This window comes from Marmota flaviventris, chromosome 5 (genome assembly GCF_047511675.1).
Source record: "Marmota flaviventris isolate mMarFla1 chromosome 5, mMarFla1.hap1, whole genome shotgun sequence".
Classification (NCBI taxonomy): domain Eukaryota; kingdom Metazoa; phylum Chordata; class Mammalia; order Rodentia; family Sciuridae; genus Marmota; species Marmota flaviventris.
In genome coordinates this window covers 62,104,955-62,231,615 of record NC_092502.1, presented here as the reverse complement: position 1 = coordinate 62,231,615, position 126,661 = coordinate 62,104,955, and the positions used below count along the sequence as shown (strand labels likewise).

The 126,661-nt window shown below is 45.4% G+C and overlaps 4 protein-coding genes across 7 annotated transcripts; 3 read left to right on the top strand and 1 right to left on the bottom strand.

The window, feature by feature from the left end:
* The first annotated feature begins 10,636 nt into the window (after window positions 1-10,636).
* Afap1l1 (actin filament associated protein 1 like 1) lies at window positions 10,637-73,612 on the top strand. Of its 2 annotated transcripts, none has more exons than XM_071612254.1 (19): window positions 10,637-10,735; window positions 35,151-35,279; window positions 36,636-36,719; window positions 37,412-37,509; window positions 38,583-38,661; window positions 42,996-43,094; window positions 43,681-43,892; window positions 45,207-45,386; window positions 47,941-48,033; window positions 51,146-51,239; window positions 51,478-51,630; window positions 53,244-53,455; window positions 54,920-55,065; window positions 55,667-55,739; window positions 56,469-56,580; window positions 64,089-64,253; window positions 65,574-65,752; window positions 68,061-68,189; window positions 69,740-73,612. In XM_071612254.1, exons 1-19 carry the CDS (start codon window positions 10,720-10,722, stop codon window positions 69,761-69,763), a joined length of 2,277 nt encoding a protein of 758 aa, XP_071468355.1. In that variant the 5' UTR covers window positions 10,637-10,719; the 3' UTR covers window positions 69,764-73,612. The 2 variants fall into 2 exon arrangements, with proteins under 2 accessions (XP_071468355.1, XP_027805160.2); XM_027949359.2 differs by having other exon boundaries at window positions 38,583-38,691.
* Window positions 73,613-74,125: 513 nt separating this feature from the next.
* Grpel2 (GrpE like 2, mitochondrial) lies at window positions 74,126-85,238 on the top strand. 2 transcript variants are annotated; one of them, XM_027949257.2, is made up of 4 exons: window positions 74,126-74,255; window positions 77,821-77,974; window positions 78,917-78,998; window positions 81,386-85,238. In XM_027949257.2, the coding sequence occupies exons 1-4, from the start codon at window positions 74,191-74,193 to the stop codon at window positions 81,748-81,750; spliced, it is 666 nt and encodes a 221-aa protein (XP_027805058.2). In that variant the 5' UTR covers window positions 74,126-74,190; the 3' UTR covers window positions 81,751-85,238. The 2 variants fall into 2 exon arrangements, with proteins under 2 accessions (XP_027805058.2, XP_071468356.1); XM_071612255.1 differs by lacking the exon at window positions 74,126-74,255 and adding an exon at window positions 74,343-74,526.
* A 5,709-nt stretch (window positions 85,239-90,947) lies between these two features.
* Window positions 90,948-101,322, top strand: Pcyox1l (prenylcysteine oxidase 1 like). Of its 2 annotated transcripts, XM_027949296.2 has the most exons (6): window positions 90,948-91,074; window positions 95,023-95,229; window positions 96,463-96,637; window positions 98,340-98,551; window positions 99,783-99,923; window positions 100,368-101,322. In XM_027949296.2, exons 1-6 carry the CDS (start codon window positions 90,987-90,989, stop codon window positions 101,027-101,029), a joined length of 1,485 nt encoding a protein of 494 aa, XP_027805097.1. In that variant the 5' UTR covers window positions 90,948-90,986; the 3' UTR covers window positions 101,030-101,322. The 2 variants fall into 2 exon arrangements, with proteins under 2 accessions (XP_027805097.1, XP_027805096.1); XM_027949295.2 differs by lacking the exon at window positions 90,948-91,074 and having other exon boundaries at window positions 93,657-95,229.
* Window positions 101,323-106,614: 5,292 nt separating this feature from the next.
* Il17b (interleukin 17B) lies at window positions 106,615-111,422 on the bottom strand. The gene is made up of 3 exons (XM_027949256.2): window positions 111,300-111,422; window positions 108,984-109,273; window positions 106,615-107,041 (listed from the first exon to the last, which is right to left on the bottom strand). The coding sequence occupies exons 1-3, from the start codon at window positions 111,318-111,320 to the stop codon at window positions 106,810-106,812; spliced, it is 543 nt and encodes a 180-aa protein (XP_027805057.1). The 5' UTR covers window positions 111,321-111,422; the 3' UTR covers window positions 106,615-106,809.
* Between the last annotated feature and the right edge of the window lie 15,239 nt (window positions 111,423-126,661).

Below are 126,661 nucleotides of genomic sequence, written 5' to 3'. Positions count from 1 at the left end.
GTGGCCATAATTAATTAACCATCTCACAGATGAAAAACAGCTTAGAAGAAGACACATGATTACCACCAGTAGAGCCAGAAGTCAATCCCAGCTGGTCTGGCTGGAAAGACCAGCTTCTCATTCTTATCTAGCAAGACCCCTTCCATTGCAAGTAAAATTCACCTTATTAAAAGTGGCTTAAATGATGAGAACAAGGTTAGTAAATTCATCATCTCAGTGACGCTGTCCAGAGCCCATGTTCCTTACACCTCTTTACTTGATTACCCACAGTATTTTGACTTTCGTCTCTGCCAATGTGTCCCCTCATGTTTACAAGAGGCTGCTGTGCCTCCAGGCATCATATCCTCATACAACCACATTAAGAGACAGGAAAGGAATTTCCCCTTGAATGTCTAGTTTAATCAGAAAAACTTTCCCAGAAGCCCTCAGTACACTTCTGTTCAAGTTCTGCTGACCAGAAATAGGGAGTATGTCCAACCATTACTGCAATAAAGGCTGGGAAATGAACATTTCATCCTTGATAGTGACAAGGGGAAAAGGAGGCAGACTGAAAGGAATGACCAACTAAAAATTCTGGGGAGCATGGAGTAGAGCCAGTGAAGAGGAACATCGGGTTAAAAGAGGTGAGTAGGCAGGTGAGGGTCAGAATATGAGGGAGATCTACAGGGACTTCTCTCATTCATTCAGGTTTGGTAGATGTGGTCTGGCTTGCACTGTGGTTATTAACATGCTGGATGTAGAAAGAACTGCTATAAGCCTTGCCACTCAAAGTGTAGTCTAGCCAGAAACATCAACATCACCCTGTAGCTTGCCAGAAATGCAGAATCTGGGGCCCCATCCTGACCTCCTCCATAAGCAGCTGTCTTTTAATAAGTTCCCCAAGACACACCAATAGTGAAATTTCAGAAGTGCTACCCCAAATTGTCTACCTTTTACAAACAGAAACAACCTTTTTGAAACAGACTTCCTGAAGTTTTCCAAGGGGGACTTTTTCCCCTGCACATAACCCCTTTGGACACTGGAGGGCAATCTTACATGAATAAGGCAGAACCCAACTTTGGAGGTCACCTGCATCACACAAGGTTAGAGTTTAAAGCCAATGCAATGAGCCAGCTGAGCGCTGGAGTTGGTGTGGATGAGGGGCAGCTCTGCTGCCCTGGGAGCCCCTCGCCTTCACCAGGTGCCATGCCCAGAGCTATGGGCACCAGCTGTGGAAGGTGTCAGTGACTGTAGCTGGCTCCTGAGCAGAGCCACACATGGAACAGAAGGGCTGCTATTCAGCATTGATAGCAAAACTCAAGAGGAGAAAAAGCACAGCTAAAATTAATAATTAACACACAGAATCATGCCAACTTCACTAATGCCCCACGTGGGATGAAGCCTTAAGTGTAGAGCTCTTCAGCACTAAAAATCTGACCACGCAGTGATGAATACCTTGCTTACATATGCAGCTCTGAGCCTCTGCCCAGCCATTCAGAAGCCCTGGAGTGGGACTCCAAATAGACAAAACCCACAGATATGAGATGGGGCCAGCCTCCTGCTACCCGCCAGAAGCACTCCAGCCTCTTTCCCTGGCCTGGTCAATGTGCTGGCACAGGGACACAGAGAAGGGACACCAAAGGCCAGTAGACACCACCCTTGCTTTGTCTTCAGGGCTAATTGGGACCATGTGTGCAGATAAATCAGGTTAAAAAGTAATGTGATATCTATGCTAATGGCCTGAAGTGTGTCCTTGTCAGGAAGCACTGTCCCACTCAAACACCTTTCAAATTATTTAGTTACTCAATGATATCTAAGGAATATTTTTCCTTCAGTGGATCCATCTGTTTCTATTTTAATATCAATGAAACTATCTATTTGTAGGACTGGTTATACATTCAGATACATTTTCTAATTCTCCAAAGACACTGGCCTGTGTAACACTGAAGTCAGCTCACTTCTTCACCCACACCCAAGGAGCCACTGTTCCGGTTGATAGAAGTGAGTAGGGAGAAGGTGACTTTACGCCCTCAGCGTCCTCAGGACACCTGGTCTCTGGGGAGCTGGCAATGCTGCAGAGAGAGGAAAGCACAAGATTCTTTGACAATCAAAGGTGATCCATCACCAAGGTCAAGACTTTCACGTACCATTGCTGGTTCCTGGGGCACCGTGTACACAGGCAGTCCCTGGACCTTGCTTAGGTTTTCATTGAATGCAGTTCCTATATCCCCTGCTGCTCTGGGTTGTAAGGCCTTTGCCTCCTTGTGGATATTATAGCTCCACGGATATGGACACCCTGCCAACACCAGCCTCCCTGGCAAATTTTAGCCTTGACAGTTACAAGCAGAATTGTTCCTGCCCCTGCCTCCATCTTTGCATGTTGAAGTCGCAGCCCTCGGACCCTGAGAATGTGACTGACTGTATTTGGAGACAGAGCTTTTTTATTTTTATTTATTTATTTATTTTTAGTTGTAGATGGACACAATACCTTTATTTAATTTGTTTTTATGTGGTGCTGAGGATTGAACCCAGTGCCTCACATGTGCTAGGCAAGTGCTCTACCACTGAGCCACAAACCCCAGCCCCGAGACAGGGATTTTAAAGAGGTGATCAAATTAAAATGAGGCATAGAGTGGGCTCTGATCTGATCTACCTGCGGTCAGAGACACAGAGATCAGGACACTCTGGGGCCAAGGCATACAAGCATGGAGCGTGATGACCAGCTAGGAGTCAAGGAGAGAGCTTCCCAGGAAACCAGTGCTGCCAGCACATTGGTCTTAGACTTCCAGTTTCCACAACTGACAGAAAATTAACTTCTGTTGTTGGAGCCATGCAGTCTGTGGTGCTCCGTTCTAGCCACTCTAGCAAACTAACATACTGGCTTTTGCAAAACAGAAATTATGGCACTTACGCATGAGTGATGCACTCCTGCAGAGGCCAAGACTCTCACATACCATTGCTTCCACAGGGGAGGTATGCATTTGGGTGCTCAGCATCACCCCAATAGTCCCATCAGGAGGTGTGCCCAGGCTGTGAGTGCCCCCTCTAGGCCATTGCTGAGAGAGAGGCAGGCCTCTCTCACCTGAGTCTCCAGCTATCAGCCCAACTCAGTCAAGAGCTTCCTGGCCTTCCTTGCTACAGACTGGGAGACTAAACAGAGGAAGGAAGTGTTAGCGCATGGAAAGCAGTGACAACTCTGTTTGCATTCCTGGATCGAGGTTCCCTTAAATCTGCACCACCCTCGAGCTCCCCAGGAACCCACTAAGCAATAAATTGCTCTTTTGGTTTGAGTTGTAACTCACTTGGAGTTGGGACAAATACACTGGCTTTCCAGGTGAATTAACTGTGACAGTGGAGTCTCACATGTGTTCCTTTGCTGTCTGTGTGACAGAGCAACCACAATCTAATAGTGCAGGCATCAGCCCTCTGCCCCTGGGAGCATGGAGTGGAATGCGGGAAGCCAAGCAAACACATGGAAAGGGGTGAAAGCTTTCCCCAGTCGTTGAGAAGTGCTGGTAGGGCCAGGACCAACAGCCTTCTCATTTTCCAAAGCGCCTATTGCCATACAAAAGCATTATGCCCGCCTCCCTGACACACAAGGTCTTGCTCACCTGGACTGGGACAAACCATCCACCTTACCCAAGCAATTTGTCCTTCTGATGAAATAACTGCACTAATTTTTTTAAATATGCATACAAGACATCACTCCCTAGAAGATTTGGGGGTACGGGAACTGCATGTATGGTAGCCCACCCACCCAGGAGCACGGATTGTTCCTGAAGGGAAGGAGGAAGCTGGCAGAACTCCCAGCATGTCTAATGGTTTGATTTATAGAAAACTCCCTGCAGGGGGCAGCCTGAGTACATAGCCAAGACTTCCTTACTGTTTTCATAAGCATCTGACAAAGCTCTTCAGAGGAAACCCACTGATAAAATAACAACTGACCCTTCCTGCAACAGGTCAGGAACTGTACTAACCATGTCACATGTCTCATTTGACCTCTGGGTGCCACTTTCATCCTTTTTACAGATGAGAAAATTTTTTACAGATAAGGAAATTGAGCCCTTGGTGAATAATTCATCCAAGGTTTCTCTGCTGTTTGTGACAGAGTCTGAACTTGAACTCAGGGCCATGTTACCCAAACCCATGCCCTTGGCCACTACACAATGACCACTCCTAGGCAGAGGGCCAAATGGCATTTGGAAAAGGCTTCCCTGGGCCAGGCATAGCACCCCATCTCTTTGCATTCGGTCATATTTAAGCCTCGCTACCACCACCAGGTCAGGGAGGTTGTGGGTAGCCCCAACTTTTAGATGAGAAATTTGAGGTTCAGGGAGGTTGAAGGTCATGCTCTTGACCATGCATGCATAGGCAGGGCTGAATAGCAAACTCAAGTTATCCCAAAGTCTTACACTTCATCAAGCCGAGCAGAGTGGTAGTCGTGAGGGTGGAGATAACAGGGCTTGTGTGACATCATGCCTGGGACCCTGGGCACCCCTGCTCCTGGTGCTGCCTCTGAGGCGATGTGTGAGTTCAGGCCACATTTCTTCCCCTCTTGACTTCAGCTTCCCCATCTGAATGGGACCAGAAGAAGGGATAAGACTGGCTGGTATCTCAGAGGGGTTCTAGTTCCAGGTTATGAAATTCACTTTGGACCCCAAAACCTGGAGTCCACCTGCTCCGTGGGGGTAAAGTTATTGGCCCTTCAGAAGAGTGAGTCCCCACTGCAGTGTGAGGGGTAGGGTATCTATCTGGATCCCTCGGAGTAAAGGAATCCAGCTGGAGAGAAGCTCCAAAGGTCTTCACGGGCCACACAGGGGCCTAAAGGCCAGATTGAGCCCATAGGAAGACTTTAGCTGGTTCTCACAATGTTCTAAAGCAACAGGAATAAGTTACCAACATTGTTACCCAAAGAGAGTTTCCACTAAAATCTGGATGTCTGGGTTCTTTCTCCTACAAAATCGTAAGTCTGGCCACCCCAGGCCGGAGCTGAGTGGCTCCCAGCCTTGCTTTGTCACATCCCAGGGCTCCCACGACCTGTCCCCCACCCGGCCCTGTAGCCCTTCAGTGTGTGCACCTCACATCGGGCCCCTCTGTGCTCTTTCCTTGCAGCAGGACAAAGGGAGGGGACAGGCTTCGTGTGGCACTTGGGCGTGAAAACAAAAGTTCATTTTCCTCCAACACACCAGCGGGCTCGCATCTACTGACTGTGGAAGCCAAGCCCTGTGACCTGGAGCAGAAACCCGAAGGTGCCCAACAGAGGAGCGTTCATCCACCCACGAAACTCTCTTTCTCCCATCAGCCACCATTCACAGCTCTATCTGCTTTCCGGGGCCCAGGGTGGACCAGCAGCATGTCATTTCCCGGGACAGAGGCTATAATGGCGACATTGTGCCAAGTGGAACAAGAGAGGTTTTCATCCAACAGCCAGCATCGGGCAGACACCCGAGCAAGGGACTCTGGGGCTCACCCTGTACAAGGGAGCATGAGAGAGGAGCCCTGAGCCAAGGAGAAAATATGAGGCCTCGGCGGCCACATGGGGCTAGAAACAGAGACATTTCTCACACAGCACCTCACTGTGATCCTATTTTCCTCTGCAAATAAATAAACAATTAAACAATCCTCCAGGATAAATGGGACCCCCAGGACACATGCATTAATAGAAGCCAGTGACAGCAGCCTCACAAATCTATGAGTATTTACTGACTGACTCATTTCAGAAATATTTATTACTTCTTACCAGCCAGGTGCTGTGCTAGGCTGTAGCAACCTAGCAATGCATAAGACACAGTACCCACCCTCATGGCAATCTGGGGCCAGGAAGGGGCAAGTACACATCAAATTATATTTTTGATGACCCAACAGGAAAACTGAGATTCATGTAGTAACAGAGGCAACTCAAGTACCCAGATTTAGTCAGTTGCTGTGGCACCTGCCTATAAACCAGCAACTCAAGAGGCTGAGACAGGAGGATCACAAGTTTGAGGCTAGCCTCAACAATTTAGTGAGACCCTATCTCAAAATAAAAAATAAACAGGGCTGGGATGCAGCTCAGTGGTAAAGTGCCCCTAGGTTCCGGTCCCCAGTACAGCCAAAAACAAAACAAAAAAGAACCCAGATCTAAGCCCCGTGTTTCCCTACACTTCCTTGAATTGCCAGAGATAGTTGCAGGCTCAGTGAATAAAGCACCTTCAGGACCATAATGAGGAATTTGGACTCTCCACTAAGGGCAAAAGAATGTCATAAAACATTTTTAAGGGGAAAGTGACATAGTCCATAGTCCATTCTGATGGCCACGGCGGAAGCAGACCCTTGACTCAAGGTGACAGGTTGGAAGGCGAGAGTATGTTTCTGTCTCTGGGACAAAGAGCCCTTTCCCTCCAAAGTTTTCTTTCCCAGGGTCTCCCAGTTCCACCTGATAAGCTAAGAATGAGCCTAGGGAGTATCATTTGTTTTCCTAAGACTGGGAGCAAGAGGGAGTTGAGAGCTTTCTTCCTGGTATTGTTCACTGGGATCAAATTTGATATCTTCTTAGAGAGCCAGACCTTGCCACATAGAATTCTTTAGACAAGCATGAGGCAAACCTAGGAAAGTGTAGTGAACAAGAAACAAAGGAAAGATATGAGGCAGTCCTAAATATACTGCCAGTTTTGCACTCAAAGAAATAGAAAAGGAAAGAGAAAACCAGACATCAACAGCTCCCCTCCCACACCTCATTCAGTGCCTAGCACCTGATATCCATTGATCCAGCCAAACCAAACTGCTTTGCAGACACATCCTGCTGTTTCCTATCTTTATGTCTTGGTTCTCACTGTTTTCCTTCCCCAAAATGTTATCTCCTCGTTGCATGTTTAAATCCTTTGCAGCTCAGTTGACACCTCACCAATTAATTGTCTATCGTCCATTACCATCTCCATGATCATTAAGAAATTCTTGCTCAATCTTTATGGACTCTGTTTTAGTCAGCTTTTTTTCACTGCTGTGACTAAAAGATCTAAAAAGAACATCTTTGGAGGAAGAAAAGTTTATTTTGGAGCTCACAGCTTCAGAGGTCTCAGTCCATAGACAGCTGGCTCCATTCCTCAGGTCTTGAGGTGAGACAGAACATCATAGGAAGAGTGTGGCAGATGGAAGCAGCTCACATGATGATCAGAAAACAGAGAGAAACTCCATTCACCAGATACAAAATATATACCCCAAAGGCACACCCCCAAAGATTTACCTCCTCCAGCCACACCCTACTCACCTTCAGTTACCACTCAGTTAATCCACATCGAGGGATTAATTCACTGATTGGGTTAAGACTCTTATAATCCAATCATTTCTCTTCTAAACCGTCTTGCATTGGCTCACACATGAGCTTTTAGGGGACACCTCACATCCAAACCATAACAGACTGCAACAGCGTTTGATCTCTCCTGTAGTACTTTTCACACAGTAACTGGCATTAAAAAGTAGCTTGTATCTAACTATTTCCTCCACTGGATTGTAGATTCCTGGAGAACAAGGAACGTTTCTAATCAGTGTTTGTTCTCTGAATAGGAACTTGCACATAGTGTAATCAAAATCATCTGAAATGATAGTAAATAAGATAGTTCATCCATCATTTTGTGGTGAATATGAATCTCACTAAAGGAAAAGTAGACAAAATATATAGTTGTTCCTATACATTAATCCAGAAATAGTCTTCATCCATCTTATTCCCTTATCCTGGCAGCAACCAAGCTGTAGTCTACTTAGTCAACATTGCCACCTAATGGTCATTATGGGTAATTATCTAAACTAGAACCTCTACACCTTCCCAGCAAATTTTTATTCTCAAAATTTTGCACATACTGTGTTTTTCCATCTTTTTATCTCTCTGTGACCATAGTTAATTCCACTCCATAAGTTAACTTCACTGACACTTGTAAACTCTCCTTAGCCATTTTGACTTTTCTGTTCCAATTCTCTGAAGAAACCTCCAAAGTCCCTAAAGTCTTCTAAAAGTTCTCTTTTAAAATCTCTACAACATTGCTGGTGGGACTGCAAACTGGTGCAGCCAATTTCGAAGGCAGTATGGAGATTCCTTGGAAAACTAGGTATGGAACCACCATTTGACCCAGCTATTCCTCTGCTCGGACTATACCCAAAGGACTTAAAAACAGCATATTACAGGGACACAGACACATCAATGTTTATAGCAGCCCAATTCACAATAGCTAAACTGTGGAGCCAACCTAGATGCCCTTCATCTAGGTTGAGAGCTCTCATTCCTGGATGAATGGATTAAAAATGAGGCATATATACACAATGGAATTTTACTCAGCATTAAAAAAGAACAAAACTTTGGCATTTGCAGGTAAATGGATAGCCTTGGAGAAGATAGTGCTAAGTGAAGTCAGCCAATCCCCCCAAAACAAATACTGAATGTTTTCTATGATATAGGGAGGTTGACACATAGTGGGATAGGGAGAGAGAGCATGGGAGGAATAGATAAATTCAAGATAGGGAAGGGGGGTGAGAGGGACAGGGATTGGGTAGGGGAGTAACAAGGATGGTGGAATGTGATGGTCATCATTATACAAAGTACATGTATGAAGACTTGAATTGGATGTCAACATACTTTATATACAAACAGAAATACAAAAAGCATGGTATTTATGTGTATTAAGAATTATAATGCAAAAAAAATAACGTTACCTTAGTTTAGGTAGAGGGAAGTACAAGGAGGGGAAGGCAGGGGATGAGGGGATAAGAAAAAAAGTAGAATTAAACAGACATTATTACTGTATGTATGTATGTGACTGTATGACCAATGTGATTCTACAATATGTAAACTCAGAAAAATGAGAAATTATATCCCATCTATGTATGATAAAAGTAAATAAATAAATAAATTTTTTAAAAATCTCTACAAAAGCTTCTATCTGTTCTTACAGTAATAATGTTTCAAACTCTCGTTCATATTTCAAATGAAACGTGTTTTTAAAAGGATTGGAAGGCTAGCATGGAAACTTAACTGCAACGTATAGACTGATTTCCAAGTATTTCAGAGTTTAGTGGACTTTGGGAACTTAATCTACTTGTAAATTGATGGTTTGCTGTTTTAGAATTCAAAATGACCTTTTCAAATTGGGAAAAATGGGCAGGAACAAAGAGCAACTCAGAAAATAATAATGGCTCACATTTTTATAGCTATTTATGGTTTATAAAGTGGGTTTGTATCATCACTTCATTTGCCCTGCCCCTTGAGCTCTGTGAGGTCAGTCTGAGGTTCCCCGCAGCACAGATGAGCAAGAAGGCATCCTAGACTGGAAGTTATATGCAGAACTTTCTAAGTAAATAGAGCAAGAGCGCATGCTCAAGTTTTCAGAGTCAAAGCCATGGTTTTCTTACTATCCCTTGTTGCCTCTAAGCGCTCACACAAACACACTAATCAAACTAATGATACCATCTTACAAAAACAATATTGATTTCAATTTGCCCAGAAAAGCAATGGAGAAACTATTCCCGGTACAAGAAGGTATAGGATGCTCTTTACAGGGCCCTCTCTTGCCTCTATGCCTTTATACAAGGTATTCCAGGTGCCAGAATGTGCTAAGTGGTGACTCAATCAAAACTGGCAACATGGCCTGGCCCATGATGGTGAGTTGGGATTTCCAGGTGGACAATTGGGCTTGGACTTTGCTTTAGGAAGGGTCTTAAATTCAGGCATTTGATGTTGTCTACAAATGAGTTACACCTGTTTTCACGGTGATATACTAATAGGATGAAGGAATTGACGTGTTTCATATAACTTTAAACTTAAATCCCATTCCTGGACCACACTGAATACATTCTACATTCTTTTAGTATCTTGAAAGGAGCACACTAATATTGCACTGTATTTTGTATGCTATGGCTATTCATTTACACAATTTTTATCACTCCATTTTGGCATTTCTGCACTTTTTAGTACACTAGAAACTTCAAAAGTTGGCGCTGTCCCAAGTCATTGCCCATCTTTTGGCAATCGCTCCTTTTCCGGAGTGGTTTTCTTTTTTAAAATCTTGTTGTTTTTTATGATCATCTCACGCCTTTTTCACACAGTTATTGACATTCTAACAGCCTAGTTCCGGGTCCACTATCTGGCGCTAGAAGGTGCTCAGGAGAGACGCTTGGAATAGAGAAGATAAATCCAAAGCCAGGAAATGGGTGACAACTTCAGGGAAAGAGGTTTTGCATTTGAGAACTTGTGTTCTCAACACATTAGAACTTGTGTTTCTCTGATGGAAATTTTGCGTTCCCATCAGAGAAACACAAGTTCTAACAGTCTGCATCAAAGATGGAGTGGGCTGACACGTGAGGTAGCCCCCCATGGCTAGGGGAGTGCGAGCACTGCCGCAGCGCCCTGGTCCAGCCTGGAGGGGCCACGCGGGCACTGGCACCAAAGCGTGTGGACCGGGAAGCGGGCCCTCCAAGGCCAGCGGAAGGGCCGCGAAGGGCGTGCAGGAGGCAGGGCGTGGCGCGGGCGTGTGCGGGACACGGGACACCGGCCCGCGGCCAGGGAGCGAGGCGTGCTCCGGGTCTATTCCGGGAGCGGCGCGGAGGGGCGGGCGCGGGCGGGGCGGGGGCGCGCGGCAAGCATCCTGTCTGGGGGAGGGGACCGCCAAGCGCGCTGGCCACTCGCCGGCCTTCGAGAGAGCAGCGCGCCGGCCGCCAGCCTCGCAGGAGCCTCGGTGCCCTGCGGCCCCGCGCCCGGGGGATCCCGGCGGCGCCATGGACAGAGGCCGGGGTAAGAGGAGCCGCGGCGCCCGCACTTGTTGCTGCTTGGGGCGGGAAAGGGGGACCTGGGAGCTCTAAGTCGGGAAAAAGGTGGGCGGTAGGGCGGGGGCTGAGTAGCGACAGGACTGGTGCGGGTGGGGGACTGGAAGACGCGCGCGGTGCGGTGTGTACAGGTGCCTCCTGCAGCTAGAGCAGCCCGGTGCGCGTCAGTCCCTCTTATCCTGGGGCTGAGTCAACTCCTGTGTGTGAAATTGGAGTTTCCATACCCTCCAATTCCTAACTTCATAAAACAGCACATTCCTGAGGCCAGCGAGCTCCTCCCATCCCACTCCACGCAGGAAGAATAAAATACGGTTTACAGATCACGCTCCCCAAACACAGAGACGTGCGAAGCCCCTGCTGTGAGCCTGGGGAGAAGTCCCTGGAGACAAAGTTTGCAGCTTCCTAGGGTTTTGGAAGGAGGGGCTGTTGTGAGCGCGCCTGCGTGCATGCTTGCGTGTATTTGATAGCAGTTTCATAGAAGTGATAGGAACTACGGAAATTGGGATTGTCTAGAGCATTGAGAAAGGCATTCAAGGAGGTTGGGGTGGGGGCAGCGCGCATCCTATGTAAAGATGTAAACATTGCAATAGGCATGTGGGTGCCTGTAAAGAGTGTCTGTAAAGAAGTGGCTTGTCTGGACATGGGGCAGTGCCAAAGGCTGAAATCAGAAAGTAGGGGTTCTAGCTGGCACCTCTGGGATCCAAAGAGATCACAGGTTTGAAGGCACTTGGTAAACTGGCAAATGTGCCATCATGAGAAGAGTTGTTGTTTAAATTATTATTATTAATGGAAAATCCCCCCTGCCCACAATAACTTTATACCCTTCCCCCAGTCTGCCTGTTTACTATGCTGAGGAGTGACCAGAAGGGTGAAATCACTTAAAAAGTCCTAGGGACAAGGACTCAGTGCCTGAGCAGGTGTGGTGTGGGGGATAACCTCTAGTTCAGGTGAAGCCAGGCTCAGAGGGCCACTGTAGACCCAACCACCCCTCCCCCAAACAAAATACCCTTCCACCCTCCCTTTATCTCCTCCCCTCCCCCAGAGCAGGCAGGAAATGGGAGAAGTTCCATTGCAAACAAAGGCCATGATCTGTAAGGTATTTCTCACCTGTTAACTAACTTCTCAGCCAGGGTTCACGCTCTCACTGAGGAGGAAAACCAGAAAGAAGAAAAGCAGTACCTCCCACCATTCCTCAGCTCTGCTGTCCCCACCAAGACAAAGAGCACCAGCATTCTCCTATACCACTGTCTGGTCTCCAGTACAAAAATCCATAAGTAGGCCTACCCGGACTTGAGGGAAACAGGGTGACAATAATTCACAAAGCTTTAAATGCTTTAAATGCCACCCCTTCCAAAGGCTGCCTCCAAAGATGCTCACTGGAAAGCCAGACTTCCGCAATACCTTGGTGCTCAGAGCATTTGTGGACTCAGACCTTCTCTGTCTAGTCTGCTTTCCTTCTCTTTCCCAGTTCTTGTCGTGGGTAATGTGCTATTTGCTGTATAGAGCGAGTCCAGGACTCATCAAGGAAGTCCTAGCCATCATGCACAAGGCCTTGGGCTGGATATCCAGCATTGCCAGAATTAAAAAAAAAAAAAAAAAAAGTATAGAGTTAATCCTCCACTGTCTTCCTCCTCTGCCCAGAACTGAGCTTCCAGAAGGCAGGGAATAGCTCTGTTGTGATCCCTCTGCTGACCTGGTGCCTGGCACATGGTCAGCTCAGGCTGCTAACCTGAGTAAGATGATATGCTTAAGAGTGCATTTCCAGTTGATTAGTCGTAATGGTGATTTTTTTAAAGAATATTTTTAAATCCTTACATCAGAACCTTTCTTCATGGCTTTCAAAGTGCGCCTCAACCTTTAAGTGGTTGTGTGACTAGGGCACACAAGACCAGGTTATCTGTCTAAAACCTCAGATTTTGTTGTTGTTATTGTTGTTGTTTAATCACAGTAGATACCAAGCAGTTGGTAGCCATAATTGGATTTTTTTTTAATTTTTATTTGTTCTTTATATATATACATGACAGTAGAATGTATTTTGTCATATTATACATACATGGAGTATAACTTCCCATTCTTCCCATCAGTTTTATGAAAACATTTTAAGAATTAAAATCAATTCAGGTAAATGTGACTGTCTTATGAATTAGAATACAAAATCTGTGTGTTTTTAAGCTAGAGCATGAGTTTTAAAACATTGTTTTAGCACACCTTCCTTGGTGCCCCTGTTCCCAGGTAAGTAGGTGTACACTCTTTCTTGTTGTTAGAGAAGGTTTAAGAGGAGATCTCATTTTAACCTCATTCCTATCATATCTAGGTAGGAATGTCACATGCAAGGAATTAGGGAGTACACGTTAGTATTAACAATGACAACACTGAAATCATTAAACTCTTTCTGGGTGCCAGGCTCCATGCTTAGCTTTTCACATGATTTCTCTCAGAACAACCCTTAGGATAGAAGCTATGGGCAGGAACTGTCATTAATCCCAGCTCATAGGGAAGCAGGCTCAGCCCATATATCAGTCATCTCCAACTACCATAGCAAAATTCCACAGATTGGGTGACTTTGTCAAAAGAACTTTATTTTCCCACTGTTCTAGATGCTGGAGATCTAAGATCTAGGAGCTGTAAGGGTAATTTCTGATGAGGCCTCTCTTCCTGGCCAGAAGAGCTACCTTCTTACTGCATCTACATATGGCCTCTTTTCTACTGTCTCTTTGTTTTCCTACAAGGACTCCAGATTAGGGCCCATCCTTCTCACCTCATTTAACCTTAATTACTTCCTAAAGGCCCTCTTTTAAAATATGGTCACATGGGGGTTAGAGCTTGAACATATGAACTCCAGGGCCTAGAATAAGCCTAGATGTCAGACTTACTTCTCCAGGCCCAGGGGACCGCCATCACACCTCAGCAAAACTGTGCAGATGTTTTTCACAATTATAGCATAAAAGCTCAGCTTCAAGGTCAAGTGGCTAGAGAATGGAAACAAACCTGGGAAGAATTTCTCTTCTTGCAGGATATGTGGCTTCCCATGATTGAAGCAGGATTTCTGTAATACAGTAACAGACATAGAAACCACATATAATGGAATTCCTCCCAGCAGGATTTCCTGATTCGTGATTACCATACAAAGAGAATCAGCCATTGGTGAAGGTAGCACACAGGTAAACTCAAGGACCAGAGCCACCACCTTTCACAGGACAAGTTAACCAACTTTCTATCCTCGAATGAAGATAAAATGTGGATACTGATAATACTTATTTCTTGGGATTGCAAATATTAAATGCATGGAAAATACTTCAGACAATATATAGGAAGAGATCCACTTTAAAAATGTTGGCTATTGTAAGAATTGTAATTTTTATCTGGGCGTGGTGGCACACACCTGTAATCCCAGCAGCTCAGGAGGCTGAGGCAGGAGGATTGTGAGTTCAAAACCAGCCTCAACAAAAGTGAGGCATCAATCAACTCAGTGAGACCCTTTCCCTAAATAAAATTATGAAATAGGGCTGGGGATGTGGCTCAGTGGTTGAGTGCCCCTGAGTTCAATCTCTAGTATCAAAAAAATAACTGTAATTTTTAAAAATCAGACTCAGTGTAATAAAACTGCTGTATAAAATGTCCTTTGTTTCTTCTGTAGGCTGATCCAATTAGGGTGATCGTTTTTGGTTCTCTACTCAGTTGTAAGCACTGAGCTAGATAGTTTTGTGTGCAAAACAAAGACAGGGAATATGTCACATCATCTTTGCGTCCTGCAGTTCCTCCATGGTGCTTGTCCCTTGGAAATCCATCTCTGACCTTGATCATCAGATCACTGTCCAACCGACATTTCTGACTGATAAAATATTGATGCAGATGTCAGCATGTCCATTTTCTCTTATTCTACCTGTTCACACCTACTAATTATGGTGAGGTCACTACAGTTTTGCTTTTTCAAACTTTCCCGTCCTTGAACCATCTTCTCTTTAAAGTCTTGGGTCTAAATTTTCTGTGATTTTTAAGATTTGCTTCCTTTATGCCCAACATTAAGTTTGATCTCTCTGGCTCATGGGATGTGATTGACTTCCCTTTCTACTTCACACCTAGTTCTTTTTCACGCTGGGAGTTTCTTCTGCTGTGTTCTATATGCTTTGGGAGATAGTGTTATCTAAAGGGCAATCCAAGAAATAATTTGATTCCCTGCTTTTCACTGAATGACATTCTTGTTACTCCAGAGATGATGGAAGAATCCATTCTGACTGTCTTGCCTCTGTTGGGCCAGCTTTGAGATCCACATTAGGAAGGCCACATTTTCTCTTTAGCATCCACATTGACCGAGCAGTTCATAGCTAACCCCATGTGGAGCTGCTCCTCCAGCCTTCTGTCCCCAAAGCTATGGATTCCCAAACAGACTTACCTGACATCCAAGTTCCCATCCTACTCCTTCTATCAGTCTGATCCTTTTTAAAAGAAAGATTATTATAATTATCCTTTCCATCCTGACATATTTAATAAGCTCATTTTGCACCTTCTTACCCATATAAACACTTATATGACAAAAAATCAGTGCAAAATGACCTTATTAAATAAGTGTTTATATGGGTACAGTGTGGTAATTCAATACATGTATCTAATACATAATGATCAAATCAAGCTCATTAGCATTTCCATATTCTTAAACGTTTATCATTTCTTTGTGTTGGGAACCTTTATAGTTCTACACAAAATATATTGTAAATTGTTGTGACTATGAGGTTATCCTTGCCAGCCTGAGGACTCAGCAGAGTTAAATGATTCAGAGAAAGGACAGATCTGGGCTTGAGGTTTTGCTTCGTTTTGTTTCTCTTTTTTTTTTTTTTTTCAGGGGTGGGGATGTACTAGGGATTAAACTCAGGGGCACTCAACCACTGAGCCACATCCCCAGCCCTATTTTATATTTTATTTAGAGGCAGGGTCTCACTGAGTTGCTTAGTGCCTCACTTTTGCTGAGGCTGGCTTTGAACTGGAGATCCTCCTGCCTCAGCCTCCCGAGCTGCCACCATACCCAGCTGGGCTTCAGTTCTGATTGCAATTTTCTAGCTATCTGATCTAGGACAGATCTGACTTCTCTGATCTTCAGTATCTTCATCAGGTATGCCATGAGAAAGTAATGCACATAGGCTAGCACTCGGGTGTTACCAGCATGCTGCAGTAGGCGAAGGAGTCCCATGGGGGCATAATACTTAGCCTTACTCCCCTCCCTATTAGAGGCCTCTGCTGGTCACTGGGCCCTGCTTCCATTTCCTTGTCACCATTGACCCTTGTGGTGTTTGGCTTCTCTTTTAGTCAGGGTTTTTTTCTGCCTCCCCCTCTAATATCAGTTTCAAACTCCCCTTTTCACATGGGTGAGCCACTTGCCAAGTAAGTTCCTCCTTCCCCACCCTCTGCCAAGAACCTATCATTACTCCATTCTCATTTTTGGTCCAGAAAAACAATCCTGCTTTTGGATGCCATCTCACACCCCAGCTTCTCATACCCTTCTTACTTAAAAAAAAAAAAAAAAAATTCAACTGAACAAAAAAGTGAAGCCATTTATACCCTCCTCCCTTACACACACACACCACCCCGGCCCCTAAGCACTGTCTTCCTTCCTTTCCGGGCCAAACTTCTCAAATAAATATTGGGCATTCGCAGTCTCCTGTTCCTTCCCACACCTCTCTTCACCTCCTGCAGCCTCACTTCCAATCACACCCTGGGCTGAAAGCCCCTTAGAAGGGTCACATGTGGCTTCTTCCTCTTGTGTCATCTTTCACCTCTTCCACATCCCATCTCCAGGACTTCTCTGTAGCTCCGTCTCCTTTCTGATACACTCTTATTTTGCGCAGGTTTTGGAGTCAAATAAGTCCAGGTTAAACAGCCACCTCTCCATCCCTCCAGGAAACTTTTTCTCCTGAAGCAGGCTTTCTTTCCACCTGATCCCACTGTTACAGCTGCTCAGAGCCTTTGGGCCTCTCCTTCTCTAAGGCAAGATGGATAACTAAGTGGTTCCCTCAGATCATAAAGTAGGAGGAATGACCCCAAAATGGGGAGACTAGCATGCAGTGATATCTGCTGAGCACCCAGTACCGGGCCCACAGCAGCAGATTACCGGCTGTTAATTCCCATCTTCTCCTTCTTGCCGTACCTTCTCACTTGCTCTGTCTCTATCTTCTTATTCTATCTCCTGTGATGCTCTAGGCCTTCTCCCCCCTTGCTCCCACCAGCTCAGCTCTCTCTCGTCTCTCTCCTGCAGAGAACCAAGCCCATGGAAAGGATGCCCGTTAACAGCCATGATTGGGCTTCTTTCCTACATCACCTCCTGCCTGTGGTACATTTCCACTCAGAGGTCAGCTCAACCTCACAGTGACCCAATTTTGAACTTATCTTATTCACCACCACATCAGACGACCCTTCCTGTTTCTCTTTTTCTGTTAACAACACAGCCGCGTGAGGAGCTATGGAAGGAAATGGGGGTGTTTGTGAACAAGACCAAATTTGAAGGTGGGACAGGGGTGCAGTTTCCAAGTAGCAGTCCTGTAGGAGTGATAATAGGCAGGCTTCCCAGAAGGCCCTACAAGAGCTTAAACGGGAGTTGATTGGGGTTCAATCTAGGAGAAGCACACTAATGAAAAGAACTGCTCAAAGATAGACTCCGAGCCGCCCAGGGACATAAGGAAGCAGAGCATGAGTGACCCTGGATCAGAGAAGCCACAGAATGGCTCCCAGGGAACCCACATGAATATGTAGATTAAGGGCTCCTGTCACTTAATAATCAAGAGGTTTCTATGGTCATGAACCTTTAGTCCACAGTAGAGAACAGGCCTTCTAGGAGGGTACGTGCTCCCTCAAGCATTCCCCTTTTATTTAGATGTGGACTGTATCATAGTTTTTAAGGAATTTGTGATGATTTGTGTTCAAGGATGGAATTTGGGAAGAAGAAAGTCTAATGCATTTAAGTTATTTAGTTATTTAAAACTATCGATCAGATCAGGCTTCAACCCTTCAGTTGTCACTGTTTGTAAGATATAAGTGACAGCCCTTGTGGTGGCCCTCCAGGCCTGCACCATCTGCTCTCTGCTCCCTTGGCCCTGCCTGCCTCTTGCTGTGTGCTGTCCTCATACTGGACTTTGTCCTTCCAGCCTTGAATACTTTGTGCCTTCACCTGGGCCACCCCTGCTAATCCTTACTCTCTGCGAAAACGTTTCTTCCTCAAGGGTGCATTTTTCTAATCTCCCATGCTACACTCCCTGTTGCAGGTGCTCGGAGCCCCCGGTGCTTCACTGGTTGCCATTTTCACAGTTCTGGTTGACTGTGGGCCTGAGTTAGCTGTTGATGGGAATTCTGTGAGGACAGGGCTCTTCTTTCCTGGTTTACATCCCTTTTCCCAGCACCCAGTACCATAGGTAGCACATAATACCTGCTCAAGAAGTGTCCATCAAGATGATGGATAAATGACACTGAGAGTATACAGTTCACAGAGTGGAAGTTGGATGTGGCCATTTTCCGTCCCAGGATTCTCCAATTCAATGATTTCCAACATACAGACAGCAAATGTAGGACTTTATCACTACCCATCACTTCCTTTGCCTTTATACAATTAAATCCCAAATCCTGTTGACTATTATTGGGAGATGGATCTTGGATGGCTTCCTATATCCTGTTGCCTCCTGCAGGAGCTTCCTGTTTCCACTCTTGCCTTCTCCAGCCTGCCTTAAGGACCATTCCCTATTTGTCTGAAGAAGTGGTTCTCAAATCCAGCTGGCCTCAGTATCATGCCCTGTAGAGCCACCTGAAGAAATACCTGAGATCTGATCAGTAGGTCTGGGTTGAGATTGAGAAATCTGCCTTTGTTGCAAAGCCTTAGGTGATTCTGTTGTTCTCCCAGGGTGACAGCCTCTGTCCTTAGGCGCTGCTTTTACCACCATCCTTAACCCAGCTCAAACACTTCCAGGATCCCCTGTTGCCTATTCTGGTTCCTCCTTTCACACTTTTCAACTAAACGGAACTCTAGAATCTGGGTCTGTTACTCAAAGTAGCCTCTCTGAAAGCTCGAAATGTCTCATTTTCTTCAAAAAGTCATGCAAAATGTTTTATTAAAGCCCCATTATGTTAAAACTCCCCTTATATTTCCCCCGCCAAAAAAAAAATCTTTGTGCAGAATGGACCTCCTGAGATACACTGTTCCCCTCAAGCTTCTCCTTCCTCACTCACCCGATGGCCTCTGCCACAGACTCTCAGGTTATGTGAACTCTGACCCCCAATAAATATCCCAGCACAAGTGCCAGGGTAGAAATGGGTATGGACATGGAAGCCAAAATCTCACTCCTAGCCCTGGTTTGGCCACTCACTTAATACTTTCATAAAGCCTGGAACTTCGAGAAGCATTTTGACATCCTCAGTGGTGTGCACTTCAGCCTAGCCTCAGGGATGCTGAGGATTTCCTGCAGATGCTGAGCCACCTCTGTCCATGGTAATCATACACACTCTCAGCCGCCTTTTACTAGGGGTTTCTATGGGGAAGAAGGAACTCATGGGATAGGGAGGATCATCAGAAGAATGGACCACCACAGTCCTTTTCTGGAGACTTTCAGCCCTGAGTTTTGCTTCTGTGACTTCCCTCAACCCTGGCAATGAAATGGAGAACAGAGACAGTCTCCCCCATTGGACCCGTGCAAAAACTGAGTTCTAAAAGATGATTGCAGTACTCCCTCCCCTTCCTGGGAGAGACCAGCTCAGCATCACTCCCCTGTGGGAACTTCCTGCCACATCCCCACTTCTGCCCAGCCCTCTCCTCAGGCTGGGCTTTTAGAAGATTTGAATGTATTTATTGAAATGTTTCCTCTATGTATATATGAATCCTGATGTTTAGGGGTGTCTTCTGCATCATACCTCCAGTGTCTAGCATACAGTAAACACTTAACATTTATAGCCAAATGCTACTTACAGGCAAGGAACAGTAGTGCATGCCTGTAATCCCAATGGCTGTGGAGGAGGCCAGGGCAGGAGGATCACGATTTCAAAGCAATTTAGCGAGGCCTTAAGCAACTCAGCATGACCCTGTCTTTAAATAAAATATAAAAAGGGCTGAGGATGTGGCTCAGAGGTTAAAGCATTCCTGGATTCAATTCCCAATACCAAAAAAAGAGAAAAAAAAAAAAACGCCACTTCCACTGAGCATTCACCATGACTCAAATCCTGAAGTAAATACTGTCATTATTCCCATTTTACAGATTAAGAAACTGGATTTTAGAAAAGTCCATTTATTTACCCAGCCCCGCCTGCCTCCATTGCTGTCCACTGCTTCTCCATGAACCTTGAAGCCCCTCACCCCCCAAGTTAGTTATTATATGAAAGATTAGCTAGGTAAGCCACAGAACTAAGTAAAAAATTCAAGGTGGGGACAGGAAGGATTCTGAGAAGAGGAGGGGAAGGGAATCGTAACCATTCCAGGAAACACCCTCCATCAGTGGAAGGGTCCAGCCAAGTAGCCCATGTGAAGTTTAATGACTTGCCTTCCCCACTGTAGCCCTCAAGAGTTCTGGAGTTTAGAACTCAAGAACCTCTCATGCTCCTGGGATCGATGAAGAAACTGACCCAGAAGGCCCAGGCAGGGCTTGTCCTCCACCTCAAATTCCATCTGGGGAATCCCAGTCACGCCCAGAGTGGGCGGCAGAGGTACAGAGCTGGCCAGGCGTGATTCTTCTTGGCACAGCTGTCAGGCTGTGGCAGGGGCAGAATGTGGCACCACATTGCAGTCATTCCAGCTCTGGGGAATTTACCAACAGCATGCCACACAGAAGGCAAGCTGAGGGGCTTTTTATAGACCTCTAAGAACCTAGAGGAAAACTGATCTCCTGAGAGAGAAAAGTGGAACATGTGTCTTGTCCAGGCATCGTCCCCAGATGCCCGTGATTCAATTTAGAGCAAGAGTCATTGCTAGGTGAGCAGGGAAGGGTGGAGGAGCCCTCTCAATGTTGGGAGACAGGGGTTCCAGCCTGACTCCTCAAATCCCCTACATGGGATTCAATTTCTTCACCTGTCAGGTCAAAGTATCATAGTGCAGAAATCATACATAATACCCACCCACCACCTGTTATTGTAAAGAAAGTTTTATTGGCATGCAGCCACGTGCATTCATTCTGTATGGTCTGTGGCTATTTTTTCACTATAAGAGCAGAGTTGAGTGGTTGAAACAGAGGCCATATGTGGACCGCAAAGCCTAAAACATGACTATCTGGATCTTTAGGAAAAATTTTGTTTGTTTGTTTGCCAGCGCCTGGTGTAAATAGTGGAGAGATCAGCAGTGCACAGCAGAGGGGGAGGGTTCTGAGGGCGTGTCCAGACAGAAATGAAGCCCTGGCCTTCACCACACAAGAGTGGGTTCAACAGTAGTGTTGGAAGGACTCCAGAATGCCATTTAATGGTGTTTTTCAAATTACTTTTAGCCTTCAAATCCTTTGAAAAAAATCTGAAGACATAGAACTGCTCAAAAGGTGAGGTGGGAATGTGAGCACTGAGCCTACCCACCCCATCCCTCCTCCTCCTCCTGGGGGTCCTTAGGGAAGCTCTGCACATCCCATAGGTTTCCGCAGAAGAGCACTTGAAAACCACTCATCTAACCCTGTGCTCCTAATTTTATCACGAGAGAAACTAAGGCCCAAGGGGCAGCAGGTCACTTGACAGACCCCTCTCTCAGTGAGTGTTCCACAGAACCCCTAACGTGGTCTATCAGCAGAGCATATCTCGGCTAGGAGAAAAGCCTATGGGTTGACTTCACAGGGCATGGGGCAGCCATCAATGGCCATGAAGTGCCCTTGCTGACCCAGCAGGAGTTCGGGGCTAACTTGGCCAGGACACATGACCAGCCCATATATCACCCTGAGTGAGTGAGGGGTTGGGAACCTTCTTTTCTAGGAACACCACAGCCAAAAGAAGAAAATTAAAATCAAAATTAACCATATATGTTTTTATTTCATTGATACAAGACACATTTTTCTAATAACTCAGAACATATCTTACAATTGACATATTTATCTGCTTTTTCTTGTTTTGCAAAAGATGTTGTTCAATAGATAAAAACATCTTCCAATCAGTTGGCATCTTAGAATGGAGAAATTATGGTAATTTATACCAAAGCTTGCTTTTGAAGATGGAATCGGATTTATTCATTTGTAGAATAAATATTTACCCTTCCTGCCCATTCTTGTTGAAGGGTGTGCTGAGAGCTGATCCTGCTGATAGCAAACCAAGGGCGATTTTTTTTTTTTAGCTCCACTTGAACCAAAAAGAAAAGTGATCTTCTGGGACTGTGCCAGGAAGTCAGGGAGACTGATGGCTTTTCCTCACCTCCAGCCAGCAACCAGGTGCAGCTTTGAGGGGTCTCAGGGGGTAAGCTCAGGGTCCCTGCACCCCGAATCTTCCACTATAACAGAGAAAATAAGACTTGGTCACAGTGCCAGTGACTTGGATCAGATCTGGCGAGTGTCCATCAAAGAGAATATGTAAAGAACCAGAAGACTCAAGTGTCACTTTTTAGCCAAGAACCTCAGGAACACTGTGGGATGGTCTTTTAGGTGGAAAAAAAAATGGGGAGAGGACTAAAGAAAAGTCCAGAGAGTGCACAGGGCAGCAAAACAGGGCAGCAGGCCTGGAGCACCGAGGACAGGTGGAAGTGAGACCTCCAGATCCTTCCAAAGAGTGGAGCCTATTCTCCAGGTCCCTAACTGGGTGTGTCCCTGTCCTTAGAGGTTGGGCTGCCCATGATGGGTACCTAATAATAGAGGCAGATAAGGCCAGACCCAGAACCAAGTGCCACAGCTGCAGTCTCCGGTTGCAGTGGGGGGTGGGGGGATCCTGGCGCTGCTCCTTCCACTCTGCACTTAACCCACAGGGTCTCAGTTAAATCCACACAAAAAAATGGAGATAACAATCTCTGATTTACCAATGAGAGATGACTGGATTCAGGCAGGGAAAGCTCTCAGAAGTGTTCAATCTTTTTAAAAAGTGAAAGCTTGAAATACACGTTTGTGAGTGATTGCTCCTTCATCAGTTGGAGAGGAATCCAAGTTATCTCTGCAGCATTTCACTCTCGCTCCTTGCATGGCCACTCTGGGAAGAGATGGAATGACAGAGAGAGTGGGAATAAGGAAGTGGGAGCCTGTGAGCCTCTTTGTCACCAGTATCACAAAGGAAAGCTGACATCCGGGCCCCAGGTAGCTGTTGACCAGCTGTGAGCAGGAAGAGATTATGATGTGCTGCAATTTGGGGCCATTGTTAAATAAAGCCAGCAAGCAGTGAGCTCACATCAGAATGCAAAGGGGGGTAGGGTAGGGATTGGACAGAAGTGGCCAGTTAGGAGCTGACGCAAATCCTTAGACTAAGATTAGCTCACCTTGGTGTTGAAGAGCAGAGCCACGTAAAGGTTTCAACTCTCCAGTTTCAAGTAGAGTTAATCAGCAAGGCTTTGGGGCAAGCACCTGTAGTCTCAGCTACTAGGAGGCTGAGGTGGGAGGACCCTTGAACCCAGGAGTTTAAGACCAGCGACAGAACAAAACCCCATTTAAGGGAGGTGGTGAGAAAAACTAGAAAGGAAAAAACAGATAGAGGTTATTGTACAGAATTGTTAGTGGAGAAGCAGAGGAGACATTCATCCAGGGTCGTTCTTCCATTCCATGGAAGAGGACCTTTCTCTCGAACCTCACAAGCCCAACTGTAGTGCAAGAACCAACCTCAGCTAGATTCCCATTAGCGCACCCTCAGGCATCTGCATAAGCTCTTCTGGTTCCTTCACACTAGGGCTTGTGTGAGCTGACTTGTCACCTAATCTTGCACCCTTCTGAGTGGAGTACTGGTCAGCCTTGTCCCTGAGTCCCACAGTTTCTGTTGTTCAGCTGGGAGTGGAGGCTGGAGGTGACAAGTAGTGGTGCAATTACTATTAATCACAGTTGATGATTTACAAAACTGCAGGGTGCTCTCAAATCACCCAGCTCTGCCAGACTTGGGTCTCACAACAGGCCTAGAGGTAAGCGGGCAGTCTCAATCCCCCACTCAGATGCTGAGGAAACTGAGGGTCCCAGACGTGAAGCAACCTGCCCAGTGCTGCATGGTCAGTTAGCATGTGGCCAGGGCTGGGGCCCCTAGATTCTGGCTCCAGTGCCCATGTTTTCTCCACTACACCAAAACATGGCACACAGTGGAGGCCAGAAATATTCCCACCCAGGCCACAGTTAACCTCTCTGAAGGGCTTGGGAATAGAGCTTAGTGGCAGAGCATTTGCCTAGTGTGCACAAGGCCCTGGGTTCAATTCCCAGCACTGCAAAAAAAAGAAACAGCATCAGAGTTAACCTCTCTGGGCCTCAGTTTTCTGTCAGTAACAGGGAAGAGTTCCTTCTACACATGGCTGTTGCAAAGAATAAATGAGGGCATAGGCACAGAGTGTTAGGCACCGAGAATTTTCTCCCAATGGAGTAACATCCAACAATCAGAGGAATGAACACAGGGACAGATGGCAATAAGAATCGATCTTTGCAGCATATTAAAAGAAAAAGTCAAAAAACATTACCTATAGCATTGTCCTCGTTTTGGAGACCACAACCAAAATTTTAACAACAACAAAAATTTAATGTATATTTAAAACTAATTTTTTTTTTTTTTTTTAGCACCGGAGATTGAACTCAGGGGCACTCAACCACTGAGCCACACCCCCAGCCCTATTTTGTATTTTATTTAGAGACACACTGTCACTGAGTTGCTTAGTGCCTCCCTGTTGCTGAGGCTGGCTTTGAACTCATGATCCTCCTGCCTCAGTCTCCAGAGCCGCTGGGATTATGGGCATGTGTCACAGCACCCAGCACAACTAAAATTTTTAAATGTATATTTAACAACTAAAATTGTAAATGCATGTTTTCAGGAGCACAGCAGTTGCAGCAAAACTACATATGAGGGACAGAGGGGCATGATGAGCTCTGCAGCAACTAAATGAAAGTGAGAGGCACATGGGCCACTGATGAGTGTTTCATATGAAGCAAAGATTGGGATAAGTCTAATTTTGTCCACCTGAGACCTTATTTTTATTTAGTTAGGTTTTTTGGGGGGTGGGGAGAGGGGGTGCTTTTTGTTTTGGTTTGGTTTGGTTTTTGTACTGAACCCAGAGGTTCAGTTAAAAAAAAAAAAAAAGAAATTTTTAGTTTTGAATTGAACTCAGAGGGCTTTTAACCCCGAGCCACATCCCCAGCGCTTTTTATTTTTATTTTTTATTTTGAAACAGGGTCTCCTTGTATTACTTAGGGTCTCACTAAAGTTGATGAAGTTGGCCTTGCATTTGTAATCCTCCTGCCTCAGCCTCCCAAGTCTCTGGGATTACAGGTGTGTCCCACCACACCCAGCTATTTTTAAAAATAAATGAAAATGCTAGGCACAGTATCTTCATTTAGGAAGTATTCAATTTAAAAAGGCTAGAAGGTATTATATTGAAGCAATTGGAAGCTGAACCTCTGGAGTTAAGGCTAGCTTTGAATCTCAATCTGCTTGTTGTGTGCCTTTACACAAATGACTGCCTCTTTGAACTTCACTTGGTCTATGTGTAAAAACAGCAGGTAAAAACAGAAGGTATCTTGTGGGGTCATTAGGAGAATTAAATGAGGTAATTCATGCAAAATGCTTAGTACAACATCTGATGATCACTTAGGAGCTTGCAATTCCTACCTGCTTTTATTGACAGGTATCCCAGACCACCCCTGGGCCTGCTCTGGTTCCCCAGGCTTGGTGAAGGAGATGGTGCAGGCCACCCAAAAGGAAGCAGCTGCCATCTTGCAGCGTGGAAAGCTGAGCCAGTGTGTCACGGTTTTCCACTTCCTCCTGGAACCATTTCCTTTGTGAGCTAAACAGGGAGGAATCCGCAGACAAAGGAACAATTCTGGGAGAGCCCAGTCCCACAGCCAAAAGTTATTTCCTCGGTGGCTGGCCCCCACCTCCTCCTGTGTGGTCTGGAAATGACTTAAGGAGAGGAGGCTGGGCTTCCCTGGTGGCCCAGAGCTAGAAATGAGGTGCCCCAAGGGAGAGCCTCCTGGTGGATGACAAGAACGGGGACAGAGCTGCTGCTAGGAAGAGCATTGAAGATGCAGAACTTCCCAAGCCTGTCGCCCTAGCCTGGCTCCTGGGGATAAAGTCACCAAAAACACCCCCAAGACCTGCTTTCCCATTCATTTGTAACCTCCCTGATCTGAAGTAACATGAGGTGAGAGAACGGTGCGAGTCTGCCACCCCTAATAATAAGCCCTGGGTGTGCAAACCCTTCCCCAGCCATTCCTCATTTCCCCCTCATGCAGGGGTTTTCTAAACCTCTTCTTATGAAGAGGAAGATGGTGGTCAGAGTGGTTAAGGAACTGACTTAGAGTTGCACACTAGTAAGGGGAGGAGCTAGAACCCAAGTTCTTCCCACTGGTCCTTCCCACCTCCCTTCCTTATGATGTTTCTGTTTCTATCCTGGGGAGTCAAACTGCTACAATTCTTTTCAGCATAAAAGGATATTCAGTTTCCTGCAATAGCTCTCATTAACACACACAAAAGCCTTCCAAGGTGACCTCACCACCCCTTGCCCTCCCTCTCATAGGGGCTATATTTAACTCCTGGGAAGCACTGAGCACCAGGCCCTGGGTATGCAGCTGGGCTTGCTTTGACTCTTTTCCATCCTGCGTGCACCATGATCTTCCCCATCCACATTGGGACAACAGGAAGTATTTGGGTGATAAACAGTGGGGTTCCAACCAGTGCAGTCCCCTCCGACGTTCTGCCCGCTATCTGGTCTTCCCTTGGATGCACAGAAGAGATCTTGTAAATTCAGAGGAAGGAAGTGAGACATCCCTGTGTTCCCAGCTGGGTAGACTTGCAGCAACTTGCAAGAGAAGGGCCAGGGAAAGAGAGATTTCCGAGCCAAAGAGTAGAATAGGCACTGCTACCTGCCTTACTGTGGAGCTGCTGCCTCTGCAGAATGAACCCTGAGTTGGGCACTGACAGAAGCAGCATGTTGGGGGGAACTGGAAGAGACATCATAACTGCCCCTCCTGTTCTGCAGTGCTCAGATCCCACACCTGTAAAATGGGCTGTCTCACCTTGGTGTACAAATTAATTGATATAAATAACACATGTAAATCTCTTAAAGTAGGGTATGCCTCAGAACAGTAATGAAGAGTAATATAAATAACATTTCTTGAGTGCCTACAGGTGTCGGACACCATTCTAAGCACTTTCATGTATATCAGGGCCCATTCCCACTGAGAAGACACACTCACAGGTCACCAGTGAGGTACATGAAGCAGGGACAATTTATCAGTGTCCACGACTAGAAAATAGGGAACAGGATATACACTCAGGTAGATGGGGTTACTTGATATCTGTTACTTATAATTATTCCCCAATTATGTGTTAGAATTAAAATTCATCAATGACAAAATAAATCACTGAATCCCTCAGCAGCCATTCCCACGGGAGGGATTCAAGTTCAGCAATATGGAGTCTTTGGAGAACACACACACACACACACCACAGTTCTAAAGGATCAGACGCTATTATTGTGCCAGCTTGTTAAAATACAGTATGTAGAAAATTATCTCTAAAATCATAATCAAAATTTTTCAAAGTAACACTGTTTCTCTCTCTCCAAACAGGAGCCTTTATGAGATGTAAATTGGGTTATTTTGCTGCATAGAAATAAGAAAGGAAATCTGAATAAACCCAAAGAAAAATTGTAGGCCTTTCATAAAACCACAGTCCAAAAACTCTTCTTATTTTCCATTTTAAAATTGGGCCAGCTGCATTTCTTCTGACTAAAAACAAAGAAGGATGGAGTTGTCTCTGTCTCCTCTAGAAAGATGCTTCTCAAACAGTGAGGTGGGGGAAAGGGAAATGGCATTTCTCCCTGCTGCTTTGAATTTATCAAAGTTGTAACTTCCACACTGTCACCAAGCATTTTTGTCAGTTCCAGAGTCTGAAAGGTACATGGGCATGAGGTCATGTGTCAAGGTGCTCAGCTCTGGTGCCCAGCCTGTATGAGCCCAACCTGAGGTTGGCAGAAGTTTAATTCTTAATTTGTCTTTTGTCATGGGAATTAGACTCATAACCTTTGAAATTTTTAAATAGTTATGAGCTTCTGTGTGATCACCCTTACTGGTTGCAATGAATGTCTTTTGATTGAAGGTTTCATTCCAGCTGCACTGCATCCTGGGAGCCAGAGACAGCACTTTCAGCTTGGGGCTAAATTTCTGCTGTATAACATCTTTTTTTTTTTTTTTTTTTTTTTTTATACTAAGGATTGAACCCACTAAGCCACATCCCAGCCTGGTTTTTTTTATTTTTTATTTTGAGACAGGTCTTGCTAAGTTGCTTAGGGCTTCATAACATCCTGTTTTTATTTTATTGTGCTTGGGAGGATGGAGGAGCAGAGAGAAATTTGATCTTAGTTTTAGTTGAGTACTCACCAAAACAATAAGCATTCCTTAGTTTAATCTTAGATGTATTTTTAAATAGGTTATAATCATATTTGAAAAATGTTTTTGCAGCCTAGAGAATGAGGCTATCCCCTATCTTGCGTTTCTGTGCCTGACCCACTTTAAATATTGAAAATTTATGAACAATAAGTAGTTCATTTCTTCCTTCTTGTTGTTGTTTTAATCCTTGGAATTCACCATACCACTCCAATATTAACCTAAACCAAGTAAGAAGAATGAAATTTGCTTATGGTACTAAATTAACTTTAGACATAAAGGCCAGCATGTCCTGATGCCCCCTCTCTGCCCCCAGACAGGACAAAAGACCTGGACCAGTAGTAAAGATGGGAGAGGGCAGGTTAGGAACTGGTGAATGAGGTCTTCCTGACTGGGGATGGTAAGGGCACAGTTCTGGGTTGTATGTCTGCCCCTCCAACTAACGAATTTTGCCCCCTCACCTGGCATGGAAGGATCCTTGAAATGGCAGCACCCTGAGGAAAGGGGAGCCACTGCCTCCTGCTACAACCATTCTGAGCTCTGTCTTGGGCTCAAAGCCATGGGCAATCCAGGTGGGGAGATTTGGTACAATCCATGATGTCCTCTTGGCCTATCCCCCACCTATACATACCAGTGCACCTGAAACTGCATGCTGGAGGTCACATAGGAATGAAAAGAGCAGCTGTGCAGTGTGATGAGCTCCTTATACAACACATATTTCATCTTCACCATGAGCTTGTGAAGCAGCTACTGTTATTATGTCCACTGTCTGCACATCAATTGGAAGCTTAGGAAAATTAAGAAATTTCCTCAGGGGCCCACAGCTGAAAAATGACCAAGCCAGGAGGGGAGCCTGATTGTCCATGGCCTGTGTTCTTAGCCACTCTTCCAATGACTCAAGCATCAAGTTTTGTGTGAATTTAGCACTAGATACTATTTTCTCAAGTGGTCATGTGATCATAGTCAAGTCAGGTAACCTCTTTCTTTGGTCCTCACTTTTTACATCTTTAAAATGAGTGGATTAGCCAGCACAGTGTTGCACACCATAATCTCAGCGGCTCAGGAGGCTGAGACAGGAGGATGTCAAGTTCAAATCTAGCCTCAGCTAAAGCAAGACCTTCAGCAACTTAGTGAGACCCTGTTCCTAAATAAAATACAAAAAAAGGGCTGGGGATGTGGCTCAGTGGTTAAGTGCCCCTAAATTCCATCCCTGATACCAATAAATAAATAAATGAAGATTAGACTAGGTCATCAAAATATTATATCTATTGAATTAGTGTTCACTGGGCATCTACCAAGTGCTGATTAAGATTCAGGCTCTGTCCTCACTGAGCTTATTACAACAAACACACATCTGTCACCAAATACTATCTGATCAGTACTTTGGAATCTGCATGGTTCTAGGAAGTGTCAGGAAGCAGCAAGTGACAACAACAATAAGCAATATGGCTGTCATTTAGTGCGTATTTGTACCAGATGTAGTGTTATGCTAAGGGCCTAGAGGCATGACCTTCGGCCTCCCTGCCCTTGAGGCTGGGATCCCACTATTCTCATTTTACATAAGACAAAACCAGAGCTCTCTTCAGCTCAGAAATGGCAGTATAAGAATCCCAATACTAGGGTAGGGATATAACCTCAAGGTAGAGTACTTGCCTTGTATGCATGAGACCCTGGGTTCGATCCCTGGAACCCAAAAAAGGAAATCCTAGTACTCATCATGAATCTGTCCCCAAAGTCATACAACTGTGCCTAATCAAAGTAATACTCCATATTCCAGCCATTTACCATCTTCTCTTGGGACTCTTATTCCCTCGACTCTCAGTTATCTCAAGAGGGTCAGTCCAGTGATTTTTTTAAGGAGTATGGGTTTTCACCATATTCCTGAATTTCATACATGCTCCCTGTAGGACGTTTGGTGGAGTATTTTGCAAAGGTTGAAATTTGAACTGGTTACAATGGAATCACCCGGGTGGAGTGCTTATTAAAATGTAGATTCCAGATCCTAAGACTACCAGGTCACTCTCTGGATAGGAGGTTCAGGAACTGATGTTACCAACAACCCCTAGAAAACTCAGTCTTTCTGAAATTCGAGGCAGCTATCCTAGTGGTACGTGTGAGCCCTGGCCAGAATTATTTGTCATTTGCATTATACCCATATGACTTCTCTCAAATTAAATTCTCTGATGGATGAAATCCCTGTGGTTGGATTCTCCAATACTAAAAAACAAAGCTCCCATTGAAAGCGTTTCTATATTTGCTGCACTTGAAGGCTGTCTTGGGGTGAGTTCTGCACTGTTCTAGAAAAGCCTGGTGCTGGCTGAAGGTTTCTGGTATCCATGATATACAGAAGGTTCTATCAGGTGAGATCCCCTAGTTATGTCTGGTATTCTCTTTGAGTAACCTGTTTTTCTTCTGTGAGGTCCTCACAGTCAGGGCTGTGATATTCAAATAGGCTCATTAGAAAGAGGGCCATGGAGAAGGAATGTCAGGCTGGACTTGGAGGCTGAAGCAGGAGGATTGAGAATTCAAACCCAGCCTCATCAACTTAGCGAGACCCTGTCTCTAAAAAATATGAAAAAGAGCTGGGAATGTGGCTCCGTGATTAAGCACCCCTGGGTTCAATCCCGGGTACAAAAAGAGAGAGAGAGAGAGAGAATGTCAACCCTACAGTGAGGGCTGCCCACCCACAGGTGAAGGGGTCCCCAGTCAAAGAGTTGGGAGCCCCAGTGAAGTCACACCCTGACCCCTCAGGGGGAGGACTTGGAGAGGAAGCCCAGCAGTACCTCTGCCAGCCTCTGCTGCACTGAGCTAAGATCATAGCTGTTGAAACCAACACCAGGACTAGGCAGCCTTTCGCTCTTCCTCTGCTTCTCCCTGGCTCAGGCCCTTCCTTCTCTTCCAATCTGTTTGGACTCCAGTGATCACATCTCTGTTAAATGAAAAGCACTTAAAAGTCAAGGTCTCATGTGAAGAATCCCATCAAAGACCAGGAAGGAAACAAAAAATGCTGTTATGAAGCTTGGATACTAAAGCTCATATGATAAATACAGAGAACTCACGGGGAACTGCATTGTTCTTATTAGAAGCAACAGTAACAAAGTTTACTGTATGTATTGGAAGCAGTAAGGCAGAGCACTTAGAAGCAGGAATACCGCCACATGCAGGTACTTGCTAGGAGCAGCAAGAAAGGGTTGGAACCTCAGACAGAAGGAAAGAAACGAGAGGAAAAGGAAGACAGGGAGGGAGAAGAAAAGAGATTTAAAGAAACCCAAAATGCTGCCAAGCAGGGTGGCACATGCCTGTAAACCCAGCTAGTCAGGAGGCTGAGACAGGAGGATTGCCACTTCAAGGCCAGCCTGGGCAACTTAGCAAGACTCTGTTTCAAAATCACAAGGGCTAGACTTGAGTTGTAGCTCAGTGGTAAAGCTCTGCCTAGCAAATATGAGGCATTGGGTTCAATCCTCAGAACCACATAAAAATAAATTTTAAAAAGGTATAGTGTTCATCTACAACTAAAAGAATATATTTTTTAAAAAAAAATTAAAAGGGCTGGAGATGTAGCTCAGTGGTGAAGTGCCCCTGGGTTCAATTCCCAGTAACGCAAAAAAAGGAAAGAAAGAAACTCAATAAGCTGAGCAATCTGGGTTCATTCACTGAGCACAGCAGTTCTCAAGGTAGGTGTTGGGATAGGGGATATCTGAGGGATCCCCAAAATGCTTTCAAGGGGTCCATAAGGTCAAAAGTGCTTTTATATAGTACTAAGATGTCACACGCCTGCCTCACTCATTCTCTGAGTGTGTGCAGTGGAGATTTCCAGAGGGGACATGGGAAGATGTGTCCACTCCAAGAGTGTGTTCTTGTGGTTCTAGAAGGTCTCAGGTTTCAATGTTAATGCAGTCAATATTGGCAGATATTGGAACCACCCTTACTTTTTTCTTCATCTAAAAAAGTAAGGGTGAGCCTGAGACCTACCTCAGAACTTGCACAAATACCACACGGAAATATATTTCTGTGGTGAAGATACTAGAATGAGGAATTCGGCCAGTCAGTTAGTAGATGTGCAATCATGGACAGAAAGAAAGAAACGAGAGGAAAAGGAAGACAGGGAGGGAGAAGAACAGAGATTTAAAGAAACCCCAAATGCTGCCAAGCGGGGTTAATGCAGTCAATATTGACAGATAAAATACCCTGAAAAGAAAAGTTCTTTGGGGTACTCCATAATTTCTAAAAGTAAAAAGGAATCCTGACACCAGAGGGTTTCAGAATGCTTGGCGTAGAGCCGAATTGCCAGCAACCCTGAACTCAGACTCGGGCACATGACAGCAGAGCAGATTGGGAACTTGTAAATGAGAACCACAGCCGCAGGCCTTGGACAGCTCGCTGCCCTTGGTGCCTGCCTTACTGCATTTACTGGGACGTCCCCTGTGAGTCACTAATTGTGATTGTGCGTGCAGAGAGAGAGAGAGAGAGAAACTGAATAGAGAGGATGCCTACTGGGACAATATCTTGTTTATTTTTCCTAACCCCCAAGTGGCCCCCCTGACACATATTTAGCATTCAGTAAATGCTTTGAAATTACATTAACTGATGTTTGGTGTGTCCCTAAGGGTGCCAGAGAAGTTCATGATTCTATCTGAAAAGTTTTCTTTCTCAGCCAACTCAAGTTTGGTTGAAATTATTTTAAATGAATTCCTGCTTTAAAGAGGAGCCCCTCCTAGCCTCTCCAATCCATCCAGAACCCTTGCTTCTCTGTCACTCTGGGGACAGCAGGTCTCCAGGCTCCTTTCACCCAGCTGTGGGTTCAGCAGCGCACCCTGGAGCAGTACCACTCAGTGGCTCTAGGAATTGCACAGCCTGGGAATCAGCCGGGCTCCACCCCTCTGAAACTGAGGAACATCCCTTAGGTCTCCTCAGCCCAGGCATCATGTCCTGGAAAATGTGTATCCCAAAAGCTGCTCACATCTGTGCCTGGGGGTGAGGCAGGAAGTGCCTACCAGTGGGGAGCACTCATGAGTGAGCTGTCCCATCCAATCCCATCTTTAGCTTCTATTCCACAAATTTGAGGAGAAGCTTGACTGCTGCAGAGAGACAACAATGTCACATTTTCCCAGTAATGCCACCATCTCTACAGACAATTTCCATTTAAAAGAAAATCCAAAGAGTGGACATCTATACATCCCTTCTCTTGTCAAACACACCTGGCGCACCTGTGCTGAGCAGACGCAGTATCATAGTCCAGCACACACCTTCTGGAGCTAAGCTCCTGCTGAGAGAGACAGACCCTCGGAGGCCTGCGCAGCACAGGTCAGCAAGGTGAAGTCTGCAGAGGCAGGGAGCAGCTGACTGTGGTGAGCTTCTGCTCTGAGCAGGCCCAGGCACGACGAGCTTGGTGGAAGAAATTCTCACAGCCACCAAATGAGGCAGGTACTGTTGTTAGCCTCCCTTCACAGAGGAGAAAACTGAGTCACTGGCAGGCGAAGTAACTTGTCAAAGGTCTCGGAGCTGAGGAATAATGCAATTTGAATTTGAACTTGGCACTCTGGCTCCAGGTCTGGTTTTCTTAGGCAGGATGTGACAGCCTCTTGTACATGTCCCAGACCCCACAGGTTCATATCAGTCTTCTGCTTCCTCAGGGCATGCAGGGTGGAGAGAAACACGTGGGAATCATGGCCAGAGTGCAAGTCCTGGTCCTTCAGCTTGCCTCTGTGACTTTAAGCTAGTTACTCACCTTTGTGCAAGTTCTGAGATAGGTCTCAGGCTCACCCTTACTTTTTTAGATGGATCATCTAAAAAAGTAAGGGTGAGCCTGAGACCTATCGCAGAACTTGCACAAAATACCACAAGGCAATGTAGTTAGTTCTGTGGTGAAGATACTAGAGTGAGGGAAGTCGTCCAGCCAGGGTTAGTAGCTGTGCAATCATGGAGACGTTTCTGAGGCTCAGTGTTATCCTCCATATGATGGAGACAAGAAAATGCTTGATATGAGATTTAAAAGGTACAATAAGCATAAAGGTCTCAGCATTGTTCAATACAGGTTAGCTTTTATCATAACGCACAAGTGTATGGTAAGACATAAAGCAGGACAATACTACTGTGATGAAACTGACCCTTGGCCTTAACGCAAATCAAGTCCCAAGTTACTATTTGGGACAGGAAGACATCAATGACATCATGATCTTAGTATGTTCCAGTCTTTAAAGGATTCTGTGCTCTAGCATCTTGCAACTCACTTTGGTCACAGACCTGGGAACTTGTCAGAAATGCAGACACCTGGGTCCCACTCCAGACCTCCTGAATGTGAATTTGCATTTTGGCAAGATCCCCAGGTGGTTCCTAAACACACTCAGGTTGGAGAAGTGCTGGTTTGAGCATGGGAAGAATGGCAATGATAGCTTTGGGCATGGAGTAGGAAGGGTTAATGTTTAGTTTGGCTCTGGCCAAAGTGCCGGAAACAGAAGGTTCCAGAGATTGAAGCATATGAACTGATGGGACAGGAAGGCTCCTTCCTGCCTATATCCTGGATAGCCAGGGGCTCCAGCTGAGCCCTGCACTGAGCCCCCCTAGACCCGCAAACAGAGAGCAGACTGGGACAAAGGGAGGCCCGGGCACCTCTGCCCAGGGCTGCCTGGGTTCAGAGTGGCCGGGGTGAGCCCAGGGAGGTACAGTCCTCCGGCCAAGGTCATCTGAGGTCTGAGGCAGTGTGAGGAAGCCTGGAGGAATGCCATGGGGCTAATGAGCAGGGCCCCCCAAGGGAGCATGGTGGCCAGCACTGGGACAGCTGTGTGAGGGCCCTGCCTCTCCCTTGTGTACCAGGCCCTGCGCTCTGTCCCCTCCAGCCCAGGCTTCAGCGGGTGGGGAGGGCCAGATCCTGCATGCAGAACTCTGACTGGCCCTGGCTTTTCTCCCCAGTGCTGGAGCAGCTGCTCCCGGAGCTCACTGGTCTGCTTAGCCTCCTGGACCATGAGTACCTAAGTGACAGCACCCTGGAGAAGAAGATGGCCGTGGCCTCCATCCTGCAGAGCCTACAGCCTCTCCCAGGTCAGCCCGGATGAGCCACTCCTCTACAGACAGCTGTGTCACCCTTGACCCTCCTCAAGGACCTTCAGTAACTCCCCAGGGCCTGTGCACATACAGGTTCCACTCACAACACACAGGTTCTGCTAATAGCATGCTCTGGTCTAATGTTCTTGTCCACTTAGAGCCTGCTCTTCCACCTCAGTCCTGGCAGTGTTCTTTGTCCTCCTCCATCCCCAGCCCTCCACACGTTCACACACAAGAACACATTGCATTCATCCACTGAAGGACATCTAGGTTGGCTCCACAGTTTAGCTATTGTGAATTGTGCTGCTATAAACATTGATGTGGCTGAGTTCCTGTAGTATGCTGTTTTAAAAATGTAATGCAAAAAAATAATAATAGTAATAATAAGAGAGCTCATGTATAATGGCATAATTTGGTGTGAACACATTTTATATGCAGAGTTACAAAAAATTATGCTGTGAATGGATAATAAAGATTATAATGTATTCCACTATTGTCATGTAAGAAATAAACTTTGAATTTTTTTTTAAAAAAAGAACACATTGCACCCACATACCTGCCACACATGACCCATAATACTCTCACAGGACTCACACAGCACTCTCACACATGATGTACTCCTATGCACCGCACATGACCCACAATACACACTACATACACCACACGTGCACACAGCACATGCACATACACAAAGGTAATGCTCTGAGCTACACCAGACAGACCCCCGACACACACGCATGTGCACCTCACACCCTCCTGCACAGGCATACAATCCTGCACACACTTATCCTCATGAGCTGCATCCCTGCTTGTGCCCACCTAAGCCCACATCTCTGCCCATTACTATCTGCCCAGCAACACGCTCTGCCCACTGGCTCCATCTTTTCCTCCACACTCCAGGTCAGTTGATGGCACGATGCATCTCTCTGAACTCCAGGCTATACCCGTGTCCTTCCATGCTCAGGGAATCTGAAGGATGCTGTGGGAAGTTACCACTGAGTGACTCTAAACCTTGTTTCCCAAAAAACTGAGTTGACAATCCCTGCCACCCTCACAGGACTCTTGGGAGGAAGAAAAGGGCAGCATTTTTCCTACTGTGCTCACTGGACCCCGTCCCCTGACCATTCCCAGAATAGCCCCGTAATACTAGGTTTCTGGGCCTCCTTTTACTTAGAGACAGATCCTCAGTGACAGAGTAAAAATGAAAACAAAGTGTGAAAAACAGCACAATGACAGGATGTGAGCGTGCTTTGCAAAGTGAGTGCTGAGCTCCTGAGGAACAGGAGTCCACACAGGGCGGGTTGGACTCATCCCTTCCCCCCCTCACTGCCAGTGTCCTCCCCTCCCTTCCAGCTAAGGAAGTCTCCTACCTATACGTGAACACTGCTGACCTCCACTCGGGGCCCAGCTTTGTGGAGTCCCTCTTTGAAGAATTTGGTAAGTGCTTCTTCCAACCTTGGTTTTGACACCATCTCTCCCAGATGGCTGGGCCTGGCTCTAACATTGCATCATGGAGTCACTTTGGGTTTTCTGGGCTCTGCCAGCTCTGAAAATGTAATTGGAATTTACAGTTGTAAGAATGTTCCTGAGATTTGAGGAACAGTAGGAAGAAAAGTATAAGTCAAAGAGTTCAGTACAGAAGGGGTTTCTCTCCCTCCACGGCCTCTGCCAGCCATGTCCTCCTGGGACCCTGGCTGAGCAGTCCAGTGTCTAAGCAGAAAATGAGAGCTGTGTCAGAGCCTGGCCTGGGAGCAGGCTGGCCAGCGTGTGGGAGGCTGTGTGCCAGCCCAACTCCATCCTGGGGACAGAGAAGAGTGCTCACCACAGGAAGAAAGCTACAGTCTATGCAGGAGCTCTGGGGGCTGGTGGACCTAGAGAGAACACCAAGCCTTTATAACACAATTGTCAGAAACCTCCAAAGCACCATTACAAAGAATGTGATTTGGTCCTCTTGACAGACGAGGCAGGGGGTGGGGTGACCAGGTTACCATGGAGGAGTCCCAGGGCAATTGATTAAGCCACCTAGGTGGTGGAGGCAATGGTGAAGTCCAATCCTCATTCGGAAACCTCCAGACCCCAAATCCAGCCCTCTTTGGTTTTCCCTTGACCAATGCCCTGATCCTCTGTAGACTGTGACCTGAGTGACCTTCGGGACATGCCAGAGGATGATGGGGAGCCCAGCAAAGGAACCAGCCCTGAGCCAGCCAAGAGCCCATCTCTGAGAAATGTGAGTCATGGATCCCACACCTTTAAGCTCTGTGCCCTTATAGAGAGGATGAGGGAAGTTCTTCCCCCGCTGATGGTTGGGTCCTCTTTGTGTGCAAGACCCTGTTCTCTCTCCCAGGTGGTGGTTAAGGGCAGAAATAGCACAAATAAGCATTCATACATTCAATAGCGCATGCATGCGCACCGTGGTCCTGCTAAGCAGGGAGAATGTGGTGAGCTAGTCTGTCCCCTTAGGCCTGAAGCACATCACCATGCCAACCTCAGACTGCATACAGAGATGATGGGAAATTCTGTGGAGCAGGCACACAGTCTCTGTGTGCCCTTAGGCAAATCATTTCCCTTCTCAGAGCCTGAGTTTTTCACCCACAAGATGAAAGATTGGACCAGATCTAGGGTTCCCAGACTTGGTGGGGGTCACAGAGTTAGAGACAAGCATTGTCTGTCAACTCCATAGTGGATTATCCTCACCATCAATGGTGATGGTACCAGTTGTTGACAACTTAGTGTATCCTTCACATGCTCAAAGCAACTAGTGAGCTTGATACAACTGCTATCCCCCTTTATACAGATAAGGAAACAGAGGTTCAGAGAGGGCAAGTGATACGCCTGATGTCCCACAATTATTAAGTGACAGAACTTAGCTGTAAAGCTGGGGAATCCCCTGGCACAAAGCCTAAGCTGTTCACTAAATAACAGGCCTCATGCGCATGTGTCCTGCTGCTCCTCTTATGTGGATGTGGATGTGGTGGAAGAGTTTGGGGAACTCATGGTAGTTCTTTGTAATTCTGCGTGTGCTCAAGCAAAAGTATAGCTACCAGGGTTTGGCAGTCCACAAAACTTTCAGCCATTATAGAGAAGCTTTAATGCTTCAAAATTTGGGGTGAGAAACACAGGACAAATACACTCTTAAGTTCTGCCTTCTCTGTGACTATATTAAAAATATGGCTTCCCATTCAGGGTCTACCTACCTCCTAAGAGCTACCGCATCCTCCTCCACCAGCCTCGCTCCCTCCTGCTCCCCTCTTCTCTACTCTGCAGCCATCTGATCTCACACACTTTCTTGTCCCCACACAGGCAGCAGACCTGCCTCCGCCACTGCCCAACAAGCCTCCCCCTGAGGACTACTATGAGGAGGCCCTTCCTCTGGGACCAGGCAAGTCCCCTGAGTACATCAGCTCCCACAGTAAGTTCTGGTCCCCTTCGGGGTTATGGGCTTCTCCTTCCTGAGAAGCCAATTCCAAGTGTGTCCATGTCCTGCAGGAGCTGGAGTGCCAGGCCTAGTGCCTACCCAGCCATGTCACCAATTCTTGAGGAGAGGCTGCTCTGAGCTTCTGGCCTCTGCAGTGCCAATCTGGGTGGACTGATGGGTGCAGACCAGGGGCCAGGGACTTGGGTTAGTCTCAGTTCTGTGTGGCCTTGGACCACCCCCTTCTCCTCTCTGGACCTCTATTCCTCTACTCCTAAAACAAAAATATGCTCACATACATGCATTGGAAGGAGGTAACATAAACCAACCTGTTCTGAGCCCTGAAACTGATGCTAATCCAACTGCTCCTGTCTGGGGATGGGCTGGGGGGTAATAAATTGTATTTCAGTAGAATCACATCTTATGATGGGTTAGGTTATCAAGCCAACAACAGGTAAAATAGGGCATGTGGGGAGTGTAGCTCAGTGGTAGAGTGCTTGCCTGCCATGTGCAAGGCCTGGATTCAATTCCCAGCACTGGAAAAAAGAAAAAGGTAGGACACATGGTCTTATAGGTCTCTAATGTGCACATACCAGAGATTCATACAATGGTGTTGGCAGAAATCTTAGAAGCTATATTAATATTTAATTCAACACATGTTTTTAAAAATTCTATTTGAATATAGCATTTATTCTCTAATAAGAGCATACTTGGAACAGCTTATTACACATATGACTTATATAAATAAATATATAAATATTCCATCTACATATTTGTACTGCTGGATGTGCTCATTAAAATTATATAGAGAACACTAGAATAAATCAACTTTGAAAATCTCTTAAATTTGTCACAAAGAAGAGTCCTTGATCTTCCATGGTCTCCCTCCAGTGAGTTAATGGATAGTGTTCCTTTGAGGATCAGAAGCTATCACTTTCTTGAAAACATTGTACACAATTATACACAAGGAACCATGTTATGGTTTTGAATGACCCAGCACGTGGAGCTGAATTTGTATATAATGTTAGTGGGATGCTACCCCATCATCCAGAAACACCATGGATACATATATCAAAGAAGCCTGTGCTGATCAGAAACAAATTCCAAGATATAGTCATTTAAGAAAATCAAACACAAAATACTGCGTTTAACATGAGTCTAGCTTTTTTTTTCTAATGAATATACACACATTCATGCATTCTAATAATTTTTCTAGGCTACGCAAGAAATATTAATGAGGTTTTCCTGAGTGAGATGAAATCTGAAATCTGGGGAGAGAGTTGGGGATGTAATTCAGTGGTAGAGCACTTGCCTAGCATGCTTGAGGCCTAGGTTCCAACCCTAGCACTGAAAAATAATAAATAAATTTTATATATATATATATATATATATATATATATATATATATATATATATATATATATATATATATATATATATATGTTCATATATATGTATATATTTGAACATGTATTTCAGCTGGGCATAGTGGTGTACGTCCTAATCCCAGCTACTCAGGAGGCTGAGGAGGGAGGATCACTTGAACCCAGAGTTTAAGGCCAGCCTAGGAAACATAGCCAGACCCTGTCTCAAAAAGGAAAAAGAAAAATCTGAACAAAGGAAACATACTCTTCCACTCATGTTCTTTTGTAATGCTTGGGCTTTTTGTCATGGGGCATTTTATTTTTTTACTGTGGTCAACTACAGGCAAGGTTGAGCATTTTCACGATTTTTTAAAAGTCCAACCAGTGGCATTTGGTACATTCAGTGTCGTACAGCCATCACTACTATCCAGTTCCCAAACATTTTCATCATCCCAAAGGAAACTTCTGTTAACCAGTCAGTCCCCAGCCCCCTTCACCCAGCCCCTGCGGACCTCCAGTCTTCTGTCAGCGTGGATTTGCCTATTCTGAATATGTTGTATAAATGGAATCACATACTACATGACCTTTTCTGTCTGGCTTCTTTCACTTCTCATAATGCTTCCAAGGTTCATCAGTGTTGGAGCATAGACCAGAATTTCGTTCTTTTCTATGACCGAATAACATTCTGTGTATCTATACCATGTTGTGCATATCTGTTTATCAATTGATGAACATTTGGGTTGTTTCTACCTTATAACTGTGGTAGGTCTGCACCAGATGATCTGTTGCCCTCTTTAGCCTTGATTGTCCCAAGTTCCATGTTACTACAAGCAGCTGTTTGGATGTAAAATAGGCACCTTTTTCCTATCTCATTGACTCCAGGGCAGGGGAGGAAGGAGGGGGAAGAGGTGCTCCTGGGCCTAATCCCAGGTCAAGCACCTCAGCTAGATGAGGCTCCTGCATCTTTCCAGAAAGCTCACTTCCCTTTCAGACAGGGCAGAGAAGCACCCTCCTGGGAGCAGCTGGGAAGGGAGGGCCTCAGGAAGGGCCGAGACCTTGTCCAGGGAGCTCATGCCAAGCCCATCAGGGAGTATCCTTCCTCTGGCACACAGCGTCCAGCCCTGCCAGGTGTTGCAGTGCTTCGTCTTGTCCCTCTGTGACACACCTTCCCCTCCCAGCTCCCCCTGCTGCTCTGGCCCTGACACCCCCAGTCCACCTCACCGGTGTGTGGTCAGCATCTGAGGCCTCAGATTGCCTGCTGCGAAAGGCAGCTCGAGCCCCTCTTGGGAGATAGAGCTGGGAGTCCCAGTTGTGGAAAACTTCAGTGCTGCTGCCCTCAGGAAACAGATGGACAGGAGGGACTGGGAACCCAGAGCAGAGCCCTGAAGATCAGTGTGTGTGAGAGCGAGTGGGACTGGGCTGAAGAAGACCTCCTGGAGGAGAGGCTATGCTTCCATCACCTGAGCTGGCAACCTCAGTTCTGACCCAAGCTCTGTCACTTAGCAACCAGCCATGTGTGGCTTGTTTCCCATCTGTAAAATGGGGCTGAACCTCCCTTCCATTGAGAATCAAAGGACACAACGATAATGATGGCTAGCATTTGTCAGCACCCAATGTGTGCCACGCTCTGTGCTCAGAGCTTATGTGCATGATATCATTAATCCACAGTGGGGTGCTGTTCACTTCCTGAGTGAAGAATCGGAATGCAGGGAGGCTGTACTCTTTCCAGGCTCACTCAGGAGATGGAAGAGATAGGATTGGAGCTCAATTCTGACAGAGCCCAAACCCTTCACCAGCCGAACTTCTAGCTGAGCCTCAGGGACTATCTACATCAAAATGACTCTATATATTTTTTTTTATTTTTTTTTGTAGTGGTAGATGGACAGCATACTTTTATTTTATTTGGTTTTGTTTGTTTGTTTTTGTTTTTGTTTTGTTTTGTTTTTTAATGTGGTGTTAAGAATTGAACCTTATGCCTCACACATGCTGGGCAAGCGCTCTGCCACTGAGCTATAGCCCTAGCCCAACTTCATATATTTTTTAAAAATGAATTTGTTCCAATTCATTAGAGTTTGATGCATTTTCTATTTTATGTATCTTTAGAATTTTCCTATCGAATTATTTTTCCCAGTGCAGATTCCTCAGCCCAACTCACTCCAGGGATTCCCAAACTCTAGGGATGCAACCCAGGAATCTGCACTGGAAAACAACCCCTAGGTGATTCTGATGCAGAACAGTTTGAGGTGCCCTGCTCACCACTGCACTGCTCTGTACCACCTCCCAGCCCCAAAGGAGGATGTGCCCTAACCATTCAGCTCCAATAGCTGCTGCTATTGCTCTAATGCTCGTATGAGCATTATTATTCGCTCCTGTGGTCCAGTTCTTCCTTTGTATTCCCAGAGGTTTTGAAGGAAAATTGCCTTTCCAAGATGAGGGAGCAGATGTGTTAGGAAGTGAACGGCAAGTCTGAGGGGAGAAGAGGAGGTCTGTGCAGAACATGGAGGCAGATCTAAGCCCTGGCAGCTGGTGCACCACTCTCCACAGTGCAAGGACCAGAGCTGCCACCAAAATGCTCTCACACACACACTGATGTTCTGGGTCACTGAGGAGAAGCCAACTGGGAAGGTCAGAGGAAAGATCTTGGAACTGGGTCTTGGATGTGAGGAGTTCTCTGGTAGAAGAGCGCATAGGAAATAGCATGAACATAGGCCTGGCAGGGCAGTTCCGTGGGACAGGGGCACTCAGCGTATGTTGGGAACCAGAGAGCAGACAAGATGCAGAGACAAGTCCCCACACCCAGTGTGGGACTGCCCTGAGCTCCACTCTGTATTCCCTGATAAGGGGCAAGGTATCTAGGGCCTTCCCAGCCGTGCCCCTGGGTCTACTCCTGGGTCTGTCTGTGTTTCTCCATGCTCAGCTCTTTCGACAATCCCACAGATGGATGCAGCCCAGCCCACTCGATTGTGGATGGCTATTATGAGGACGCAGACAGCAGCTACCCTGCGGCCAGGATGAACGGAGAGCTGAAGAACTCCTGTAAGTTCACACCAGCTCTGCCCTCACAAGGAGCCAGCCCCTGGCATTCATGTGCCCCACCTCTCACCCCAGCCATGGTCACCACAGATGCTCCAAAGCCCTTGTGACCCCAGGGTTCAGTGGAAAGGCCACTGGAATAGGAATCTGGAGCCCAGAATCCTGCCTTTGCCCTGACTCTTGGTAACTGATCTTAGGGGAGCCTAGTTTCCTTATCCATGATGGGGATTTGGTGTGAGCATCACCTGAGACAAAGGCTGCAGAGTTGATGGGGTAATCACAGCTTTTTACTGGGTGCCAAACACTTGGCTGAACATTCTCCATGCCTTGGTGTTCAAGAGGCTGGTCGAAATAAGTACTATTATTTATGGAGATCCCATACAAATGAGGACACTGCGGCTCCCCAAGTGAAGTCACCAAGATCACAAAGCAAGTGGTAAATCCAAAACACAGTGCACTGCACGAGGCAGGCCTCTAGTCCTCTCCAACACCATGCCCTGGGTTTCCTCTGTGGTCTCAGGGTGTCGGGGCGAGCAGGGGGCTTCCCCAGGACAGCACAGTGACAGGTTCTTTCCCGTGGTGCCTGCAGACAATGACTCAGACGCCATGAGCAGCTCCTACGAGTCCTATGATGAGGAGGAGGAGGAAGGGAAGGGGCCACAGCCTAGGCACCAGTGGCCCTCCGAGGAGGCCTCCATGCACCTGGTGAGGGACTGCAGGATATGTGCCTTCCTGCTACGGAAAAAGCGCTTTGGACAGTGGGCCAAGCAGCTGACCGTCATCAAGGAGGACCAGCTCTTGGTGAGTGCCTTTAGGCAGACTCACGTGTTTCTGTCTGAGGACCACTGGCCTGGCCTTGTGCACAGCTCAAAGCCCAGTGCTTCTGAGATCATGGCTCTCCACACAAGCAAAATTCACACACACACACACACACACACACACACACACACACCTTAAAGACCTGAGGTAAGCTCACCAAGGTTTAATTCCGAAATGGGTGGATGAGCATAAATTTTAGGAAAAAAAATAATAGTTCCTCCCCAAAATACTCTGCTGACAAGACTGGCTTAACACAGATGCATGTGAAACAAGTCCCTTTGTCACCCTGGGGCAATGAAAGCTCACCCCAGGCAAGCACCAGTACAAGGGTCAGGGTGACCTATTTCCACTGCCTGTGCCTTCTCTGTTCCCAACTCCCGGCCAGGCCAGGGCCTCCAGCATGGTGTAAACAGAGTGGGGGGAGCTGGGCCTAACTCCATCCAGACCTCTAGAGGAAGCTCCAGTAATTCACCATTAAGACTGACGTTTATCTTTCCTGCAGGATTTCGTAAATGTTCCTTATTACCATGTTAAGGAAGATCCTTCCCCTCTATTCTTGGTTTGCTAAGAGCTTATATCACAAATGGATACTGAATTATATAAAATGCCTTTTTCTGATTCTATTGATATGTGTGATTTTTTCTCCTTTTTTCTATTTACTTGATGAATTTTGTGGTTGATTTTTGAATATGAAACCATGTTGTGTTCCCAGGGAAAGCTGCACTTGGTCTTGATGTAGTGTGCTTTTCTATGTGTCTAGATTCCATTTGTTCGTCTTTTGTTGTGGGCTTTTGCTTCTGTTAGACGATTAATTAGCCTATGGTCTTCCTTTTCTGTAATGTCACTGTCAGTTTCTCCCACCAAGGTAATGCTTGCCTTATGAGAAGAAGGGAGGAGTCAGAATCATTGTTGATAATCTACCGACCTCCCAAGGCCAGCCCTCCACCTCTGCTAGAATTCCCTTTTCCAAATTCCTGCCATACCGCCCTTTTGTGTAGTTTCCTCCCAAGCCAGCCCATTTCTTCTCCACTTCTTAAGACCCAAATGGTCTTCCTGGTATTATGCTGCAATCCATCTCTTCTTACTAGACAGTTGTGCCTGAAGATGCCCAATGACATCCCTGGCTGGCATCTCCATGTCCTTGCACAGTGCCCACAGTTGGGCTAGGTGGGGAGGTCTTTATGGGGTAAGTCAAACTTCCCTGGAGACTTTGGGTACTCCAAGCCTTTGTATGAGCGTAGCTTCCTGCTCTATCTTCCACTCCAGAAGGTCCTGACCCTTTCTTTCCTTGTCCAGTGTTACAAAAGCTCCAAGGACCGTCAGCCACATCTGAGGTTGGCGCTGGATGCCTGCAGCGTCATCTACGTGCCCAAGGACAGCCGGCACAAGAGGCATGAGCTGCGCTTCACCCAGGGGGCCACTGAGGTCTTGGTGCTCGCACTGCAGAGCCGGGAGCAGGCTGAGGAATGGATGAAGGTATGTGGGGCCCACACCCCACTCCTGTCTTGCCGCCCTTCTTTTCTTCCTCTCTTCTCCAGAACCCCAATGATGGAGCTGGATTCTGTCTCTGAGAGAACCGATCCTTGCTCAGGGTAGAAGGGGTCAGAGCCTGAGCCCAGGCGCCCTGCACGTAGTTGGGGCTTATATTTGGAAATGGATCTTGGATGTCTGCAAGAGACAGATGTCATGCTGGGGACCCAAGTTCCCTCTAGTTATTTGGATCCTCTAACATCCCTACTAGGAGCTTGTCTGGACTGCACTCATATACCTCCTGGAATGGGGAGCTTAATATGAAGGAAGCTGATTTTGTCATTAGACAAGCTAACCCAGAAAAAGAGAGAGGAAGGATGGATGGAAGGAAGGAAGGAAGGAAGGAAGGAAGGAAGGAAGGAAGGAAGGAAGGAAGGAAGGGGTTGTGGCTCAGCTGTAGAGTGCTTGCCTAACATGTGCGAGGCCCCGGGTTCGATGCTCAGCACCACATAAAAATAAACAAATAAAATAAAGGTATTGTGTCCAACCACAATTTAAAAAAAAGAAAGATCGGAGGGAGGGAGGGAAAAACTCTTTCATGTTTTAGATGGGAACATTCACCCTTGTAACCAGCACCTGTGGCCCCACTTCTGCATCTTTGTGGCCACACAGAACAATGAGAGCCACCACATATTGAGCACTTACTTTGTGCCATGGCTTGTGCTGAGAGCTTCACATACATGATCTTATTTACCCTCACAATGGGACTGTTATCATTCCTGTTTTACAAACAAGGAAATGGAGGCACTTAGGACTTGCCAAAGATCTCACTGCCAAGTGGTTGGTGCCATAATTTGAATCAAAGAAGTAGATCTACTCCAAAGGCATAGACGCAGTGACATGGTTATGACAAAGGAAGACTTTGGTGGCATATAGACTTGGCTCAAGTCCCAGGATAAGCAGCATTCACTGGCTGTGTGGTCTTCTACAAATGAATTTGCCACCCTGTGCCGTGGTTTCCTTGTCTACAATGACTTTACCGCCCTGTGCCGTGATTTCCTTGTCTGTAAAATGGTTCTTGTGAAGATGCTTGGGAGCATTCGGCACAGCACCTGGCAGACAGCAGGTGTCAGTAACTGTCAGTGACTGCTGCAATATTGGCGATGCTCCAGTCCCAGTCGTCTCCAGCCGACCTCCCCCTGCACAGACCTCTGCTCCACTCTGACACCTTTCTCTCTCTCTCTCCCTCTGATCTCCCTGCTGGAACAAGGAAACCAAGCACCTCCCTCCCTCCCTTCCTTCCTGTGATAACCAGCTCTTGCGTGGAATGTTTGGTGCTTCTCCTGACTGCTTTTGTCTCAGGAGGGGAAGGAAGTAAGAGAACCCGCCTGGTGGGGAAACCTCTGCCTCCAAGGGCCAGATGGGTCAGAAGATGGAGCCCCAGCACTGAGCTACAAGACTCCTGTCAGCCATAATCCTTGAGAGGCTGAAGCAAGAGGATCATAAGTAGAGGCCAGCCTCAGAAAGTTCAAGGCTAACCTGGGCAACTTAGTGAGACCCTGCCTTGAAATAAAAAATAAAAAGGGCTGGAGATGTAGCTCAGTAGCAGAGTGCCCCTGAGTTCTATCTTCCATACTGCAAAAAAAGAGAGAGGAGCCTACCTGCCTTAACATCTTATCTAAAGGTTAAGAGCCTGCAGCCATACTGTTTGCTTTTAGTTTCTGGCTCTGCTGCTACCCACATATGGCTTCACCTCTCTGAGCCTCATCATCCTAACCTGCAACTTGGGGATCACTGGTTGCTGTGGAGATAAAATTCTTGATGGGTTAGCATCAAATGGTGGCTATCATTACTTTATGATCTACATGCTTATTGCTGCAACCTTGAATGAGTGAGTGAGTCTGTTTCCTTATCACTGACATAGAGATGATGACCCCAGCTCCTTCCTTGGTCACAGAAGCAAGTCCTCGCCTTGCAAGCCTTTCTGGTTCATATCACCCCTCACATCCACAGTCTAACCCTCTGCAGCCTCAGCAGCCCCAGCAGAGGACCAGTGTTCTCCTGTTACAGATGTGGAAATGGAGGCCCAGAGCAAAGAAGTAGCTTTTTCTTTTTTCTTCTTTTTTTTTTTTACCAGGGATTAAACTCAGGGGCACTTAACCACTGAGACACATCCCCAGCCCTTTTTATGTTTTATTTTGAGACAGGGTTTCACTGTGTTCTAAGGACCTCGCCAAGTTGCTGAGGTTGGCTTTGAATTCCCCATCCTCCTGCCTCAGCCTCCTAAGTTGCATGTGCCACCATGCCTGGCAGAAGTAGCTTTTTCAAGACACATAACTAATCAGCAATGAAACTAAGTCTCTTGGTTTCTAGCCCTGTATCCTCTTAGTCCAAGGGACGGATACAGAAGGAAGCCTTTCAGACTCTGATATACCCCATGCTTGTGCAAGTGTCTGCATCCACCCCTCTGTATAACAGCCCTGATCATATAAAACCCAATCATCCTTTTGCCTACAGATCTTTTGTGACCATCTTTTCCTGCTGTGTGTCCTCTCCACAGGTCATCCGAGAGGTCAGCAGGCCAACTGGGGGAGCTGAGGGTACAGAGGCTCCCAGATCCCCAGTGCTCCTGTGCAAGCTGGACCTGGACAAGGTACGTCTGTCTCTACTAAGCCCTCCTGACCAGGCAGTGGGCATTCAACATGGACCCCACCCCAGGGGATATCACAGGCTGGTGGTGAAGCCAAATCCCACTGATGGTGCCAAACAAGCAATGCATGCCCCGCACAGAGCAGGCACAGCAGTAGGTGCTCAGTAAATGTCTACTGAGTGCATGAATGCACAAATAAATGAGTGTCTATGTCCAAGGTGCAGTATGAACACAGGAAGGAGTGGCTCACCCTGTCTAGATAGGAGGTCATGTCTGAACTGTACCATGAAAACATAAGTTGGACTATATCACCAGAAAAGAAAGATGGCTGCTTGGAACACAGGTGAAGCAGTCATTGGTCAGCTGGTCAGGCCATGGGCAAATATGTACCAGTGCCTACCTTTTGCCAGGTACTGTGGGTAACAAAGGAACTCAGACTCAGATCATCCCCTTAAGGACATCATAGCCTACAGGAAGGTTTAAGCTCCACATAGATGGGTCTTACAGAATGTAATAAAGGCTAGTATTTATAGACTGTAACTGTGTACAGTATTGTTTCAAATGTTTTATATATATTAACTAATTTCTGTAACAACTTTGGAGTAGGTAAATTTTCAGATGAGAAAGCTGTGGCATGGAAAGATTTATCCAATGTCACATAGTAAATAAGAAACAGGAGCCGGGTTTGGTGGTGCACACCAGTAATCCCTGCAGCTCAGGAGTCTGAGGCAGGAGAATCATAAGTTTGAGGCTAGCCTCAGAAACTTGGTGAGACTCTGTATCAAAAATTTGTAAAAAAGCAGGGCAGGGGATATAGCTCAGTGGTAAGAGTGGCCCTGAATTCAATCCGTAGTGAGGAAAAAAAGGAAGAAAGCAAGCAAGAAAGAAGAAACAGAACTAGAGTTTAAAACCAGACAATCTTGAGCACTCTGCCATCTCAGTGAAGCATCCCGACCATCCACCAGCAAGTACTTGTTAAGGCTCTGCCCATGCTAGGCACTGTGGGAACCCTGAAATATAGTTCTAAAAAATGGGTACATCCCCTGATCTCACAGCACTTAAGCCAGTGAACAAGGAGCCCTGAATCAAATAATCACAGAGACTTACAAACGCCTAGCCAAAGAAGTTCTAGGAAGGGAAGTACCAGGTTCCCTGGGAGTGTGTGGTGGGAGCCTGCTCCTCTCTCAGAGTACAGAAAGTTTCCCTGAGGAAGTCACTTTTCATATGAAGATGAAAAGTTAGCAAGAAAGGGGAAGAGAAAGGGATTCCAAGCAGAGGGAACAGGCTGGAGCAGAAGGAAGCATGGAATTCAGAAGGCGGGGAGAGCCTGTCAGCCCTGTTAGAGTGGTCCTGAATGGTGACAGTGAGGGGGACTGGCTGGAGAGACAGGAGGAGTAAGGAAGATGGCACTTATGGTGAGCCTTACAGTATGAGCAAGATGTTACTGAAGCAGGGGGGTCAAGGGAGGGGACAGCAGAAGCACTCCCATGGGATCAGGTGACAGTTATGGCAGGGCGGGGTCTCTCATGTGTAGAGGGTGCTGGTGGAGAAGCCCAGCCCTGCCCTCACTCAGCCTTGTCAGTAGTGGAGCCTAAAGGAAAGCAATGTTGATGGTGTGGGAAAGAAAGTGTGTGTGTGCGCGCACACACTTGCACACGCGCTTGCACTGGTGGGTACATGCTGTGGTGCAGTTCACAGGATGTGTAGAGATGAGCTTGTATAGTTGAGTTTTCCTGCAGCCAAGCCTTTGGGGGAGGGTAACATATTTAGGGTGGTTTTGGGGGTGCAAAGAGGCTGAGGATGTGGTATTGATGGGTCTGCCTCTCCGTAGAATCATGGGGTTGAAATATCATCATCCCTCAGTTAATCCCAAAGTGCTCACAGCATTTCTTGGTATTTGCTTTCTGTGTTGATGAAAAGCTTGCTGTCTGCACACCACTGCAGAACAAATACAGCCACAGCTTCTGTTTGACAATTTACAGTGGAGGCTGGGGCAGTGCTACCCCATTTCTGACAATTATTATTTTTCCAGTCCTATGGACATAAACAGGAGAGCCCATGACCTCTCGTGTCCTCCCTGCTTACTAGGATGGGGCTTATCACGAAGCACCCCTGGGCCTGATCTTGGGGATCCTTGGCAGGGGCCTCAGCTCTGTAATTCTGCCTTCTTAAGTGGGTGGGTATCATTTTAACCCTGTCCCAGGCCTGGCTGGCACAGTTTAGCTTCTTGAAGCAGGAGAACAGCCCTTCACACAGGTGTTAAGAATGATACAACCTATTGGCCTCATAGCTTCCCTTGGGCCATCTCTCTGGTGCCTCACAGCAGCCTTCTGAAGGGGGAGTAATTCAGATGAGAAAACCAACCTGGGGAAGATGAGAGGATTTTCCCACATGTGCACAGCTAAAAAATGAGAGTAGGTTTCTAATTTCTTCCAAGATCTGTCTAACTACTCTGCTCTACCTTACAGGCTACCTTGACCTTGTATGACTGAATCAATGAATGTATGATTGGTCTGGAGTTGGTATGAGTAAAAATAATGTTGGCTGGCAATGAACTTGCTAACGTGTGTGTCCGCACGCACGCTTATCATTCTCCCATCAAAGCTGGGATCATAATGGACTCCTATGGGTCACAAGGTCCTGTCTCAACTATTTTGAAAATGTCTGCTGGCCCATCCCTTTTCTGTCATCCCTGCTGTCACCTTGGCTCGCCCCCTTCTGGAGTCTCATCTGACCAGGAGTGACATGTATATCCATAGGCTCTTTTGCATTCAGTCTTGGCCCCTCTTGTCCATCCCCACAACACCACTGGATTACATTAGCATACCACTACATTCACTCCCAGCTCCCTGTCACTTGCCAAACACAGTGCAAACTCTAGGACACTGCTGTCAATGCGTGATGACTAATTGCCTCATCCCTAATAGACTATACAACGAAGACACAACATGAGTAAGTCATTGTTGTCCTCTCCATACCTGGCACGATATACCAGGTACATTATAGTGTTCGTTAAACTGATTATCATGTGTGTGGGGAATTGGGGAAACTAAACCAATAAAAGGGTACTTCTGAGTGTCTCCTCTGAGGTAAGGCTGTCTGTGTCCCTTCTCAGAGGCTGTCCCAAGAAAAGCAGACCTCAGACTCCGACAGCCTAGGCATGGGAGACAGTGCTTCTACCCTCAGCCGCCGGGAGACCTGCGAACATGGTAGGAGCCTCTGCTGGCTCAGGCTGAAGATTGCCAGAGCTAGGAGGGGCCTTAGCTGCGGGTACACAGTGGCAGAGCCGGTCCAGGAGACCTGGGTTAAACCACCTGGACTGTCATAACTGGAACTGCATACTAGTTCCTTGTGTGCCAGCTGAAAGGGCTGCTGGGAAGGCCAGGGATGGATGGAACTGGGACAAGGGGCTCCTTCTCCTCCCCTGACCCATCTCTGCTGCAACAGGTAAAGGAAAGAAGAGCAGCCTGGCAGAGCTGAAGGGCTCCATGAGCAGAGCTGCAGGCCGCAAGATCACCCGCATCATCAGCTTCTCCAAGAAAAAAGCACTGGCTGAAGACCTGCAGACGTCCTCTGCAGAGGAGGAGGTCCCCTGCTGTGGTGGGTACAGGATGTGGAGAGCAAGGGCTAAAGCCAGGAGATCCTCCGTGCCTCATCTACCTGGCTCCCAGGGCAGGGAAGAGAATTCCAGTCGTCTGCATGGCTAAACCCCACTTCACCAACATCCACGCCCTGCCATCAATTAGCTCCTGTGAGGCCCTCTCAGTGAAAGAAAAGATCCACCGACCCCCATATTTCTGTACTCCCTATGACCTTGGCCCAAATCACTGCCCATCTTGGGGTCTCAGTTTCCTCCTCTATAATGAGAGGGGAGTAACATTTCATAGCATATAACATGCCAGATATGTAAGTTGAAAACCAGTCTCATAAAGAGATTTGGATTAGAATATTTAAGTACCTTTCAATATAAATGCATTCAATGTGAGTGAAAAGGGCTTTCGGAGGCAAAACATTTTTTCATATAGATGCAACATTCCATTTACTGTAATCCAATAAGAAATCATCTATTTTTAGACTGGATGGGGGTAACTCAGAGGCAGAGCACTTGCCTAGCATGCATAAGGTCCAGTTTTGATCTCTGGAACCACAAAAAGAAAAAGCTGTTTTGGATATGCAATAATATTCTTCTACCACTAAAAAAAAATAATAGGATAAGAGAACGTGACTATAAGGAAACATTTTGTTGTAAAAAAAAAAAAAAGGAAAGAAAGAAAAAGAAAAACACAAAATATTTTGTAATCAGGGGGACTGGGGTTGTGGCTCAGTGATAGAGTATTTGATTTTAATTTTTTTTTTTTTTTTAGTTTTCGGCAGACACAACATCTTTGTATGTGGTGCTGAGGATCGAACCCAGGCCGCACGCATGCCAGGCGAGCGCGCTACCACTTGAGCCACATTCCAGCCCCAGTGGTAGAGTATTTGCATAGCATGTGTGAGGCACTGGGTTCTATTCTCAGCACCACATAAACATAAAAGATTTTGTGTCCACCTAAAACTAAAAATTAAATATTAAAAAAAGTTAATATATGTGTGTGTGTGTATATATATATATATATATATATATATATATATATATATATATATATCAGTGAGTCCAGGATTGTTACGGTAAAATAATATAATAAATTTTAATCTATTTATTAAAAGAGGGAATTCTAAGCGCACCTGTGGTTAGCTATGGAGCAGTCTGGGCCTTGATTTCAATTTTATAATTCTTTCCCTTGACCGGCTAGTTTTGTTCCCATACTCTGCCACTAGGTGTCAGCACCATCCACTATTTTCTATCTTTGGGCAAATTCTGGATTTGGGGAGGGGAGGAGAGTCGAGTTGTGTCTATACAATTTATGGAGCAGCTCTTGCTCTTTTCATCACACTTGGTGTGGTCCCAGGGCTGTGCAGTGATGTGCAAGCGGGATTATCCGTACCCACTTCACAGCTAGGAAACTGAAACTCAGAAAGAGGATGCCTACCATCACAAGCAGGGGCGTGTGAGCTGATCCAAAAGAACGCAGAGACCTTTTTTCCAGCGGGTGCAAGGGTGGTCTGGCACTCTGTCCCGGGCTGTGGCCCATGCACCAAATTTGCAGCCCCAAATGGGATTTGTCCAAGGTGGACTGTGGGGAGGTCAAGCCACTGCTCTCTCCCCCTCCCAGGCTATCTGCACGTGCTGGTGAACCAGGGCTGGAAGGAACGCTGGTGCCGCCTCAAATGCAACACACTGTATTTCCACAAGGACCGCGCGGACCTGCGGACCCACGTGAACGCAATCGCCCTCCGGGGCTGTGAGGTGGCTCCGGGCTTTGGGCCCAGACACCCATTTGCCTTCAGGATCCTGCGTAACCGACAGGAGGTGGCCATCCTGGAGGTGAGAGGAGAGAGTCCAGATGGGCCTTGTGGTGGGACTCTGGCCCAAGGGTCCTGTTTTTGTTGGGAACCTTGCCCAAGGACGCTGCAGGGGAAAGCAAGTGCTACTGTCAGTGAGCCAGCAGGTTTGCAAGATAACACAGGGGACACACGCCTAAATGCCTATTCTAAGTACCCGGCAAATCATGCTTTTAACATGTGTACCTATGATATTTTGTATATTATGTGTGACATACTAAATCTTGGATGACATACTAAATATACTAAAAAATTATTTGTTGTTCATCTGAAATTCTAATTTAACAGAGCATTTTGGGTTTTTAATCCTAATTCTGACTGCCTTAGAACTAAAGTATATTTATCCTCCCTGACCTTGAAATCCCAAATCTGAAAGGCATTTCATCTGGTCTAACCATGATTTGATTCTAGAGTCTCCCATAAAACCTTCCCAGCAGTCCACCTCAGATGAACCACTGCCCTCTGACGTAGCCTACTCTTCTCATCAAGCAACTCAAATTTCTAGAAAGATTTTCTCTATATTATAGAGTTTAAATCTTTAAATTCCACAAAAGCTGAAACCATGCCTGTTCTGCATACTTTTATTTTTCTAGAAATCTGCATGATGCCTGGCATATACTGTGCACTCAATAAGCATTTGTTGCACAATGGATAAATGAAACATGAATTCATTTCATGTATTCATTGTGCTTCCTACCCATAGGCACTGAGTTCCTCCGGAGGTCATGCAAAACACATTGACTCTCAGAATCCTACTGACTATTTTGAATTTAAAATGTTGACACTGGAAGAAAACTTAAAATACCTACCTTCCTGTATTATAGATAAGGAAACTGAGGCCAGGGTTGTCTAATGCTTTACATAGTGCCCCACAGGATTAAAACTCAATCTGTTGATCTTGTTCTCTTTGCCCAGTTACCAACTGCCTCTCTCAGTTCTTAAATTTCAAGAAATATTGCCTCTGTAATTTGCTTTTATTTCTCATAGCTTCAGATAGGCCTCTTATTTCTTTAACTTAGATACAGAGCTTTCTAGCACAAAGTGTACTTTCTTTATTCATTTTTATCATCTGCAAGCTAAGTTGATTTTATAACAATGCTTTCTAAATGAGAATTAAGTATGCATTTAGCTAACCAGCAACTTACAGGAGGCTTCCCCTACAGTACTGTAATTATTTGGCAATTACAATGCAAGTAAAAATTGAGTTGTATGAGCAATTGCTTCCCCTAAGAGAAAAGTAAGTAGTTTTCAAAAATTTCAGAGAACACCTAAATGTTGTTTTTATATCCAAATGGTTGCACAGACCCCAAGTCTTATTCCTCTTTGGTTCCTAAGAAGTGGGTACATAATAGGCACTTATAAATATTTGTGGGTTTGGCTGAAGTGAGCAGGAAGCCAGAGGCCCAACAGTGTGAAAATGAACTTCACTGTGCCTCCTCTCCCCCAGGCGAGCTGTTCAGAGGACATGGGTCGCTGGCTTGGGCTGCTGCTGGTGGAGATGGGCTCCAAAGTCACTCCAGAGGCGCTGCACTATGACTACGTGGACGTGGAGACCTTAACCAGCATTGTCAGTGCTGGGCGCAACTCCTTCCTGTAAGGGCCAGTCTCTTGGCACACAGCTGCCCATGACTTTTCCTGTCTCAGCTCAATCTCAATGTATCTGTGTCCAGCCTTGGGCACTGGAAGGAAAGGGAGGAAGAGCTTGGGAAGCTAGAGTGGGTACCTTCCCCTTACAACATGGGGGAAGGAACTGGCTGAGGGACGTAGGCCAGGGTCAAGGCAAGCTGTGGAATGAGCAAAACTGGGGAAGCCCTGGAGTAATGGGCTCGGCCCTCAGGCTACTAGACATTAAGCTGTCCTTGAGTATGCAGGTGGACATGTGGCTATTCCATGGAGTTAAGCATTGGAGACTCTAGGTTCAAGTCCCATCTTTATCACCACCAGCTGTAGAAATGTAGGCTGGTTGCTTGCCATCTTGGATCTTCTGTTTCCTGACTTACAGAAAGGCTCTGATGAATCGCTTGCCCTGTGGGCTATTGTGAGAATCATGTGGGTCCCTTCCCGTGAAGTGCTCACACAGCACATGATCTGTTGACCCACATTAAGAGCTGCTGCCAGGATCAAATGAGAGTGGACAGGAAAACACTATAAACTGCAAACTGCCATCACCATCATTGTACCTTTCATTTTCTAGATATGCAAGATCCTGCCAGGATCAGTGGCCTGAGCCCAGAGTCTATGATGATGTTCCTTATGAAAAGATGCAGGTATGGTCCCTTGGGGTTGCCTGGGAACATAATAAAGGCCATTTCTTCTATTTCTTTTTCTCCCTCAGTGAACCTTTTATCCTTTGCTTCAGAGAAATGGTTTTCATTTAACTGGCAGCTCAAAGGGGAGTCCCATCTTTTGACAGATGATGGTTCAGGAGGAGGAATCCCTAGCACAGGAGGCCGGGTGGTACAGTGGAAAGAGCCCCAGGTCAGGAGGAAAAAGAGGCTCTTTAGACTGCTAAGCACTCCAGAAATGTAAGGCACTATGTCCACTTTCAGCAAGGAGCTGGGGTCTCCTCCTCTGCTTACCACTCTGAACTGAGCTATTCGTTCCATGTTGTTAGGGGTAGATGCTGCCTGTTGGCCACCTGCAAGGCTTTCAGTCTAGATTTCAGCAAAACAGGGTTGTCTCCCTGTTTTGCTCACAAAACCAAGGAGGAGTCAGCTCATTGAACTTGAGTCCTCGGTACCTGTCACATGTCCCAGAATGCTTGTGGCAGCATACCACAGTCTTTTCAGACTTCCTAGTTCTCCTCTCATAGGTACTCCAGTTTAGAGTTGCCTTCTGCTGCCTTTGATAGTAGGAGATTCAAATAATATACCACCAGGGAAAGTTATTTATAAACTGTCAAGTACTGCACAAATTTCAAAACGGACAGGGAACACATCCCTGCATTGCAGCCTTAGCCTCCTGCACTTAATCATTTTCCTACATCTCCCACTTAGGATGAGGAACCCGAGCGCACCACTGGAGCCCAGGTGAAACGCCATGCCTCCTCCTGCAGTGAGAAGTCCCATCGAGTGGATCCACAGGTCAAGGTCAAACGCCATGCCTCCAGTGAGTTCTGTGTGGGCCTTCCCTGCTAAGCAGGGACAGGAAAGGGAAGCAGCCTACAGCACAGTTCTCAAAATCAGATTCCTCCAGGTTCAGTCAGGTCAATAAATGAGTAAAGTCAGTCATAAGAAAATGCCCTACAAAAAGTAATAGGGATTGGGGTGTTGTTCAATGGTACAGCACCTGCCTAGCATGCACAAGGCTCTGAGTTCTTCTCTAGCACTGAAAAAAAAGGTAACAACACATGCACACTGAAAAAAAGGAAGCTGGCAGATAGCCTCAGAGGGAAATTGACTGGAGGTAGGGCTAAGGGAACTGGAGCACTCAGGCCCAATTCTATAGGTGACCGCTAGCTCACTTCAGTGGTCCAGTGCCAGCCCCTGTTGCCAGATTTACTGATTATTCAAAATGCCAGAAATCTGGACTTTATATGAAATTTAATAATGTTAGTAATTAATTTTTATAAATTTTAACACTGATTGTTTTATATATGCATATGCATATATATAGAGAGAGAGAGGGACAATGAGAGAAGTCATCTTCAAGCTGTATCTGTTTCCGAAGCTAATAATTTATGATTTCTGATCTGTGATTATAAGTGGAGAACTAAATCCCTCCACACAACCTGGAGGGGGCTGCCGTGAGAGCCATGGCTCACCTCTGTCCCAGGCCGAGCTCCACCTAGCATGCTGTGGGTCTTGGTGAATTACTCAATTGCCACACTGCACAATGATAACTAAGTACATCAGATGCCTCTTTTAAGTTCTGTCTGATTTCTAACACTAACCTCTGCACCCATGTGAACTATTGCTATACTATGAGAAGCCAGCTTCCTGTAGGAAAGCCTGTTCCAAGAGTTTTTTTTCTTCCTTCCTTACTTTTCTTCCTTTGCACCTGAAAAAAAAATGAGGTTCTATTCTTTGCTTTTTTAAGATTAAAAAAAAAAAAAAAAAAACTTTACTATAGCTCCATTTCATTTGGGTAGTTCTTCCCTCCTGGGAGTGAGATGATCTGTCTTCTTTGGAAGACAAGTTTGGTAAAGTCCTTTCCCATCTCTAGGTCTGAATTCCCTCCTTGGGCTAGGGATGTAGCTATTGCTACAACACCTGCCTTGCAAGCCTGAGGCCCTGGGTTCCATTCTTAGCATTAAGGAAAAAAGAAAGAAAAGTAGGGGGGGCAGCATGTTTTGAGCTCCTTCTCTAAACAACTAAAGAAATGTTGGGTAACATTCTTTATATGCTATTCATAGGCACTGGAAATACAGGGTCTTATGAAAAGCCCATTTTAAAATGAAAAACTGAAATAAGCAGAAAGACCAATTTATGAAAGAGATGTAAAAACGGAGCTACTCTTGTTGAAGCCCACTCATTCCCCTAGCTATCAGTGTTGGCCATCACTATGAAGTCACATGTTCCTTGAAGAGTGGTGGGAAACCACTAATGTAACCACTAATGTAGTCCAACAACATTGTTTGAAGAACATAAATAAAAGGTGTCTTGGCCCACTTAGGCTGCTATAACAAAATACTATAAGCAGAATGACTTATAAATAATAGAAATTTATTTCTCATAGTTTGGAGGCTGGGAAGTCCAAAGCGCCAGCAGATTTCTGTCTGTGAGGACCCATTTTCTGCTTCATAGATAGCCATTTTTTTTTTACTTTCTGGGGTCTCTTGTAAAGGCATTAATACCATTTATGAAGGCTCCACTCTCGTGACCTACCCACCTACAAAAGACCCACCTCAAATAGGAATTTGGGAGGTTCATAATCAGTCTACAGCAAAAGAGACTTGCACAATATCATGTATTAATTTTCTATCACAATATAACAAAATACCCAAAATTTAGTGGTTCAGTTTCTGCTGTTTGGGAATCCTGAGTAAATGAGTTATGTAGTTTTGGCTGAGAGCCTCTCATGAGGCTGCAGTCAAGACATTGTCCCATCACCTGAAGTCATCTGAAGGCTTGCCAGACTGGAGGATCTGTTTCTAAAATGGCTCACTCGCATGCCAGGCAAGTTTGTGCTGGTGTTGGAAGGAGGCTTCAGTTCTTTGCAATGGGCACCACTTCATAGGGTTGCAATTCCTCATCATGTGACAACTGGCTTCCCCCAGAGCACACAACCTAAGAGGGAGCAGCAAGCAGATAATACATGTCTTTTATGATCTACATTTAGAAGTCATAGTCTTGTCATTTCTGCAATATCCCAATATTATACAGCTCAGCCTTGTTTTTTGTGGGAAAGGACCACAAAAGGGCATGAATATCAAAAAGTAAAAATTGTGGAGGCCAAGTTTATTACTGAGAAAAATAGTGACATGAGAAAACTGTGGACCCACTCACCAAAAAAACAACTGTAACTGAAGAAAATTATTAAAACAATCATTTAAAATCTCTAGAAATTGTTAAGGGCATATAAGAAATGAATAAATACATATTCTAGAAAATGTGCTAAATCTCAGTAAGAACAGTGAGAGTGAGCGGCATTTAAGCCACAACCCACATCTTTACCCTCTTCTACCCCCACCCCCTGTTCAGTATGAAAAAATAAAGTGTCTGCTCCAGGCAAGTGTAGATGAGAAAACATGGCTCACTGTTCCCCTAGCTCCTTTAAGGGCTACAGTGTCTCCCCAAGGACAAGCTACCAGCATTTCTCATCCTGCCCAGCTCCATGTTGCAGAGGCTAAATTCCAAGTGAATGCAGCAGAAAGGCAGGGAGCTCCCTTCTCCACCCAGCTCTTTGGGGAGTACAGGCTTTACCCAAGGTGGGCCAGCTCACAAGTACTTGGAGCCTGAATGCCCTCCTTCCAGTTCAACCAGACAGAGAGGTTCCAGGCTGAAGGAAGCAAGCAGAGAAAACCAAAAGTTACTGCCCCAGTCCTGCACCCTGCTCATAAGGCAGGAATGTCACTCCAAGACAAGCAAGCTGTCTTAGTTCATTCTGTGCTGCTATAGCAGAATACCTGAAACTGGTAATTTATAACAAAAAGAGAATTATTGCCTCATGCTTCTAGAGACTGCAAAGTCCAAGATCAAGGTACCAGCATCTGGCAGGAGCCTTCTTGCTGCGTCATCACATGACAGAAGGTACTGGGGATTGAATCCAGACATGCTTAACCACTGAGCCACATCCTCGGCCCTGTTTTTTGTTTGTTTGTTTGTTTGTTTTTTGTTTTGTAGCTTACAGGGCCTCACTAAATTGCTGAGGCCTGCTTTGAACTTGCAATCCTTCCACCTCAGCCTTCCCAGCCACTGGGATTACAGGTGTGCACAACCACACAGGGGAATTTGCCACCCATGAGGGTGGAGTCCTCATAAGCTAATCACTTTTTAAAGGTTGCACTTTGCGGGGGTAAGTGCCACTTTTTAATACTATTACAATAGCAATTAAGTTTCAACATAACTTTTAGAGAAGAAAAACATTCAGATGACACTGGCCAATGTTTCTACCCCCACATCTAGAGCAGTGACTCAGGGATTCTGGCCAGGGGAAAAGGTGGGCCATAAGAACAGAGAACTCCAACGTTCTCTCTCAAAAGAACTGACTGGTGCTGGGTTGCTCAGTGGCAGAGTGCTTGGGTTTGATCCTCAACACCACATAAAAACAAATAAACAAAATAAAGATATTGTATCCATATAAAACTAAACAAACAAACAAACTGACTTTGGGTGCAACACAGTGTAGCAAAGTTCAAAGTAAAAGGTACTCTCAAACACAATGGAGATTGGTGGTAAACAAGAAGAGGCTAGGAGCTCCACAGGAGTAATAAACTAAACCACAGGCCACTAGCTGATCAGAGAGAACCACAAAGACAGCGAAGAACAGCATTAGGAACTAATCTCAAAGACTGGCCCCAAAATCTATCCTGTAAAGGGACTGAATTTAACTGGATCAGACCATGGAGCAATTTATGCCCCAGAGCATTTTCAAAAACAATAATTAGTTAACAATTAGTAGAACCTAATGGCTGGGTGTTAGGTTAACAGCAGCAGACAGCTTAAGAGAGAGATCTAGGAGAGAGTCAGAGAGAACCCTACTAAAACCATTGCCATCCAGGGTGATTATACCCATGCAAAGTACTATGTCCTCTGAGGAGCAATATTAGAGGTTTCACGTTGCTAGAGAAAACTGACTTCACTAAAATATCCAGCCAAGTCACTAAAATATTAAGCAAATAGCAATCCTTGAGAGGAAGGCAAAATCAATAAATATCTAAAGATTCTATAATATAGTAAAGTGACCAGTTTTCAACAAAAAATTATGAGACATGTAAAGAATCATGAAAGCATGAGCCATTCAAAGCGGGCAAAGCAAGCAACAAAAAGTGTCTATGAAAGGATGTAGATGTAGAATTTAACAAAAATTTCAAAATAGCCATTATAAATACATTCAAAGAAATAAAGGTAAGCTGAACCTGGTAGCACATGCCTATAATTCTAGTGATTCAGGAGGCTGAGGCAGGAGGATTGCAAGTTTTGAGTCTAGCCTCAGCAATTTAGCAAGACCCTATCTCAAATTTTAAAAGACTGGGGATATATCTCTGCCTCTGGGTTCAATCCATGAAGAGAGGGAGGGAGGGAGGGATAGAATGTGTTATCAAATTGAGACCATCAATAATAAAATAGAAATTATAAAAAGAAGAACCAAATGGAAATTAGGGAACTGCTAAGTACAATAACTGAAATGAAAAACTCACTAGAGGGACTTAACAGTAGATTTGAACTGGCAGAAGAAAGAATCAGTGAATTTGAAAACAGATAAAAAGGCTGTGTAAGCTGAAGAGTAGAAAGTAAAAAGAAGGAAGAAAAGTGAACAGAGTCTCAGAGAAATGTGGAATACCTTTAAGTGCACTAATATATGTATAAAAGTAATACCAAAAGGAGAAAAAAGAGGAAAAGAAAAAAAATCAAATAAAGAATGGCCAAAAACTTGCAAAATTTATTGAAAAACAATCTACATATCCAAAAAGCTCAGCAAACTCTAAGTAAGATAAAGGCAAGAGGATTCACAAAGAACTCATCATTAAAACACTGACACTAAAGATGAGAAAATCGTGAAAGCAGAAGAGAAAATTATCTCGTCACACACAAAAATGCACATATAAATTAAAAAAAAAAAAAAACATAAGATTAACAGCCAACTTCTTATCAGTAATAGAGGAGGCCAGAAAGTAGTGGGATGACATACTCAAAACACTGTCAATGTTTGGGGGAGCTGTCAATTCACATCCTATATCCAGCAAAGATATCTTTCAAAAAATTGAGATAAAACAAGGACATTTCCAGATAAGTAAAAACTGAGAGTTTGTTGCTAGTAGATCTACCTTACAAGATATGCAAAGGGAAATTGTTCAGTTTGAAAATATGTAACCCAGACAGCAATTTTAATTCAACAAAAACAGCACTGGTAAAGGTAATTAAGTAATTATAAAAATACAAATGCATATTTTGTCTCATTTATTCTCTTACTGAGTTGGAAAAGCAATTGTATACAACCATATTTATTTGCATTTTGTGGGCCTATAGTATATAAAGAAATGTAAAAAACTGACAATAATGATACAAAGGAGGTGAGTGGGGGTAAGAAAATGATGCCAAGTGGTAAATAAGAAGGTTAAGAGAACAAGCTCTGCAAATATATCCTTGCTTTTCTTTCATTTCTCAACTTCTTTAGTAGACTTAAAATTATATAAAATAAAAATTGTAACTCTTCATTGTTGGGTTTTGAACATATATAGATGGAACATGTATAACAGTAATAGCACAAAAAAGGTCTTCATCTGATACAATGAAATGATAAAATGTTGATAACTCTTTGTTAATATACCCTCCTCCTTTTATTTATTTATTTTATAAGACTGCAAAATTCAGGCCAGGCACAGTGGCCCATGCCTATAATCCCAGCAACTCCGGAAGGTGATACAGGAGAATTTCAAGTTCAAAGCCATCCTCAGCAACTTAGTGAGATCAACCCTGTCTCAAAAAGTAAAAAGGGCTGGGGAGGTAGCTCAGTGGTAAAGCCACTGGTTCAATCCCCAGTACCAAAAAAAACAAACTACAAATTCAAAAGTCTAGGAGTGAATTCTCCTGGCATGCCTCTGTGTATCTGGAAAAGTAGAGAAGGTACGGATTTCCTCCATGTTGTATTTATGATCCAGATTTTAACTGTATGGTAGTTATGGCAAGACCTGATTCTTGCATGGGTTGTTAGGTGACTACTGTAATCCTAGAAAAGCTAGATAGACAAGACACCCCAATTATCAGCAAAACATAGGAATCATTCCACGCCCCACCAGCTTCCAAAAGGCTATAATTTCCCCAGAGAGATTGGACTTTGGCCTTGGCCCAGTTCAAGCATCAACATATGGCATGAGCTGGGTGTGGTGGCACACACCTGAAATCCCAGTGACTCAGGAAGCTGAGACAGGAGAATTGCAAGTTCAAAGCTAGCCTCAGCAATAGCAAGGCACTAAACAACTCAGTGAGACCCTGTCACTAAATAAAATACAAAACAGGGCTGGGGATGTGGCTCAGTGGTTGAGTACCCCTGAGTTCATTCCCTGATACCCATTTAAAAAAAAAAAATGGCATGTTCAGACAGACATAGGTTCAACTGAGCTGTCACCATTAGCAGTGAAAACTAATGTCTCTGTGTCTCAGTTTCCTAAACAATAAAAGAGCTAATAATAATAAATATATCTAAATAAATAAATAGAACTAATAATAAAAGAATACATCTTATAAGGATTAAATGTGAAAATGCAAGTTTTCACTTAGCATATAAGTATCTAGCACATAGTAAATGCTTAATTAATTATTGCCATGATTATTGGTTGTTACTGTCCACCATCATGTTCAACCTACAGTAGAATACTAAGTCTCTCCCTTTCCCCACCCTTCCCCCGGGAATACAATGGGAAATGCCTGCCTTTAGCCAAAGTCTGGATTCTCTATGAATCTGAATTATGTGTAGCTATCTCCCTATCATTTATATATATAAAAGAGTTGCCTCACATAAAGCATGCCCTTTTAAAAATCAAAGTGTGTTATACCTCATAAAATTTGTTGTTATATATGACTATCATTATTATCTAACAATTACTAAGCACTCTCCATGTGCCAGATACTATGCTAAATACTTTTCCTTAAATACCTCCTTTAAATCTTTCCACACCCCATGAGTTAAATGTTATCAGTATCCTTATTTACATATAAGGTAATTGAGGCCTCAGCAAAAAGGCACAAAAGCACCACCATTCACTTCTGCCTGAAGACACAACCACTAAGGGAAAGAAAGAATGCAAATGCAAACCCCTTCTCTGAGTTGCAAAGCCCTTGCTTCTAGTCCCTGTGCTGTGGGGCCTCCCTTTTGCTCTCTATATGAAAGAGAATAGATCTAAATATTCCCATTTGATAGATGGAGAAGATAAGGCTGAGAGAAAAGTTAACCCTATCCACCCACCTCACTAGAGGTCAGAACTGAGGGCCTTTTTCTTCCCCAAATCTCTTCAGGTGCCAATCAATACAAGTATGGCAAGAACCGAGCTGAGGAGGATGCCCGGAGATACCTGGTAGAAAAAGAGAAGCTGGAGAAAGAGAAAGAGACAATTCGGACAGAGCTGATGGCACTTCGGCAGGAGAAGAGGGAGCTGCGGGAAGCCATTCGGAACAGCCCAGGTACCTGTGTGGTTGTGGTCCTGAGCCTCTGTGGGTGGCTCAGCCTTGGCACCTTCCCTGTCACAAGGGGAAGTTTCTTGCACAAGTTATTTAGTTGCCCACACAGGAGGGTGTGCTTCTTCTCCCCTGCCTCCTCCTCTTCATTATTACATCAAAATTCCCCCCTAACTAAAAAAAGTGCCTTCAGTTTAATAACCACTTTGGGAGAAGAAAATGGAAAAGCATCACAATAATGTGTACACTTATTTCCTTAGGGGGTTACATAAATATATGAGAGGTTGAAAAAGCCTGACTTCAGAAGCATGAAAAACAGAAGTGACCTTAGTACCTGGTAATCTCATTTCCTGAGAGATCATCTTGAATCTTGCATTCATTCATTCACAGATGATGTGTGAGACATTGGTCCCAGGTGGGAATGAGGAACAGTGATACTTTCCCAGGCTCCTCTTCTGAAATCCCTGCCTACTCTGGGTTCCTCCACACCCCTTCTGCTGTGTTTCCTTTAAATACAGTTCACCATGCTTTCAGCCTGAGGTTTCTCCACATTCTGGAAGAAACAGAAGTCCTATCCTTATAGAACATGTTCAAGACCATATAGCCCTACGAGAATCTGATAAATCTGCAGACTTTCCTTAAAAAACAAAAATCACAATTCAAAATATTGGGAATAATTTCAGGAGCTCCTGGAGCTTACTCATAGATTTCCTGTGAGCCTGGTTAGACTTACATAGAAATGAAAAGAAGAAAAACATAACTTTAAAATTGAGAGATCATGTGCAGTGAGGTCTAGGGGCTTAAATGATGTCTCCAGGAAGCTTATCTAACTTATATTTGTGCTTTCCTCCATTTTGGTTTCATTCTTTCCCTCTTGTGGTGGCACAACCACTGCAAAGCTCCAACCCTAACCCAACCCTCTTAGCCATCCCAGTGGAGCTTCTCCCCCATAAGCACTACAAAACCTCAGGATTCACTCTGATTGAACCAACTCTGATTTTTAAGCCACTCACTGTGACCAGAAGGTGAGAGGTGATTATGAGTTAGGCCTAAGTTATATGCCAAAACTTTTGAACTAGAAATAGGGTAGGCCCTACTTAAACTACAGAAAATGAGAGGGGGAATGCTAATTCCAGAAGATGGGTCCTAGGCAGGTAAAGACCACACACACTCAACACAGAACTAGAAGCCCAGGCCCAAAGTCCTTGTCGTTAAGGTTCTGAAAAGGTCCTCTGGGAGGGACAGACAAGGGCCAGAGGCCCTGACAAAAAAATCTTTGAGCTTTGGTCAGGCTGGGCTGTGTCTCATCAGTGTCTCTGGACTCAGGAGCAAAGTTAAAGGCTCTGGAGGAAGCTGTGGCCACCCTGGAAGCTGAGTGTCGGGCAAAGGAGGAACACAGGATCGACCTAGAACTGAGGCTCGTGGCTGTGAAAGAGCGCTTGCAGCAGTCCCTGGCAGGGGGTCCAGCCCTGGGGCTCTCCATGAGCAGCAAAAACAAGAGTGGGGTGAGTCTACTGCCATCTATGCAGGGGAGGAAGCTGCTCCTCTATCCCCTCACATGCTGCAGATGTCTCCATTATGATTGTTTGGAGATAGGAGTTATGCTCATTTCCATATGAGAAAACTGAAGCCCAGAGAGGTGAGGGCACATGCCACTTTCGACACAGCCAAGAAGGGAACTCCTGTAAGCAAGTTCTGGTTCTTTGGCCTGTTCTCTCCACAGCAGCCCCACAGTTGGACTTTTGTCCTGAGGTTGTTAGAAATGGCCTTGGGATTGCTGGTGATAATAATAGCTACCATATGTTGACTCACAAACGTATTGATCCACTGCCATCAGTGTATGATCTTCACCTGAATTACTCAATCTTCGCAGCAGTCCTAAGAAGTAGCATTACTTGTATTAACCTCATTTGACAGACAAGGAAACTAAGGGTCACAGGTCTTGAATGACTTGCTCAAGGTTACTCACAGGGTTCCAAATCCAGGAAGTCTGATGGCAGAACTCTGCTCTACTACCATGGTACATGCCCTCTCCTGGCATCTCCAGCATAAGGTCCTGTCCTCAAGGTTGACATCCACCATCTCTAACACTCCTGACAGCTCAGCAAGGGCAATACTCTCACCTCCAGCAGGACCTTCTCAGGGAGAACTCCCGGACCTACTCTCTCAAGGTTTTCAACTTCAGCTGTATAGATATTGGATCCAGTAATCCTTTTCATAGGAGACTATTATGTATATTCTAGGATGTTTAGCTGCATTCCTAGCCTGCACCCATTGACTACCATTGGTAGCCAACCCCAAGTTATTATGACCCAAAATGGCACCAGAAATTGCTAGGTATCCCCTGGGAGAGCAAAATCACCCTAGTTAGGAACCATTGGTCTAAATTACCAATAGTCCCATCTATTATTTTTCCTCATAGCACTTAACCTTAATTTGTGTGTATGTGTATGTATTTGTGTCCTTGTTTGTATAATGTCTGCCTCCCCCTAATATGTATTTTTACTGAGAATTATGGGCAAGGTATATAGCTTAGTGGTAGAATGTTTGGTCCTAAATTTGGTCCCCAGTATTACAAAAAAAAATTGGACTGTGCTTGATTTGTTTGTCATTTCATTCCTAGCTCTGAATAACTGTAGGAGTATAATGTTTGTTGAATTAATAAATGCCTTGCCTGCTTTCAGACCATCAAAGAGATGAAATAATTCGTCTGATAAGTATGAGCTGTCACTAGGGGCTGTATTATTGTTGTTCCAGGTCACAATATCTGGGAAAACCACACCCATGAACCTGAAGCTAGAGCTGTCTTACACCCTTATACTTCCTCTCCATGGGGCGTTTCCAACCTCATTTTATTGACGAAAAACCTGATGGCCAGAGTCACAGAGGGCTGGTGGAGGAGCCAGATCTGATTCATTCATCACGGCTGCTTCCTCCCACCAGCATTCCCTGATGTACCTGGTCCAGAATGCTTTTTCCCTCTGCTTTTCATCCTGTTGATACCCTCTGAAGACATATAGAAGTCTTCTCCAAATTCCTTACAGGCTTGGCTGTTAAGATATCACACTTAAATAACTACATCCAGTATAGTATTAAGCAATTATCTAGAAAATATAATGGGTAACAGTAGTGTAGAAAATAAGAAGGAATACCAGAGAGGCTAAAAGTAAGGCTGTATAGCTCTGTGGTAGAACATTTAGTTAGCATGCATGCAGCTCTGGGTTCAATCCTCAACACCCCTTCCACTTTCAAAAAAGGGTGGGCTGTGGAGTTTCAATCCCAGCTCTGATACTTACCAGCCTTTGATATTGCACAATAACTTGACCTTCCCAGTTTCCTCATCTGTAAAATGGGATGACTAATCATAGTGCCTACTTCATAGGCTTGTTGAAAAGCTATAAGAGCTAATCCATGCAATGCCTCGGGCAGAGTGGGGGCCCAGTAATTTTACCTATCACTGCCTTTATCCTCAGGCCCTCAGTGTCTTCCTCCCACTTTGTTCAATACTGGCATGTTTACCTTCTATTTTAAAGTTCCCTTATTCTTTTTTTTTTTTTAAGAGAGGGGGAGAGAGAGAGAGAGAGAATGAATTTTAATATTTATTTTTTAGTTCGGCAGACATAACATCTTTGTTTTGTATGTGGTGCTGAGGATCGAACCTGGGCCGCACGCATGCCAGGCGAGCGCGATACCGCTTGAGCCACATCCCCAGCCCCCCTTATTCTTTTAAAGGCAGGCTGGGTACAAGCAGCCAGTAGCCAGCACTGGATCTCACCTATTTAACTTTTTCTCTTCTTTTTTTATCATCAACAGGAAGCTGCAAGTAAATCTCAAAACAATGTTTCAGATCAATCTCTCCCTGTCAACTGCGTTTCTGAGCTGAGGAAGAGGAGCCCATCCATTGTAACCTCCAACCAAGGAAGGGTGCTACAGAAAGCCAAGGTATACAAATAGTTCAGTTAACCAAAATCAGAGATCTGGTATTCCCCTTTATATGGAACCTCACCCAAAAACAAAACTAGTGAGAAAGGCTAGTGAGAAAGGCAGAGAATTACTAATACACCCATACAGTGTAACACATAGTTTCCTCAAAAAAGATAATCCTCCAATCTTTCCCTCCCACCTCTTTTCCCTATCTAGAGGGAGGGGGAAGGGAATTAGCAAGGATGGTGGAAGGTGATGGTCATCATTATACAAAATACATGTATGAAGACTTGAATTTGGTACCAACATACGTTATATACAAACAGAAATATGAAAGATTGTGGTATATATGTATATTAGAATTGTAATGCAAAAAAGAGTACATGTATAATGGCAAAAAAAAAAAAAAAAAGTATTTTGTTGAATGTCAAAAAAAAAAATCCTCCAATCTTATTCAGAACTTTTTCACTATTTGATAACACATAGTTTTAACAAGCTCAGTCATCTGGCTTCTGAGCCTAAAGACAGAAAAGGTCTCATTTCATAAGTAAGGAAACAAGACAGGGGTGGGGGGTACTTTTGAGAAGATGAATGGAGTATAAGGGAGCAAACTGCAGGGATCTGAGGGAAGGGTGATTCAGAAAGAACAAAGAGCAAGAGCAACTGCCAAGTCCTTCATGAGGGAAAAGAAGCTTGACATGGGTGAAGACACTGAGCAGATCCAGTGATTTCAAGGAAGGGAACCAAGGGTGAGCATTAGGAGATGGAGATGGGAGAGGAACTAACTGGAACCCAGATTGCTAAGACAGGAACCAGAAACTGGCCTGTAAAAGGCCAAGCAATAAGTACTTCAACTTCAGCCTCTGTGGACTTTTTTTTTTTTTTAACCTTTATTTATCTATTTATATGTGGTGGCTGAGGATGGAACCCAGTGCCTCACACATGCTAGGCAAGTACCCTACCACTGAGCCACAGCCCTAGCACCCAGCCTATGGACCTTATGGTCTGTTTTACAACCACTCAGCCCTGCCATTATAGCACAAAGGTTAAGCAAATGAATAGACAGACAATAGTTAAGCAAATGAAGACCATGGCTATGTCTCAAAACTTCATTTATAGACACTGAAGTTTGAATTTCATAGAATTTTCACCCATGACGAAACCCTTCTTTTTTAAATATTTTTTTCCAAACATCTATTTAGAAATGTGAAAGCATTCTTAGCTGATGGGTTATACAAAAGCAGACAACAAGCCAGATTTGGCCAATGGGCTATAGTTAACCAGTCCTTTGTAAAGACTTGGATTTTGTTTGACATAATGGAAAGCCATTGGACAGATTTGAGCAAGATTTTTTATGAATTACATTTTTAAATAATCATTCTGGTTACTATTTGAGAATGGATGAGGGGACAAGATAAGCATGGAGAAGTGTCTTATTCAGGATCACAAGAGACTAAGTAGGACCAGGACAGTGGAGATATATAATTAGGTGCAGTGAAATGTTTTCTATCCTACAGTCACACTAGAACTCACAACAAACTGACTTTTTCTTTCTTTCTATACTTCAGGAATGGGAAATGAAGAAGACCTAGAATGAAGATGAGGATTTCATTCCAAAAGAAATACCAGTTTGTCCATCTGAGGCGTAAATGCTTTTTTCACAAGGAGAAAACTGGAAGTAGCTCCCATTTTCTGGGGCACCCAAAAGACCAGCCTTTGTTGTCTGAATGATTTGGGGGCACCTTGGGAGGGAAGTAGTCAAAGGCATATGGAAACAGAGGGGGTTCCCTATGACTTTACAAAGGGTGGAAATGGTGGTAGAGGGAGACTGAATTCTGCACAGTTGTAAAGTTTTTTTTTTAGATATCTTTATCTTCCCTTCTGGAGAAGAAATGAAAGCACATGTGAATAAGCCATTCCATCTCATCTCAACATCCCATTCCCAGTCCTTAAAGCAAACGAAGGCAATGCTGAACATCAGTGGTACAGTGTAAAGAGAAAAGACTTGATCATCTGATCACACCTGTACCAACTGCATTCTTCTTGGGCATTACTGATCATCTCTGGACAAGGAAAATGGGCTGAAAAATCAATTATTATATTATCTCTGCCTGCACAAAAATGAACAAAAGCTATCTGGGCATGATTGTGCACGCCTGTAATCTCAGCAGCTTAGGAGGCTGAAGCAGGAGGATCGCTGAATTCAAAGCTAGCCTCAGCAAAAGTGAGGCCCTAAGCAACTCAGTGAGACCCTGTCTCTAAATAAAATACAAAATAGGGTTGGGGATGTGGCTCAGTGGCCAAGTGTCCCTGAGTTCAATCCCTGGTACCAAAAACAAAATGCAAAATGCACAAAAGCTATCAGGAGCATGCAAATTCTACAATCTTTCCTCAACTGTTTTAGAGCTGGGCACAGTGAAGCTACTGGAGCCTTTCAAATCTGAGCATTTTAAAATCAGATATTTGAGTAGCCAGAGGGCAAAGTTCATCAGCCAACATATTTTAAGTTTGCAGTGACAAGAGTACGGAGTTCAGGATGTTGCAGGCATTGGAGAATGGGACTTGCTGTCAGTCAGGTCCTTTTCCTATTTTATGACACTGAGGATCCTGGAACTATGGTTAAAAACTATGCCTTTATCCTAATGGGAAGCCTGCCACTGCTATAAAGTAAAGCTACCAAGGAAAACCAATAGGATGGTGGCCCATTTCTGCCACATGGGTGCAAAAGCTTTTACAAACACTTGATACTTTTATAAGAGGAGCGAGAACCTGAAGTCCTGAGCAATCTCTTTTTTGTGCCACTTACTACCATCTCAATACTACAGGCACTTCATGGATCTGTCTTTAACACATTTCTCTACAATAAAGACACAACAATTTAACTCTTAAAAGATCAGATGGGGGGAGGGGGAGGAAATCCCAGAATAAGTCTGCTAAAGCCTTGACATATTTTGTCTACCCTTAGGCTGAATAAACTTCAGACTCATTCAAACTTCAGCACTCTCTGAAGTAGCTAGAGGCTAGAGCAAGAAAAATAACCTGACCAAAATCACCAAGCTGATCCCTGGCTGAGCATCTGATTTAGGGGTTATGATTCTGGATCCAGATAAGGCTCAGTTTGTGCCTCTGCTGCTATCCAGGGTAACCTTAGGGTAGTCACCTGACCGCTCTGATTCTTGCTTTCCTTATCAGTAAAAAACAGGATTAATGATTGTACTTTCCTGCAAAGATTGTTGGGGGTATTTAATGACATAATACACAGGAAGCATCTTGCATAGTGTCAGAAATAGGGTATGTTCAAGTCCAGAATGGTTCTTATTATTAGTTAGATAAGAAATGTCTGACTCAAAAGGCTTTGTTCTTTACACTGAAGAAATGGCTTTTAGAGTATAATTATAATCATCAAAAGGTTAACAATGCAAACTGATAGTCTTCATCCAAATTCCACTTCAGTATCTAAAGTGACATCAATGACTTTACAAAATCATAACTACTCTCACATACTCTGGATTGCCAATGTTCTTTTTTTAAATTGTGTATTCTGGAATGGCACCCACAACTGTCTTCAGTATCTGTCACATTGTTTCTGATGCAGTTATTTGGGTGTTCTGTCTTTTTCCAATAGATCTTGAACTCAGAGGGACCCTAGGTTACTAACAGTTAACACTTATTGAGCACTTGCCATGTCAAGCACTGTTAGCCACAGTCCGCTTTATAGCCATGCAGCCTGTGTAGTCAAGGGTGGGTCCCGTGCTCAGAAGGGTCCTGTGCTTAGTTTGCTATTCTACTGCTGCCTTCTTGATACTTTTTTTTCCTTAATAATTTTTTAACAAGGGGATCTGCATTTTCCTTTTGTCCCTTTAAATTATTAGCCAGTCCTGGGGGTAACTAATCACCCTACTAGGCATTATCCCTTTAGTCTTTACTAAAATCCTGCAAGATGGGTCATATCATTCCAGTGTTTACAATTCAGTCTGCTCCTGAAAGCTCTTTTTCAACACGTTATCTCCCTCCCACTGCACTTCAGCATTCAGAAGCACACTAGCACTTAATAAACACATGAATGAATGGATGAAGCACACTTGGTATAAGCTGGGCAGCTAAGAGAAATGTAAGCAATGGCTAAAACGCAAATGCCAGTCCCTGCTCTTGTTAAAATGCCTTGTTTGGTTGTATTTTTTTTTTTTTTCAAACTACAGGTCATGGGTCTGAGGTGAACTTGAAGTTCCATCCTTCCTAACACCGCCAAGTTTGGTCTGTTAGAATTCTAGTGTGGTTGGATCCTCAGTGGAGGACTTTGCACAGGTTCACCAACTGCTTTGAGCCTCAATTTTCTGTAAAAGGGTTAATAGCCCCTCCTTAAACCATGTTTCCCTTCTCATAAGGCAACAAACAAAAACTTGAAGGGATTGGTTATAACACATTTGAGTGGGACTTAGATGCCATATAAAGATGCAAAAGATTCCAGCTCTGTCCTCATGGAACTGACAAGCAGGAGAGAAAATCTGACCCAGATTGCTACAGAAGTAAGCCATAACATGTGAAGATTCAGAGTGCTTAAGTATATTCCATTTCTTTTTTTAAAATATTTTTTAGTTGTCAATGGACCTTTATTTAATGAATTTATTCATAAGTGGTGCTGAGAATCGAACCCAATGCCTCACACATGCTTTACCACTGAGCCACAACCCCAGCCCGTCCCATTTCTTTTTTTTTTTTTAACTTTAAAGATTATTCAATAAGTTGGTAATTCCAAATACCCTAGAGCCCAGCCACCAGTTCATTCTCATATCCTGTCAGCTTTCCATCCTAAATCTCTATAGTTCATCCACATCCTCCTATCTTCATTAATATCCAACTTCATTAATTCACTGAACAAATATTTATTGAGCACCTGCTATAGTAGATGTCAAGGGAAAATAGCTTTGAACCTGGTGAAGCTCAAATCCAAATTAAAGTAACAAAAAGGAAGCAAAATAAATACTAATAAAGGAAAAAGATTTGGGACACAGTTACTTTACACAGGGAAGTTACAAAGGTTTCCATTGAGGTGACCTTAGGCAGAATACATCCCTCTCCTGCCTGGGCTATTATTCCAACAGCTTATCTCCCCTACTTCTTTTCTTATACCCTGTCTTCTCCTCCTTACAACAAAAATATGTAAAGGCTTTACCACATGTTCTCAATGCAATCAAAATAAGACTAAGATTCATTCAGCACGAAAAAATATTAAACACGTACATTAGGGCACTGCTCACTAGGAATTAACAAAAAAAAAATCTCTGCCCCCAATGGAACCTAAGTTTTAGTAAGAGAAAATAAAACAATACACACCATTAAAAAACAGTTCCTAATCAGAAAATAAGGGTATTGAAGGAAAAGTGGGGAAAGAAGCATTCAGGATGCAGTTTTTTTCACCATTCACGTGATCTGGTCCTGCCTACCCAGCTTATGCTTCTGCTCCCCTTCGCTGTATTTCAGTCTCTTGTTTGCAATACTCTTCCCTCTTCACTGGATGTTTGCAAATATTACCCACCCACCCCCACCACCACTTGACCCTCCTTTCACCTACCAATTCTTTTACTCTCAGCTCTATATCATTTCCTTTGGGAAAACTTTCCATACTCGGACATATTTGTATTCTAGGCCTCCGCAGCACTCCGTCCCTCATCTTTAAACCCTGGACATATTTCGATTTTATACTGCGCTTGTATCTATAGTTTATAACTTCACGAAAGCTCTATGAAGATTCAGCCGCTTTTGTCCGTCGTTCCGTGCCTAGTACCAATCCTCCGTACCTAGGTACCCACACTACCAAACCAAAGAGCCAGCAACCGGAAGTGTTGCGTTCGGTACCAAGATCAGCGTGGCTCATTAGATAACCGGAAGTTTAGCGTTCCTGTCCGGACATCCAAAGCGGGAATTGCTCTCTAAAGCTATCCAGAGGCGTGGTTTTCGAGCGCGCGCTTCACTTGGAGCGAGTGCGCGTGCGCCGCACCGATCCTCTCCGGTCTGCATCATGGCTGCTTGGTCTCTGTGGGCGGTCCAGCGGCGGGTGCAGCGCCTCCTGGCCTCGCGTAGCAGGTAAGCGTTGCGGGCGAGGAGTCTGAAACACGAAGTCTATGCCGAACGAGGGCGCTGGCAAGGGAAACTGTGGGCTGGAGGGCGAGGGGTTACTCGGCTAAGTCGAGAGGACCAGCCACTCCTCACGGCCTCCTTGACCAGGTGTTCACGACCCATTTTACAGAGGGAGAAACTGAGGTTCACAGGCGAGCCTCAAGGAAGTGGGCAGATATGGAGTCATGTCCTGGGAGATGAGAAGTCTCTTGAGCCTGAAGAATCGACTGAATTGGAGGTTTTCCTCTCTCTTTGCCCCTTCTCTTTAGCGGCGTCTGAGAATAGTTGGTTCTTCTGACTCCATGTGACCGTAGGTCCTGGTTCTTTACCTTTTCCTGGGCATCATTTTACCCATTGGTAAAAGGAGGGCGTTGGACCTGGTTTCTCCAAACAGCCCTTCCTTCTGCCTTCCAGATACCGTGAAGTTCCAGCTACTGCTTCTAGGCATCATCAGGTTTCATTTGATCACTTACCATGCCGACTACCTCATTTTGTTATTCCCCGTTTAATAGTTGAGGAAATTGAGGTTTAGAAAAATTGGGTAAACTTTACCAAACTTAAATACGTGGGTAGTGATAGAACCCGGACTTGATAGAACAGGTGTTTTATTACTGAACAGGTGTTCATTTTTCTCAGTTTGTATTCCTGGGAAAGAATAAAAATGACTGAGTATGGGATAGAATTAGACCTCTGAATTGTAGATTTAGCTACAGAGAAATTTGCATAACTATTTTTTCAGTTCTTTTTAAATTTAACACACCTGACAAAATACCTTTCCATAGCATAGGTGAGTTAAATTTAGGGTTTCTGGGTTTTTACTTTGTGTTTTCTTTTCAACTTTTTTTGGCAGTTTGGTGAGGTAGAAGAATGATCAGAAAGAAAAAAAAAATGATGCCTTCTGATAAGATTTCCCTTTCCTCCAGTTCTGAAGGAGTAGGAATTGGAATCAGCCACAACTCTTTCATAATCTGACCTCTAGCCATGTTCTGTTGACTGGCCCTGAGAATATTTTGATCTGTTTTCAATAGGCTAAATAATTTTTTTAGGGGGAAGGAGTGATTTCACAATGTATAATTGCCCCAGATCTATGGTGACCATATTTTTTGAACCAAAAATTAGGAACCATATATAATTGGACACCAGATCATAATAATTGAGTCCAAGACCAGGCAAAGTCTGGGAGATAAAAGTTCTCTTGCTCATACCTTTAAACTAGTGCCTCAGTCTGCCCAGAATGCTCTTCCCTGTCCTTGAAGCAAACTCCTTTAACTCCTTAAGCCTTTACTCAGATGTCACCTCAGTGACCATTCTCGAATAGTTGCCTGTTCATATAAACTATTTTGTTTTAAAGAGCTCTTGTACCACAGATTGATTTTACTTGAAATCAAATTATCAGGACCCAGCATGTGTAATGGAAACTTCTCTATAGAGAGATCAGAACTGCCATAATTCAAGATCTGTTACAAACTAACCCCTGGTCTAAATTTCTTCCTTTGTAAACTGAACTAAATGTCAAACCTTTAGTGATACTGAGCAAGGGCCCTGCATACACAGAAGGCAATATTGTGACACATTGGTTTTTTGTTTCTTTTTCAAAAGTAAAGGACTATATTGTGAGGACAACTGACAAGAATGGAGACGCTGCTTATTGATTGGATAGGTGAGGAGAAGTTTTAGGGTTCTTTTGCACAGGTATAGATGTTATGCCTCTTCAAGGGTCACAGTGTTGTGGTTTTTTTCCAAGGGCCTGTTCTGTGTGGAGGATTTTTTTTTTAACTTAAACCTCAGGCAAGCTGGCTTCTGCACAATTCCATTCTTGAACAAGCAGTTTTAAGTCATCCTTGAATGAATTTTGGAGGTACTTCCTGAAAGACAACTTAAGTACTTCCTTACGTAAGGAATTTACATCAGATTGTATCCAGACCTTCACCAATTTATTAGCTGTACAAAATTCTAGATTACATAAGTATCAAATACAAGAATCTGTTTTAGTCACCTATTTAGCCTAGAGGCCGAACACATAACAGGTGTTTATAAACACTTCATTGACTTGATTTTGCATGTAGTTGAGTTCCCAATTCAGAACTTCCTTCTTAGCACAAGTTCTTTTTCCCAAAAGCCTTAGAACTTGTGATCAAGAAGGCTTAGAATTCAAAGTCTAATTCAGCCCCCTTTACTAGACTTAATTTTTCTTTTCTGTAAATGAAGGGTTGAAGCAAAACTGTGAGTCTCTAGTTTTGAATTTTCACTTCTGATGTTGCCTCTCTGATTCTCAGTATTCTTAGTTTCTTTTTTGATGACTTTGTGTGCCCACTTCTGGCTATTTCTACTTCCTGGAGCTCAGCATCCTGGCTCCACAGTGTACTAGTTGTGTTGGGGGATTTTTGTTGTTTTATTTTTTGTTTGTTTTTGAAACAGGGTCTCGCTTTGTTGCCCAGGCTGACCTCATGATCCTCCCACCTCAGCCTCCTTAGTAACTAAGTCATATGCCACTTTGCCCAGCTATGTGTGATCTTGAACAAATCATTAAGCATTAAGCCTCTTGGCCTCAGTTTTTTCATCAGTTAAATAGATATGATTCATAACAGCAAAAAAGTGGAAAGAATCAAAATGTCCCATGAACTGACAGATGGAATAAAAAGTTGGTATATCCACACAACAGAATATTACTTAGCAGGAAAAAAAGGTTTATTGGCTAGGCACCGAGGCACATGCTATAATCCCAGTGACTTTGGGAGTCTGAGGAAGATTTCAAGTTCTAGACCAGCCTCAGCAACTTAGTGAGTCCCTGTCTCAAAATAAAAATTACAGTTGGGCACAGTGGAGCAAGCCTATAATCCCAGTGACTCAGAGGCTGAAGCAGGAGGATCACAAGTTCAAAACCAGCCTCAGCAACTTAGCAAGACTCTGTCTCAAAAAATAAAAAGGGCTGTAAATGTGGCTCAGTGGCTAATCACACCTGGATTCAATCCCCAGTACAAAAAAAAAGTTTTACTGGTAAGTGCAATTTTATGGATGAACCTTAAGCACACTAAGGGAAAGAAAGTGCTCTTAAGTGACCACATATTGTATGGTTCCACCTAAGTTAAACATCCATAAAAGGCAAATACGTGAGAAATAAAAAGTATATTAGACTTGCCCAGACAGATAATTTAGGTGGAAATGGTGAATAGTTTACAGATATAAGCTTTCTTTTTTATGGTGAGAAAAATGTTCTAAAACTGTGATAGTTACCCAACTGTAAATATACTAAAAATCTTTTAATGGTGAATTGTATGGCATAAGAACTGAATATTGATAAAACTATTATTTTTTTAGAAGCTCTAAAAAATAATAGTACTTACCTTACATGTTGTGAGATGAAAAGATGATACAGATAAAACAGTACCTGATGCTCTAAAGTGTTCATTTGAGACGGAAAACCCTTTCTCTAGAGATTCAGTATGGGAAGTTTGGGGTCTCTAAACTTTGTTGTAATTTGCCTTTTCTATGATAGCATTCATTCATTGTTGCCTCCTCCCTCTTATTCTAGGATATGGCTTCACCCATTCAGCACTGCCACCCAGAGAACTGCAGGTGAAGACTGCAGTTCTGAGGACCCTCCTGATGAGCTTGGGCCCTCTCTTGCTGAACGAGCCTTAAAGCTAAAAGCTGTTAAACTGGAAAAGGAAGTTCAGGATTTAACAGTAAGTATTTTATGTTATTTGGTCTTTTGGTTTCAGTTCCAAGTAAAATTTTCTTTGTCGTTTTTAAAATTCAATTTTCTCTGATTGACTCTTCGTCTACCCCCTCAATCCTTCATTGCTAGGTGTTACCAGCAAAAAAATTGAGAAGCTCAAAAATGCCACCGACTGAGGATAATCATCTCCTTTTAGTTCTCTGTTTATCACAGTACTTACATATCTGATATTTTGGCAGTGTGGTTCCTGGCATGTGGTAGACACTCAATAATATTTAATGTGTGAGGTTACTGACTCTTGTATTTGGCTGCTGAGACCAAATTGGGCATACTGGACCTAGTCCTGGGTTGACACACTTGGAGGAAGATGAGTATATTAACCAGAGTGGTTTCAAAGCAAGACCACTGAAAATGATAGGAGACTGTAAAGCTTATCTTATGAGAACAATTGAAGGAACCAAAATTTGTAAGAATGGAAAAAGACTAAGAGACTACAATCAGTACCTTTAAATAGATAACACATTTTTAAAACTTACTCTCAGTTGTCCTAGAGTAAAGTCAGAGAAAGAAAACTGAAGGTTAACAGGATTAGCTGGATATGAGAGAGAAAGTTTTTTCTTTAGATAATTAGTTTGAAAACTACTTCTGATATTGAGGTGCTGGGATATAGCTCAGTGATAGAGCACTTACCTAGCACATCTGAGGTCCTGGGCCCAACCCCCAGTACCACAAAGAAAAAGAAAAAAGAAGGAAGGAAACATATTCAATCCAGCAGACTGAATGACTACCCATCAGGTTCACTATAGTAGGTCCTCCTTTGGCTGGGGATTTGGAGTAGCTGATCTAAGATTTATCACAAGGGTGAGATTTTATAAAGTAAGCAAAAACATTCTTATTCACTCATAAGCATTTGTTTTCTGATCTTTTCAATGTTGCCGTTGATGTTCAGCTGAGATACCAGAGAGCTGTAGCTGATTGTGAAAACATAAGGAAAAGAACCCAGAGATGTGTGGAAGACGCCAAGATATTTGGTGAGAAATTTATTCACGATAAAATGTATCTGAAGGGCACTTACTTTGCATGTGCAAACTGAGCACAGTAAAAGTACATCTGAGTTCTTACACCTTCCACCATACCAATAGGCTTTCTGTGCTGCTTATCAGGAATGGTGTCAACTTAACCTTTTGCTAAGATAATGTTAGCCTTTGTTTTAACCAAACCTTTGTTTTATTTTCTAAGTACATATAGTCACTACATTTGCAACATGCTGGTGCCTGTGCAAACAGTTCTGCATAATGAACAAGTGGATCTTTAAGGTATCCAGAGGAGAATCTGAAGTGTAGGCTCATAGACAGTTAGGAATATGAAACTTGAGAAGCTCAAAAATGTCACTGACTGAGGATAGTCATCTCCTTTTATCACAGTACTTACATATCTGATATTTTGGCAACGTGGTGCCTGGCACGTGGTAGATGCTCAGTAATGTTTAATGTGTGAAGTTACTGACTCTGTTGGAAGCAAAATTGATTGATATCCATAGTGTAACAATGAACTACCAGACAATTTTCCCTATTGTGGACAAGTATCTTTTGCATTACTATCAGTATTGTACATCGTGGTGAGTTATAAAATAGCTTGAAAACAAAGGCTCAGATTACAGAATCAGATAACCTCAGGTGGCTACTCTAGACTCTGTATACAACTTACTTGAAAGAAGCCAGGTAAGTGGGCTTATCAAAAGTCATACTTTGGGCTGGGCTTGTGGCTCGGTGATAGAGAGCTCGCATAGCACGTGTGAGGCACTGGGTTCAATCCTCAGCATCAAATAAAAATAAATAAAATAAAGGTATATTATAAAAAGTCAGACTTTGTGTTAGAACTAGCATATCAGTTTACTCAAGTAGTAGTATGACTTCTGAAAACAAACCCATGTTAACTAAATTCAAAAGAATTTGATAAATTAATCCACCTGATTGGCTTTAGAGTAAAATGTTTCTAGCAAAAGATGCTGCATAAGTTATTCTCTTGGATCATTTGCTCCTAGTGGCCAGAAATATTTAGAAAATTGAAGATAACTGGGTAATCATGGAAGTAGAAGAAAAGTAGAATGATTTTAAAGGGATACAGCATGAAGACTATCTGACCTTCCAAAGGTGGTTTTTTCCTCAATAATCCACCTTCTTAGTCACAAAGATTCATTTTTCTTTTAAGACATTGTGCAGCCACTAACTATCAAAGTAATACAACAATTAGAATGAAATTAGAGAATGAACCTTTATTATACAGACAAAAACACAGGCTTCTCTTTACCCAAGTTCATATAGCTTTACTGACTAGAAGCAAGGACTATGCCTTGGGAATGTACAGGTCAGCCCAGAAGCTTACCATGTTCAAAATTGTATTAAGAGTGCTGGAGTATGGTTTAGTGAGAAAGCACCTCAGGGTTCAATCTCTAGTGCCAAAAACAAAAGGTGGTGGGGAGGAAGCTCTTCACCTTTAAGTTAAAGGTAGACTTCCTATGCGTCCTTTAGACTTTTATCTAGGCAGTAAGTTTTCCCGTCTCTTTGCTCTTTCATGCCTTTTATTGCTTGCTGATCTTCCTTCTCACTTCTGAGTAAAGTGAAGGCAGCTACCAGTGCATAAACTTGTCCTTGAATTAACAAAATCCTTGCTTCTCATCAGTCCCAACTAGGTATTGTGTCATAGGCATCTCTAATGATGCCATTTCCTATCCTAATCTTATCCTAATCTCTGTAAGAAAGAGCATTTTGCAGATTTAGGAAGAATGGGATTTCTCAACAGCTGTGTTTTCTTTTAACCTGTAACAATTCATGTGACTAAATTTTGTGACCCATCTCTAGCAACTTCACAGTAGGCAGTTGGAGATTCATATCATCTATTGATGTGACTTAACCTTCCTGTTTATTATTAGCCAGTCCTCAAGAATAAACCACTCTTGACATCCTTAACAGAGTGTTGATATTTTTATTGTCACCCCCCAAAAGTTAATATCTTGTCCCTATTGAGAGTGTGGCCTTTGTACATCTGAGATAGGAATTTTCAAAATATATATAACTCTATACTAAAACTGAACAGCAACAAAAACACAAGAAGCAAAAATAATAGTTGTTTTAACAAGAACAGGTTTTTGAGCCTGTTATATATAAACTTAGCTAATTCTTGGGTTCTAACTCTCTTCCTCATTTCCCAATAGGGTTTCTGGTCTTCTATACCTTTTAAAAAAAGATTTTGTCTGTTGGGTTAGGGTGGAAAAGAAGGATGATCCTGAAGTTTCTGTGAGGCAACCCTCCCACTCTTTGCATATAATATATTAGCCCCCTATCTGGGCCTGCCCCATATTCTCCTCCTAAGTGCAGAGTGATTAATTCACAAACTTAAGTGTCTGGTTTCTCTGTAGGAATCCAGAGTTTCTGTAAGGACTTGGTGGAGGTAGCAGACATTTTGGAGAAGACTACTGAGTGCATTTCTGAAGAAACAGAACCTGGGGACCAGAAGCTCACTCTGGAGAAAGTTTTCCGAGGGTTGTCACTTTTAGAAGCAAAGCTGAAAAGTGTATTTGCCAAGCATGGCCTGGAGAAGATGGCTCCCATCGGTGATAAATACGACCCTCATGAGCATGAACTCATCTGTCATGTGCCAGCTGGTGTTGGAGTACAACCTGGCACAGTGGCGTTAGTAAGGCAAGATGGCTACAAACTTCATGGCCGTACCATTAGACTTGCTCAAGTGGAAGTGGCAGTGGAATCTCAGAGAAGATTATGAGCAGGCCCTGAAGAACTGAATGTTCTCCCAGAGTGCAGTCACCTGTGTTTCCTTTATTTATTAAACTAGGTTTGTATTGTACATGAGGTACTTCATGTGATCTGTTTTGGATTTAGTCATATTGGCTTTATTTCTATGATACTCTATTGATTTTATGTGACCTGTTTGGTCTCATCAGAAGTCTTGCCATTGAGCATTTGAACAATGTGACAAGTGTTCCTGTGGCCTTTATCAAAATATGTTTATGAAAATTATTTTTAAACTGGTACTCTGATGACTTCAGATCCAAAATCATCTTCTTAACTGTATTTTCAACTAATGGTTGAAATTAGTACAATATCTTGTATAGTGTTTTGTATTCTGTGGGAAAAGGAGACAGTAGGGATTAGTTCAACATTTGGGTATTTAGATGATAAAGTTTTACACTTGTATATGTTTAGATTGGATTGTTTGGATTGGTTTTTATAGAGAGAGATTTTTCAGGATTTCCCCCTTTTGTTTTATTCTTTACTGTTTATCCATCTTTTGTCCTTGTAGTCCCAGCTAAGCTTCATTATTTACTTTGTTTTGTGATACTTACCCCTTTCCAATTCCACTTGGAAGGTAGAGAACATCAGGAAATTCAAGGAACCTACATCCCTTTAAAGCAAGGAATTATTTTTTAGCCTCACTAGGTATACAGTAATTTCAGGTAAAATGAGGCAGCACCAACAGCTAATGACCCCAAATGAGTCTGTATTGGTAATTACCCACAACTGCTCATTCCACCTGTCCCAACTCCTATGCCTTATTGGTTAAATTTGCCTTAGGATCCTATATTAGATTATGTGGAGAAGTGATCAGGACAAAAATGTTACATTCCCACAATTTCTCATTTCACTTGGTTATATTGAAATTTTTTTTTTCTTTAATTGGTTCTAACAAACCACTGCTTCTCTTACATTGACAAACTTTATTTTTTTTTGTTTTTGCAGTGTTGGGGGTTGAACCCAAGGTCTCATGCATGCTAGACAAATGCTCTGTCACTATGATACATTCCCAAGCCTGTCAAGCCTTTATCCATAGTTTTTGTATCCATCTTAAGTCAAATTTGTATAAACATTTAGCTTCCCTCTTTTTTTTAATATTTATTTTTTAGTTATAGGTGGACACATCTTTTATTTTTATGTGGTGCTGAGGATCAAACCCAATGCCTCACGCATGCTAGGCAGGTGCTCTACCTCTGAGCCACAACCCCAGCTCCTCTAGCTTTCCTCTTATGTATTAACCTCCTAAAGTTAATGGTCCTATGTGGGGATTTTTTTTTAGTCTTACAACTGGTATTATGTAAAAGATATATCTAATAAATGACTTAATGAGTAATAACATCAGTGAGACTTTAGAAAGGAGGTCAGTTAGATACTTTAATGTTAGGAGAGGCTTCAGTCTAATCTTACCTTTCAGCTTCTGAAGTAAAAGAGCCTACTCTTTTTAGGATTGGACCCAAAGGGGGAAAAAACTAGTGACTAACTTCAACAAGCGGTTGAATAAAGGAGTAAGTATAGATGTTAACTTCAAACACTTAAAGATAATTACATAGAGTTACATTCGCAGCAGACCTATACTTGTGAGGTGTCCAGATTATATAGATTTGAGTTGGTTACCCATAAAATCCACTTCACCAGAACTCTGATCCTGAGTAAAAGCAAAAACTGGTTTCTCCCCACCCTTTTAGGTTCTTTGGGCTGCAAATTAAGTTTACTCATGACAGAGTATCAGGAGAAAAATTAGACTTTATTGTATATTTTTGCACGGGAGTCCCACAAAATAAGACTCAAAAGGAGTCAAAGATAATTGAAGCTTGTAGCATTCTGAGCTATAGATCTTGGCAGGGGAGTAAGAGTGAGGGACATGGAGGAAACTGTTAAATAAAGGTGGCTTTATTATGCAGATAGGAAGGTAATATGGGTTTGATTTCCATCACCACCCAAAGGGGGGGGGGCAGGTAACAAAAGTTGCCTAGCAGCCCTCTCTCTGATATAGACACCTTTAATAATATATATGTTTATTTTATAAAAGGACAGCTTTTCAGAGCTACTCTGTCTGCAGTTTCTCAAAATATGCAAAAGAAGTATATTTTGGGGTTAGTAAGTTATCCTCTTAGACAATATAGTTAATTCTACAACACTACACAAATGTGCATCGGTAAGGGATTTCCCCCCCCCCCCCCACCCAGTGGGCCGTCAGATTTAAACACTTAAAAAAAACTAGGGGACTGAGCGAGGTGTAGCTCTATAGTGTGCACAAGGTGGGGAGAAGCTAGTAAACATGCACTTTTAAAATGCCATCAAAAGGTGCTTTTGGTGCTCAACCAAGTGCACACTATATTTAATGAGCAGTCAAATTTTACTGTAGTAATTTGTCCTTTTCTGCCTTTATTCCTGTGAGATTGACAGATAGTAACAATAAGAAATTGAGTCAAATTACCCATGTGTGTTTTGGTATTACTAGCTATCATTACCAGTGAATTGTTTATAATTTTAGGTATGGAAGATTCTCATTACTTGAAGAGTTCTGATACCCTTTACACTTCCTGGTTTTGCAAGCAGATTGAGAATAATTTTAGGTTCTTTTATTATTCAGTAGTTTGGCAAGACTTGAAGCATAAATTTAGAATTAGATGATGAAATGGTAATAGTGAAAAAAAATCTCAAGTCAAAGGGCTTTAGGGAGACAGAGCAGCATAATAGAACAAGGCTTGCTAGGCGTAGACTTGAACATAAATCCCACCCAGCTCCATCACCTATGTGACACTGAGCCCCAGTTATTTCACTCTTATAAGCTTGTTTTTAAAATGCTCTCATGATACTGTGAGGATCAAGTGAAGTATGCAAATTGCCTCCTACAGTTGGCCCTTATATTTATTTATCTTTTTTTAATCTTTTTTTTTTCCTACATTTCTATAGCTGCCTAAAGTCTAAGGAAAGGGAAAGGCTAGTCAACTGATTTTTTTTTAAATGATAAGCAAATCATTCACAGTGACTTATTTTCCTTCCAGTTTTGTTTGTTTGTTTTGTTGTTTGTTTTTGTTTTTTGCAGGGGGGTGGGGGGGTATTAACCATACCACAAGAAACTCATATTTTTAGACTGAAGAAGCAAAAAAAATAAAACAATGTGATCTTGCTCTTTTATTTTCATCTTAATGGTAAAATCCAAAAACATTAGCTTACAGATGATATGTAAAGAAGCTCTGGCTTGCTTGAAGGGGGAATTTTGGTGTTTCTGTACTTGGATTCTACAATTTTTTTACTGACTTTCCTTACTGTCATAAAACAATCAGTCTCTTCGACATTGACTATGTTTTTTGGTGCTCTTACTCATGACACCGTATTTGGTAAATGAAGAAAGGTTCTTAAAACAAAAAATAAATAGGGGAAAATAAGACTGAAATGTAGTATTCAGAAATAACTTTAATACCTTTAATAAAATCTGAATTGAAACAATTGTAATTGAGGTGTTTCCTGATTGTTGTTTCTATTTTGTCATTTTGGGGATTAAACCCAGAGCCTCATGTGCTAGGCAAAGCCTCTGCCACTGAGCTACGCTCCCAACCCCTGATTGCCTAATTCATGCTGTATACGATATCTTTCGGTCAATTCATTGACTGCTGCCCCACCATGTAGATGAACAGGAGAGGTACTCAGATCTCTCAGCAGCACAGCGCAGTAGATGGGAGTTTAGGCTTTCCATACTCCACCTCAGTGTTAACGTCTACCTATTTTTCTACCTCTTTGATTTGCCTTTTTCTGATTTCTGGATTCCTGTTTCTGTCTGGCACTCTGGCATAGCCATATTTTCTGGTGTTTGCTACTTAGTCCTAGTTGTTTTACCAGCTTTGACTACTTCACTTACACACTGGACTCCTAACTATCCTCTTAACCAGATTTCAAGCATTTGGCCTTGATCTGATCTTTACCTTCCCTGTGTTCTTCCCAACATCTGACTGCGTGGCCTTGACTTTACTTCTGTTTCTCAATTGGCTCCTATACAGGCAGTTTCTGGGTAAATAGCCCTCTTTGCAGCTAACCTTTCCTGGGATTCAGGCTTTCATTTTCATCATTCTTCTAGTCCTATCTGTATATCCTGGCTCTGTAATCCATCATTTCCCCTATCCCAGTGCTAGTTGATAAATGTACTCTTATTCCTATCCATTCAGGCTTTTTGCTCACACTCTCAAGTTAACTTGCTGGTTTTAAAACAGTGGCTCCCCAATTCCCTGATACACTGAGGGGTAGGATCTATGAATCTTCTTGGGAGTTTTGTTAGTGACTACTAGGATCCAGTGGAAGTGACACTGCCAGTTTCTAAACCCAAATCTTAAAAAACTGGTGGCTCCACTTCCTTGAGATACTCACCCTCAGAGCCTAACCATCATGTCAAAACTAAGCTGAAGTAGCCTGTGGAATGGGGCTGAGCTTTCAGCTGAGCCAGCACCATCTTGCTAGCCATCAAGCCATCATGAAAGTGTTTCCTTCCACCCCCAATAGAGCAGCCACAAGGACACCAAGTAGAACAGATAATCTGATCTCGCTGTGTACTGCCCAAAGTGCAGATTTGTGGGCAAAATAAATATTACTTCAAACCACCAAGTTTGGAGTGGCTTGTTACACAGCAACACATATCATCCAACCTCATTCCTAGTCTGAGCTAGGTTTTTTGCTTTTGTTTTTGCTTTTTGCCTCTATGTCACCAGAATTGTACATCCTTGTTTTTCCTCTCATCAACTCTCTTTGACAGTCTTTTGAATTTGATGACCTCACACATTGTCAGTGGGATGCTAGGCTTGGAAAAACTTCCTAACAGTAAACAGCTCTAGATTTAAGAGTTTAAAAGGCCCTAAAGTTAAAAACAAGGTAGACCCAAGATGAATTTTAAAATTAGTATGATTCACTCTCCTAGAAAAAAAACAAGAAGCCCAGAAAGGTGGTGCACACCTGTAATCCCAGCAACTTGAGAGGCTGTGGCAAGAAGATTGCATGTTTTAGTTCAGCCTCAGCAACTTACCAAGACCCTGTCTCTAAATAAATAAATAAAATGAGCTAGATATATATGTAGCTCAGTGGTAAAGTGTCCCCTCATTTGACCGCCCGCCCCCTGCAAAAAAAGAAGTCAGCACATTAGGCAACTTGGCACAAAACAATCAATGAATGCTTGTTTTTCTTGTTTTAAATTCTAATTTGTTACATATGACAGCAGAATGCATTTCAATTTATAATACACAGATAGAACACAATTTCTCATGTCTCTGGTTGTACACTGCTGAGGTCCAGCCCCTGCAGGCGGAGTCAGGTTCCAGAGGTCCTGAAGGAGGAGTGGCATCAGTGAAAGAAGAGGAGTCAGGACAACAGGTTGCAAATTATGAGCAGCCTCCAGAAGAAATCTCTGCTGCCCTTGGAGGGAACTTTATTTTTATACCTTTTTTACCGGTATTTTTTCAGGTAGTTAATGGATAGCTTCAAAGCATGAACTTTTTTGATTTACATAATTTTCAAGAGTTACAATCTTTTCTGACATACATTGATTACCTAAGTTATTGAGTACATTGTTCAAAATATTTTTCTGTAACCTTAGTCAATCATGATTAAGCTTTTACGTTTTCACCTCAATCACTAGGTGCTAGGCAATGCAACTAGACTACATAACTCCTGATCTATTATTCACTTCTAACTTTAAAGCATACCTATAATTATTTCATTAACCTTTAACCTTAAAGCATACTTATGATTATTGGTAAGCTTTCTTACTTCTAAACTAAAATCCCAGTAAAACACACTTAAAGTAGTGAAAATCTATTATTTAAAAGCCTACTACTCTGAAGTGCCTCTAAAATATATCTATGTTAATTTTACATTATTCTATTTTTAATTTCCAAGGTAATTTTCTTTTTTCATATGACCTATTCAACTGCTTTTTTAAAGAATTTCCTTGATCCTTGATCAAAGCCACACCAATTCTTATGTCTTTGTAATCTTTAAAGGGCAGGCTTTACACCTCAACCCATTTGTCATTTATATTAACTATGTGTTTTCCATTTCCATTTTCATCATAAATTTCTGTGTAAGGCAAAGGAGTATCTATTGGTTGGGGGAATGTATTTTTATTAGCCTCTTGTCCTTGAGAGGATACCATAAGCTACATACGGTGGTCCTTGTACTGTTGGCACAGCAATTGTCTTTCTGTAGCTAGGCTATTGTACAGGTTGTGGCTTTAAGATGGGGGTAGGGGAGCTGGTGTAAATTGTTAACAATGGGATAAATATTTCTTGTTGTTTAGGCTTGAGGAATAACTCTATTGCTTGTATCCTGAGAGACACTGAAACACACCTCATGGCCTGTCTCAGTTGTATCCTTAGTCTTATTCCGGGAATTTTCTTGCAATCTCAGGCAATACGTACTTTTATTATTGATTGACGTATGATCTGTTATCCATATCATGAGTATCATAAACAAAACACTTAACCTTCCTAATGGCTGGGGATGTGGCTCAGTGGCAGAGCACTTGCCTAGCATGTGTGAGGCCTTGACTTCAATTCTCAGCACCACATACAAATAAATAAATAAAGATCCATCAATGACTAAAAATATTTAAAAAAAAAAAAAACATTCCTAATTGTTCTGGTTTCCAGATGGTGCGGCACTGCCACAGCATCCCCCACGTTGTGAACCTGTCTGACAGCAGTGCAGGAACGCCTTCACCAGTAAACAAAGTAGAGACACACCATTCATGTCTTCATACATGTACTTGGGATAATGATGTCCATCTCATTCCACCATCTTTTCTAAGCTACTACCCCCTCCCTTCCCCTCCCTCCCCTTTACCCTATCTAAAGTTCCTCCATTCCTCCCATGCTTTCCCCAACCCCATCATGGATCAGCATCTTCATAACAGAGAAAGCATTCAGAATTTGGTTTTTTAGAATTAGCTTACTTCACATAGCATAATATTTTCCAACTCCATCCATTTACCTGCAAATGCCATGATTTTATTCTTTTTTACTGCTGAGTAATATTTCATTGTGTATATACCACAGTTTCTTTATCCATTCATCTACTGAAGGGCATCTAGGTTGGTTCCACAATTTAGCTATTGTGAATTGGGCTGCTATAAACATTGATGTGCTTTGTTCCTGTAGTATGCTGTTTTTAAGTCCTTTGAATATAAACCAAGGAGTTTATATATGGGTCAAATGGTGGTTTCATTCCAAGTTTTCCAAGCAATCTCCATACTGTTTTCCATATTGGTCACAGTAATTTGCAGTACCACAAGCAATGTATGAGTGTGCCTTTCTCCCCACATCCTTGTCAACACTTATTGTTATTTGTATTCTTAATAGCTGCCATTCTGACCGGAGTGAGATGAAATCTTAAGAGTAGTTTTGATTTTCATTTCTCTAATTGCTAGAGATTGAACATTTCTTCATATATTTGTTAATTGATTGTATATCCTCTTCTGAGAAGTGTCTGTTCAGGTCTTTGGCCCATTTATTGATTGGGTTATTTGTTTTTTTCATGTTTAGCTTTTTGAGTTCTTTATATACCCTAGAGATTGGTACTCTATCTGATGTGCATATGGTAAAAATTTGCTCCCATTCTGTAGGCGCTATTTACCTCACTGATTGTTTCTTTTCTTTAAAAAAAAATTAAGTTTAAGGTATATCTTTGTGTATGGGGAGGTACCAGAGATTGAACTTAGGGACACTTGACCACTGAGCCACATCCCCAGCCCTATTTTGTATTTTATTTAGGACAAGATCTGACTGAGTTGCTTAGCACCTCACTTTTGCTAGACTGACTTTGAACTCACAATCCTCCTGGAGTTGCTGGGATTACAGGCATGTGCCACCTCACCCAGGTAAGAGATGTTTTGATCTTTGGAAATAAACTTAAAAGGTTTTACATTCTGACTCAGATATTTTTTTTAAAAAAAAATGTTTTAAGGTGTGTAGCTGTGGCTCAGGGGTAGAGTGCTTGCCTAGCAAGCACTGGGTTCGATCCTCAGCACCACATAAAAATAAATAAAGGTATTGTGTCCAACTACAACTATAATAATAATAATAATGGTTTTAAGATCATAAGAGCCTGGTGTGATAGCATTCATCTGTAATCCCAGCTACTCAGGAAGCCAAGGTAGGAGGATGATAAGTGTGAGGCCAGCCTGGGCAACTTAAAATTTGAAAATGCCTGATGATGTAGCTTAGTAGTAGAGCACCTGCCTAGCATATGAGAGGTCCTGGGTTCCATCTCCAGCGCTGAAAAGATTGTGAGAAATTCATGTTTATTCATATACCTCTTAATCAGCAGTAATCTAGTTTGAACCTATTAAGATGTGAAAAGCTGACTTAGAATCCCAGGTGTAAGCTCTTAACCATTCTCTGAATTCTGTCAATTTCTTCCCTAGGCCATAACCCAACTGAATAAATACAGATTTTCCTTATTTATCATGAGATTCACCCCTAACTTTATTCCTCTGCCAGAGGTCATCTGTTTTTAATGTTGTAAACTAGCCGTAGTAAGCTGTTCTTTTTCTTGGAGTCTGCAAAGAGAATGGATAGACTCTTTTGTTTTTAAAGAAATAGAACACAGATATACAAACTGTATATAGAAACTGCAAACGCACAAAAAACTGGAGTCTTCAAAGTATATGGACTTGTTTCAATATGCATAGGGTACGGTCTAGTCATCCCAGCCTCCAGCTTGGTCAGCAGTTTCCAGCACTTGCAGACACCGTCAAACCCCAAAAGGGTTTCACATCCCTTATCTCACGTGATCATCATAACTACCTAGAAAGGTAGATCGGGGGTTATTCTGTCCATTTTATGAAAGTGGAAACAGAGTCAGAGAAGACACATTACAGAGCTAGTTGATTTCGGAGACTGGACTTCAGTTCATTCTTTTCCACCGGTGACCGGGCAGCTGGGCCCTGGTCCTGATGCTGAGGTTCCTGAGCGCTGCGCCGGGGCCAAATGAGTCAGCCAATAAGGAAGCTGCATCTAGGAGGCGGGACCACGAAGCTGCCAATGATAGACCCCTCAGGGAGAAAGATGTATCAAATCAGAATCTTGTACTGAAGAGGGACGGCTGCTCGGCCAATGAGAGGCTAAGACCTGCCAGGCTGGAAGGCGGAACGGCCAGGCCGAGAGCCGAGCGCCAACCCGCGAGCGCCGGAGCTCCAGCGTGCTGCCCCGGTCGCCGCCCGCCATGGCCCGCGCTGCCCTGCTCCTCGCCAAGCTGTCCACACTCCTCGCCGCCGCCACTGCAGGCGGAGATGTCCCGCCCGGCAAAATCGGTGCGGGAAGAACGCGGTGGGGGCTATGTTGGGGACGGCTGGGCGGGAAAAGGGTTCGCAGCCGGCAGCAGCTGGCTGGGGGTAGGGGAGGGCAGCTGGGCAAGGGAGGAGACCTCAGGAGAGTAGCTGGGTGACGGAGAGGCGAGGGACTAGGACTGGGCGAAAAGGGGGACCGCAGTAAGGAAGGTTTCGATGGGGAGGGTGGGATGGGCATGTAAAGAGGGCACCTGGGACAGAAAAGAAGCGTGGGCAGGACTGGTCACTGATCTCGCCCGGAGGTGCAGGGTCACTGAGCTTCTGACATGTATGTGACTCTTGACTAGGCGTCCCTATGACAGAACAGGAACTGGATAGCATTCACAAAGGTCTATTCAGGGCTGTCTGTAGCAGGCATCGTGCTGTAGTTCCTGCTTGGACGAGAGACCTCACAATACGGGAAGTCTGTTCTAAGGTTGAGAAAGTACCGAGCACACAGAGGAAGGACTTCACCCTTCTTTGCCAGCTTGCCAGGGCTTCCTAGAAGTAACATCTAAGCCAAAACTTCCGGTCGATAGGAGACCTTTCCACGGAGACAGAACAGTAGATCGACTGGAGATAGATTTGCTAGATGAGAGAATGGGGATTCTTTTTTTTTTTTTTTCCCACGTTGTTGATGATCTAACCCAGGGACCCCAGCGCGCTAGACAAGTGCTCTACCGCAAAGCTACACCCCCAGCCCTATAGCAGTCATTTTTCTTTGTTTATTAGTTGTGCCGTTTCTGCAATATTTCATTTGAAACTGTCAAACACAGAGCAAAGTTGAAAGAATTTTACACTGATCATGCATATGCCCACTACCTAGATTTTGCTGCTCATTGCTACTCACTTTATCTCATACTTATCACATATTCTAGCCATCTGTGAATCCATCTTACATTTTTTTTTTATGAATTCCAGTTATTCAGAGCAGGACAAGTGCCATGCCAAGCTTCCCTTTAGCTTTCTTGATTTCTTCAGTCCTGTGACAGGAGCGTCTGTCCACCCTACCCAAAAGGAGAATGAGAGCTTCCCATCAGGATGACTTAATCCTTAGGCTCCAGCTGGATCCAATCTGAACTCCTCAGAGTGGAATCTGGACCCTTCAAGCCCACCTATAAATTTCCACACGCTGCCCCTCTCATGCTGTTCTCTGCAGATGGTGCAGTTCCTCTCATTGGTCCAACTAATTGTCCTCTCAGGTCCTAGTCCAAAGTTTTTTTTTTTGTTGTTGTTGTTTTCCCTTGTATCCCCACACTCTCTCAAGCGGAATGTATAGCTCCTTCCTCAGGATTCCCTGGAGCTCTTTTGTCACACTTTGGCACAGGTTGTGATAACTGATTGCATGGATGCTACCTGGGCTCCTGGGCACAGAAGCTCTATTTGGCTCATCTTCGATTCCCAGCACATCTTACTTTAGATCTAGATAGCTGTCAGTCATGGGTGTTCAGTGAGCTGGTCCACAGTGAAGTGATGTCTTCTGCTTCTCTACACCCCTTGTGTGCCTTCTAGGCTTTGAAATTTCAGTATCTCTAGAAACCATGGGTGGTTTACAAATGAAGAGGAGGAGAAAAGAGAAGTTAAAAAAATAAATAAAAGGGGGCATTCTTGGAACTGACTTTGGGAATACTGAGAAAGAGGAAGTGGCTATTTTTTCAACATGCAACAAATACTTTATGAACTCCACTACCTGTGAGGACCTAGGGACATGGTGACCCTGTTCTCTCTGGGTCCTTAAATAGACCATTTGAATATTGTGTGGCAAGGCTAGGCCAGGGGTAAGCAGACTGTGCTGCCTGTATACACAGAAGGAAGCCCTGAGTGCATTAGGAGGGTTAGGCAAGCCAAGCTAAAGATGATAGATGTGGGCCATAGAAGTCAGCAAGGTGCAGGGTCTCAGAGGATGCCTGACAAGAGGGGAGACTCAGGCAAAGGCCAGGCTCATGCCTGAGCCTTTGGGTAAGGACATGCACTGCACAGTGGAAGAAGGCTAGACAGACAAGGAGGTGGAGTACTGGGAGAGGAGGGCAGGGAGTAGAAAGGGAAGTGGAGGCTGATTATAAGAACATGGTGTTCTCTGAAGGTTACCTGCCATTTCTTTATTTTTGTGTGTGTGTATTTATTTATTTTGTACTGGGAATTGAACCCAGGGCACTTAACCACTGAGCCACGTCCCAGCCTCCCTTTCTCTCTCTCTCTCTCTCTCTCTCTATATATATATATATATATATATATATCTATATATATATATATATATATATATATATATATATCTATATATATATATATATATATATATATCTCTCTATATATATATCTCTATATCTCTCTCTCTCTCTCTCTCTCTCTCTATATATATATATATATATATATATATATATAGAGAGAGAGAGAGAGAGAGAGAAAGGGAGGCTGGGACGTGGCTCAGTGGTTAAGTGCCCTGGGTTCAGAGAGAGAGAGAGAGAGAGAGAGAGAGAGAGAGAGAGATAGATATCTGTATCTATCTATCTATCTATCTATATATATATATAGAGAGAGAGAGAGAGAGAGGGTGTTGCTAAGTTGCTTAGGGCCCCACTAAGTTGCTTAGGGCCCCACTAAGTTGCTGAGGCTGGCCTCAAACTTCAGATCCTCCTGCCTCAGCCTCCTGAGCCACTGGGATTACAGGCGTATGCCACCACACCCAGCTATGTGCCATTTCTTGATTAGAGATGTGGTCTTAGGATCCAACATAGGTCCAGTAAGGACAAATGATACCAGGTTTAGCTCACTTCCTTTTTGGATAGGGTTACTGGACTGTCAGGTGAGAAGAAAGCAGTATTTCCAATACATGGTGGGCACAGTCTTGGGTTAGGTGACAACCCAGTTCAATTGCTTCACGACTGGTCTACTCTTCTCAGACAGGACTATTTAATGATTAGTGTTTGTCTAGACAGTGGTTCCTGAGCACCTCTGAGCTCTGTCCAGTTTTTATCAGTGACTTAGATTACGATGCAAATGAACTTGGTTTGCAAATAACAGGAAGGCAGAGGAGGTGTAGTAAAGATGGTGAATGATAAGACCCAAAAGAGACCTCAACAAACAGTAACTATAATAAAGAGTGTCCATAGATAAGGAGCAGCCTGTCTTAGGGTACATTCCAATCTTGGCAAATACAAACATAGAAATGATTTACATGTCAGGTGGTAGGTTGGACTTAGACCAAGGGTTGGCAAACATTTTCCAGTAAAAGGCCAGAGAGCTTTGTGGTCCATTATAGTCTCCCTTGCAATTATTCAGCTCTGTCTAGCATGAAAACAACCAGACAATATATAAAAGAAAAGGCTGGGCACAGTGGCACACACTTATAGTCCCAGCACCTGGGAGGCTGACAGGGAAGAATCATTTGAGCCCACGAATCCAGGACCAGTCTAGGCAGCATAGCAAGAAAAAAAAAAAAAAGTGTGCCAATAAAACGTTATTTATAAAAACAATCACCTGCTTGGATTTAACCTGCAGGCTAGAGTCTGCCAAGCCCTAGATTCAAGAGTGATTTCCAGACATTGACCCTCCCAACAGAACTAGCCAGTAAATATTGTCACCAGTCTATACAGAAATAAGGAAAATAGGGACAATGTAATAAGTTAGGAGTAAGACTAAATTTATTCTCTTCAAACAACCCTCCTGAATTTGGAGATTCTTTCCTGCTCTTCTGCTGCTCAATTGTTTTTTCCTTTGTAACATGAGGGTATTAGAAGACTGCAGTTTTCAGCTCTGCTTGTTATTCAGACCTCTACTAAAAACTCAGGACTATGAATTTCCAGTTTGAAATGTTACAAGCCTGTGAGGTGCAGGTGCTGGGGAACCTCAGTGCAGGAGGATGCAGAGGTGTGACCCCAGGCCCTCACCCCTGTGCTCTGTCTGTCCTACCCCCACCCTCCCGCCTGCTGGCAGCGGTGGTTGGTGCTGGGATCGGGGGCTCTGCTGTGGCCCATTTCCTCCAGCAGCACTTTGGACCCCGAGTGCAGATCGACGTGTACGAGAAGGGAACTGTGGGTGGCCGCTTGGCCACCATCTCAGTCAACAAGCAGCACTACGAGAGCGGAGCAGCCTCCTTCCACTCCTTGAGCCTGCACATGCAGGACTTCGTCAAGCTACTGGGTAAGTGCCGGGTTCTGGGGCTTTAGCACCCCAGGGCTGGCAGCAGCCACCAGGCCCTTCCCAGACTGCGCAGACCTATGAGGCCCAATGGTCATATAGCCCAATCTCCTCATTTTACAGATGGAGCAGCTGAGACCAAAGAGGGGAAGGAACTTACCTGAGGTTACACAGTGAGTTAGTTTCAGAGCCGGGATTAGAACTCAGGTTTGACTCCCAGGCCAGTTTCTTTCCCTTTCAATTTGCTGCCTCTGAATTATTGTGATTCTATCAGCACCCACATGCTGGTACCTGCCAGCTATTTGGTACCTTTCTAGGTAATATGTAAGAATTACCTCACATCCTCCTTACCAGCCTGAGAGATGGGGGTTAGATCTTCCCCAAGGAAACTGAGGCTCCAGAGTTTTAAACTCACCAACTAAAAGCACACAGCTAATAAATCAGGAAGCTGGGATTCAAACCCAGCAGCATCTGTCCAAACCACAAATGTACTTATGTTTGACACAGAAATTCCACTTATCAGAAGTGAACCTACAGGTGGTTCCACAGGTGTGTGGAACACACATGAGCCGATTCATTATGGCATTGTTTGCACTAGCAAAGATTGAAAATGTCATCTCTGCCCACCCACTGGGACCTACTAATTCACAATAATGAAAACCTGATTGTGTAAGAACACAATTCAGTAGCCAGAATGGGAAGATCCTTTATACCCAGTTATAGAATAATCTCCAAGATATAATATGTTGTTAAGGTGCAGAACAGTGTGTATCATATGTGAGGTGGGGAAGGAATTAAATCATGGCTATCTGCATATTTCCAAATCCAGTGCTTTGTAGGTTGTAGAGCACTGGACAGCTTGAAGGAGCTATGGCTGTCTCCATGTTACCTTGGTGCCCAGGACCCATCTCAGCAAGCCCCGCGTCTCTCAGCCACTGGCACTCTGGGATGGTGTCTGTATTTTTCTTACATCTGAGTGGATTCCCATTTAAAAATATATAAAATGTTATATTCTTTTCCTAATTGACTAGGAAGGACAAACATTGTCCCAGTGTATTTGTGTGTAGTTTATAGACTCACAGCACAAAAGAACAAACCGTGGTGCTCCTGTTTGTTTTATTGGAACCAGGCTTTTGCATTAAGAAGGCCCTGAATTTAAGCTTAAGGCACTGCCAGGCCTCCCAGGGGAGGGGGAGTGCCTTTGAAGGGGACCTGAGGGGCTCCTGGTTTCTGCAGGGCTGAGGCACCGTCGTGAGGTGGTGGGCAGGAGCGCCATCTTCGGCGGAGAGCATTTCGTCCTGGAGGAGACTGACTGGTACCTGCTGAACCTCTTCCGCCTCTGGTGGCACTATGGCATCAGTTTCCTGAGACTGCAGATGTGGGTGGAGGAGGTCATGGAGAAATTCATGAGGTAGGGCTGGGCCAAGCTGTGGGGAGGGCTTTCCAGGGGACCAAGGTGAAGAGCTCAGAAAATTAGCAGCTCAGCAGCTCAGCCACAGTGAAAAGGGAAAGGTACTGGTGGATTTAAAGGCCCAGCATGATTCAGTGCAGGCTTTTAGCAAGCCCTCATCCTGAGGAGTGGCCTCTTGGGGCAGGGCTGGTGCCTCTGGCATTGTTACTTGAGCCCATATTCTTTCCTGCTGCTAAATCGATTGGAGCATGGATTGAAATTCAGTCACCTACAAGGACCAAAGTGGGATGTGCATAAGTGAAGCCACTGGTGGAAGACAGCATGGAACCACAGGAAGTGGGGGGTCCTGAAAAGCCAGGTCAGCAGAGGGAGGCAGTCAGCATGCTTCTGCAGTCCCCTGTGGTCAGTCATGGGAGGATGTCACCCCATGGGCTAAGTCTTCCAATTTTTCAGGAAGGAAGCTAGAAATCCAGAGTTATACATGAAGTCTCCCAGCTTTTCAATGTTTGCCACGAATTCATCTTGTAAGCCAAATTTAACAAATCTGCAGGCCATGTGCAGCCCAGGGCCACTCATTTGCAAAGTTTGCTATCCCTAGTTTTTCCATCTAGAACAAATACCTCTCTTCACCACTTCTCTCCTCCTTGGGCACCAGATCCTCCCCATCACCTTCAGATATGGAGGACAAGTGGTCTGTGTCCACTAAGTATACCATACACCAAACATCCACATAGAGTCCCCAAGGCCTCCTGCAGGCTCTCCCTGTTCCCTACCTCCTCCCCCTGCAGAGATCGTCCCTCCACCATCATCATCCCCCTCTTCAGTGTCAGATGCTCAAGCATGGCCACATGGCCCCCTTCCCTGCTCTCTGGCCCTCCCCCATCCTCTTCCATTCCATAACTACTTAGATATGGCATTTCTCCCTTATATTCTCCAGATGTCCCCCACAGTTTATGTCCTTGAGTCTCATTTTTTCTTTCTTATTCTTTTCTCTCTTGTTAATTTTATTTGAACTTACAATGTTGACTTCTCCCCATTATGGGAGATGACTTCGACCTGCCAGCTCTAGTTTCCCCTTCAATTACAGACCCACATTTCCATCTGCTCTGGACACCTTTATCTTTTGTCCTGTTAGCAACCCAACACAGCATGTTTACAAAGCAGCCCTAGAATGGGCAACATTTCAAAGGCCAGCTGGTCTAGAAATCCATAGGCAGATGTTTCCAGTCCGTGCTAGCCCTTGGGATTGGGTGAATGAGCCGAACCATGTGAGCTCGAGAGTTACTGGGAGCTCTGTTGGATGAAGACAAAGGAGAGGACAGTATTGACAGGAGGCTGCTGCCATCAGGTCCAACATGGTCTTAGAAGCCAGGGCAGAGTGGAAACTAGTGGGAGACCCCGCTCCACATCCAGGGATGTATCAGTGTGGACAGGTCATGGCCACTGCCTGCAGTCCCAGTGGGGTGGGGAAAGACTGTGGACTGAACTCAGGGGAATGGGATATAATTGTATTCAACAGAATCAGGCCCAGCACAGCCAGAAAATAGGCCAAAGGGAACATAATCAGCCTCCTTTCTCAACCCTCTGGATATAGAGGAGGAGGCAGATCCCTGGTGGGCCTTCTGGGTCCACAGGTACCCAGTGGCAGGTGATCAGCCAGAAAGCCTTTCTGCAGAGGACTGCAGCTCCTTGTGTCCCCTAGGATCTACAAGTACCAGGCCCATGGCTATGCCTTTTCGGGTGTTGAGGAGCTGCTCTACTCGCTAGGAGAGTCTGCCTTTGTCAACATGACCCAGCGCTCTGTGGCCGAGTCCCTGCTTCAGGTGGGCGTCACCCAGCGCTTTATCGACGATGTTGTCTCTGCAGTACTCCGGGCCAGCTATGGACAGTCAGCATCCATGCCCGCCTTTGCCGGTGAGTGTCCAGCCCCTCAGCCTGCCCATCCGCCCTCCCCCTGCCCATAGTGCCCAGATTGAGCTGTGGTCCCCATAAGAACCTTACATTTATCCAGCTCATTACCCTTGCCTTCGTACTTGGTTGCCCAATTCTTGTTTGATTCTGGCTCATTCCTCCAAGTTGGCAAGACGGTATTCACATCACTTTATAGAAGGTAAAAGCAAAACTAAGAGGCAGGTCCATTATGTATCCACCATTTCTGATTTCCTGATAATACCTTACAGATGTGTAAATATTAGAGCTGAGGTGATATTTTGCTGTTCACAGTTTTGTTTCAAGAAGTACCCTGTTGAGGCCTCTGTGCCCCTGGCTATTGAGCCATTAGTGCACCTAATCTTCCCAGCTCCTTACTGGGGTGGGTAGGCATGTACAAACCCGCCATCCTCCTGCTTGGACCCAAGAATAAAGAACATAGGCTTCACAAGGGCAGGATTCATGCCCTCTTTTGCTCACTGATACATCCCAGATACTTAGAACAGTGCCCGGACCATGCTAGGCACTTAGTGCACTTTTGTTGAATAAGTGAATAAATAGGTGTGGATTGGCAGGCACCTCCCATGAGCCCAGGATCCTGTTTCTCTTGCTTCTTCCCAGCCTTCGGGACCTGCCTCAGTGTCCCCTCACTATTTCTCTCTCAGTCTTCTAGTACCTCGTGCATATCCTTCATAGCATATTTGTATTGAGATGTAACTTACACATGATACAATTTACCCACTTTAAAATATACAATTCCATGGTTTTTAGTACAGCTATAGAGTTGTGCAACCATTACCATAATTTTAGGGCATTTCATCACTACAGAAGAAACCCCCTACCTTTGACAACCACAAATTTCTTGTTTTTCTGGATATGCTGATTTGGGGGCATTCTTTAGCAACAGAACTGTACACCCTGCAGTCTTTTGGAAATGGCTCTTTTTTTTTTTTTTTTTTTTTTTTTTGATGGTGCTGGGGATTGAACCCAGGTTCTTGTGCATGAGAGGCAAGCACTCTACCAACTGAGCTATATCCGCAGCCCTGGAAGTGGCTCTTTTATGTTCTCACTTCATAGCATTGTGAACTTGGCTGTATTATTTGTTTTTTATCTCCCTGTGCCCGTGGTTGGGAGGAGTCTTTCCCTGGCAGGGAGATCTAGGGAGAATAGTGCTAGCCTCTCTAGACTCACTCGCCACCCTTCTCATTTTGCCCAGGAGCCATGTCACTAGCCGGTGCCCAAGGCAGCCTGTGGTCAGTGGAAGGAGGCAACAAGCTGGTGTGTTCTGGTTTGCTGAAGCTCACCAAGGCCAATGTGATCCATGCCACAGTGACCTCTGTGACCCTGCACAGTACAGGTGAGTAAGAGGGCAGGAGGCATGGCCACACCATTCCTAGCCAGCTGCTACTCCTGCATCTCAACCCTGGGCTGTGTGCTCTGCTGGGGAGTACTCTTGAAAAAGCAGTGGGAAGCCCCATTGACGCTAGAGGGCGCTTTTGCCCTGATTCAAATGTCAGAGCCAGGAAGTTGAGTCTTCCATCAATCCAGCCTGTTCCTTTGACCAAGGAAGACTGACAGTCTTTACAGACTCTCTCAGACAGTCAGCAGCAGAACCAGAGAAGGAACTCGGGCCCCCCTGATTCCAAATCAAGTGCTCACCCTGCAACTGTACCAGTATGAAGAGAGATGGGACAGCCCCGCTCCCTCCTTTCCCATCTTAAGGTCTGGCCCCCAGATGGGAGATCAGTGGTTAGAAGACAAGGAAAAGTTGACTTTGGTGCTGTCTTCTCTTTCCTTCCAGAAGGAAAAGCCTTGTACCAGGTGGGGTACGAGAGTGAACTGGGCAGTGGATCCGACTTCTACGACATCGTGGTCATCGCCACCCCCCTGCACCTGGACAACAGCAGCAGCAACTTCACCTTTGAAGGCTTCAACCCACCCATTGATGATGTCCAGGGCTCCTTTCATCCCACTGTCGTCTCCTTGGTCCATGGCTACCTCAACTCTTCCTACTTCGGCTTCCCTGACCCAAAGCTTTTTCCCTTTGCTAACATCCTTACCACAGATTTCCCCAACTTCTTCTGCACTCTGGATAACATCTGCCCCGTCAACATCTCCTCTAGCTTCCGGAGGAAGCAGCCTCAGGAGGCAGCTGTTTGGCGAGTTCAATCTCCCAAGCCCCTCTTTCGGACCCAGCTGAAGACCCTCTTCCGTTCCTATTACTCAGTCCAGACAGCTGAGTGGCAAGCGCACCCCCTCTATGGCTCCCGCACCACCCTCCCAAGGTTCGCACTCCATGACCAACTCTTCTACCTCAACGCCCTGGAGTGGGCAGCCAGCTCTGTGGAGGTGATGGCTGTAGCTGCAAAGAATGTGGCCTTGCTAGCTTACAACCGCTGGTACCAGGACCTGGACAAGATTGACCAGAAGGATTTAATGCACAAGGTCAAGACTGAGCTGTGAGGACCTCAGGGAGAGCCCAGGAACTTCTGCACCACAGTGAAGATGGTCACACCCCACGGCAGCCCAGGACCAACAGCCACATTCCCTGACAAGCTGCTCTTTTGACCCCTAATGTATTTTTTCCCTCCAGTGTGGGTCCAGGTGATCCACCGCCTGCCTATCTATCTTAAGGACCTTTACAGTGGTTGCGTGTTTTGAGGGAGAGGATAACAAAAGGGAAGGGAATTCAAGCCAGTGTACTTGTCTTATTTATTTATTATTTTTTAAGGAGAAATAAAAAATCATCTTCTCAAGCTGCTTCTAACTTGGTTTTCTAGCTAGGAACCAGGATGACTATGGAATGTAAGGCAGAAAACTCTTGAGTATGAATTTTTTTAATTCCACTACCTAGTCCCAAAATGTACAATCAATTGAGGCAACCTACAGTAAAACATTTACAACCCAGTAGTTACTGGAGAATAGAAGGGAAGATCAGAAAACCTAAGAAATTATAATAGCTCCTGTTTGCTCTGGGCTTGATGGATGGGAAGTACCTAGTTCAGAATTTTCTTAGATACCATCTCCAAGCCTCTCAACAACACTGCACATTTTAGGAGATGGCTGTTAGGACATGAAGAAGAGATGTTTACCCCAGCACTGCCACTGGTATAGCTCTGAGCTTCCTGGCAACCAGTGGGAAAAGAAACAAACTAAGCTACAGGAAGAGGGAAGCTTTTCCTTGGTATCTGTAGGAACTGAGCATTCTGATTTTTATGCAAGGGTTCAAGGGTATTATGACATCTGCTTGCAAAGAAGAGAAGTCCTCAGATGGTGGAGGGCAGATATTCCTCACTCCCAAACCTTCATCTCAGCAGAGGAAAAGAAGGTTATAGGACAGAGTTGTTCAGAGATTAATCTGGTACTTTCCCCTCTAACTTCAGAGGTCAGGACAATTGTGCTTTGCCTTTTCTACAAATCAGTAGAGTTTTGTGTGGTTTTTTGTTTGTTGTTGTTGTTTTGGTTTGGTTTTTGGTTTTTTGGTGTGGCGGGGGTGGGGGAGAGACTGGGGATTGAACCCAGAGGCACTCAACCACTGAGCCACATCCCCAGCCTTTTTAAAATATTTTATTTAGAGACAGGGTCTCACTAAATTGCTTAGGGCCTGGCTAAGTTGCTGAGACTGGCTTTGAACTCGTGATCTTCCTACCTCAGTCTCCTGAGCCACTGGGATTATAGGCATGTGCCACCATGCCTGGGTTTCTTGCTTTTTTGAGAAAGTAAAATCTTCTTTATTCTCTTTGGATCAGTGTCTTTCTGTAAAAGGAAGAGAATGTAGGAATGGAGCCCTAGGCACCCTGCAAGCATGGTCCATGGGCCAACCACCACATCTGAATCTCCTGGAGAAGGGAAGGGAGCTTGGCAAGGTGTCCCACCCAGACTTGCTAAACCAGGCTTCAGGGAGAAGCCTGGGTGCCCAAAGGAAATATCTCTGCCAAATGATGCTATGTTAATACTGTGGCTTTCCTAACAGAAACAGTCCCCAGAGGTCATCCAGCTAACTTTCCTCTCTTTGCAGAAACGAAGATAAAAGCCCAAAGTGAGAAAGTAACTTGTCATGGTCTCCTTGGACACAGAACAACTCAAATCTGAACTTTGTCCTGTTAATTGAGTTCAACATGGGGCAAAATACCATTCCAGATGAGGTGCCCAAACTGGCTGTGAGGTTGTTTCCACTATGTTCAGGATGGTGGTAATGGCAGTGAAAGAGATGGAGCCTTTAAAGTAAAAGTGGCATTCATTCATTGCTTATTACAGACATCATGACACCTCACTAAGAAGGCTTTGGTTGAAGTAGTAAATACTGAACTCAAACTCTGAAGCAATAAAGATGGTATTGGGTATGACTTGAATGGCAGGCACACAGAACTGCTATCCCCAGCCCTGTTACTTCTCTCACAGCCCAAGATGGCTGCTGGCAGCTCCCCAGGTGAAAAGTTCTTTTTCTACAACCACTAAACCCAATTCCAGGCTCTGGGCCAGTTGGACCACCCCTGAACCAATTCCTGTGGCCAGGGGAGTGCCACATGCTGATTGGCTTAGGACCTAGATACCAGACCATTCATTGTGACACAGGAGATTAAATTAAGCTGAATCTGAATGTTTATTATCCGAGTGTTTGGGTTTGAGGGAGGAAGAGAGCCACAATGTCAGCCACATGCTGACATCTTGAGTCCAGTGATATGGCATCTTTTTGTTTTGTTTTGGTAACGGAGATTGAATTCAGGGGTACTCAACCACTGGGCCACATCCCCAGCCCTATTTTGTGTTTTACTTAGAGACAGGGTCTCACTGAGTTGCTTAGCACCTCAATGTTGCTGAGGCTGGCTTTGAACTTGCGATTCTTCTGTCTCAGCCTCCCAAGCCGCTGAGATTACAGGCATGCAAACACCGTGCCCGGCTGACATGGCATTTTGTGATGGCCTTTGCTTGAAAAGAAGATGGCGTAAACTGTCATGATGTAATTGATAACTGGTATCGGGCCAGAGGAAACACAAAACATATCCCTAATAATCACCCTTCCCTTGTGTCCCTAGGGAAGTACGTGCACAGACAATACAAATGGGGACAGTTACATGTGATCCTCAGTCCTCAGCTGGGGCTTTGGCTGCCTGCCCAAGCACGACTGCAGTGGAACTGGCTGTCCTTCAGAAATCTCCTTCACCTGAGAGGCAGGACCAGACAATTCAGAACCTAAGTCAGCCAAAATACCCACGCTGCCTGCTTCCCCAAGCCCAGGCCTGAAAGTTGGATCTCCTATCTCCCTTCCTTGCATACAAGGAAGAAAAGACAGATTCCAGAAAGGGGAACAAGAACCAACAACAAGTCTTTGTCCCAGGGCACCCCACCATCAGCAGCAGCCTTCTCATACCAGAATAGAAGCCCCCAAAGGCCCACAGACTCCTGGGGGAAAAAATAGAGCATTTGTAGAGAGCCCTCATCCTCAGTAGTCTCTGGTGTGTGTAGTGTACTTTGCATTTAAAACCCTGCACAAGAACTCCCCCTCCTAGAGCTGGTGACCTAAGCAACATTTCAGCACTCTGTGGGAAGCAAGGGACCACTGTACTGTGTGAAGGGTAGAATTGGGGGGGTGCAAGTAGAGAGGTAAGGGACACCTTTGTGTTCCAACCATCACCAACCATCACCAAGAAGCCCTTGAGGGAGCTAGCTGCAGATCTTGGGCTCCCCCTGGAGGCCTCTATGCATTAATTCTCCAAGCGCTGCACCCCTATTGTGCTCTGGGCACTGTGGAGTTGGGGAGCGTGTTGGAGGTGCAACATTGAACAGGCAAGTGAATTGCCCACCTCATGGAGCGGAAGTTTCTCACTAGCAAGTGGAGAAACAGGAAGCACATTTTAGACTCAGTCCAATGAAAGTTCTGGAGTGCCTGGTGGATCTAGTTCTCTGAGTTCCCTACTGCTGCCTTTAAACCAGGAACTGGTTTTAAAGCTCATGATGCCAGACTTCTAAGTTGCAGAATGGGAAAAAAAAAAAAACCTGGAAATCCCTAAATCCCATCCATTCATTCACGGATGAGGAACCAGAAGCCCCCAAACATGTAAAGGTTATCATCCATGTATAACGGGCATTTTTGAGCATCTCCATATTTCTGATGCTCTAGTGGAGGATAGGTCCTCACCAGGAAAAAGGGACTTCCTTCCCAAATCCCTATATCCCTAGGCTACCTTGGTCTCCCAGGACTAAAAAGCAACCCCGCTGGAGCTCAGCTCTTCCCACACCCTCACCCTACCCCCAAAAGGCCTTGGAATCTTGTGCCTTTCATGTGGGGCTGAAGTCTTAAGACCTGGAATACACAGGACTGGGAGTGGGGCATAGGACCAGGGATGAAGCTCAGTGATAGAGTAATGCTTTAGCATGCGTGAGGCCCTGGGTCCGAACACCAGTAGGAAGAAGGAGGAGGAGGAGGAGGAAAGAAAAGAAAAAAAAAAGAGCCATCTATGGGGGCCTTAGAGTCAAGCAACCCCAAGGAAGGAGACAAGTCTGCTGAAGGGATCGGCTCAGCTGGCACATGAAATCTATTTTCCATGTGTCTGGAACCAGGCCTAAGCTTCCTGGAGTAATTTTAACCAGTATCCACTCTAGAACAATACCAAAAAAGGTAAGTTACTTACCACCCCAGACAGACACATACCTAACCATTTGGTTTTTCATGAGTTCGACCCTTGAAAACACTCAGTACTGGGGCTACTTTAAGCAGTAAAGCTAGGAAGCCAAGGACAGGATTCCTACAGAGGCTGTTGGTCTTTACACTGAAGTTAATTCTAAAGTGCTAACTCTTCTTACCCTCAGAAAATAGCTCAAGCCCCTCAGCTGTCTCTGAGGGAGAGTATTTTTAGACACTTGGACAGCTGAGTTGGGATTTGCTGCAGGGGTTAGAGGGCCAGGGGGAGGATTGAATTGCTAGGGGCTAAAGGGGGAAACATGGGGTTAGCTGGAGGGGCAAGAGCCAGCATGGGCAAGGAGGGCCATGCCACCTTTTTTGATCAGTAAAGTGTCTTGATAAAAGCCAGGGGTTCCCAAAGTGTGTTCCCAGACCAGAGGCAGCAGCAGCACCTGGAAACCACTATACTATAAAGAAAAAGAAACCACTGCATAAAAATGAAAAATATCCAGTCCCCACCTAAATCAGGACCTCTAGGTGTGGAGCCCAACAGTCTGCTTCAACAAGCCTTCCAGGGGATTCTGAGACTTGCGAACGTTTGAGAACAGCAAACTGTCTAACCGAATGTGATGTGGACAGAGCTGGGTGAAAGAATGACCCGCATTGACTCCGCCCCACTCCTGACAGTTTCTTCAAAGCCAGGGATCCCAGCCCAGACAACAGTATAGACACACATGAAAATTTTAAGGGGTCACTGGCCCATGTTGAAAATGCCTAGTCTGTGGCAACCTGAAGGCACTTTGGGGGGCCTAAGTCTGATCTGCAGAGAAATCTCAGAACTGAGAGATATCTTATGAATCATCTACTATAACCAGGCAAGGACTGGCCTCCCAACCTCCTTGAGAGGCTCAGCCCTAGCTTGACGCTTCCAGGGTGCAGAGCTCACCACTTCAAAATAGTCATTTTTCAGGATCCTGAGTGACTTGGATAGAATCAGCTATTAATTCCCATATGGGTTTATGTCTACCAAGTTTCAATAATATGTGTGGAATACAGGCTTATAATCCTGAAAGGAGCATGTTACTGTCCTAAGTGATAGAGATGAAGGCAGTTTTGTTGTTGTTGTTGTTTTGTGTTTTGTTGTGGGTTTTTTGTTTTGTTTTGTTTTTAATACTGGTGACTGAACCCAAGGAACACTTTACCACTAAGCTTTATCCCCAGAACTCAATTTTTTTTTTTTTTTTTTTTTTTTTTTTTTTGAGGCAGGGTCTGGCTGAGTTGCTTAGACCTTGCTGAATTGCTGAGGCTGGCTGGTACTTGGGATCCTCCTGCCTCAGCCTCAGATTACAGGCAAGTGCCACCAGGTCCAGCTTGAATGAAGTGTTTAATAGCCTATCTCAGAGTTAAAGGAGTCAGAGTGACGGAAAATCCTCCTTTATACTGAACGGAAGTGAGCCTCCGGGGATGGCCAAGCCCCATCCCACTTTGGGCTTCAGAGCCGCAAGCAGCAAACCCAAAGTCTTGCTTTACAGAGGACAGCATTTACTTTTCATCAGCCTTGCAGTTGCGGGGTGCAGGGAGGCGGACTTCAGCAGCCGGCCTGCCTTCTGATGCCGAAGGTTCAGAAGATGCAGGTGCAGCCTACGGCTATGGTCTCCATGACCGCGCGCTGGCGACAGGGCCCGGTTCGCGGCGGTGGCGGGCAGAGGCGCCGGCGCACGGGCACTTGGCTGAACACCGGCACGCTCACCATGCTGCGGTCCTCCTGCATGGTGAAGGGGTTCACGCAGCCCAGACACAGGCAACGGGCCTCGGGCAGGTCCGCGGGGATGCGGCTGGGGTCGTGGTTGATGCTGCGGGGAGCGAGCAGGCAGAGCTCAAGGTGAAGGTGCGGTCACAAAAGAGCAAACGATGTCCCTCCCCAAGCCCCCACCTTCGCTTTTGGTTGTTGCTGCTTTTTGTTTGTTTAGGTAGTAAGGATTGAACCCAGGGGTGCTTTGCCACTGAACTACATCCCCAGCCCTTTATTTTATTTTTAATTTTGAGACAAGGACTTGCCAAATTGCTGAGGCTAGCCTTGAACATGCAATCCTCCTGTCTCAGCCTCAGTCGCTGAAATTAAAAGCTGCTGCTGTGCCGGCCTGGCCCTAACCAAAGTTTTGATTTCTACAGCAAGACTGTGCTGCGCTGGAAGGAAGGGTGGTAATCAACTCATGTTTCTGGTGAGGAAAATGGAGATGCCATCAGGAAGGAAGACAAGCCTCGGTCCTAGAAGCTATCCAGGTCAAGGTCACCAGTCACCCGCTTCCTTCTATCCAGCAAGATGCCCATCCCTGTACTATAGTGTGCTGTGAGTACAACAGAGAGGCCTAAGAGCCCTCCTCTGCTTCCCCACCCTATTTTTATATTTGGGAGGAACTTACAGAAATAAAATGGGAACCCATTGATGTGACTTTCCAGCAGAAGAGAAGTCAAGGCAGCTGAGTACACTTTAGGCTCCGTCTCCACTCATTTAACACATTTTACAGATTCACCATGTGAGCAATTCTGTCCTGAGCTTTTAAAATATTTGTTGAATAAAACAGATGAGCCCCTTCCTGGTGCTCTCATGGAACCTAGAGGAACTTGCTGGAACTTTCTTTCCTCTGTACCTTAGTTGTTGCCTTCATTAAGCGGGGATGGGGGATGGGTGAACTAGACCTATGAACATTTGGCACCAGCATCACCTTATTATGCTTGGGACATTGTTAGAAACACGGAACCCCTTGAACCAGAGCCTGCATTTCTACAAGCTCCCTGATTGGTTCATGGGCCCAGTAAATTGAGGGAAGCCAGACTCTGGAGGATCCTTACGTCCTGCCCAATAGTCCCATTCCAGGATTGCCCTGTCCAATACTGTAGCCAGTGGCCACAGTACATTGGCTATAATGTATTGCACTGTCCAATACTGTAGCCACTGGCCACAGTACAATGTATGGCCAACATACATTGCCATTAATCAAAATTAGTTCTTCAGTCTCATTGGCCACATTTCAATTGCTCAATAGCCACCTGAGGCCAGTGGCTACCATATATGAGATTTTTTTTACCATCACTGAAGTCCAGAGTGCTGTCCTGGGGTCTCAGGAGATAAACCATGTGACTGAATGGAGGACTCTTGAGGACCAGCCTGTTTCTTTATTTTCACTCAATACCTTTACAGTGGTCCCTTCCATGTGCAAGCTCTGAGCTGGGGAGTGAAGCTCTATCCACGGTAAGAACCCAGGGCAGCAGGGTGGATTCCCGAGTCAAAACCTGGCTGTGCGTCGTACTCTATGTAGATAAATATTCTGGCCTGAGTCCCGGACACTGTGACAGGCTGGGGCATGGAAACCCTTAGGTGATCCTGGTGCAGGCATTAGGGAGGTCCCCGTTTGGCATGAGAGGTAGGCGTGAGCCCAGCCACCAACATGGCCACTGACAGTTGTGCGCCAGGCTCTAGGCTGCTGGACAAAGTGACACTTGGGGAAGGCCTTGCAGGCACTTCAGCTGGGACAGTAAGGGCAGTGCTCTGCATGGATATGCATATAATAAGCCTGCAAAGTGAGTGCTACTATCATCTCTGCTACAGTTGGGGAAACTGAGCCCTGGAAAGACTAGAACTGGGCCAAAGCCTCACAGCGGGTGAGGGGCAGAACCAGATTCAAACCCAGACTGCCGACTTCTGAACCCAAAGCTCTGACCGTTTCAATGACTGGGGTTGGCAAAGGCCCCCACCCTCCAATAGAAATCTGGCCTGCCACTGCCGCCACCTACCTGTAGCCCCAGGGAGACAGGCTCCTCTTGTTGGACAGCCACAGCTGCAGGTCCACCTCACACTTCCTCTTGGCTGGCTCCGAGCTGTTTCTGAGCTGGGCCACCATCTCTCCAAGGTTCCTCTCGTACTCCTCCATACGAGCATAGGGCTTCACCCGGGACACCAGGTCAAGTGGCATCTGGTGAGGCCCAGGCGCCAGGGTCCCAGGCCGTCCTTGCCCTTTCCTCTTGCCTTTGGGGTTCCTAGGCTGGCCCAGCCCCAGAAAGATGGAGATGACCAGAAGGAGAAGCTGGGGAGGAAGGCCACTGGTCAACCCTGGGAGTACCATGTCTCTCTCTGGGGCAAGACTCAGGGCCCAGGGAGCAGAGATGGAAGAAGAAAGGCTTCTGCGATGGGCCCCCTTCACCTACCACGCCCTGGCCTGGTCCCATGTTTGCGGGTGCTTGCTGTGCACTCCATCCCGTGATGGGCACCAGTCACACCTCCCCCCATCTTGAAGTCCTAAAAATAGGGCACCTCGGAAAAATCTTCCCACCCATCCATTCTATTTGCAGCACTGTCCGGGCTTCCAGGACAGCTCCACAGCCCCCTAGCTGGGCTTCCCAAACCCCCTCTGGTTCTTCCAACCAATTCTCCCCACACTGTGGCCAAGGACAGCTGTTTAAAATGCAAATTTAGTAATGTCACCTCCCACTAGCACCATTCCCATTGCCCTTAGGAACCCCCAGGCCCCTCTCGGCTTCCTCTCATATTCGTGCTCCAGCCCCAGTCTTCCATCTCTTGTTCTGGCCTCGTTCCCTCCTGCCACAGGCACTTTGCACAGGCCTCTGTCTACAGAGTTCTGCCTCTTCCCTTCACCTTCTAAACCCCTTTGCACCCTCACATGTGGGACCTAGTGTCACCGCCTCAGGGATGCCTCTGGACTTCCTTGGCTCTCATAATCCATGAGTCACTTGCATGACTGTCATCTGACAATTGTATGTGTGACATTTTTATATGTTGGGCCTCCACTGAGCACAGACTCTCCAAGGCACTATGTCTGTCTGGTCCTTTGCATCTGTGGTGCTAGGAACTCAGGTATGAGTGAATGGATGACACCACCAACCCTGCCCTGGGTGACAGTCCTGGAGGGAAAACAATGCTAGTGTCAAGTGGAGGATCCAGCCTGTGCAGAGGTGGCTGGAGAAAAGCAGGGCTCCTCTCAGCTTGTGCCAGAGCAGCAGGCCCATCAAGCTTTCCTGGGCAGGGGACTCAGGGGAGGCTTGTGACATGGGCAGAGCGAGTCTCAGTCTTCCAGGGAGGGGAGCACGAGAGAGGTCTGAGCTGGTTAAGAGCTTTGCTGAAAGGAAACAGGCTGAAGGAGAGTGGGTGGGAGGAAGGGGGCAGGGGTGAACTGGGGGAGATGCGCCAGTCCCAGGCTAGGGCTCCCGAGGGCCTCTTCTCAAGGACCCCTGTGTGACCGGCCCTGCCCCGCCCCACTCATGGCCACCCTGGCCTTCTGCTGCCCACTTTCCCTCCCCAGGACCAGCACGTCAGGAAAGCCTGTCTCACGTGGAAGAACCAGGCTCCCCTGGAGGCCAGGGAGAAACAGGCCCTGGGAACCTGGGTGGGGCGCAGAGCTTCCAGAATAGACTGACTTCTAGGGAGTCTCGGCCCTGAATCTAGCCAGGCCCCACACATTCCCTGCAGCCCTCCCCCAGCCCACAGGATCCAGGTCAGATTTGCCCAGGCTACCCAACAAGGCTTGACCCTGGGGAACAAGTCTCAGCACAGGCCCTCTTGGGGGACCCATTCCCTGGCACAAAATCTGCAAAAGAGGTTCAAGTCACTACATTCTTCTTTTTGGTTCTAGATTCTAGAGCAGAAAAATGTTTCTCTCGTCTGAGCTCCTCGCGTGGCATTCTTAACTCTGGCTGTCCACCCAGAGAAACCCAGAGGAGACCCAAGGTCCCCCTCCCTCACTTTCCAGATGGGAAACAGAAACAGAAGGACTTGCCCAAGGTCACACAGCTCCCCTGGATCCCAGGCCTGGAAAAAACCCCAGTGACTGAGTTTGCCAGGATCTCCCCAGATGCCCCTGCCTGAAAGAGCGTCAGTGTGGAGGGGCCGAACCCTAAGCAGGAGTCGGAGTGGCCAGCCATGCCTGCAGGCTCTGAGACCAGCTCTGTTTCTCTCTCGTCCTGGAGGGGAGGACAGAGGGAGAGCTCACCTCCACAGAGTCCAAGCCAAACACAGGCAGTCATTAATCAATAGGAAAGAAATACTAAAGCACTCAGGCCCTACGGGGTGGGGGTGGGGCTGGGAGCGCCACGTACCAGGTTGTGTGGCCAGTCCATCCCGGGCCGTCGGCGGCCTGCAGCTGCTGCCCGCCTGGAACCCCAGATGCCGCTGTGGAGAGAATGGCAGCAACAGGACGGAGCGCAGCAATTATAGCTCTACAGGGGGCTGCTGGGGGAGTGGGTGGGTGGGCTCATCATCAGCTGGAGCCTTGGGCCCCCAGCTGGCTGGGTCTAGCGCAGGGCAGGCGGTGAGGTGTGTGGGGGGCAGGCCAGGCACTGGGCTGAGGTGCCCAGGGGCTGTTGACCAAGGGACAATGCCCTGTGTGTCTGGCGGGGCTCTGGCTGGTGGCACCTCCGCCTGTGGCCTGCGGCTGGCCACCCGGCCAGCACCCACAAGGCCAGCTAAGACAATCAGCTTCGTTTGCTTTGGGGATGGCAAGGGGGTGAGGGTGGAGGAGGGATGGGCTGCCGGTTGGTCAAGAGAGCAAATGTTCTCAGAGAGAGTGCTGGCCCTACCTCCCCGGGAAACCGTCCCAGGCTCTCAGCCTCTGCCAGCCTCGGATGTCGGGGAAACTGAGGCCTGCTCGAAGAAGGGATCTGCCCAGTGTCACACGGTGAGTTGGAGGAAATAAGCTGGGGTTTGTGCCTGGTTCTGGTCTGGAACTCTATCCCTCACCCCATGCTGTTTGGGGATGTTTTCTGCACAACTCCAGCCTGTTGTGAATGTGTTTCTGAGCCTGGGTGCTTCGCTCAGGCCGGTGGCAGATCCACAAGGACTTTATGGTTGATCAACTGGCCTTCCTAATGCAGCACTCCCCTCACATGTGCAAGGTCTCTACTCCTGGGCCTTCCCTGTGTGGCTGCTTGGGAGGCCCCCTTCTCTCTCAACCTTTTCTGTAAAATGGGAGTTATGCCCAGGAAGAGACAGTGACCTGGAGATTCCTCCTTGATATCTTTCTGAGCCTCAGTTCCCACATCTCTGAAATGGGAATAATCGTAGCATCCAGCCCTTGAGGCTTCCAGAAGGAATAAATGAAATGATCCATGTTAAATAGCTGGCACAGAGCCTGGCACATAGTAAGTGCTCAATAAAAAATATTTTTAAAAAATATTTTAGTTGTAGATGTATCTTTATTTTATTTGTTTTTATTTTTTATGTGGTGCCAGGGATCGAACCCAGTGCCTCACGCATGTTAGGCAAACGCTCTACCACTGAGCCACAACCCGGGCCCCTCAATGAAAATTTTATTATAAAGTGATTTTATAAACATTAGCTCTTCTGATTAGCATTAGAGCTGACATGGTTTTTATTACTTGACCAACAGCCTTCTGTCCCTGAGGCCCACCCTCTTGGCTGAGAGAGCTCAAGCCCTCCCAGACTCAGGCCACAATTTCATGAGCTCAGGTGACCCCAGAGTCCCCAGGTCCTGGACTCACATGCCAAGGTCTCTCACCTGGAGGGAACAGGCCAGCCGAATGTGAGCGAGCAAGTGAACCCACACAGAGAGGCGTGGGGGGCGGCGAAGAGCAGGGGAGGGCTGCCGGGGCAGACCGCCAGCACTGCCCTGTCTTGCTGAGGACTCATCTTGGCCATTTACAGGAATTGGCAAGGGGAAGAAGGCAGGACGAGAAGCGCTCCTGAATGTCACAAGATTAATCTGTCCAGGGCAGGTTTCCACAGCATAACTGAGAAGCTGGCTGGGGCTCGAGCCCTTCGAGAGATACCACCATATTTGGTCAAATACTAGACAGGGCTGTGTTCTGCCGCTGGAAACTCCAGAGGGAGGGGGATTCTGAAAGCATCTCCTTGGGCAACAAGGGCCACCCACCCCAGCCCTGGCTGTCCCAACCCCTCTGCCACTGTCCTTTGGGCAAGTGAAAGGACCAGGCTGAGGAGACCAATGGGCCATCCTGGTTGTATTCTTTACTACCCTTCTCAGGGCCCCGTGAGCATGCAGCTCCGAGACCCTCCCGGGTCCACGTAAGGGTAGGGAAATTGAAAGATAGGGGTTGCTCTGCGTTTCATGACCCCTGAAGCCCCCGTCTCCTTACCTGCTGGCATACACAGCCCTTACTTCTGCCTTCCAAAGCCAGGACCCAGCAGCCTCCCCAGCGGCCAGCTGCAGTGTTAATGTGCATAGAGATTCCAGGGTCGCAGCCCTGGAGAGTCTGACGTAGGAGACCCAGGAATCTGCACTTCACCCTGAGCCTGGTCTGGGAGCTCCAGGCATCCTCACCCTTCATCCAGCCCCTGCTGCCCACTTCACTACAAGTGGGAAGGCCTTGCCCAGGATCACACCGTGTGCTGTGCACAGCTGGGTGCAGACTCGTCTGCTCATTTTATTCACTGTTCCCCCCTCTCAAGTTTATATCAAAGCCCTGGGCCAGACTTGCTGGTCTAGAGGGGGCCAGTCCTTCGGGGGGCACAGACCCCTCATCATGGGTTCCCAGACAGGTGCCCAGGACTATCGTTGGACTTCTGAGTCCTGGGCCATCGCAGGCCAGGGAAGAGCCTTCCTTCAGCCTTGGCTTTGAGAAACCACTGAAGGATCATCTTCCCTTAGAGAGGTCCTGAGTGGGAACATTGGCAGGCCATGGGACCCAGCCCCAGAGGCCAGTGCCAGGCCTCACATGGGAGGCCAGACTCCTTGCTCTTGAGGCACAGGAGGTGGACAGCACCTGCCAGGGAAGAACGGTGGTGAATGGGTGGGCAGTGGGTGTTCCTGAGAGACTGTTTTGCTGGAAACCTCACCAAGAGCAGTGCAGCACTCACCACCAGGTGGCGCCACCAGAAAGCCAGACAGTCCCAAAGAGAGCTGCAAACCCTGATGGGACTTTCAAGCCAGCCACCCCTCCCCTGTAGCCTGGAGTGGGCCCTGGAGCTGAAAATGAGGTGAGCTAGAGGGTAGGGGCCCTGTGCCTGCCTCTGGCTTCCTAGGGGTCCTTCTGCAGATGAGGACCAGTTCCCACGTCGGAGCAGGAAGGACCCGGCCAGCCAGGGTGCTTGCTGAGTGAGTAACCCTCTTTACTTTGAGCACCTACTATGTGCTAGGTGCTCAGTATTTGGCACTTGCACACTGTGATCTCCAGAAAATAACAGCTAGCAATGATAACCGTTGCTGCTTAACATCCATCTACTGTCTGCCAGGCCAGAGCTGACTCCTTCACGTGTGTTCTCTCTAAATCCTCCCCATGGCTCTGTCAGGGGACCGGTCCTAGTTCATCCCACAGTTATGACTTGGGTTGGAAACTGAGGTTCAGAAGCTTACTTAATCACTTGCCCAAAAAGTCCCAGAATATGCAAGGCAAGTTTGACCCTGCACATGTCATTCCCTGCTGTGGGCACTGCCGCCAGAGAGCAGGATGACCCACTGGTTTGCTGGCCCGTGAGGATGATCAACCTCACACCAACATCCTCCAACACCCTTGGCCTCACCAAGCCCAAGGCCAAGTTAGAGTCCTGGGGAGTGGAGGGGAGTCTGACAGCTCCCAGACTGTGGACGCCACAGCCACAGCCTTTCTGGCATGTGGAAAGGACTCACTAAATACTTGGTACATTCAATCAAACCAGCTCTAATACCAGAGGATGATGCTGGGATGACAGGGGAGAGGCCAGAGCAGTGGAAGCTCAGAGGAGAAGGTGCAGCCCTGGTGGAGGTGTGGAGGTACTCAGCATCCTCAGGTTAACAGACCTGAGTCTCAGTACTGTTCCTACCCCCTTCACAGCTGTGTGACCTTGGGAAAATTACTCCACTTCTCTCTTCTGCTCAGTGGAGTTAATAACGACATGGTTCTTGGGGCTGGGGATGTAGCTCAGAGGTAGAGCACCTGCCTGATGTATGTGAGGTTCAATCCCCAGCACCACCAAAAAAAAAAAAAAATGCAAATAATCACAACTTGTTTCTCAGTTGATTACTGCAAGGGTCCAATGAGATGATGCATGTTCAAGGACCTGGCAAAAGTAAGTGCGCACTTCAATGGTGGCCTTGTCAGTAGCCTTTGAGGATGCTTCTGAAGGGTAGGATGCTTCCTAAGTAGGAAGGGCATTATGAGATAGGTATAGAGGAGGCTAAGTGGAAGAATGCAGAGACCTCTATTTGGTGGGCCCACCCTGGAGCTCAGCTAGGCTAGGAGGACCTGAGGGTGTGGGTGTAAACCTTGCCCAGTGGACCCAGTAAGGTTGAGGAGGCAGAAGCCAACTAGCAGACGCATTTTGCTGGCTGTGGTCAGGAAGGCACATCCCCCAGGAGGTCCTGGCTCCTCTGCCCCGCTGCCCACCCTCCCTCCCTGTAGAAGTCCTTCTTCCAGGCCCATATTTGCACAAATGCCTGCCTCACTGCTCACTCGAGAGCCCCAGCCAAGAGGGGCTATTTTAAGCTCCCTGGACGGGAACACTGTTGGTGGGAACAGTCCCAGCCAGCAAGCTCCCAGTTCTCAAAAAAGGGAAAGGCCTGGGTGAATGGGCGGCCCCTGAGATGTGCCGAGGGGCTGCCACAGTGGTGGGATCCTGTGGCAGGGCCAGGCGCAGGGGGAAGTCAAGAAGCGGGAGCTGGGGTGGGGCTCTCTGGTGATGGTGCTGAGACCACCCTTCTGCCCATATCCCGCCGCGAAGACACCAAGTGCTTGGGGTTGCAGACTGACCCAACACTGGACCAAGTGCACCATTAACACTCCTCACCACAGCTGTCAGCCCCTCCTCTCACTGGGTGGGTCTGTGCCTAATTGGGGTAGGAGGCCCCACTTTCCATCAGAAGGACAAAAAGGGACCACAGACCACCAGAGGCAGGAGATGCCTCATGCAGGCCCACCCAGGGCAGGAATCCCTCTGAAATGTCTTTGCTGGGTACCTCCCTTCAGGCTGGGGAGATCAGTTCTCTCTAGAACACGCATTTCATTTTTACATAAAGGTACTTAATGTTTGACCAGTTCAGGCTGTTTTTATTATGATTTGGCTTGGTTTTATGTGTGCCTGTGTTTGTGGTGTGGTACTCGGGTGGGCATAGGTGCTATTTTTGTTCTTTGATTTTGTGAAGAGCCAGTTTAGACTAATATTTAAAGGACAGACTTCGACCAGAGTAGCCTGCACCCCAGCCCTGCCACATAGCAGCTGGGTCACCTTGAACAAGTGACCTAATCTCCCTGAGTCTAGGCCTCAAAGGATGACGTAGCAAGACCATGCTAATTGCCTGGCACAATGTGGCCCTCAGTGAATGACTCTACTCTTATTTAGTTGCTTTATTGTTCTTAGTTCTGCCCAATCAAGTGGCAGAGAACAATTCTTGTCAGTTCAATTCTAGAACCTTCTAGCTGCCAGAGCTACCCAGGAATGCAATGGACTGCCCTGGAGGAGTGAGCTCCCATCGGCCCACGTGTTTCAGCAAAGGCTGGAAGACCAGTCGGGAGCACTGTGAGGGCTGTGCAGGTCAGGGAAGGGGTTGGGCTCCTTGAGCTTTAAAAGTTCCCTTCCAGCATTGAGATCTAGGTCCAGATCTGTCCATGACCCCAGGCCCCATGGACGCCTGTCCAGCCTGGCTTCACTTGCCCAAACCTGGGGCAGGAAGAAGCCGGAGGGAGCTGCTGGGAGACATGGAATAAACAGCCTGTCCCCGGGGCAGCTGAGGCGCCGGGCCCCCTGCCCACCAGCACCTCCTCCCCTTGGTCCCAGGGGATGTTTATACTCTGGTCAGAGTTTACAGGACGTCTGGATTTACAAGATCCAGGATCCTGACTCCCCCCCCCCACAGCTGTCAGCCCCTCCTCTTGCTGGGTGGGTCTGTGCCTAATTGGGGTAGGAGGCCCCACTTTCCATCAGAAGGACAAAAAGGGACAGGCAGCATAAGATGTGTTCTCTTCAGACCCCAGAGCCCAGATCCTGGTGGAGGAATGAGCCTGGGTTGGGGCCCCTTGCTGTTGTCAAGAGGGGAGTCTGGGGTCAGGCAAGGTGGGGCAGCCAGCACCAGCTTCTGCAGCCTGGGTCCCCAGGCCTGAGCCCTGAACACCACACTGAAGCTGGTGGTGCTTGTCAAGTCGGCCTTGCATGCTGGCTTCTGTTACAGGCTCAGCTGGGGCTGTTTTTACTGCTGTTTGGTTGTGTATCTGTGTGTGAATTTGTGGAGGACATCTTGAATACGTGTGCTTTGTTTGGTTGTTGTTTTGAAGGGCCATGGAGAGAGAGCTGCTTACAGGCTGCTAACGTGTCTTATTCTCAGATGTACATCTCAGCACCTGGCCTGGGAGCCTGGGACCCTCATGACCAGGGCAGCACTTGCTGAGGGATACTCACAACCCACCACTTGGGGGACAGGCAGCAGCTCTGAGACACATTTTATCACCTTTGAGCAAGGAGCCTTGATAGCTGTAGCCAAGGGCTCTGTCCCCATTCTCCTGACCCCAGAAAACACCTAAGCCCTCAAGGCTTCACAACTCCCGACCCTGGCCTCCTGACAGAAGCTCATCTCTGTGGCCTGGACCTGGGAGGACACAGTGCTGAAGAGCAGCCCCGGATGGTGGTTAAATGTCTTGCCTAGTGTGTTCCTTCAGTGTCTGTGAGCCATGACCTTCAGGGCATTGGCCCATGGGTACCATGAAGTACCTCTGAAAGCTCTTGAAGTCATCCATTCACTTCCTTTAACAAATATACATTGAGCACCTACTTGTACCTATGCTATTCTAGCCACTGGGGAGGCAAGTTCCTGAGCTTGCATCCTAGTGAAGGATGGGGGTATGACAATAGTGATCATCTCAGGACCAACTTGCAGCTCTGGAACTCTTCCTCTCAGTCCTCTGCACCTTCTGCATCTGTGGGAACGGCTACATCTTCTGGGAAGCCCATGACCTTGGCCCTCGGGGCATGTGGAGGAAGGTACAATGTCTCCAGAATATGAAATCTTGCCAAATTTCCATTGGAAGGTCAGTTCTCATAAATATTGCCAGGAAAGAGGAAGAAACGACTAGTGTGGAATCCGACCACTTCCAAAGTCCAGTTCCCAGGAAAAAAGCCTCGAGAACTGCTCCAGGGTTAGAAGGCAGCTTCAGGGCTTCCATGTGGAGACAGAAGAGGTCATGCCACTGGCCCAGGCAGAGGCTGATGACAGACGCCTGCTGAGAAGAGTGATACTCCTCACACGTGCGGAGCACTCTACAGTTTAGGAAACGCTTTTGCTCTCTTAATTTATTCCCTGTATCAACCGTATAAATATAAAAATATTACAGAAAAGCAAAGAGGCCCTGTGGAGGGGAATAATCTGCCCAAGGGACAGAGTTTGGGATGAAAAGCTGGGCCCCCAGGTCACTTTTGGCCACCAGCTGCCCTAAGCTCTGCCCCAGCTTGGGGAAGGTTAATGAGCACTGTAAAGGGCAGTGGTTAGAGCCGGGTTGGTGTGGTCAGAGTGGTTAGGACCAAAGGCCAATCAAATCATCGCAGCCATGGCCGCTGGGCTCTCTGCACAAAGCTACCCCAGAGGGAATGTGTCTGGTGGGAAGGCTTTGTGCCAGAGGGACACGCTTTCTGAGTTGGCTCTGGAGAGAATGCTGGGGTCAGACTGACCTTGATCTCCCTCTCCCCGTGAATGTGAGCTTGGAAAAAAATGAGAATTGTTTGGCCCTCAGTCTAGATCACACAGCTGTGTTCAAAACTTTTGTCTTCCATACTGGGATACCCTTGTACTGCGTCCCACCATCCCAACCCCAGAGCTGGCTTTCCAGAATCACCTACAACCCTTCTCAGTTCCTGGACCACTTCTCTTACTCTCAAGCTCCTCGGGACCACCAGGGGTATTTTGCTGGCTTGTGAATGAGATTTCTATTAAATACTGCTGGGTTTTTAGTGACTGTTTTAAATGTCCCTGCCTCTTCCTTTTGCTGGTGGCAAATTGGCTCTCAGAGAATAGACAGAGCAAAGCTGCTCCCTCTGCCCGTGGCAAACAATGTCAAGACAGACCAAGTTGTGCCGCAGCAACAAGCAACCCCCAAATTTAGGAGGCTCAGCCCAGTGAGGTGTCCTTACCACCCATGCCATATGTCCTGGGAGGGCTGGAAGGTCATATGCTGCCCTCAGAATCGTGCAGGGCCACAGAGATGGAAGATGCATCACCATATTGCTACAGGAAGAATGCAGTTCAGAGCTCTGTGGACAGAAGAGCTGCAGAGGACAAGGTTGGGTTCTGCCATCTCTGCTCCAACCACATGTTTCCTCTCAGTGAATTTGAGCTACATCCCAAACATCACCCCCCTTTTTTTTTAAATTTTGAGAGAGAGTCTCATTAAGTTGCCCAGGCTGGCCTTGAACTTGTGACCCTCTTGCTGCAGCCTAAGTTAACCAGGACTACGAGTGTGAGCCATCGTGACTGTCTCTTTCATTTCCTTAAGTGTCAGCATCTCATCTGTTAAAGGAGAAAGTAATGATAAAGTACCTGCCTTACGGGTTTGCTGGGAGGCTGAGGATGGGTGTAAACCCTAAACACAGAATCTGGTTCCTAGAAAGAATCCGGGTCAGTTATGATGGTGTCAGCCTCATGTTACATGCGCGTGTGGTGCTGCCATCTCCAGACGCAGCGACTCTGGATCCTCATGTTCAACAGCTTTATTTCCACTAGTCATTTTCATTTTATTTTTTATGCATTTTATCTCATTGGAGAGGCCCTTAGGGTTTGGAACCTGAAGCAGAAAAAGAAGTATCAGCAACTCAGGAGACTGAGGCAGGAGGATCAAGAGTTCAAAGCCAGCCTCAGCAACTCAGCAAGACCCTAAGCAACTCAATGAGACCCTGTCTCTAAATAAAATACAAAAGAGGGCTGGGGATGTGGTTCAGTGGTTAAGTGTCCCTGGGTTCAATTCCCGGTACCCTTCCCCCCCAAAAAAAAAGAAAAGAAAAGGGGTATCTATGCATCCTTCCAACCTCAAGCAAGATCTATGCAGTTAAAAGTTTCATCATCAGCTCCTTTTGAGATGTCTAAAGAAAAAAAAATGGAATCTGGAAAATAATCCTTGCTTGAGATAAAGCTCAATGGTAGACACAGAAATCAACTGTAGAACATCAGAGCTGGAAAAGCCCTTTAGAACAATGCCCAAACGTAAGGAGAGAGAGAGAGAGAGAGAGACACCATCACACAGCAATGCAGTGTGGAGCCGGGATCAGAACCCACTTTCTTTCCTCCCAGTCTTTCTGCATACCACCTGAGGGGCCACAGTCTTCTCCCTCAGGAGGAGGGGATCATCTTGGAATTATAGCTTGTCCTCATTTCGCAGAATTGTACTCCAGTGGAGTTGTAAAGCTAAGAGCCTTATAAACATTACCTTATTAAGGCTTCTTGGAAACCCAAGGTCACAGCTCCTCTGGGTCATGGGACATGAGCTGAGCATCCAGTGAACAAACAGAGGGTAACGTTACATTTTTCACTTCGTTTAGGAAACCTGGCGTCTAATTATAGGATCTGTTTAACAGTCCTGGGTGGTTTGCAAAGTCTTGCAGTGAGCCAGCTGTCCGGAGAACTGCTGGGGAGTGTCAGGGAGATGTGGGCAGGAAGGGTAGCTTCGCAGCACAGGGGAAAGAGGACAAGGACAAGCCAAGGCCCAGATGGGGTATATTAAAGTCATTTTTCCCTAATTCCACTACCTAGGTTACTCCCAGTTGGAAATAATTTCTAACAACTTCCCTCTGTTAGCAGAACCCTTTCATACGTGGGTAGCAAATGTGAATTTGTTCTAAGGCAAGAGAAATACTCATGATGGCCAGGTGTGGTGGTGCAAACCTGTGATCCCAGGAGGTAAGAGGCTGAGGCAGGAGATTCACAAGTTCAAGACTAGCCTCAGCAACTTAATGAGGTCCTAAGATCCTAAGCAACTTAGCAAGACCCTGTCCAGAATTTTAAAAAAAATAAAAGGGCTAGGGGTGTAGCTCAGTGGTAAAGTGCCCCTGAGTTCAATCCCCAGTACCACCACCCCCGCAAAAAAAGGTAAGAAAGAGAAGAAATAATCGTCATTTTACTCTCATTGTTGATGTCCTGTTGAATTCCCCTACAGTAGCAGCCAAGATTACTGACCCCACCCCTGGCTCCATCTTTGTGTCCCACTATAATTAAGCTCCTTACCCAAGGAGGCAGGGGTGGGGACTGGAGCAGGGAAGTGGGGGTCCTCATGAAGGTGAAAGGTTCCCCAACCCTTTGCAGCCAAGCTGGTGTGCAGGGCTCAAACTTGCCAAGCCTCTTCCATACCTAGAACCTGGAGGTCCCATCCATCTGCCATGAAGTCACGCCCCCTCACTATGCAGGGTCCCATGCAAGCTCAGCCCGGGCCTCCACTACTCCAGGAAACCCACACATGGCCTGCTGTGTCCCAAGTCTCCCAGCTCGAACAGCAGCTCCCGTCAGTCTGAGTTAGCACATGCACACTCATGCACACACACACATGCATGCACACACGCACGCAATCCCCCCAGTCCTGAGCACAGCCCAGCTCCACACATTCTTAAAGCTAAGTCAGTGGTCTCCAAAGTGGAGCATCATTTGGGGCTTAAGAAAAATACTAGGGACTTCAATCGTTACTTGTTAATCTTTTCTACTTTCTATTTTTTTTATTTGTGTTAAAGGAGTGTATTATTATTATTATAGTACTTTAAAGACTTTATAAAAAACTATTTTAGTGATTTGTTTTTTAAATAACATAAAATAAAAATGTATTTAAATAAACTGTAGTTTAAGGCCAGTGGTTTATGATCACAAATGTTTGGGTTCCTTGACCAGGATTTAAACTCAAAGCCTCTTGCCAAAGAATGAAGGGTATGGGAGGAACATTTTCTTCATAGCATAACATTTGTACCTTTTTGATGGTGACAATGTACTGATATTATGTATCAAAAAATAAATACTCTTTTACAGTGTAACATAATACCTAGTATGACTTGGATCACTTTTATTCTCTTCCGTTTCCTCTGGGAGCTAGGCCCAAAAGCCCTCACCTTTGTGAGCCAACAAGGTCACTTAGAAATAAATCAAATCTCATCCCTCCAAGGGAGACAGCCACAACCTCTTCCTGTGTGTGTGTGTACATGTGTGTGTGTGTGAGTGTGCACGCGCGTGCCCTCTTCCCTTCCTCAGTAGCAGGAGTACCCAACCCTTTTATTATACAAATGGAAAAAATCAGAGTCCAAGTTTAGGAAAATCTATACCCAATGTCACCCCATCACCCTTTGAACAGTTCTGAATACGGGCTTTGAGCTTTTGCTTGTACAGTTTCCTTTCCTTTTCTGCCTTTTTCCATGAGTCTCTAGTAACCTGCTTCCAAAAAACTTCCTAGGGCTAGGGATATAGCTCAATGGTAGAGTGCTTGCCTAGCATGCATATAGGCCCTGGTTTCCATCTCCAGGACCTATTTAAAAAAATAAAAATCCCAGATCTCCCATTAGGAAATGAGCTCTCAGAATGCAAATCAAAACTACTGTAAGATATCATCTCACTCCAGTCAGAATGGCAGCTATTATGAAGACAAACAACAATAAGTGTTGGTGAGGATGTAGGGAAAAAGGTACACTCACACGTTGCTGGTGGGACTGCAAATTGGTGCAGCCAATATGGAAAGCAGAATGGGATTCCTTGGAAATCTGGGAATGGAACCACCATTTGACCCAGCTATTCCTCTCCTCAGACTATACCCAAAGGACTTAAAAAACAGCATACTACAGGGACACAGCCACATCAATGTTTACAGCAGCACAATTCACAATAGCTAAATTGTGGAGCCAACCTAGATGTCCTTCAGTGGATGAATGGATAAAAATGTGGCATATATACACAATGGAATTTTACTCAGCATTAAAAAAGAACAAAACCATGGCATTTGCAGGTAAATGGATGGCATTAGAGAAGATAATGCTAAGTGAAGTCAGCCAATCCCAAAAAAACAAACGCCAAATGTTTTCTCTGATATAAGGAGGCTGATTTGTAGTGGGGTAGGGACAGGGAGCATGGGAGGAATAGATGAATTCTAGATAGGGGAGAGGGAAGGGAGGGAAAGAGAGGAGGCAGGGGATTAGCAAGAATGGTGGAATGTGAAGGACATCGTTATCAAAGTACATGTATGAAGACACGAATTGGGTGTCAACATACTTTATATGCAGATATATGAAAAATTGTGATATATATGTGTAATAAGAATTGTAATGCATTCTGCTGTCGTGTATTTTTAAAAAAGATAAAATCAATTTAAAAAAAAAGAAATGAGCTCTCAGAAAGCCCTGTGCATCCCTGGAACATGATACAAATCAGTAACTGGATTTCTACCCACTTGTTCTAATAGATGGCAGGAACTTCCTGAGAGCAGGGATGTGGTATTCATCCCGGGAGCACCTGGTCTCATTCAGTGGGAAGCCCAGAAGAGCTGGCTGCTTAAGACCTGAATAAATAAATGAACAGGTGCTTGAGTGCGTCGACTCCTCCCTCTTCTGAAGTCCTGTGTGCTTCATGGAAACCACAGATCACATAACACCGTCTTCCTTATAGTGTAATTCTTCCTGGCACATCTGCAGTTGACATCTTTCTTCCTCCCTCTTTCTCTCTTTCTTCCTTTCTTCTTTCCTTTCTCATTCCCCAGAATCCATTCTCAGAGGGAAAAAGATTCCAGAAACACTGAGTCCCTAGATCCAGCCATGCCTAAAGCTGAATCTTCCCAGGGACTTTATAGTTGCTTGGGCCAATGAATTCCCTTTTGTTCTGAAAACAGGAAAATTAAGTTTCTATTCTCCTCTTAAAAAGCGTTTTGGTGTTTCAATGCTCCCTTAATTGTATCAGAAATGGTATGACTTCCCTTTCTAATCACCATGGTGCTTTCTATATAATAGATGCTCAAACTATTTGAGACAGAGCAGCATCTGGGTTCAGTGGCACACTCCTGTCATCCCAGCTCCTCAGGAGACTGATCCTGGAGGAAGGAGAGTTCAAGCCCAGCCCGGAAAACATAGAAAGTCCCTATTTTAAAAATGGAAAAGACTGTTTGCAGAGCATACCCCACGCAGCACGATCCCTCCACTACTGTCCTCCAAGGCCCTGCCCAGGCTCTTCCAGGAGGGCAGAGAGTTATGACCCTGTAGTGCAGTACTGGGGATCCCAGCCACACAACAAGTCAGTGCATAGTGAGGTAGAGAGTGTGGCCTCTTGGTCCAGTTATTTCTAAATCATCTCACATCAAAGCTGGGCACTAGAGCTGGGCGCGGTGGTGCATGCCTGTAATCTCAGTGACTTGGGAGGCTGAGACAGGAGGATCGCGGGTTCAAAGCCAGCCTCAACAACAATGAGGCACTAAGCAACTCAGTGAGACCCTGTCTCTAAATAAAATACAAAAAATAGGGCTGGGGATGTGGCTCAGTGGTCGAGTGCCCGGGAGTTCAATCCCTGGTACCAGCGCCCCACCCCCCCAAAAAAAAAAAAGCTGAGCGCTGGGTTTTGGTTACACATGCACACAACACAACACTCAGGACACAAATAAGGAAAATGAGGTCAATGGGAAACTGGTCATGGCTGAAAGAAGATGATTATTGTTTTGTTGCTTTGTTTTGATTTGTGTGTCTGTGTGTGTATATGTGTGTGTGTGTGTGTGTGTGCATACACCAGAGATTGAATCCAGCGGCACTTAACCACTGAGCCACATCTCCAGCCTTTTTATTTTTTTTATTTTGAAACAGGGTCTTGCTAAATTGCTGAGGCTGGATTTAAATTTGCAATCCTCCAGCCTCAGCCTCAGCCTTGGCCTCCTGAGTCACTGGGATTATTGACATGCACCACATGCCAGCTATTTTCATCTTTTTTGGGGGGAGAGGAACTGGGGATTGAACCCAGGAGCAGTTTGCCACTGAGCTATATCACCATTCCTTTATTTTTTTTTTTCCACTTTGAGACAGGGTTTGGCTAAGTTGCCACAGGTTGGCCTTGAATTTTCAGTCCTCCTGCCTCATCCTCCCAAGTAGCCGGGATTACCGATAAGTAACACCATGCCCTGCTAAAATGACTTTTTTTTTTTTTGGTACCAGGGATTGAACCCAGGGGCATTCAACCACTGAGCTACATCCCCGGCCCTATTTTATATTTTATTTAGAGACAGGGTCTCACTGAGTTGCTTAGGGCCTCACTGTTGCTAAGACTGGCTTTGCACTCATAATCTTCTGTCTCAGCCTCCCGAGCCGCTGGGATTACGGGTGTGTGCCACCACACCCAGCCTAAAATGACTATTTTTAAAAATAATCCCAGTTTAAGGTTAAAAAAAAAGATAATTCCAGGATAGCAAGAAATAATTGGCAAATTTGGGTGACATAGCCTTGAGAAGCAAATTTACAAATGTGGCACTGGGCTCTGAGTATGGTAGTAACTGCACCCAGTGCCACACTGGTTGTTGATCGAATTACATGTGGTGGGACTACCCGTCCGTCTGGTAGGTTTGATTTGCCAGTTAACAACAGGGCCAGGGCTCCAGTACCTGTCCTGGTTCCTGAGGACATTGTTATTTCTAGTACCCCAGGCTCATGTGCTCAGTGGTATGAAATTTTGCTGTCATAAAATGACCAGGATGGGATAGTGGGCAGAGGGTATTAGACATGGAGGATTTAGCATAGCACCTTCATTACTGCAGACTCCTGCGTGCTAAAAACTATGGTTCCTAGTCAGTGGCACGCACCTCTAATCCCAGCTACTCCAGAAACTGAGGCAAAAGGAACACAAGTTCAAATCCAGCCTCAGCAACTTAGCAAAATCCTGTCTCAAAATAAAAAACAAAAAGGAACTGGGGATGTAGCTCAGTGATAAAGCGACTCCATGTTGGATTCACCTCCCGCCTAAAAACAAAATCTACATTCCCGGGGCTCTGGATGAAGGTGATTTCCCTGCTTTCTCACTGGCAGCTGCTACAAGCACAGCCACATGGGTTTGTCCACAGCAACACTTTATCACCCGTGTTCAGGTTGAATCGTGTCCATCTGCCCCCATAAATCCATATTTTGACATCCTAATCCCCAACACCTCAGTATTTGACCGTATTTGGAAATAAGGTTTTTGCAGTTGTAATTAGTTAGGATGAAGTCATGTTAGAATGGAGTGAGTCCCTAATCCAATATGACTCTTTTCCTTATTTAAAAAATGGGAGGGGGTGTGGAGACTAATGTACGTGGGAGAACGCCAAGTACACATGAAGGCAAAGGTTGGAGGGACACATCAACAAGCAGGCACCAAAGACCGACCACCTGCACACCACTGAGAAGCCAGGCAAGAGACATTGCCAGCTTCCTTCTCCAGCCTTAGAGGAAGCCAACCCTGCCAACTCTTTGACTTTGGACATCCAGCCTCTGGCTCTGTGGGTGTCGAGGGACAATTGTGGCAGAGGCAAGAGTGGCCCCTGCCTTGGCTACAGCACTGTGTTCT

Bases quoted from the DNA above. Each gene is read 5' to 3' on its own strand.
- Afap1l1 (XM_027949359.2), top strand. The intron at 51,631-53,243 runs GTGGGTACAGGA...TCCCCCTCCCAG, and splicing joins GGAGGAGGTCCCCTGCTGTG to GCTATCTGCACGTGCTGGTG. The intron at 55,740-56,468 runs GTATGGTCCCTT...TCTCCCACTTAG, and splicing joins TTCCTTATGAAAAGATGCAG to GATGAGGAACCCGAGCGCAC.
- Grpel2 (XM_027949257.2), top strand. From the start codon at position 74,191: ATGGCTGCTTGGTCTCTGTGGGCGGTCCAGCGGCGGGTGCAGCGCCTC. The intron at 77,975-78,916 runs GTAAGTATTTTA...GTTGATGTTCAG, and splicing joins AGGAAGTTCAGGATTTAACA to CTGAGATACCAGAGAGCTGT. The intron at 78,999-81,385 runs GTGAGAAATTTA...GTTTCTCTGTAG, and splicing joins GGAAGACGCCAAGATATTTG to GAATCCAGAGTTTCTGTAAG.
- Pcyox1l (XM_027949295.2), top strand. From the start codon at position 94,881: ATGAATTTCCAGTTTGAAATGTTACAAGCCTGTGAGGTGCAGGTGCTG. The intron at 95,230-96,462 runs GTAAGTGCCGGG...TGGTTTCTGCAG, and splicing joins GGACTTCGTCAAGCTACTGG to GGCTGAGGCACCGTCGTGAG. The intron at 99,924-100,367 runs GTGAGTAAGAGG...CTTTCCTTCCAG, and splicing joins TGTGACCCTGCACAGTACAG to AAGGAAAAGCCTTGTACCAG.
- Il17b (XM_027949256.2), bottom strand. From the start codon at position 111,320: ATGGACTGGCCACACAACCTG. The intron at 109,274-111,299 runs GTACGTGGCGCT...CTTCCTCCCCAG, and splicing joins TGGACTGGCCACACAACCTG to CTTCTCCTTCTGGTCATCTC. The intron at 107,042-108,983 runs GTAGGTGGCGGC...CGCTCCCCGCAG, and splicing joins CTGTCTCCCTGGGGCTACAG to CATCAACCACGACCCCAGCC.